The 144179-nt window shown below is 38.5% G+C and overlaps 1 long non-coding RNA gene across 2 annotated transcripts; it reads right to left on the minus strand.

The window, feature by feature from the left end:
* Positions 1-31436: 31436 nt before the first annotated feature.
* On the minus strand, positions 31437-88111 carry LOC137608080 (uncharacterized). Of its 2 annotated transcripts, XR_011038149.1 has the most exons (4): positions 87612-88111; positions 78484-78584; positions 49796-49868; positions 31437-32239 (listed from the first exon to the last, which is right to left on the minus strand). It is a non-coding gene; the product is annotated as an uncharacterized lncRNA (long non-coding RNA). The 2 variants fall into 2 exon arrangements; XR_011038148.1 differs by lacking the exon at positions 31437-32239 and having other exon boundaries at positions 49488-49868.
* Positions 88112-144179: the final 56068 nt, after the last annotated feature.

The following is a 144179-nucleotide window of genomic DNA, read 5'->3' on the forward strand; positions in this document are numbered from 1 at the left end:
TGATAGAAATCTTGACACCAATTTTTTGTAAACTAAAACATATTTTCCATGTGAAAATATGAAAGCAGACAAGCCTCACATCCATCCTGCAGGGGATGTGATTCAGTTTTATGTAACGTGGCAATTTTCTTTTCTGAGGACACCACAGCTGCATCGATTGTCTCACGCTGGACAATGACAATCTGCATTGGTCTGCCAAGTTTAGCACTCATAAAAGATGTGAATGTTAGCAAATCTGTTAATTACACAGAATTCCTCTTCTCAGCAGGAGCTAACTCTGACTCCTGTGAGCACAAAATCACTAATCAATTAACGTGTTTAGTTATGTGGGGGACAATCCATTCATTCATTTCAATCTTCCAGACTCTTGCCTTTTCTGCAGAGACACAGTGGGAACAGAGAGACTGGATAGGGAGAGACAATTAAAATCAATTCATTTTAAAAAATTTTCATGCAACAGAATGTCGGGAGCAGTGAGATAAGTATCTTTTTTAGAAATTTAGATATCTGTTTGATGTTAAAGTTCAGGATTCAAATCATGAATATAACCCTTTTCTATAACCTTACTTTACTCTATATTAAAGTCCCTTTTGTGTGCAGGTTTTTTATAGTTCATGTCGGAACATTGATCATGCTCGTGGAAACAGATATTCCAGATAATAGCTATGATGTTGGGAGACGGCAGCAAGAAGAGCAGATGGTGAAGATTTCTCAGGGTTTATTTCAGGAGTTCTAACTTTACGGCTCATATACTGACTTAATTACGGAACAGAATGGAGAGAGAACTCTTAGGAGGATTTTAAGATGCAGGAAAATCTTTATTGTGACCAGCAGGATCCAAGATCTCTCATTAAAATTTCCCTGTATGTAAGAATCTTCTACTCTGATAGTGTATAATTTGGATAAAACACCTTAAATTACAATCTACTCTCTGACATTATGAATTAACTTCACACTGAACTGAAAAGGATGTAGCAGTGAAAACTTAATTGAACCATGTTGGTTTGTTTGTATGGGAATATTTTTTTATTTTTTTTTAGTCCCTATAAACACGAGTTGCCTCTGTAGTTTGAGGAACATGTGGGTTTTGATAATGTTATGACTTTCTAGCAGTCCTCTACTCCTTGAGTATCTCGTGGTTTCCTAGCATTCATAAGGCATAGAAAAATCCTTCCGTTTTAATAACACTTTTTTTGTGTGTTCTGGGATTACAAAACTTGGGTTTCCGACTGGTTTTTGTTTGTGCGACAATGCTTCAATAGTATCACCCAGTCTCGAGTTTGTATTTATATACAAAATCATGGATTACTGCCATGTTTTAAATATATTGTTACTCACATTCGTGCCTTATTCATGTGTTTCTAAAAACACAACATGAATGCAATGTAGTGTTAGGGCAACCCTAAACATAAAAAAAATAGCCCACTGCTGCAGTAAACTGAAAGATAGAAACCCAATTGGATCATTGTCGAACCTACATTTGGGTTTTCCAAAACAATGAATTAACTGGTACCCTTTGAGTACAGTTCTTCCTGCCTCAATCTCAGTGGTGTGATGACACATATACACTGTGAAATAGAACAAATCATTGCTCTGGGTATTGAAAAAGCTACTCCAATTTACACTTGAAATAGTGTTGTTGTAAATGTCAAGTTCACAAATTACCTGTATTAGCTTTAATTTTAAAGGGCTGTCCCTTCTAAAATTGGAGAGGATTCTCAGAGGGTGAGTTGTCATGTTGTGATAGAAATCTCATGCTCACCATGTTGCCTTAGAAACAGCTACAGACAAACTCTTCTGAGGTGTTATTATCCTCTATCAAAGATTTTAAAGAAATCAAAGAAGACCATGTGAACTGCCTCATTAAAATTAGCACACCTCATGTAGACACCTCATGTTTGCATTTTTTACCTTTTGTTTGTTTGCATTTTGGTCTAGCCTGTCAGTATCATTTCAAATGCAAATATTACACACCATATCGTTTTTCGTTTTGACACAGACTGAACTGCAGATCGGAAGCCTTAACTGGTTGAGAGAGCTCACTAATACAGCATATGTGGCACTCTGTGTTAAAGTTATATTTATTGTCAATAGTAAGCATTTATCTGTCTGCTTAAAGAACTCAAATAGCCTTTGCTTTACCAGCAGATTCTTGTATCAGAAAGCTGCATGTAGTCTTATGTAACTTTTGCAGTTTGGTTTCATGTCTCTCATTTCAACGTAGGGACAGACTTCAAGACCTACGGTTATTGATTGCAAAAGTGTGATGTTTGCCCTGCATGTTGCATTGAAGGATGCACACAAGTGCTGATTACCAATTTTAACCTTAACGGCAAAGAGTCCCTTCCAGCTGTGTGTCTCTGTGTGTGTGTGTGTGTGTGTGTGTGTGTGTGTCTGTGTGTGTGTGTGTGTGTGTGTGTGTGTGTGTGTGTGTGTGTCTGTGTGTGTGTGTGTGTGTGTGTGTGTGTGTGTGTGTGTGCGTGTGTGTTTCATTATGGATGTCACATTAAACTGCAGCCTTGAGATTGTTGCTGATGGATTGATGCATTCAGCTCGAGCACAGCTGATGCTTATGGAGGTCGGAGAGTTTGAGGGTGGAGGATGACTATTCATGTTTTTAATATGTATTGACATGGTGTCATGTACTTGAACTGAATCTGTATTGAACTACTCAGGGACATTACTTTCCACATATACGAGTAGAGTAAGTGGCAAAAACTTTCATATGCATTGAAACACTTCACTGTCAATACTGCTGTCAGGGAATGCATCAGGTATCAGGTATCAACCATGATTACGTCTCATCTAATGACATATATGGGTCATTCTACCTAATTCATGCAAATTGCTGTACACAATAAAAAAACTATTAAAAAAATAAAAAATAAAGAATTCAGACTATATATATATATATATATATATATATATATTCATTCATTCATTTTCCAACCCGCTTAATCCGCCAACGCAGGTCGCGGGGTAGCCGGTGCCTATCCTGGCAGTCTCAGGGCGTGAGGCGGGGGATACTCCGGGCATGACGCCAGTGCACCGCGGAGCCACATAGATACAAACAAACAACCATTCACACACACACACTCCTATGGTCAATTTGGGACCGGCCAATCAACCTGAGGTGCATGCTTTTGGAGGTGGGAGGAAGCCGGAGAACCCGGAGAGAACCCACGCAGACACGGGGAGAGCATGCGAGCTCCGCACAGAGCGGGACTCGAACCCGGGTCCGCCGTGTTGTGAGGCAGCAGCGCTAACCACTGCACCACCGTGCCGCCATATATATATATATATATATATATATATATATATATATATATATATATATATATATATATATATATATATATATATATATATATATATATATATATATATATATATATATATATATATATATATATATATATATATATATATAAAGAATTCAGACTATATATATATATATATATACACTGTATATATATATATATATATACATACAGTATATATACAGTATAGATATATATATGTGTGTGTGTATAGTGCTGTCAGGTGATTAAAAAATATCTAATTAATTGAAGGATTTGTAATTAATCTAATTAATCGCATTTTAATCTCATACCTGCTAAAGTCCCCCAAAAAACAAATTTGAATTCTAGGACATTACAAAATTGTAGTGCATGACTAATCAATAGAATGCACCAAGAAGAGAAGATTTGAAATCTACATTTTTAAGGTTAAGTGTGCTTTACATATGAAATTCAAAAGAAAAAAGGCCAAGCACATCAGCATACCAATTATGCCAGGTGCATTTCTCAAAAATGCAATAAAAATACAGTTAAATAAAATAAATTTCAGAAATAAAATAAGGCTGAGTCTCAAATAGGCACATAAGCAGACTCTCAATCAAAATGAAATACTAAAGCTTACTCAATACAGCAATTCAAAATGAATAGTAGAACATGCCTCTAAATAAGGCAACATCAACAGCAAGATGTCAAAAGACTTTTCCTTTAAAAGGGTAAGGTAACGTCAACTCTGTGTCCTTGACATGTTTTGCATTTAAATGATACGTTAGGCTGGAGCTGCTTCGGTGATATGAAAATTCTCCTTTACAAAAGGTACAAATAATAATAATAATAATAATAATAATAATAATAATAATAATAATAATAATAATAATAATAATAATAATAATAATAATAAAAATAATAATAATATAGGGCGGCACGGTGGCGCAGTGGGTAGCACTGCTGCCTCACAACACGGCGGACCCGGATTCGAGTCCCGCTCTGTGCAGAGTTCGCATGCTCTCCCCGTGTCTGCGTGGGTTCTCTCCGGGTTCTCCGGCTTCCTCCCACCTCCAAAAGCATGCACTTCAGGTTGATTGGCTGGTCCCAAATTGCCCGTGGGAGTGAGTGTGTGTGTGAGTGGTTGTATGTCTTAGTGTGTGGCTCCGCGGTGCACTGGCGTCGTGCCCGGAGTGTCCCCTGCCTCACGCCCTATGCCACTGGGATAGGCTCCAGCTCCCAGTGACCCGCTGCGGCGGATATAGCGGTGGTCATCTGACATGAATAATAATATAATAATAATGGATTAGATTTATATAGCGCTTTTCTGGACACTCAAAGACGCTTTACATCGGATCCATTATTTATTCACTCCTCATTCATACTTGGTGATGGTAAACTACGTGTGTAGCCACAGCTGCCCTGGGGAAGATGGCGGAGGCATCTACAGCACATATTGGCAGCGCAGAATCACTGCGTTTTTATTGATAGTCCCGTCTTTGTTCTTTTTATAAATAAACTTTCCGCCCAAAGGTCCGAGTGGGCTTGCCTCGCTCTCCCGTGTCGCGTCCATCTCTGTTGTCAGTCACCCTGCTTTGACTAGTGGCGGAGGTACGAAGTGACGTATCACTGCAGCCTACGGGTCCCTCAATGGGCCAAATTTGAAATGCTTGCGCATTGACTTGCCACTCAGGATTAATTGCGTTAATTTTTATAGCGCGTTAATTTGCAGCGTAATTAATTAATCTAATTAATGCGTTAAAGTGACAGCCCTAATACACACACACACACACACACACACACACACACACACACACACACACACACACGTTAAAAAGTACATGCTTTGGTTACAAATAGTGAGGTTGCTGAATTTTAAGCAGACTGCTTATCACAAGTGGTGTAATTATGTATCATGTGGTTTTAAAAAAAAATTTGGTTCATTTTTGTCACCAAAAGTATGGATGAGTCTGGGTTATATTCCTTTGTTAGGGCAGTTGGTCATCACCAACAATATAAAGGCCCTGGCCTGAAGGATTTTGGTCTGAATCAGCTCAAGGTGGGGGATGTGCGACTCACAGCACATGGCCTTTTTTGTTGAACTTGTGAGCATAGAAATACTGTATAAGGAAAAGTTTTACCTACCATCTTCATTTCTGTACATTCTGTAAATCTTCATTTCTCGCTCTCATAAAACAAACACGTTTACAAGGTCCTGCTGTAGCAAAGCATCCCCAAACCATTACATGGTCACCTCCATGCTTCACAGTTGGTGAGGTTTTCGTGGAATGCAGCATTTGTCTCACGCCAAACATGACTTTTGTTCCAGTGTCCAAATAATTCAATTTTAGACTGATAAATCAAAAAAAAATATTATGCCAGAAGTCATGGTCTTTGTTTACGTTCTCTCTGTCAAACTTCAGTCTGGCCTTCGTTTGTCTTAGAGAGCAAAGGTTTCCCTCTTGCACACTCCCAATGTAAGTCACGCTTGTGTTCTCTTTCTGGCAGTAGAATTTCACATCATGGTGCTCACTCTCACTTCAGCTGTCAGGAGCACACCAAACTAAATGTCTTGGGTTTAAATGGAGCAAACCTCCTTTAAAATACTGGGTAACAAAGTTCTAATAATGTGCACCCGATGCGATACCCCTGTGTGTAATTTTAACCATTTTAAGTGGGTAAATATATGAGGTGTCCTACCTTTATCCTCCATTGAAGTCTGCATTTTTGTTCAAATCTTTTGTTTGATGAGTAAAACATTGTGAATTTTTTGTTGTTTGATTGCAGTGAATTCACTTTCTTTTCCAGAATTAAATAAAAAAAATAAAATTGGACATTAATATGACAGTTCTTGGTAAGGAGCTTATTATTTAATAGGGCGTACTATTTTTTACACTAAGTAAATTACATATAATCTCTATATGTACCACACTGGTGGATAATGACTGATTAAGCATCCGTCAGTAAAGAGATGTGGGTCTGATAATACAGTGCTATTCCTGTTCTAATTGAAGCTGTGTTTCATGGGGGATTATTTTCATAAATTGTTCAATTTTCTTTTTTAGAACATTTAGCTCCTAAAAATATCTGTAAATGATTCTCACAGTTTAATACCTTGGAGCTGTGAAGCTCACACACATCTGAAAAGTATGTCATGTCATTTCACTTCTGTTGCATGTGCAGTTCCAGCCTTATATAAAGATTTAGAGCCTTGCCTTTTTTAAATTTATTTATTTATTTTTTGAGTCTATATTTCTGACACAGACTTCCAGCCAAGAAAAAAGGCCCTGAAATGATTTTTGGATAGTCTTATCATCATCAAACCAACATCTTGCTGCAGTTTGAAGTCAGCATCTGCAAAATATGACATTGACATTAAAAAAATTATATCAGTAGAAGGACTGCGTTTTTCTCTACCCGTCTTTGAATGAGGGTAAAGGAAAAGTCTGTCAACATTATTATCAGTAATCTTTATCAAAGGCATGTTAACTGATATGCAGCGAGATGTAACATTCAGTGACAAGACTGTCATGCACTGCTCATGCTGCTGGTACATCCCAGTTACCAATGACTAGAAATACAACCACCCTTACCATGTCACTGAGGCAAGAGATCAAGGCCATATTTGATCAACAGCAGATACCTCTAATCAATAATCCTATATGCATATTGTCCAATTGTAAGTAAAATGATTCGTAATGGGAAGCAATATAATACACAAAGGGGTTATATTTAGTCTCTAAATTAATCATAGGCATGTTTTGGCATGTATTCCCAAATGTTTGTTTTGGGAATAACATACAACCACAGAAGTGTTCAGAGTTTCAGCTCCTCTTCAATTTAACTGTGAGATGATATGATTCTTTTAAAAAGAGAATTTGTTTGGAGTAATGTATCTGACAAGGCAAACAGTCAAAAAAAAAAAAAGTCATATAGCCAAATTCAAGTTCTGCTTTCTCTAGAGGGTTTCCACTGTCCTGTCAAGTTTATTAATACAACTTTTGTTTTTTCTGCATAGATGTTTACTGAAGTGACAGTACTACACATAGTAGTCTCTCTTGGTAAATCGTCAAGAAAACAAAACCCTGACATATCAATGCAAATATAAAACCCATCTGAGAGGCATGAGCTGTGTGACAAAATTTAAAAGCAATAAACACCCTGTCTACCTATAACTGATGATGCAAGAGTCAATTTGCAAGTTTGTGACATACATAATGCACACTTGTCTACGTAGTGGATCTGAATAATGCGCCATGTAAATAGCAGAAGAATATGTGTGCCACTGATGTACTGCATTTTAAGGCTGTGTAGCTCAACACTTTTTACGTTGATGACCTTTACCAGCCGTCCTGCACACGGACAGTGCTCATGCTTTGTATCAGTAAGCCATGGACTTTGTGGAGACACTTCTGGACAGCAGGACCATCTCCAAAGTCAGGGCTATCATGAGTAAAACCAGCCACCCCCTGCACACCACCTTCTCCGAGAAGAGAAGCATCTTCAGCGACAGACTGCTGTCACACAGCGCCTCCACAGAGAGGCTGAGGTCCTCACCCTTGCCCCATGCTATCAAGGGGTACAATGACTCTCTCAGGAGGGAAAAGGGGGGAGAGGTCAGGACACAATTGAATTGAGGGGGGAGGAGATGGGATGTTATCCTGTGCTACAGTGCAGTGGGGCCAAGTCATTGTGATGTATACAGTGATATTGAGATAATGACATGTCTTACAATGTAAGAAGGGTGTACCTTACCCACCAGGTGGGGCTCCTGCTATCTTTCACTTTTACTTTTTGTCCTATTTTTTACTGTTTATACTTTAGTTTAGTATTTGTTCTGTTATGTCCAGTGGTTCAGTGGTAGAGTGGGCGGTAGAGTGGGTCATCCAAAGTTTCAAGATCAGCAGTTCGATTCCCGCTCCCGCCCAAAAACACCCGGAGTGTGAACTGACAGTGGGAGGTGTCAACTCACCTCTAGAGCAATGCCAAGGCACCTTTGAGCAAGGCGCCGTCCCCCTCACAAGCTGCTCATTTTGGGCGCACCAAGAATAAGCTACCCACCACTCTACCTCCCATTGAATGCTTACATGCCTCCTTGTGTGTATTACAGCGGCCTGTATACACACTAACGTATACAGTGTGCCTTTGCGCATTCGTCCATCAATGCTGGTGACTTCACTTCATCGCGGCTGTCTGTCTGTTTGACTCTGTCTGTCTATGTAGCGAGGCTATGTGAGGATTCACACTGTGAATAAAAGTCCACTCAGTCCTTTTTTTAAATTTTTTATAATTTGCTAACGGAAGTGACCTATGCATTGCATCTGACCTCCCTCCAGAAATACTGTTGGTTTGAACTCACTGGATTAAACTCACAAAAAAGTACTACCTTTGACCTATGGTCTTACTCACACTGGCCTTCTCCATATGCAGTAGTTTATGCACTAGTCAGTTACTACTTTCAGGGTACCCTGACCTTCCCTGAAAGTAGGTCAGGGTAAGCCACGGGATGTTGCAATCTCCGACTGCCTTGTTTTCAATTGGCTATCATCCTAATTCTCCCTGGTGAATTAGAGAAAATCTCCAGACTAACAAAACTGCAAAAATTGGACCTGTGAATTTTAAAGTTTCAACCCCTTTATTCAGATTCATTGAGTAGCAGGTCACCTTTTCCAGTCCTCAGATGTCCTAAAGTCTTTAGCTCATCTGCTGAGAAAGTATCATTGGTCTATGTGGGATATGTAAGATTAGTTATGCAATGTCAATTACATCAGTCATCAGCTATGCCACAGTGAACATTAGATCAGCTATGAGTGATGGCGATGATATTCTTCATGACCTTCTGCTGGAGATATCTTTTACTCTCTCTGCTTTGGGCCAGACAGCGGCCCTGGGCTGCAGGAGGTTTCTGTGTCAGGAAGGCACAGTGTCGGGTCCTCTCCGAGCTCTGGGGATAGAAACTGAAGAGGACAGCTGCCGATGTGTGCATGCCCCAGCACACAGGAATAAGTTAAGAGACACACACATAGCTGTCTGCTGGTATTAGTATGTGTGACAGTCTCACCACCTTCAGAGTTGCTTGGACATGCATCTCTATGTTGAAGAGAAAATGATACTGAACTACAAGGAGGTGATATAGACATGTGACCTCAGGTGGGTGATCTGTCTACGTGTACACAACTTTGTAAATTCTTTTGTGTGGCTTTGAAGAATTTTATTATAAATGTTACCGCCATTTTTAATTAATCACCACAATACGATCAGTCACTCAGATCTGTTTTTAATTTTAATTTTTGGTTTTCAGTTTTGCTTTTGTCTTTTTTTCTATGTCAGCTTTTGCAGGACACATCATAAACAATCAAATGAAGTCTTCACATGTGGTCTTGAATCAGATTAATATCTGGTTCCTGCTGATATGACACCAGTGTGAACGGTCAGATCAGATTCCATGTGGTTTTTCCTACCGCTGAGCATGCTCGCGTCGTGTTTACATTGCTTTTCATCATCTGTCAGCTGCAGCAAAAAAAAAACAAAAATAAAGAAATACTGATATGAAACCTCAAAGTAAAAATCACAGGAGGCTTCTGGCAAGTACCATTTGCTCACCGTCACATCGTGATTGATATGAACTGGCCACCCACTGCTTATTTCCTCTACCTGTGCTTTGCATTTGGCTGCTTGCTATTTTCATTGGAGTGTGTTACATTGCAATTTAAAACAGAAGACATGAGGCAATGCAAGACAACATATCAGTGCTATCATGTAGTCCTCAAAAATATCAAGGCTGCTGGAGACGATGCAAGTTTTTCCGTCCCAAATAAGTTGTCACACTAAATGCCTTTTTTTTTTCTTACCAAGAACTTCAGCTGAGGATTGCTTTGCTTGCATCATCCACCCAGTCTCTGTAAATACACTGGTATATTGATTGAATGAGTGTGGACCCATCCCTTTGATCTTACAGCCATGCTCCTACGCGGTATTTCCCCCTCCACAGTCAGGTCATTAATCTTCCTGTTATTGGAGAAATGCACTGACATCCCTCCATAAAACGGCACTTAATTTATGCATTATTTATGCCTCATTTATGTGCTCAGGTCTTCCAACTATTTATCAAATGTCCCCTCTTATGTCAAAACATGGAAATTCAGCACCGTTACTCATGATAGTTGCAGCAAATGCATCAATGGACAGGAAGTCGCTGGAGACCTCTGGATGTCAAAGTAAAGTCTCATCCTGATGATGGTCTGGCACAACGAGCTGCTTTTTTAACTAAGTCGTAACCACAAGAGGGACATTGCACAAAGTGATGCAATGCAGTTGAGCATAAATGAATGTACAAGACACCATCTCTTCTTTCTGGCTAAAGTTTTCGTGCCATGTATCTGACACAAGCGTGTATCTTTTGGTGCGTTTGAGGTGCCGATTTTCAACAAGGCTAAAAAATGAATAATTCATACGACAAAGTGCAAATACTTTAACTCCATGAATGGACTAGACATGAAGAGAGACCTCATGCTGATTGCACAGCAGTGTGTGAAAAGCCAGGAGGCAGTGCCACTCCAACCTCAACCCCTCATATACTAGGTCCTATCTTCTCTGCATCGCCTTAGGCACAAGGTGTGTCACACTTCACAGAGCACCAGATGCACTCACCTGCATTGCCACTGCAGCTACGCATCACCAGCTAGCATCTCCACAGGACCAAACCCTCCGGATAACCTGTAACCTCATCCATTGCTTCCTCTCCATCAATCTGAATTCAAAAGCCAGCTTTTGACATATTTTAGGCCAACTCCTTCATGATGCTTTGTATGCAGCTCAGGATTTTGTGCTACTGAGTCCTCAGGAAACAGCTTGAAAGGGAGGAGGAAGAAAGTGGATAGCAATTATTGAGGGGCTGATTGATAAATAAACTTTAGCAATGTCTCTGCAGGGGTTTTTGAACAAACATTTTTATTGCATATTTCATAGGGAAGTACAGAAAAATGCAGAGAAATGAGGTACACATTAGACACGTTCTGTCACTGCAATCTGACAGCATCTGACTCAGGGCTTTGAACCAGAATTTTTTTGCCAATTGGTTCGTTCAGAACAGACACAGTATTATAAAGTTTCCGGTTTTGTGTTCCACCCATGAATTGATGTTCCTGAAATGGTTCCTTGTGAATATAAATAGGTAGGTAGCTTTAGGACTTATAAATTAGCATTTAAGGCAATTTATTTACATCCTGTAGATATGAAGGTAGTTGGTGTGGGAGAAGAGGACGCAAAAAACAGGGTTAGATAGAGTCAACTGATTCTCTGTGGCGACCCCTGAAGGGAAAAACTGAAAGGAGAAGAAGTCAAAACTGTCTTTGTTTCAGGTGGTGATAGGCCATCTGTAACTAACAACACTATTAGGATAACCCACAAGTCTCCAACAATGACATCTCAATAACAGAGTAGGGATGACATATTTGTATGAAAGCAGCTCATGCTTGATTTTCGGGTTTACATTTGTCCTGTTTTGTATAATATGTCATAATGCAAGAGAATACCACCTCTTCTAACTTATAACTTACCAACCAGTACTGTACCAGCACCAACCTAAAATCTGTAGATCATTTTTGTGTAATATTCTAAGTGGTTTGTTTTGTATGTGTTTTGTGTACCTCATATTTTAAAATTTTTCTAAAAATGAAAAAAAACAACAACCCCAAAACAACAAAACAAAACAAAGGTGAATCTCACTTAAGCTTATTTTTTGGCATACACATATTTTGACATACAGTATAGGTACTAACACATAGAGTAGGTGCTTGTAATGTGACCACTGACATTAGCTTGGACAAATTAGTCTGTGTATGTCTATGTGTAACAGTGTTCATGAAACTGTGACATGACTGAGGAGATTGAGAGGCCAGGCTGGCATCACCTCATCCGCTTAGTCTGGTTGTTTCACATGGTGGTGAGTAGAAACTGGTCTTAATCCTATCATGATTATTGTGCCTCTGTGGTGTATTCTGGAATACAATGTTCTGAAATACAGTGTTCCTATGCTAAAACGGTCTCAATCCGCTACATCCACAAGCATGATTTTCCACTGACTTGACATGGAACTGAACACACCCCCGCCACTCTGCATGGTCCAATCCATAGGGTCCACTTAGAGAAGTCTTCCAATTTGTGAGTTTTCCCTGAGTGCATGAATCTATGATAGGAGGATGTAACTTAGCCAAGGGGTCCCCCCTTTTGCAGATGATGCCTCTGCATCTTACATAAACTGTGGCAGATGTGGGAGCACTTGCAGAAATTGAGCAGCTTAGAACAGACATAGTGAAAGAGAACATGAAGGTAGTTGGTGTGAGAAAAGAGGATGCAGAAGACAGGGTTAGATGGAGGCAATTGATTTACTGTGGTGACCCCTGAAGGGAAGGGCCGAAAGGAAAAGTAGAAGAACAGACATAAAGAAGAAGGTAAACAGGGTAGGGATTTTTTTTTTCATGTTCTCTTCATGTTCTCTAACGTCGATATTTTATGTTGCCTCCATCTAACCCTGTCTTCTGCATCCTCTTCTCCCACACCAACTACCTTCATGTCTACAGGATGTAAATAAATTTGTCTTAAATGATCATTTATAAGTCCTTTATGCTTTGTCACACACAAGCCTACCAACAATTATACTTATGCTGAATTTTCATTTTCTAATTAAAAAATGCTTCAAGTTATAATAGATTTTATGAAAAATGTGGTGATATGACCTTTTCCATAATTTTATATTGATCTGAGGGTCACAGGGGATTCTCAGCTGGCATACTGACATGAGGTAAGCGAATTAGAGGCTGGTGTGGATAGAACAGGAAGCACTGTGGTTCCAAGAGGAAATTAATTATGCCAAAATGTTCATGTTTGTTTATTCAGAAAAAGGAGAAAAAAGAAACACTGACACCGCAGGACAGGACATACCACAAGGCATATACCCTTCACTGAAGTATGATCCTTCTGAATGGAGCAAACATGACCACATAGCTCTGCACTAATCATTTTCACAAGTATTTCATTTACATTTCTCCAGAATTATGATGCCTATCAAGATTATTTAGTGTTTTTGGAAACTTTAGGGTTCCCAGGGGAAATTTAAACTAATTATTGTCCGTCTGAACAAAAGATCATGGACTGTCTGTCATCAGTGATATTTGCAAAGTTTAGAAAATCAATATTCAAAATGTACACAAGCAATTAAAACTTAGTTTGGTTGTTACCCAGAATTTTTTGTTTCTCTAACATGCTGTCATGCCTTTTCTGCAATGTCAAACGTAGCCTGTGAACTCCAACCTTGAAAAATGTCATCATGAGTATTTATCATGACTATTTTTGATTTGCTTCTTTTTTCCACACAATTTTTAGATGATTTCTGTGAAGTAACATGCTTGTTTATTTATTTATTTTAATCCACCTCAATGGGGTTTACATAAAAAGTGGTCTGAAAAGGTAAGGCAAGGTCATACTGCAGCAATTATATCCAGATTGATGTCAGCTACCTTATGAAGATAGTGGTGTCACTCTAGAAATGTAAAAATCTATCAAACAGAGACCAAAATTGTAACAGAATATTTAGACTTTATTTATTGGGGTGCCAGTGGCAAAGTGGTAGAGAAGATTTCTTGAAGACCAGACATCTCCCAGCCATTGGTGGCTCGATTCCTACTGTCGCCAAGACATCCTCCGTAGTGTGAGCTGACAGTGGGAGGTTTCTGCTCACCTCCCAGCATCTGCGGAGACGCCCTTGAGCAAGGCACCGTCCCCCATCACAAGATGCTCATTTGGGGTGCAGTCCCTCACGTGACCCTTCACTCTGCTCCCCCCCATATATATATATATATATATAAATGAATGAATATGTAAATTTTATGACTCATAAAGAAAGAAACAGACAAACAAAATATCCAACTGTCAAGCATGTTTATCAACGTGTCTTCCATTTGGAGCTGTTATACGTCAGAAAATAGTTGGTTTTAACTTCATTCTGTGTGTACATGTGGAAACGGGTGACACACACTAATGTCACAGCTGTTTTCGTCGCAGGGAGATGCCCCCTGGATAGAAAAAGTTTTGTTTACAACGTCCACACAACAATGTATACCCAGGGTATCTTCATTTTGGTCGGTGTTTTTGTCCCGGATATCTGCATCGTTGTGTGGACGAAAGCCATAACTGCAACAAAAAGCCTCGCTGCCCGCTGCCTTATTTGTCACGTGATTCCTTCTGGCAGATGCACCGTGATTGGTTGGGCACTGTGATTGGTTGGGCGCTTGATTGACAGGTAGTGGGTGGAGTTAAAAATGGTGACAAAGTGAGGTTTTCAAGTGAGCTTATTCAAGTATATACTGAAGGTGTGGAAATGGTTGCCTTCAAGAAAGAAGGAAATAATTATTCAGAATTTAATATGTTTACAGTTGTCATCATGATATATTAACAAAAGCAGTGCTGGCTACAAAAAGGGCCCCTGACTGTTTGGCCACACATTTATTATGAGAGTCTCCTTGATGACTACAAGGTGATATAGAGCTGAGTTAAAAGTGGCTGTGCCCTCTGGCCTTCAGTCTGTTTATTAATACATATTACTTTTTAATGTCTCACAGTAAATTAGGTATTGGAATTGTGACAATATGCAACCTAGTCATTACCTGCAGGCTATCAGATTGATGGCAGAGGCCAGCACAGACCTTGGCCCCTTGATGACAATATTAGGCTATAAATAAAAGCTTGGATGCTAATGTAAGCCTTTCTAATGTGATCTCTAATGGGATGTTGTGCAGAAAGTAGTACATTTAAATTTAATATTTATTTACTATTGATGCTGCCTCATATTTTCCTCAGATTTAGTGAATTTCAGAAAACATTTGCCTGTCTGAGGTAATTCAGAAGGTACTGTTTGTTGAACATCACTTCAGAGCAAATATCAGTGATGCCAGTTTCTATGGTCTCCTCATTTTCCCTTAACCACTTATTGGCAAAATACATTTTAATGGACAGATTATCAATAGCAATCCCACATGTAATTTGCATGCTAGTAGTGCCTGGAGAAAGGCCCCAGTCATCACTTTTCAGTTTAGTATACCAAACAAAAATTACCTTTTGGGATACAAAATCATATATTATGAGCTAAATTTAATGTTGGTCAGTGTCATAATAAATTAAAACACTGAATTTTTTTTTTTTGCTTAATATATCATGATCCTGTCTAAGTATTTTATTTGCTTCCCCATCTTTCATGTCTTGTCTTCCTGTTTTATTTTGTGATCACTCACCCCTTTCTCTGTTCCAGGTTCCTGTCTGCCCTGCCCCCTCCCTGTCTGCATGCACCTGATCCCTGATTGTGTCTCCTGCACCTGTGTCTAATCTCCCCCATTAGTCCTGCATATATTTCCCCTTTATGTTTTGTATCGTCGCCAGTTCGTTGTAGTTCCTTGCTCACATCCCAGCCTTTTGTCACAGCTCTTGTCATAGCTTTTTGTGTTTGAACCTTGCTCGTTTTTTGACCTTGCCTTTTTGCCTCCCACCTTGGATACCTCTGCCTGGTTTGACTGCCTTTCTTGTGTACCGACCCTCGCCTTGAATAAACCTTCGTTTTTCTTATCTACCGGACTTTGTCGTGCACTTGAGTCCTGCCTTCCTGTGCTACGTTCATGACATAATAATTTAGGTTTTTTTTTCTTCTTCTTCTTCCGTTGAGCCATTCACAGTATCCAAAACATGTTTTGGATGAGTATGCCTATAGTGTTTATATTTTGACACATTAATCTCAAGTTTCACATTAAAAAAGACCTTAATTTGACATTTCTTTGGCTCACAATATGTCTGTTGCGCTACTGTGTCTGTGTGCCTCTCTGTCATTTTACAGGTTTAAACTTCTCAATTCAATGAAATCTGTTGTTCCTATATTGTAATGTTCCTTTTTTTTTTACCTTGTATACAGCTGTCTGGGTTGTTAAGGTTGAATTGAGCTTTTCATGAATTACAGACATTATGTTCTCACAAATCAATTATACCGGCTCAGTTTGAATCTACTGTTAATAGGTGTTTATGCTTGATAACAAATCTTTTCCTATTCCTCCTCTTTTGTATAAATTTAAAGTGATATTTTTCCATGATTTACACATTAAGTCACTAATTCCTTGTAAAAGAAGGACATCTTCATATATGCAAAGAAATCATCTTGGTGCAACTAAAGCTCCATATTTAAAAACATTTGAACACACATGCAGTATCTGCAATTTCTGTGACCCCCCCCCCCCCGTCATATCTCCTCATCAATTTGTTAGAAATTCTTACATATAGTTACCCAGTTTTCTCTCCAAGGAGCTATCACCTTATCGTGGTGGAGAAGTTTGTGTGCCCTAAGGATCCAGAGAGCTATATTGTCGAGAGTGTCGTACTACTGGTAATGTCACCCAAGGCAAAAAGGTCTCAGGTGAAGGGCCAGACAAAGATTGGTTCAGAAGATCACATGAAAAAACGAAAAGGGAGAAAAGTGACCCTGCCCGGAGGAAGCTTGGGCCCATATCTGGAGCCAGGCCTGGTCGGAGGGCCCATCAACAAGTGCCTGGTGGCCAGGTGTGCCACGGGTTCAGTCCGAAGGGGCAACATGGATTTTTTCCACCCTTGTTGACCCACCATCTGCAGGGCAGATTGATGGGGTTGAGTGCGCTACCATATGGGTGGCAGTGACGACAGGGGGTCACGACGGACCAGACAAGCGTGGCAGAAGCTGGCTTTGGGGATGTGGAATGTCACCTCACTGGCAGGGTGGGTGTGTGGATACTCACAAGCCCCCGGCTGAGTGCCACTGTGTTTCCAAACCGTGTGTTTTGGAAACTCGGGTGAAGAGAGGGGCAGAGCTGTCAACTGATCACCAACTGGTGGTGAGTTGGGTCTGTTGGCGGGGGAAACCTGTGGATAGATCTGTTACCCCAACTGACCCATCCTCTATTGCAGAGGCAGAACTGGAGGATGATGGGGGATTCAAATCAATCTCATCTTGGCAAAGTCACTGGATAGTTAAACAGTTTAAAGGAGGCAAAGCCCTTGGTTATGATGAGATTCACCATGAAATTATGAAGGCTCTGGGTCTTCAGGGGCATGGATGACACCTCTTTAACATTTCGGGGAAGTCAAGGACAGTGCTGAAAGAGTGGCAGACTGGGGTGGTGGTTCCTCTTTTTAAAGAAGGGGACCAGAGGGTGTTCGCCAACTACAGGGGTATCACACTCATCCGCATCCTTGGGAAAGTTTACTCCAAGGTGTTGGAAAGGAAGGTCCGAGCAATTGTTGAACCTCAGATTGAGGATGAACAATGTGGGTTTCGTCCTGGAACAACAGACAAGCTCTTTCCTTTTGCAGGGATCCTGGAGAGGGCTTGTGAGTATGCCCATCCAGTCTAAATGTGTTTTATGTACTTTAAAAGGAGTATGATTGGGTTCTTAGGGATATGAGGTCCTACTACAAGTGAATGAGTTTAAGTATCTTGGGTTCTTGTTCAGGAGTGAAGGAAAAATAGAACTTGAGATTGGATGGAGAATTGGGGCAGCAGGATTGGCATTCGCTTTACCACACTGTTGCAACAAAGAGGAAGCTAAGCTGAGGCAGAGCCCGCCATCTACCGTTCAATCTTCTACCTTCACCTATGGTCATGAGTATGCGTCATGACTGAAAGAATGAGATCGCAGACACAAGCTACTGAAATTTGTTTTCTCAGACGGGTAGCTGGTGTTTCTTTAGAGATAGGGTAAGAAACCTTGCTATTCGCGAGGGGCTCAGGGTACAGTCGGTGCTCTTTTGCGTGGAAAGGAGTCAGCTGAGGTGGTTTGGGCATCTGGTGCAGATGCTTCCAGGGCGCCTCCCTAGAGAGGTGTTCCTCGCACGTCAAGCTGGGAGGAGACCTCTAGGTAGACCCAGGACCAGGTGGATAGATTATATTTCGAGACTGGCTTGGGAATGCCTTGGGATCCCCCAGTCATGGCTGGTTGATGTGGCCGAGGAAAGGGAAATTTTGGGTTTCCTGTTGAAGCTGCTGCCCCCGCAGCCCGACTCTGGAAGAAGTTGGATGGAGTTACCCATTTTCTATAGAGGATATTCTTTGTTTACTTATCTTTTATTTCTTACATTTAGGCCTTACTTATTAGGCAGCATCTGAACCCAGGACTGTCAGGGTTTACTGTAGGACTCAAATGCAAAGCACGTGAGGTAAGTGAAAAAATAAATTTGTTTAACAAAATGTGGAGAGATGGTGGACCAGATGACCAGGCTGAGCGGGTGAGTCGGCAGGAGGTAAGCAGTTGAAGCAGGCAGGTGGGCTGGAAAGTGATCAGGCAACAGGCAGCAGACCGGAACTAGGAACATGAAGAGAACAGAGTTATCACAAGTCAAGGTTTGAGTCACGAGAGCCACGGTACTGATACTGACAAGCAGTACAAACGAACGGCGATGAATGGAAATTGGAAAATGGAAAACAGGCGTGCTGCTCTGCTGCCAGGAGTGGCCACGCCCAGGTAGGTGGGACCCAGGTGTGACACCGAAGAGGAGAGAGAGAGAAGGAGCAACTGCAAATCCTGACAAGGACATCATTTAGATGGAATAAGAAATGTTTTTCTCCAAATTGGAGATAAGTGTGGTGAGTCTCTTTGCTTCACTAACATTTTTTCTGACAACTGGATTAATTGTGTTCTGTTCCCCTGACTTTGAAAGAGTCAGAGTGAAAAAACATGTACAGTTAATCCTCTGGAACGGTCTCTCTCTCTCTCTCTCTCTCTGGATTTTGTCTGCTTTAAAAAAAAAAAAAAGTTTTTAGTTTGATTAATGTTAAAGGTTAGCTACGTTGTCTTTGTTCAGGAAATGCACAGTACTATCAAAAATCCTTTTTACGTGAATCCCTTTTGATTTTGTGTCAATGTGATCATCTTGTAATTGGGCTTTTATGAATGAACGTGATTTTAAAAATCAACTCTCTCTCTCTCTCTTTCTCTCGCTACCCCCATCTGGAACCAGAGACAAGCTAGTCAATGTTTAGTTGCCTTAACATTCAATGCCTGGTAGCGGAGGTGTTAGTTCACCTGCTGAGCACTGCTTAGGTAACCTTGAGCAAGCCACCGAACACCACAAGGTGCTCCCAGGATGCTGTCACATGGCTCTCTCCACTCCACCATCTCCCCAATATTTGTATGTCTACAGGACCTTCAAGTTTGCTTGTTTTCTCCAGCGTGTATGTGTGTTTAATATATATTGAGTGTAAAAAGAATTAATAAATTCAATTATAATTGTGCTAATCTTTTACTTCATGTGAGATGTGCTGCACTAGAAATGTTATTGTGAATTTTCTGACTCTACACTATCCTTTCTGACACCTATCCTTTTTAACAGAACATCATGGCAACCTTTGCTCTACTACTTATGAGTTGTAATTAATTTCTTTTCTTGTTTCACCCGACCTTGTTTTACAGCGAAAGAGTGGCATACAATGTGGGCGTGACTCCAGATAAACACCGAGTGCGTGGGCCGACGTTGAATTTTGTGTAGAGTAATATGTGAGAGACAGTGTGTGGATTTTAGACAGACTTCTGATCTTGTTTTGAAACAAAGTCTGATAAAATTCTACTATTTCAATTAAATGTGACTAGAAATTAGCACGTGGCTGTGGAGCGTGGGCTGGCTTGTCACTGAGTACTTAAAAGCAGTGGAGAGAATGACATCTATATGTATATATTCATAGTGTGGGAAAACTAGCACGGGGTGGTGAGAGCATCTGTTCTTGGTGTAATGACATACAAACCTCCTCTAACATGCTCTCATCATTACCAGTTTTTAATTACAGACATCCTACTCAGGTTTTCTCCAAAGCTGTTGACAGTGGAGGTGGGGGTGGGGTTGCTGCGACACAAATGTATTTGGGCATACGGCACAGCTGAGATAATGTGGGGCAGGGCTGTGAGTGAAGGAGACCAACATGATCTTTTTGGTTGACGATATTGCAGACTACATGATGGTAGTGGAACCAGCTCTGGAGAAAAAAAAAGTGAAAAAGGTGTTGAATTGGAAGAGATGAAGATGCTTTCACCTCAAATGCATTATTTATTAGTCTAAAACCAACTGCATGACAAGGCTGTCTTCTCTGTCTTTCTGATGAAGACTCGTACAGAAACTCTTCATCACAGCCAACAGTGTACTGCTTCACCTGTCTTATTTCCTGTCCATCACCATTTGTTAACATTGATGTATTTGATGGCAACATCAATTCCCTAATGTTCTTAATGTACATGCCTGAGCAGGTAGTGGTTGATAATGTGGTAATCTCTACTAAAGTCTGTATATAATATCAAATATGTCACCATCTCTGAATGATCTGTATTATATTGATCATTGAACATTTACTCGGGTTAAAATAGCTGCAAATTAGTTTTTGTTACAGACATGAAGCGGTTTTCCAATATTGTGTATAATGTTGAAATATTTTAAAAATAAGTGAGCATGTTGCATGTAAATAGCTGTTTTTGTTTGTAGAGGATTATATTTTAATGACTTGCATTCAAAAATGACATAGTTTATGACTCATTATGTTTCATTATTTCATGATACTGATGCAAAATGAAATTGATAACAATCGACAAAACCATACATTAAAATAATGCAATTAAAAAGCTAATAAGGTGATCAATACAATTTCATTATATATATTTTTTTCCACACAGATGCACCACCTCTGACACTGAATCCATAAACAACGGCATGTGACGGCTTTGATTATTCTAAGCCGTCAATCAAGTTCCATTACTGAGACGATTATTTAGACATGACCATTTTCCACAAGATCATTCTCTGTTTTTCTTACAAGCAGATGACCAACATCCCAGCTGAAATGTCTGCATCAGTGTCATGGGGTTTGATAGACATTGAAAGACATAGCATTTTTTGTACTTTTACAGGATAAATGAGGTCATTCCTCCAGGCAAACTGATGCAGGATAACTGTACAGGCAGAGAAGGACACTAATGGATTTATCTTGGAGGATGGTGGTGGGGTCAGAATGGATATACAGTATTTGTCTTAGAGGCCTCAGTTAGAGGCTAGCATGGCCATGTAGGCATTATTGCTGTCAGCTATTGGATCAAATTTATGCAGTTGCCATTCACAGGATTGATCATGATCACACCAGAGGTACCCATAATTGAGCTGCTATATCATATCAATTGAGTAAATGCAAAACAGAAACATGAACAACCCAGAAGAGTAAACAATAAGCATGATTTTATGTTTGTATTAATAAAATATATATAAATTGTAATGATAATAATAATTTATTATTATTACTACTATTAAGCAACTAAATATTACATTAAATACAATTTTAAAATATAAATTGCCCCTTTATAATTTTATAATCAACTTATTTGTATTGACTTTAAACACATAACGTTATAATAAGACTTTTGTGTGTGTTTTCTGATTAGAGTGAAAATCTAGTGAGGCACCAATCATCTAATGTTGACAAACTGTACATGGTTCAGACCCTTTCACATGACAGTGATACCTCTCTTCACATAGCATCGTGTCTGCCAAGCAGCAGACTTGCTAGTGTGATCATTTCCTTGACCCCATCGATATCCCGTGTGTCTTGCCGTTGCCTTGAGGACAGTTAAGGAGATGCTGAGTCAGGCCTCTGTTGGAGGTGACAAATGTTTCTCCATTGATGTTGTGCTGATGATTTACAAGCCCAGTTATCCGGGGGAGGTGTGCCAGGCAGAGAGGCAGAGACTGTATATATATGTGTGTGTGTGTGTGTGTGTGTGTGTGTGTGTGTGTGTGTGTGTGTGTGTGTGTGTGTGTGTGTGTGTGTGTGTATGTGACACAGTAGAGTGATGTATTGGTGGGTAAACACATAAATATGTCCACACTTTTGTTTTAACTTGACCTTACCCAGTTTTTTGACGTGAAACTGATTAAGATTATTATCATAGCCCTTTCTGTGGATATAAATAAAAATAAAATAGTAAAGATAAACAAAGAAGCACAACTCTGTTATCCTATTCATACCGTCTATAAGAATGTTTCTCCTCAGAGGATGTTCATCTGTCTGTGAAGGTAAAAGAATAGCTTGGATCTCAAAGACTTTACATTATGCAAACTATATATATATATATATATATATATATATACAGTATATACAGTATATCTGACAGGTGAGATGTGACATTCAATCTGAGTAGTCTCAATCAACTGCATTCCTCAGGCTTTCAAAGACATACAAACATACACACACACACTCACTCCTACGGGCAATTTGGGACCGGCCAATCAACCTGAAGCGCATGCTTTTGGAGGTGGGAGGAAGCTGGAGAACCCGGAGAGAACCCACGGGGACACGGGGAGAGCATGCAAACTCTGCACAGAGCGGGACTCAAACCCAGACACGCTGTGTTGTGAGGCAACAGTGCTAACCACTGCGCCACTGTGCCACCCCTAGTATGTAATTTTTGTCAATATTTTACATTTATATCTTTTTTACATTTTGAGATCACTTTCTGATGCCAGAGTAGAGCTATGCTGAGAAGAGTGCTGAGAAGTCTATGTTAAGGAAGGGTTGACGATAATTAATTTTTCTTACACTCCCACAGACAACTAAGACAACTTCCTAAATTAGGTAAGTAGGAAAAATAATATGACAAGGTAGGCTATTATAAACGTGAAACTTTCTTATGATGAAAAGCAAATTGAAAAGGCCTTGGAGACACAAAGACATTCATTACATCACAAAGCACTCTCAATTGTTTTTATATGTATGAATAATAGAAACGCTCCATTAAAGATAGTACTCCTCAAACCTGAAGTGTGTTTAAGACAAACAAGCAGGACAGACACGTTTTTTTTAAAAAATCCAGGATTAATTGAATATAGTGATTTAACATCTGAATTCTAAGTGTCAGTGTGATATATATTGACCTGCAAATTCAAGCAATCCAAATGATAATCATAATTAAGTACCAGAAACTAAGTACCAGTTTTATCATTTAATGAGTGTTTCCCATTCAACACTTTCTGAACAAACATAGATGTAATCAAATGAGCAAGCAAACAGCTCCAACAGATTGTTTTAGCTTTGCCACATACAGTATGTTCTTACCTGCCATATGTTAGGCTAAACAACGTGTTTGTTTCTTTTTTCAGACTTTCACACACCTGCACCATGTCCAGTCCAGTTAGAACATCTGAAATTCTTCCTGAACATTCTTTTCATTTTTGTGTTTCCCTCTGGTCTTTCAGCTAACACAGCAAATATACTAATACACCTGTTTTAGAAGTGACAAGTCTCACATGACCAAACCAGCTGAAAAGAACATTCAGGAGGGACGTTGGAGAGCTGTAGAAGTTCAGCAAACTGTAGCTCCGAACTACAGAACATAAAACAAAGCTGGTGACCTGAATTTATGGTAATAAGGAAACAGAATTTTTTTTAACAACAAATAGCAAACTAGTTAAACATGGTAGTACCAAAATTACGAAATTCTCTTATGATATTCTTTAGAAAAACCCACCATGTCTAAGTATATAATAATCTTGTGGAATAAGTAAGACTATCATCCAACCATCCATTAACAGCTGGTGATTTATTTCATCCTAGTAGAATGTCAGCCGACACTGGTTGAGAGGAGGGGTGCACCCTGAAAAGGTTATAACTTCATCACCTGCTCATCTATGTAGCATGCTCCAGGACTCTGGAAAGAAAACCAGATGGACAAACAAAAAAAAGCAGGAGAAAGCATGGAGTCTTCAGGCAGAAAGACCCGACTTCTCAGTCTGTGAGGCCTCAACGCTGTATGAAGGCAGACAAATTAAGTTCTTTTTTTTGTCAACAGAAATGATTTGCATAAAAGAAAGTGCTGTCAGGGTTTAGGGCAGCGTTTGGAAATCAGAGCATTGTAATAGTTTTAGTGGACTCTGAAGAGATTAGGCGTTTGAAGTGCTTGAAGAAAATAAATGTTTAAATTTAGTTTTGTCTTGTGGCCACAAGATCTTAAAGTGCCCCAGTCGAACAGAGCTTTGTTGGGACTTTTGCCAGATCTCATGAAGCCTCTGCATAGATGATGTAAGGCCTGAATATCAGTTGTGACATTTCCTTATGAGCATATAGAAAGTGAGTTCTTTTTTACACTCCCACTCAGTATCTAATTCTATTGTATTCCCTATGTTCTCTTTTCTACCTTGTCTAACAGTATGTGGTGGGGAAAGGACATAAATCTACAAGCCCGCTTTAGGCAAGGTCTTCATAACAACTCATTTCTCATCACTTTACATAAGGTCAGCAGTTTAACTTCATAATTATGCAGTGAATGTTACCAGAGAAAGTTCCTTTTACAGGTATGACTGCCTCAGACATAACATAACATTAGCTACAACTAAATTATGTAATTAAAAAACATTTAAAATTGGTCAGTGAAAAAAAAAGGCACACAAAACTGACTCATAATGGCAGAGTCCAGACACCGGTGGTAGTAGTGAATGATGATTCACCAGGGACTGATAGCTTGATAGATTGTGAGAATAATTTGAAGAATGTGTGAAGAATGGCAGTAACTCCATGCAGAGCATGGAAGCGATGTTATTACAAGTTAGAATGCCAGCAATTAACTAAAGGGAAGAGCGAGAAACCAGAAGGAATTAAAATGTTCATAGTATGGTTACTAACTCCTGAAAAAGTGGACTATAGTACTCAGGCTATGCCAATTTCATATTTTCTAACCAAAGTTCCTCAAAGGAACCATGACAGAAGGACCAGTTTTTCTTGGTACTATGAACAAAACATACCTTTTGCCATTTTGCACTATTATGATTATTGCATCATCAATTACATCTCTGTATCTAAGGCAGAGCAGAGAACATGGTGAGTTCCCATGATGCTCATGCTGTACTCAGATCTGCCTGATACCAAATATCATGTGAATCTGTGACCCCAGAAACCTGCATTAAGCATTGGGAGTTACTTTTATCATCAGCAGTTTGATTTTCATCTAGATATGATTTCTTACTTCTCAGATACTTGAAATCGAATCAAAACATTCTGAATCTACCTTCCATTACTGACATTATGGTGCCAGAGCCACATATGCAGGTGTCATTCCCTGTCATCAACTCTTTATTTGTTCAAGAGCCAACCCTAAGGAAATTTCCTCCAAATCCTTTCCCATCAATTCAATTCAAGATATTTTAGTAACAAAAAAACAGGAGTGATTGCATAATTTTATATAACTTCTATTTTAAGAAGTTGGTTTGTTCCATCTTGCAGGTTTAATCAATGACCATTAACTATTAGCATCACCTAAATGTAGGTGAGAGAGATAATAATGACTGTACCTGCTTGTTTTTTTACTTTTTGAAATGATTCCACAAACGTGTGTTTCTTTTTTATTTTTAGAGAGCAAATGGCCAATGTTTAATGCAAGTTCAATGCTAACACAAGGGAAATGATGTGTGACGCAAAACGGTGAAAGGAAAAACAAAGGAGAGGACAGAGAAAGAGACAAGTGAAAAATATCTGGAACTTTGTGATGATTCAGCACTTCCCTTATGCTTAATTACTTCATAAATTATCTTGACAAGAAAAATTGGGGAACAGTTAACAAGCAGTCATTAGTTAGTCTCCAGTTACAATGAACAGTCATAAAGGTCAATAGCATAAGTAATTTAAATAAAATACACTATCACACACAATGACTTCTGATATGAATGCGTACACACTGTAGCTTTAACATTGCATTCAAGAGCAATTTGTCATTTTGGTGCAGGCACAGCAAAGGGTTACCTTTTAATTTACAAAAGGAAAACATGTTTTCTCCCCACTCTTGGTGGTTTTTTTGTGTGTGCCATTTTTCAACGTGTGAATATACTATAAATGCATACAGTTACACTTCTATTCATTCATTCATTCATTCATTTATTCATTCACTCACTCACCCATTCACCCATTCATTCATTCATTCATTCATTCATTCATTCAATCAATCAATCAATCAACCAATCAATTGTTCATTCATTCTTTTCAACCGCTTGTTCCGCTCATTGCGGGTTACAGGAGTTGCTGGAGCATATCACAGCTGACTTGCTGGTGAAAGGTAGGGGACACTCTAAGTGCTGTTCCATGAGGGGAAGAATTGTGCAATGTGAACTGTCTGCAATAGAAGTATAAGTTTGTTATTTTGTCAATCAACATAGAGTGATCTTACCACTCTAATAGCATTTTTTAATCTGATAAATTGCTCATTTCTTGCTTTCAACTCATCAGATCATAGGATCCAATGTAAGTTCAAATAATAAAATATTGTGACCAAAGTCTGATTTCTGTAGCATAGGCAGTCTGTGAAAACAAATCTCTTAAGCCACGTGTTTTTTCTTAATGTGTCCAAATGGAGAGTCTATGTACAGTAATTAGTGTTTGGTGTGTTTGGATGGATGAACTCATGTGAGTTTTATTTTATATCTACATGTACAATCCCCAAAACTAAAGCCAAAAGAGTGTGGAGGCCATGGTGATGTTTGACAGCTATCACCATCAAAAAGTGCTCTCCTTTTGTGCCTCTCATCTCTCAGGGGCATACAAAGGCTCTGAAAACCCACACAGGATACTACCAGATGAAACATGTACAGGCAACCAGATGGATGTACTGTCATACCATAAGTTACACATAAAAATATGTATTTTGTACTGTCAGTATGACAAAACCTAAATTTAGCGACATCTTTTGGGCAAATATGCATTATGCATAACACTGTAGAAGCGAAATTCAACATCTTTTGTTTCTGTAACTCCCAACCTACTTCACTATGTGTATATTTGACATTTTTGCTTATGAAATAGTTCTCAACTCTCTGTAAGTCTGTCCCAAATGCCAGCTTGTCAGGCTTTTTAATTTTAAGAAAATTAAAATGTAGTCGGATCTGATCCACAAATCAGTAATGGATGTAGTTACAGTGACTTACGTGCCTCAGCAGCATTTTTGATATTACTGGGTGTGTGCGTAGCGTGCAAGCGATTGAGTTATTGAGAGAGAGCTGGAGAGAGTGATGGGGACTGGAGCAGACGAAAAGGTTAGCAGTGAAGTTGTCCATTCAGCAGAAAATTTTACTTACAAGCCTTGTATCATACAAGTACAGCTGGTCCTCCAGCAGATCAAAAATGTAGCCCTCTCTTCCCTCCATTCTAACTTCAAGATTCTGATAGACTGTTTAGACAGATGGTGCATCTTACATCCTGAAACCATCCACTAAGTTGAGCTGATTTGGGTGACACCATCAGATTTTGGGCCTCATTGCATTGATGCATGTTTTCCATTCAAACTCCAAACTTAAATGACCATCTTTGCTGTGAGCGTGGTTGAAATGTGTCCAAATTGGGTTCTACTGAAAAGTGTCAATCAAAATGAATCTACTACACAAGTGAGGTACCATTATATGCTATGTTATAAAATGTCAGAAAAGTTATTCCTTTTATAATGCTGTCATTTACATTGTGTCTGTCTGTATGTCATACTTTGTGCGTCTGCTGTGTATATCTGCACAGTCATCCAAATATGACTCACTCCCTGCAGCAAATCTTATTATTCGCTACTGATTTGCCTACGATGTATGTGACCTGCTGCTGCTTGCCGTTGCTGACTTGCTACTGCAGGATATACAGTATGTAGGCAAAGTGCTCATTGGCATCTTTTCAACTGATGTAACCAGTGATTAATTTGACTTTTTGGGATTTCTCACATAGGAATTTGTAGCGAGTGGTAAGCAAGGAGCCATATGGCATCCAGGTTGTCTTGTTTACTGATGGAGCTTGTGAGTTGTTTACTCTTCATATTGGATGGCTGCAACAACATTGTCTGGATCTGTACACAACACAAATGTGGTGTGGATGTTATTTAAACATTAGTGCAGGTTGTACATTCATTAAGATATTACATAATTAGTAATCTCCCAGAAAACAACAAAACTTATAGACGTTTTTTGATTAAATGTTGAATGAACTGTGTGTGTGTGTGTGTGTATGTATATATATATATATATATATATATATATATATATATATATATATATATATATATATATATATATATATATATAAACTTATACTTATATAAAACTTTTTACCTCCAGGACATTCCTAACAAACTCCTCCTTCAAGATAACTCCTACTCCATTTCTCTTCCTATCTACACCATGATAGAACAACTTGAACCCTGCTCCTAATTGTCTTCCTTCCTCCTCTGCATCATGTCAACCAACTCTACCTTTTCCTGTCATAGTTCCAACATTCAACGTCCCTACTCTCAGTCCCATACTCTTGGCGTTCCTCTTCTCTCTCCTCCTACGAACACACTGTCCTCCTCTCCTTCTTCGACCAACAGTAGTCCAATTTTCACCGGCACCCTGTAGGCGAACAGCACCGATGGTGGTCTTTGTTAACCCGGGCCTCGACCGATCCGGTATAGAAGTCATTGATTTGATTCACATACAAGTAAACCTTGGTTTTCGAATGCTTTAGACATCGAACAAATCGGAATTCGACCAAAAAATTTGGAATTTTTTTGTCTTAAAAATCAAACAAAATAACAAACGCAGTAACATCCATCCTCCTCCTCTTCTCCCTCTCCAATGTTCATGTATGCCAACTTGTTACAATACCAGACTTGCTCATCCGGGAATCTGCATGGCGAATGATAAGCAGAACAAAATAAGTTTTTCTCTTCTTTATTGAACCGCAGCCCGCTACGCTCACCTGAACACTCAATTGAACACAGGCACATTACGCATGTCGCACTCAATAGAACAAGTGCATTATATTTACATGTAACCACCCCCGGGTATAACAGGAAGTCCCAAAATAAGAGCGTCAAAGGATCGTACAACTGCTAACCACCACAAAGGTAAATATTCTTATCTTTATTGTTCTTATGCATTAACTGTAATGTGCTTTTTATTTCAGTTTACTGTATTCAATAACTTTTCACTTAATTTGAGTTCCATTGCCTATGGTACGAGTTACGGCACCGTAAACTTCTGTCCAAAAGACGACGATAACTCGTACCTTGAGCTAACCTGATTACATCAATGTTTTTTTTTTCTTTCTTTCTTTCTCATGTTAGCTTATTTCTTTTACATTTCTTTGCTAGGGTTCCTTATTATACAATTTGATTTATAAATGTCATTATGAAATAACATATAGTACGCGGATACAGCGGCAGAAAATGGATGGATATTATGTTAAAAAAAGGTAGTTTTCCAGCGTCTTGGAACATATTAAGACCATTTATATTATTTGTAATGGGAAAAATGTATTTGACGGGGCTTGAGGCTACAGATATTGTTCCAGGAATCTGCTGGAGCCACTCTTCCAGTTTGGGGGTCATTGCCCCAAGCGCTCCTACTACCCCGGGGACCACTTAACCTGGATCTTCCACATCTGTTCCAGCTGTTCTGTCAACCCTTGATAGTTCTCAGTCTTTTCATGTTCTTTCTTCCTGATGTTGGCGTCAGATGGAATCACCACACCTATCAACACTGATCTCTTCTACTTTTTTAAAGATATGTATATACTGTATATAATATTTAGTGGGTACAGGCCCGTGAACCAGCGACCCTCCAGTCCCCAGCCCAAGACATAGTACTACTGCCGCCCCCAAGTTGATTAGAACATGGAACTATGTGTTTAAATATTTTTATATAATGTATTTTACATCAATGTTTTAAGCTACAGAAAAGATGTGGAATTCTAAAGGAATATTGGTCAATAATTCAACAAAATATTCATTTTTATGACAAAAAACAAATTAAGGTATCAAATATTCAACACAAGCAACTGTACTGAAACTCTGGAGAAATTAATTCTGCCTGCAATGTGCTCTCAGATTTTCTTACCTCTGCATTAGAGCTTTTAATGATCCACACTTCCCCTTCACAAACATATACCCAGATGTCTTTATCCATTTATAAAATGTTCTTTATTTATTACATTCTGCTTCAAAGTGGTGATTATTGTAATTGTCAACGTTTGTGTGTTTGTCCGTCCGTCCGTCCATCCGTCCGTCCGTCTGTCCATTAGTTAGTCCACCACATATCTTTGCAACCATTGCTGATAGAAAGATGAAACAAAAAGTACATTATTCGGGCAACAAAGGGGATGAAAATGCGATGATGACCTTTGAGGAACTTTTGTACACTCAGGAACTGGATAAGATAGAAAGACGAGGGAGAAGGCCAGTGTGAGTAAGACCGTAGATCAAAGCACTCACCTGTCACCAATAAAGGTTCCTCTGATCAACCCTAAATAAAGTTCAGCTGTTCTACTAGGTTTTTCCTGACATACATATATTTGTAGCCACATCTTCCAGCTCAAACCATGGTCCACAGAGAGCTTCCAAAGTGTCAGAGGGATCTTATTATTCAGTGACATCAATCAAGGGAAGGCTATAAAAGAATTTCCAAAGAATTAAATATAGCATGGAACACGGTGAAAACCACCACATCAAATTTAGAAAGTATGGCACAACAGTGACATTACCATGAACAGGACGTCCGTCCAAAATTGATGATAAGATGACAAGAAAAGTAATCAGAGAGGCTACCAAGAGGCTGACAGCTACTCTGAATGGAGTTGCAGAAATGTCTGGCAAGTACTGGCTGTATAGTGCGTGTGACAAAAATCTCCTGTATTCTCCATATTTGTGGGCTATGGGGTAGGGTGGCAAGGCAGAATCCTTATCTAACAAAGAAAAATGTCCGAGCCTAGCTGAATTTTGTGATATGGTCTGATGAAACCAAGGTTGAACTTTTTGGACATAATTCTACAAGGTATGTTTGGCAAAAAAACAACACAGCACATCACCAAAAGCAGTATCAATACTGTGTTTGTACAGTATATATACTGTATAAACCCACAAAATTGACAAAAATAGTCCAATGCCCAAGGCAACACCAGATTTGTCCTTAGGAAGAAAAGAGTAAATTATGGATGTAGGGAGGTACAAATTGAGTGCTTGGTTTAGTTGGAGTTAATGTAGCCTGCAGATTCACTCAACTAAAAGGTCTGGATGCATGTGGAATTATTAATTATGGACACAAACACAGACAAAAGTCCATTACAGCCAATCAAATCTTTTATTTCATCACAGTATACACTTCTTGACGAGTCCTATAGAAATCTAAAACACATTTTTTGGCTTCTTCCATTTTCATCACAGAATAAACTTTTGCAACAAATACTTCTATTTGTCATCATTTTATTCTTTCTATTTCATGTAATTTCAATTCTTTGTATTTCATATATCATACAGTGACGTGTTTCGTTTTAATAGTTCTCATTATGAGAACTATTAAAACAAAGTTCGTCTGGAGTTCGTTCAGGTGGCATTGTAGAGTCCACACTCCCATCAGTACCGATCTAAATGAGAAACTGCTAAAGCTACAACACTATTTTTCATTCACATAGAAAAATGAGTGATAATATGAACAATCAATCAATCAATCAATCAATTAATCAATCAATTAATCAATCAATCAGCTTTTTTTTAATGTAGCATTTAATCACAACATCAGACATATCACAGCACTTTAAGAGACAGAAAAGCAACAGAACCCTCCAGAGCAAGCATAAGCGACAGTGGCGGGGAAACTCCCTCATTGAGGAAGAAACTCCAGGCAGGACCCAGACTATGGAGAGCAGTCATCCGCCTTGACTGGTTGGGGGAAAAAGAAATAAATTGGGGATAGAGACAGGGCAAGGAAAAGAGAGAAAGACGGAGAGAGAGAGTGGCAGATAGGGCAGATTGAATTTCCAGTCCAGATTGTGCTGTTGTTGCTGAAGTGGGGGTGGGATTTCCAGGCCTTTGGATTTCCTGTCTTCCATGCTTGTTCCCCACCTGTCCATCAGAAGCACAAGACAGCGGCAGTATCTTGCAAACAAAAATTATATGATTTAATTTTAGTAGCAAATTAGAAAAGCAAAGAAAGATAAATGGGCAGAAGCTCCAAAGTAACTCCCTTTAACGGGAGAGACAGAGAAAAGTACCCTCAGCAACCTAGGCTTATAGCAGCTACTATTGAATATGCTAAAGATGTCTGCCCCCCGGACCGAGGCTGGTGGCCCGGGCCTTGCTGTGGAGGTGTGTCTGAGATACAGTATATCACAAATAGGTGAAGAGAAAACCAAATGCTTTTTTTCTGCTTTTTCAAGCATCTGAGTTTGATATACAGTATTTTTGAGCGCCACCTCATTTGCATTATGTTAACAGTTATATAAAGTCACCGTTCGCATCGTTCCCCTGTGCCATCTTTTGCCGAGAAGAAATATGCAAGGAAGAGGACAGAAGGTGGGTTCATGAGTGACGCGCTGCTTTTGGCTGACCTTCAAGTGTTGTATTGTGGTTGTTTCATTCCAATGTGTGAAAATATTGTGGGTGTAGTTGGAGGATTGTTTTCATTTTTGAAGGGAAGTTTACTTTGAAAGAGACAAATGCCCTTAAGAATAAACCTAGTATTAGATGTGTTATTATTTTATGTACATAACTTTTGTTATTCTTTTTATTTTCTTGTTTTCACATAATCAAGAAAAAAAATGAATTCTTGGTCACGAAAGAAGTAGTTCCTCCAAATTATAAAAAAATCCAATATTATGTTGTTTAGTTTAAAAACCTGACATGACATGTTTAAAATCATTTCGTCACATGATGAAATAATTTCTTTAACAAGATTATTTCATTATCTAGGGGTACAGAATTCTATCACTAGTTATTCTCCATCTGATCTGCACCTCCCTATGAGCGACTATAGTGAAGCACCTCTTGGAGTAAGGACTCAAAGATGCCTCAATGCTTGTATTGTAGGAAGGATGTATGCTGCCTCTGGCTTTACACAAACAGAATCATCCTGCAGGTTCAGGATGATAAACCAGTGACCCATTACTCAAAAACTTAAAAAAAAACAAAAACTTTTAAAGTAATGACAACTGAGACATCTCTTTGAAATATAAGATAAACTACAGTATTGCCATTCACTGATGATAACAATCATACATTATCTTATATTATAATCATATGGGAAGGGAATTTTAATTGCTTGCAACATTTTTTTTTAAATTTTAGAGATTGCGTTATTTGAAATGACAAATATTAATATTTATGACAAGATTTCTCCAGGACAATGCCAGCAGTCAGTTGCGGACAATTTGGTGATTCTAAGCCCTAACTGTAAGTAGAAAAACATATCTAGCTTGGACTGATCAGGATCAGCTGAATTAACTTGTGATGACAGACTCAAAAATAGCTCATCCCAATTAATTATGCGCCAGGGGTAACATGTATAATTTCAATCTCCATTTCCACTGATATTACATATGGCTGCCATGAACACCATACAAATTTCATTTTATTTTTTATTTTATATACTGTTGTGATCCCTGACGAGAAATAAAGAATGCACACTGTAATATGTTTGTCACCAATCAATCACACGCATTAGTGTGTACGGGCCCCTGTAATACACACAAACCACACACAGGGGGGCCTGTAAGCATGCAATGGGAGGTAAAGTGGCAAGCAGCCTCTTTTTGGAGTGCCCAGATGAGAAACTTGTACGTGGGATGGCACCTTGCTCAAGTGCTCCACAGGTGAGCTGACACCTCCCACTGCCAGCTCACAATCTGGGTGTTTTTGGGTGGGATCGGGAATCGAACTGCTGATCTTGGTACATTGGACCACCCGCTCTACCGCCCACTCTACCACTGAGCCACTGCTGCCCCAAATGCTTAATCTTTGTTCATTGATATTGTACTGCTATACTTTTGTGTCAAATAGACTTTTGTTATTTAAATTACTGAATAGATTTAGTACTAATCTGAGTAATCTCTCATATTTATTTTAGTTATTCAGTCGCAAAACCACAAGCAGCAGTGATAAACATCATCTGTTCATTCTTTTTCGCATGAACACAGCTGCAGATTTCCAAACACGGATATGACATAAACACATCACCTAGCGACAGTGTATAATTGCTGTGCACACATCGGAAGACTTTAGATAATCTTCTGCTATCTCCTGGAGTATATAATTGGGGAAACAAATAAATCAATCACAAACAGAAGATGTCGATGTTTCCTATTCATCTAATTTTACTCATCAGCCCAGTCATAAGAACGTCTGTCATTAAGTACCATTTGTCTTGAGGATAGCATTTAGTTAAGTGCAAATCATGCACAGATTGTTCTCTGTTTAGAATCCAGGAGATAAGCAAGGGAACAATTGCCTCATCAGGTGCACTAAATTTTCTTTTTTCCCTGTGGGATAACATGCAAGGAGATGGATGGGTGGGAAGATGGAATTGATGACAGAGTGGATTGAGTCTGGTTGGACAGCAGTAGGATGGTTAACAGCCTGCTGCTTCTCCTTCTCTACAGTTGGTAGCTGCACGTGTGATCAGCAAATAAAAAAGAAACACTAACACAGTTTCGTTGCAGCCATTTTCAAAGGCTGGTGAGACTGAATAAACCATACCATGAAATTTGATTCTATAGCTTAGAGCTTTATAAAGTCAACCAAGCTTTCCTCACTAGCCTGGTGACTGTGCAACCTCCTGCACAGCAGCATTACCACAAACATCACCCTATATTTTAAAAATCTTTTTTGCACAAAGTGATAATACAGCTGCTTTAATCACTTATTGGATCCATCATTTAACTTAGGAAACTTAGCTCCATGCATTTCTTTAATATTCCTGTCAGCAGTTAAAGGTACTGAGGTTTCATATTAAAGATTTCATCTGAAGCGATTGCGCAATGAACCTCAGAAGAACAATTTCCTTCTTTAGACCAAATCTAATATATGACAGTTTGGCTGGCATAGCCTCTGTGATAAGGCTGTCTTTTGCAGAAAAACTCACTGTGAACATGTTTTATTCTGTTATAGAATGAGACTGACTGACTTTAGTACGTCCCACTTCAAAGCGGTGATGTGTTGTAATTGTCAGTGTTCGCCTGTTCATTCGTTAGTATGTCCACCAAATATCTTCACAGCCGTTGCAGATAGAAAGATGAAATGAAAAGGAGATTACTTAGGCGGTAAAGGGGATGAAAATGAGATGATGACCTTGACCTTGAGAAAACTAGGTCAAGGTCAAATTTCAACTTTTGTACTCTCAGGAATTGGATAAGATAGAAAGAAGAGTGAGAAGGCCAAATGTGAGTAAGATCATAGATCAAAGCTTTGATATCAGAGGCAGATTTGTGATTAGAATAGATATTTTAATTACAAACTTTACAAAATACATTCATGTTGAAACACAAAAATCAGTTCTGCAGTTGAAGAAGACAACAAATTAAACCAGATCCCAAGGTCAACAATAAACAAAGACTCAACTTCTTTCATAGAAAGTGCACTTACGTGTGAAGGTTTATCACCAACTGGAAAATCACCACCATCTGCCCCACCGGCACCACACCACTGGCAATCAGGGCGTTTAAAGGCCATGCCCTAATTACAAGAGGGCTCAGCTGCAGGTACCCTCCACAGCAGGTGGAGGAGAGAGGAGGCGTAACTTTCAGGGGCAGTGGAGAAACACAAACCTGCAGCACTAGGGCAATAACAAAACATCATCCCACCCATTAAGCTTGTGATTTTGTTGTGCTGGCATTAGAAGAGGGTTGATGGTCTTAACAGAAATACACCGCTGTGTGTTTTTAAAACTCCAAGACCATCACTATGGGTAATTTTGGGGGGAATTTACAGTAAAACAGAGTGAAGGGAAACCCATGGGAAGATGTTATGGGATGATTTGAAAAAAGCTAATTTAATTTTAATCAAGACCAGTGATGAGTCTGAGTGCCTGAGGAAGGAAGGATCTGTTAATGGTTGCAGTTTCAGAGCAGTTTGATGGACTGTGCACACAAGGTGAAACAGCCACTGGGTATTTGCTAATTAAATTTCACTGTCATGAAAAATAAAGAAATAAAAATGGCAACATTTGACATTGATGCAGTAACTAATTATATGCATAACAGCCATCATATGCTGCTACAGATCAATGTTCCAAATGTGAACACTGGTACTGATGTTATGACCAAACTAATTCTTGTTTTGATGTCATGAATGCCTCAATGCACTTGTTGTAAATACAGATAATATGAACAAATACAATTCTTGAGCAAAGAATAAAAATGAAAATTCACAATTAAGTGTTAAAAGTAAAGATGCAAAAGAAGGAAGGATTTGAAGTTTATCTTTAAGTTAAAGTTCCAAAGTAGGCAGCTGCAAAAAAACAGCAGAGAAAAAAAACTGAAAAAAATGTATTACAGTCAGGGAGCAAGAGAGAGAGAAAAAGAACTGCTTATTCAACATGGAAAGTAAAATATGTACCACCACTTTGTTGCCTGGAAAGATACCGGAGTTTCTCCTTGCTTTGTGTGGTGTGTTGTGAAACTATCATGGAAGTTACGCTCTCAATACATTTCTGGTGGTTTCGGCTGGCCATGATTCACAACGCAGTCTGCTGTTGAACTGACATCTGCAAATGCAAATGCTGAAAAAAAGTACCTACTGTTCATAGTTTATTATTTTATTTTGTTAGACAGGTGAACTTATTAACATGTAACGCATATCACTTAAAATAATCTTTAACATGCTTGCTCCTTTTCAATCCTGCAATGCTATGGCATTCACTACTGCTCCTACTAAACCTTGCTTTTAACACATGCATCACATTTACATTTAAAGTTATTGTGACATTTTTAATGGCCTAAAAGTAACAGTAATGGAATTTTGTACTTGTAAATTAATAAAAACAAAACAAAACAAATGTTGTTGATTTAGTAATTCTAAATCAAGAAAAAGTTTTTTTTCTTTTTTTGTGTGATAAAAGCGGCACAGTGACGCAGTGGGTAGCACCGTCGCTGCACAGCAGGGAGGTTCCGGGTTTGCGTCCCACTCTGAGTGAAAGGCCTGATATATACCAGCTAGTCAATCATCAGTACAGGGAGTTGCATCTCATTATGTCATGTAGATGGCAACAACAGGATAGAGGTATGAAAAGGTATTAAATATTTTTTTCAAGTTTCTAATATGCCATTAATGAATGAATGGCATAGAATAAAAGTACTGTACTGCTAAATTTGAGGTAAATAGGTTAAATAGCTTTTGTGTACAGCATCGTAAAAATACACCATCATGTTGGGTATATTTCTGTATTTATTTCCTTTCATTAATACCATTGCCATCAAACATGGGGACAATACTGTATAAAGCTTAAATGAACTGATCTATTTCCAAGGGTACACTCATTTAAAATTGATGCTACTAATTGTTGCAGTATATAGTCATGTGTAGCGTTTGTTATCATAAAACGCTGGTGTACATTAACGCTGAGAAAATATTTCCTATTAACACAATCTTCTTCATTAACTGAAGTAGCGCTGACAGCACAATGTGAGCCACCACATTAGGAAACACTGCAAAAAATAATGTAATTACTGATCCCATTCTGAGGTCACAGCACAATGCCATTACCAGGATATAATTTAAAATATTGTCATTATCTTCAACTGACTGGTTTCTACATCAGTCGGTCAAAACTTCAAATCCATCCGAGTTCATGCAAGGGCAAGCTGCTAAAATGTGCATTACAGTGATACAAATAGAATTTGCTGTATTCCTAAGGTACCCATGATTAAAGATGACACTTTGCTTGCTTTAGATATTCATAGCAGAAGAATGTCATTTAGATCAGAGCAGTGCAATGAAATCTTGGGTAGTCATCGGGGAATGGTGGCACATTTTATTCGGATCACTCTCCATATGTGAGGACCTGTACATCAATGTTATTTCAGCATTGAGAAAACAGCTGCTTCAGTCTCAGAAGGAGAGATTAGATGAGGAACAATTGAAATTTTGTGAAAGGAAACCCTCAAAGGAAAGAGTTGTGTTCATATGTTACCTGTCTTCATAAAGTTGAAACTCTCAGTGTTAAAGAATTAATGTTCCCATTAGCATTGCTTTCTAGAGTGTCCCCAGGCATTATTTCCTCACCTGACACGGGTATCAACACTAGATATTTATACGTTCACTTAAGTTGCAATTAAGCAAATCCTAATTATTTGAGATCATAGGACTTCTTATTCCAATAAGAGGGAACAGGAACAGGTGCCACAAAGATAAGTGTTAGATCCCATCATACTTTAAAAGACACTCAGGCAAAAGACTTAAAATCGAAAATGTGGGTGGATCATGAGGGTCCAGAGCCTTTGAGGTTAAATTACACCATTAATTCCACAAGAAACATTAAGGCAGTAATATCTAAAGGGAGCCACTTGACTGCAATACTTGACTGTGTACTGAGATATGTGGTTTTCAGGGACAATTTTCTGCCTGAATATGTTTTGAAGTGAATTAACACCTGCAGAAGGATGTTTACATCAAACGGCTTAAAGGAAAATGCTCTCCATTTTGAAATTGTCTCTTCTCAGATGAGATCACTGCACACATTAAATTACTAAGGCTTTATGAAATGCAGATTTTCCCCTGACTGCAGAACATTTCCCCACTCATATGCAGTTACATTATGTTTTTCACCTACAATGTTGTGGGTAGAAACAGATATTTTCTGTCAGCTTAAATGTTAATGCTACCAGTCAAGTTATCCAAAGCCCGCATTTGACATCAGATGTGTTGTTTATGGTTTGCATAGCCATAAGAAACAACATCAGTGGAGTCAACCAAGAGTTGCAACATTTTTACACAGGCTGTGCTCATCTTTATGATGCTGCGCCATATTAAATGTTTGCATAACTGATTCTCTGAATGAATGCGCATCTGTGATCCATCCTTGTTAAAAACCATAACGAGACAAGCAGATAGCAGTAGTGAAAACTGGTTTTCATGAAACACATGCATAACAAATGCACTGCACTGCATATAACTTGCACACATTCAGTGAGGCCAAGATGCCATTTCACACATGCTTGCTAAGACACATACTAGAACACATCGGGCCCCTGATGTCATTTTCATAAATCATTTTAGTCCAGGTCTGGATTTAAGAGTTTAGCAGATTCTAAAATCCATTTTGATTCCCACAGTGGCTCAGGGTAATAAATCATTAAGCAAGCTCCCTTATGCATCCTCTTGAAGAGCGGTGAACGCTGCCTCATAAATCTCCCGTGACTTTGCCATCCTCCTCTCCTCGGTCTGAGGTAAAAACAAATCCGTACCCATCCTCTTTGTGCCATGATTCACCCCGACACTTTCAGCTTTTTAATGTCTGAAGAGACTGTGCTTTAGGATGATAGACACAAGATCACAACCCATGTAACAGTTTTTATGGACACTACATTGTGCCCCTTCCTTTGACTCATGTCTTATGCCTTCCGCATACAGTAAGCCTTTGAAGATTTGAGAGCAATGCAGCACTCAAGAATGTGGCACTTTCATGCACGTGATCAGGTGAGTGTAAAAAACAGTGCAAATGATGTTTATATTAAGATTTTACTGCATCAAAATTCACATGGTGGGCAACTTTAAAATGGTAAATGCAGTATGTGACCGGACCTGCACATCTGGCTACAGTCACACTGCAAGCCTTCACGCACAGTTACGATATTTTCCTTACATCACGTTTAATTTGGCAACTGGAGGTAGCCATTGTGTCATGGTTACTATTTTATTAATAATTAACATAAATTGCTGTTATTTGATGGAGAAAACACTAAAGACACATGAATTCCAGTCTGACAGTTCAGACTGAAGTCACACTGACAAAAATCATACCTGTGTCTGACTTAGAAGCACATATGGAAGTAGCCTAAACCGGATTTGGAACTTATCAAATCCACATGGAAAATGGTCATATTTTAGCAAAAACCTGGCCAACATCTGGCAATCTGTGCGAACATGGCCTTTGACTTAGTCAGGACCAGTCAAATAATGACATTTTAATGGCGATGTAAAACCTCAACCAGTTTGATGATTTATGTTTATATTCCAACTGTGTGTATAATATGAATTTAAACCAACCCTGAATCTGTTTAAATATGGAGCTGAGCTGAATAAAATGCTGCTGCCGAAGGGGATCACTCGCAACCGTTAGATGTCATATCCCACAATCTTAAGTGATAATTACAATTGTTTACAAAATTGTATTTATCTGCTTTTAGATTTTATATAAATCTTCACAAAACAATAAAAACAAGGCAGTCAGAGACTTGAACATCCCGCGAAGGGTAGGTCAGGGTACCCTGAAAGTCGGACCTGACAAGTACATAGCTTTGATCTTTCAGGGTAGGTCAAAGCTATGCGCTGGCTTTGACCATAGATCAAAGCTAGTGCACAGGTACATCGAAGCACTAGCTTTGATCTATGGTCTTACACTGGCCTTGTCCCTCGTCTTTCTTTCTTATCTGGTTCCTGAGAGTACAAAAGTTGAAGTTTGACCTTGACCTAGTTTTCTCAAGTTTATCATCTCATTTTCATCCCCTTTGCTGCCCGATTAATCTGCTTTTTCATTCATCTTTCTATATGCAATGGTTTGGTTGAAGATATTTGTTGGACATACTAACGGATGGATGGACGGACAGACGGACACATGAACATTGACAATTACAATACATCACTGCTTTGAAGTGGGGTGTAAAAACCTGTCTTGGTCCAAGTGATTCCAACCAGTGTCTGGGTTTGACTCAGTATCAATGGTGAACAAGATCTAATTCCCTCACAGCACTTGCACTTTAAACTTCTACACCAATATATTGAAGAAGAAAATTTTTGCAGCAGAACTATTGCCTGTTTTTCTCAAATAGATTCATAGCATCTCACAGCCATGGAGGAAAATAATTAGTGTAACACCCACTTATAAATTTTGGCAGATTAAAGGGTGATTACTTTTTAGCTTTTGATTCCTTTCAAAAATGGAGTGCCTAATTGATCTTGTTCGTCCTGTTATGTCATATTGGTAGCTATGTTTCAGATGTTTCTGAATACGTTACACCCCATCTTTCAGATGACTTTGTTTTTGAGAGACTCTTATGTCACTTCATTATTTATCTATTTATTTATTTATTTAATGTGTGCAGGGCTTTTAAACTTAATCTAAGCTCTTCAGAATCAAAAAAGAAGGTTAACATGTGAGACAAATGTGTCGTGTGAGTAGATTTCATTGGACTAACTGGGCACCTAGTTTAAACAGGATCCACCAGTCCTTAATGCTTGAGCAGAACATAATCGTCAGACAAATGAAGATCAGTGTTACCCTACCACCTTGGACAGGGGGCGCCATTAAGTTCAGGTGGACATGAGATATCCACACCTTGGATATCTCATGTCTCTTGGTTCTATCTATATTCTTGAGCAAACCATGTGTCCATTCAGAACACCAGAGGAATTCAAATCATAGCATATACTACTAACACTTGTTAGTAGTAACTTTGTCTAAGTAGAAGTCAAAGTTCTACTTAGTTTGCTTTCTGTATCGGAGTTGTCACAGAGGAAAGTCTCTCACTGCCTCCATATATTAGTCATGTTCCACAATGTCTTATACCTTGTTCAGAATTGCATATATGACCAGAGGGATTGGAGGTGACACTCCTGAATGGTCTGTCTACCTTAATTTACCTACCCATGAACCACCATGGAATAATCACCCATGCAGTTTAGTTTGAGCTCCGACCTGGCTTCCACTGCAAGTATGTAATATTTATTAATATGTCTAAATTAATTAATATAAATAATGTCAAAATAAATTAAATACTTTATTCAAATATTATAGAAATTGTGATTGGTAGATCAGGATAGATATTCTGCTGCTGTCTTCTGTTACTTTTAAAAAGAGTTAACAGATGCCAGCAGTATAGCTTGGATGAACGACTTGGCAGAAGGCCCTTCTACACGACATAGTATTTGAAATTCAATACATGTATCAGCTGCATATAGTGTTGATTTTGACCACTGCAGTCATTGCAACAGATGTCGGCAGCAACATGTCTTTTTACTCTGTTAATGCTATTATTAACTCAGGCAGTGCTTTCTATCCATGACATATGGAGATAAATCTTCTTCCTCCTCACATGCAGTTGCCTCCTCAGCTGAACAGCCTTGTCTAGTTGGCTGTCACCAGTAAACACCAATTCATCTTTATACTTAAAGGGGTCCTATTATGAAATTTTTTTTTCTGGTCTCTACATGCTGCATATAAAGTGGTCCTCATTTAACCCTACCAACTCCTAGAATGTGGAAAACAAATTGGCCCTGTATTAACTATTAATTTGCAAGCCAATGGCTTCTACCCGTCAACCCCTTTTTTTTCTTTTCGGATGTTGTTGTTGATGTTCCAACACTGATGAAATTGAAGTCGGCTGTAATAAAATGTCTGGAAAGAAAAAAAAAAAAACCAAACTAAAAAATATACTATATACCCGCAAAGTTCAGGAGTCCAAGAGTCCAAAAGACGGCTCATTTCAGATCAGCGTCTGTCGTGACGTCATGACGGGAGCGTTGACAGGACTGATAGATGTGGCCCGCCTTGTCTGCACAAAAACATCGCCATCTCCCTGAATGGAGCATTTTCATCCCAGAGGTGAAGTTTGTGTTCAGACTAAGGTAGCAGTTCTTGTTGAAATCAGCTTATACAGTGATCCCTCGTTACTCGCAGTTAATGTGTTCCAGGAACTGTCCACAAAAATGAAATTCCGCAATACAACGACAAACTATTTATTTTATAATTTATGGTAGTTTAAATGTTTATGAACCCTCCCCATACTAATATTAAACCACCTTCTATCTGTGTTACCTTTTCCCACACTTTTACAGACTGTTTAATGCACTTTTGTGTCTCACTGAAGTGCGCTGCGTTCCGAGGCTCACGGAACACAGCACACTTATGGATGCCTTCAGCCAATGGAATGCGTGTACGGTATCACGTGACTTCTTCTTTTACTTTCGGCTTTTCCCTTCAGGGGTCACCACAGCGAATCAATTTCCTCCATCTAGCCCTGTCCTTTGAATCCTCTTCTCTGACTATCTACCAAAAATCCGCGATGAGGTTTTTTACTAAAGTAAAAGTGACCAGAACCTGCAGTTTGCATGTGCACATGAGTGTGGTCCTGAAACACATCAACTGCGAGTAACTAGTGATTATTGTATTCTTTTATTTGCTTGATCAAATCATGTTGAAGAAGTGTAATGAAATGTCGATAACTAGCTAAGACATGGATGTGTTCTAAAGAGAGAAAAGTAAATGGCTTCTGATTATGCTTCTTTGTTTTGTGTTAGAAACATTCAGAGCATACTGTGATTATATAGAAGGTAATTATTGCACAATGTCCTCTCAGCAGATAGACATTCTTATTCTCTGTCATCCATGTAATGGTTGTTAAAAAAAAGTCCAGGTACAGTTCTGAACTAAAGAAACATCTTGAGATGTCTTCAAGATTTTCTTATGAGTCCAATTGACTTTATTCACATAAATATAAATTGTAAGTCAAATAGAAGTCATAAGTTAATTTTCTTGTTTGTATGGATGCTACGGATAGCTGTTCAAAGGTTTTACTGAACTTTCTGATATCAACCCAGTCTTCATATGAATAAATGAAACAAAACTTTTTTGTCAGTGAGCTGTAATGCCAGTCACTTACTTCAAACTCATTAAAACCTAATGAACATGCAAATATATAAAGACCAACATAGCTTGGTGCACCTATTTACTTAAGTCAAAGCTGAGAAAACAAGTGAACAACAATGATTTAATAACCAAATTATTTCTCCATTTAATTTGGTAGTATTGCAATGACAGAAACCCCTTATTATACTGTACAAAAGATGCAACGACTAAGGGTTTACAGCTGCTATGACCTGTAAATTTTTAACCAGTGCTGAGAGCTTTCCTCCAAAAATTGAAAGGTGGGCAGAGTGGATAAAAAGTGAGATGCTCAGGGTGCTTAAGCAGTAAATTTTCAGAGTCAGCCATAATATGTTCCAATTTCTCTATACCACCTACCAGCCCAATTTCATTCAGTGGTATTGGCAAAGCCATCAACTATATGAAGTATCAAGACTGACAGTATTCTGGAAAGAAATTAAAAAGGTGGTTCCATTACAAACATTACAAAGTGTCTGTAGGTAATATATGGAAGAGTTTTCTCTATAATGAAACATTAATTGCCTCTTTATAATAAAGGGTTTAGCAACTTTAACATAAATATTGGATTTAGTTAAAATACAAGACACCACGGTAGGCAATTTTTAATTTTAATCACACTGAGATGTTTCAGATACGAATCTTAATTTAAAAGATCCCTGGTTTCAGCGAGGATCAGGGGCATTTTAAATAAAGACAATGATTTGCTTACCTTCCACAGCTCAGTCTGTTTTATTAATATTCAAAGCAGCATAAGTTATTTTATGCCTCTGATGTGGAAGGTATGACTCCAAAGTCCTTTGCCAAATCTTAGTGAAAAGTTTGTGACATCTTCCTCTTTCAAAATGTCTATTCTAACGAAGGTAAATGTCTGAAAACGTGCAGAGAAGCTCACTCCAGTGGCACTTCTCGGGAACCTGAACTGGGAACAACAAGGCAGAGTGCCTGAAACCTTAATTATTCACAGCAGGGAGGCTGTTGTCTGGCTCTAAGGACAGACACACAAGAACTAATCAGTAGGTGACAGCCTCTACAGGACCTCTGGGATTCGGTAACCTGGTTTTTGATTTCTCCTTCAGGCCCCTTTCTATGGAAAAATGTAACCTTCTGGGAACGGCTTAATGGGGTGTTCGCTTTTGGGAGGAATTCATCATGGAAACATGACATTTACTGCACCTTTACACTTGTTTTTAAATGATATTCACAAACAAAGCACTTTTCCTTTCTTCTTGTCCTCACAGCCGAGCTGATGATCAAACAGCACAGTGTGACACAGTGTGTGGCCCCGACAACAGGCAGAACTTCATTCTAAACTAAATTCATTATACACAAAACCAGACGCTACATAAAACATCATTTTTTGAATATATGAAATGTGTCCAAACTGTGCCTTCTGAGTCACTGATCTGAAGATCAAGGTGATTTATGTTTTCTCTCTGTTCTGTATATGTCATTTGTGCTCATGGGAGTTGATGAAGTTACTAGTCAACTGCACACTGTTGTTTTTCAAATACACTACAAATTGATACTAATGGATAGCTTTGAATATAAAATGTTATTGCAACAATAATACTATTCCCTGCCTTGAACTGAATCGACATAAAATTTAAATTTACTTTGGATTTATAGAATGACAAATGCATTCCAATATCACACCAGTACAGATTCACGAACATTTTTATACTGACATAAAATGTGAATAGAAAATATAGTTTTCCTAAACATATTTTTAGTATTTTACATTTCCACATATATATTACAGCTTGAAATCGTTAGGTCTTCAACTGCAAATTCTCTCATGTCACATTTGCTTTCATTTGTGAGGAAAACATTCAGAAAAAGACGCCATGCCTCAGTTCCTCCATTAATACAACCGTAATGTTGGCAGATATGCCACTACAAAATAACAAAAATGCTGTAGCCCAGTGAGCTGAGACAATAATAGTCAATCTAAACGAAATAGACATATCCGGTATCTGTGAGCTCATTTGTTGAAAAATATCAAAAGAACAAAATGAAACACTTTGTGAAAAATGTTTTCTAAGAATTTTGCATTACAACACCAAAGCGCAGTGTGCACAAAAGTTCCAAGTAATAATAATAATAATAATAAAACACACAAACAGCTAAACATCCAAAAGCAATATCTCCAGAACAGAAAGAACAGTAGAACAGAAATCCCTTAACAGAGAGGATAAACCACTTTTAAATGGGTCAAAACAAAACAAAAAGAAGGCATTCAGAGACTGCAACATCTTGCGACACCCCTGAATTTAAAATTTTACCTTGACCTACTTTCATAGGGTGTAGGTCTTTTTATCTTATCCGGTTCCTAAGATATGTGCAAAAATATCTCAGGATAGAAAATATAATATCACACTGGCCCTCTCGCTCGTCTTTCTATCTTATCCGGTTCCTGAGTGTATAAACGAAATCTGACCTTGACCTAGTTTACTCAAGGTCAAGGTCATCATCTCATTTTCATCCCCTTTGCCACCCGAGTTATTTGTTTTTGTTTCATCTTTCTATCTGCAATGGTTGTGAAGATATTTGTTGAATGAACAGACGGACAAATACACAAACACTGACAATTACAATACGTCACCGCTTCGCAAAATGTAATAATTTTGCATAAAATTCAGATAGTGCACCCAGACTCTGTAGAGAAGAATAGTTTGGCACAAATAATAGTGTTATAAACGCCGCTGAATTAACTACCATGTCATACCACGTTAGGGAGCAGTAGTGCACATTTGTATACAGCAGTTTAGGAATGTTAAAGGCAATTATGTTTCAACCAATAAAAAACAGCTGATTTTATATGAAATGCTAAAACAGTCACAGATTAAATTTCAGCACTAGCAATACAGAAATTCAATGACGACCTTTGTTTATCCCAATTTATTGAAAGTAATAATTTGTCCTTATGTCAAACTTGCTATCACAATTTGTTCAGAATTTTTATACGCTGTTTTCTTGCAGAAGGCATTTATCGTATGGTTCAAGCAGAGAAAAATGTTGGAGTGGTCACTGAATGGTATATATGTCAAACATTTGGACACAGCTTCCTAAAACAGACATCTCCGTAACTATCTTCTCAGTTGCTTGATTTGTAGTTTTGGTGTCAATATAACACGGCTGTGCTGTAACCTGTGAGTTGGATCTTGATGTGTTCACACAAGTTAGGAAAGTCCATGATTCCATTTTATGCACCGCTTTCCTCCTTCTACTGAAAAGCAGCCCTGGGTTGATCCGAAAATATTTTTTAGTATATGTAAAAGTCAAATGTAGACATTTGATGTTAAAAGTGGAAATTCTTAAAGTGAATAACAACATCCAGCATCTTATTATCTTTAAAGACATTATAACACGGACGGGTCAGAACACATGATTTTTCCAAGGAAAACAAGAGAAAAGTTGCAATTGACTTTTTTTACTTCAACTTATGTTTGATTATTTTGATTGGAGCTAAGCTGGATAGCCTGTGATTGCAGAGTGATTAAAGTTAATAAAAAAAAAAAAACCATATAAGTATTAGCTAATAAGGCATGCTACAGTAGAGAGAATACAATTCAATAAACATGTGCTCAATCTCACATTGTATGCTACATAATTTTATTATCTCTGTAGAAGAAGTAATCCTTTCATCCCTATTTCAATCAGGAGAGACATATGACAGGAGAAACTTAAGACTTGTCATGCATAAGGTGTAACTGATAATATGAAAAATGAACAATGGCCAGAGCATGCAAAATAACCTAACTGAGCATTCTCTGAATCTTCATTTTTAAAAAAAAATAATTAATGATCAGAGTCTTTAGATTGGTGGCCCCCAGAAATATGAAAAAAAAAAAAAAATCTGAAGTTTTTAATTTCATTCCCATCACAATAGTGCTCATATGATATTTCACTGTTAAGTAAATTCTAGTTAATTGAAGAAAATATTCTTTCAAATTCAAACAAGGTCACAATGACACTATGTGAAACTTGCCTTGCCACCACGAATACCTATTAAAGACATGTCACTATGGGCATTAAAGTTGTTTTATGTTAGAAGTTTGAAATGTTTCATTAGAAAAAAAATCTTGAGGTGTTAAAGTAAAATTTGACAGGGTCCCACCGAAATCGGTACAGAGATTTCTAAAAATTCTAATGAATACAATGCAAGTATCAGTGTGGCAAAACTCTCAAAACTAAGATAAATAATTAACTGGAATTAGATAGAAGCACATAACAAATAAGAAAGTGCAGACATAAAGACATAGAAGACAGCAGACATAAACATTGGTACAAACAGTAAGAGATGGGGCATGCAGAAACTTACTAAGTGATGGAATGGTTTCAACAGGTGAATTATTCTGGTCTGCACTGACTTTTAAAATGAAAGCTGTTACTGAAGAGTCTATTTAACGTAAGTGTAAGAGAAATAACACTGAGCACTATAAAGTAAAAATGTGTCAGAACAGTCCTTTTTCACTTTTTCAGATATCCTTTGGCTGCTCACCTGATTTTGTCATTCGGAAGGACTTGCTTTCACCTTTATAACTAATGTTCCATCTTACAAATGTAATAATGTCATGTATTGTGGCTCTAGAAAATATATTGTACTACACAGTCTCCATGTCATAATATGTTCATTCCACTGCAGATAATATATTCAGCCTGAATTTGTAATAGCTAAAATTCTTTCCTTTTGCACCTACTGTTCTCTTGATTGAAACATATGACTGTGTTTCATCATCCTTTGACCATCTTCTTTTTCATTTTCTTGCCTGTCTGTCCCCACTTACCCCTTGGATTTTTGGACTTGAATCTATTGAACAAGGCTTCAGGCAATGAAAAGAACAAATCAGTCTTGTCAGAGGATTTCTCTCACTTTCAATTTCCTCCTTGATGGTACAGGTGATGCACCATCAATTTAAACCAGCTGTCTTTTTTGCTAATACAAAAATACAAAAGACCCTCCACTGACGAGTAATATCTTTAATGTCATCGATTGATACAAAATTCTTAAGTGTAAGTGAGAAAATCAATCATGTAACACTTCTGAACACTTCTAAAAGTGTTAATTCTTCTACCGCATGAATTATTCTTGTAGTCTAACAGCACATTTCCCATATCCATCTAAATTTAATATATAAGCAACTTGAAATTATGACAATGTAGGTAAAACAAGAAAATAAAACTTCATTCTTATTTTAAAGGATGATACTAAGATGTCTGTAGCCCAGCAGTGGTTCCAGAACCAAGAGTCACATTGTCTACGGCTTTCACCGTGTTTCAACAGATGCTCTGAGCTGCTGTTAAGGACCTCTGGATTGCTGGGTCTGGATCTTTGATAGCTCTCTTTGATAGCATAGCTCTCAACCCAACTAATCACTGTTCACAGATACCAAGATATATTGATTGATACTGATAATTGGCTACAAGAATCTGGTGATGATTGTATTTTTGTATATGAATTGGCATTTCACAAATTTCCCCACTGTGGGAAAATAAAGGTTTATTAATATTATTGTAATAATAATAATAATAATAATAATAATAATAATAATAATAATAATAATTATTATTATTATTATTATTATTATTATTATTATCATCAGTGAAATCCAGCTAGTAGCTTAAATTAATACAGTTCATAAATTCCCTAGCAGCCAATGACCTACATTTGTATGCTTTCCTCACACATAAACCAAGTACATGCCCAGCATAATTCCCAGCTGGCAGTCTCCACACAGACTAAAACTGCAAGATCACATCACATAATGAAACAATGATGATTTCATAAAAGAAGCATAATTACCATTAAGTTTCAGTATATCTCAAATTGTATCCATTACCTGTCCCAATACCTCCTGATTCTCCAAACAAATCCTGTGAGTCTCTGCTATGTAATGTGTTCATGGGTTCGATCTGGATGATGACAAAAAGGAAACAAATGAAACAGAGCATAAGTTGAATGTTATCTGACTTTTTTTTTTTTTTTTTGTCTTTAGAATAATTTTTGTTTGTGGGTACATTAATACAGAAATACATTAAATTTATCGACAGCATATTGAAGTAACAGAATAATTTCATCAGTACCTTTTAATACTGAACCAGACAATTTTCCACAAGGTAATAGGTTATATCCAGGTCTACATGTGCAATGAAATAAATTGGACAAAAATGCATATACAGATAAATTGCATTTCATTGACCATTTTATCCGACAGACAACCAATAGCTTGATTTGGAATTCCTCGACTGAATATCCTCATCAAGTGTAATCCTTAAAGACTGCCACTCTTTTTCTTCTTGAGATGAGTTAGGAGTTTAAGTTTTAGGCCGATTACGAATGCATAGTAAAAGTTAAAAAAAAGAAACCTCTTCACTCAAAAAAAAAAGCCAAAGCCACCCTCAGGTTTTTTCCTCCTCTGTTTTCCCTAAACTTACTAAACAATGCCTTGGGAACTTTAAACCTCACAACTGTTTTGACATGTTTTACTAAGGGAGAGAGCAGCAGTTTTTCTGTCATGAGTCTTCACAATTTGTACACATATACTGTAGATTGAACTTGTCTGTAAAAAGAAAATGTGTTAATATGCGTATGTGTAAGTGTAGATAATTATTGACTATGTGAATCAAGAAAGGGTGTAATATTTATATATAATTATTTTTATGACCAGAAAATGCCTACACTTAGCTCTTTGTGTGTGTGCGTGTTTGTGTGTGTGTGTGTGTGTGTGTGTGTGTGTGTGTGTGTGTGTGTGTGTGTGTGTGTGTGTGTGTGTGTGTGTGTGTGTACATGCTGTAGTCGGGGACAGAGGTTGAGCACGGTGGCATTATAATTGAAGCCTTCAATTAACTTGGAAAAGAGTGGTCAGTCCCCTGTGTTAGTCGGAACTCTGTTTCTATTAGACCAGGGGGTTTAGGCACAGCTCCAGCAGGGATTAGACAGAAGTTGGATTGGAGAGAAGCTTCTCCCTAAAATAAATCAAGGATTCTGCCTGCCGCATGTGAAAATCCCTAATGTATCGAGTCTGTGTTTACCCATAAGTGACTTTGATTAAATTATTTGCATTTCAATTAGATATTAACTCAACATTAAATTGATGAGATCAACATGGATTTATGAAGACCATATCGTGACAACATACAATTATAGCTGGGCTGGCTGTAGCTCAGGTGGTAAAACCGGTCGTCCTGTGATCAAAGCATTGGCAGTTCGAATCCCGCTCCCTGTGTCATCTGTCGTTGTGTCTTTGGGCAAAACTGTCCTCCTTGCCTCCAGTCAGGGCATTTGCTGCTGTTTATATGTGTATAAACAGCAGAGAGGCTCAGAGAGGCCACTGGTGATGATTGGCTGCCACATTTCAATCTGTCTGCCCCAGGGCAGGTGTGCCTACACAGGTAGTTTACCATCACCAAGTATGAATGAATAATGGAACCACTCTCAGCACTTTGAATGTCCACGAAAAAATTGTGACATAAATCTAATCCATTATTATTATCTATTCTTTTATATTACATATAGTCTCACATTTTCCTCAAGCACCCACTGATACATGGTAGCATTCATGGGGAATTCAATGATGGTGAGCCGGCCCAGGTTTTGCCTCAGCAAACAAGCCCAAACCACAGCACTTTCACCATGATTTTTCACAATTTATGAGGTTCATATCCTGGAATGATGTATTGGATTTACACCAAACTTTCCATTGTTTCAGTACTAAAATACTTTAATTTAAGATTCATCTGTCCAAAGAATATTATTCCCATGAAAGTGAAATATGTGCAGTCTCTTATTGAAGTTTCCCTCAAAATGCTGAGAAGCAATGCTCTAATTGTTATACTTAATGTGATAAACCTTTGTGTGATTTTAGCCATAAAAGGTGTCTTATGGATGGTTAAATTACTTGAATCTCCCGGTGTTGTTAAAATTAATATTACATACCCATGTGTCCAAATTTTGGGAAATGTTAATGTTTATAATATTTATTTCTGGTAGAAAATACTATTTTGTTTTCTGGGTTTTTGGTTTCGTCTTGCTTTGTCTTTGGAAATTTGCTGTCTATTTTTCTTTTGGTTCATGTCATTTCTCATTTGTTGTTATGATTTGCACTTCTGGGCCACCATAGTTATCTGTTTCAATAAAAACCAAGCACGTAACACTACAACCTAGTACACAATAAGCTCTGTTGAAAGCTGCATTGAGCTCAAGGAGTAGAATTATTGAAACTGAGCCAGAGTCTGTAGCAAGTAATAAATCATTTACTACTTTTGTCAGGGCAGTCTTTGTGCTGTGGAATGTCCCGAAGTCAGATTGATGAGGTTCATACAGATTATTGGATGAGAGGTGATCTAAAAGTTGCTGAGCTGCTGCTTTTTCAAGGAGTTTTGAGAAAAGGGGTGGGTTTCTGATTGGTGTATTGTTGTTGATCAACTCAAGATCAGGGTTGTGCAATTCAATTACCCGCAAAGACCACACTGTGAGGTTTCAGATTCCCTAATGTGAAGGTCCACATTTTCTATTTTAAGCCACTTCCTTTCTTGTTTATATGGTGGCCATATGGGTAATACATAATCATCTTTTAGACATCTCAGCAGGCCACTGAAAATGTTCTTGTTCCCATCTCCATCATGTCATAACATCAAATCAAACAAACACCATTATATAGATTATCCTGAAGTAAAATATGTCCTCAAATATCAAATATGTACTCTTTATGCTGTGGAAAAGGGTAATAGACAACTGAACCTAGTATATAACTGATGGTATGTCCCTCATAATAAGATTCACCAAGAAAAATCAGCCCTGAGAATTCAGAATCATAAGGCATGATTATTGGAGTGATAGGTGTTCACTTACATCAGGAGAGAGTAGTGGTTGCATTAAATTATTGTTTATTAAATCAGATAATGGGATAATCAGTTTATCAGAAAACGATAATTGAAAACTATGTGTCCTGACCAGCAACAAGATACATATTCCTGCCTGGAGTCCAGACACTGGTGGTGGTGGCTGATAACCACGGTGAAACTGATGACCACTGTATCAGGACAATCCCAGAAGATTGTGTGGTGGGGGAGAAAAACAACAGCAGCTTGAATGAAATAGAAGCTAAATGATAGTCTAACAATGGTGTGTCACTTTGCTAATGGTTAGATATGAAGCACTGATGAGAAGAGGTGATAACTGAATTTACAGTGCCAGACAGAAATTAACCTTGAGGCCACGTAAGAGCTGTGCATGACAAAATAGAATTAGAAATAAACTGTGATCTACATTTGTAAATTATCTGATATGCTCTTACCAGATCAACCCCCATGAACCCAGAGGTCCTCAGACACTGGCCATTTAACCATACTAAAACCTAGAACAAAATTCTACAGTGAGGCAGCATTTAGCCACTATGGCCCCCACCTGTGGAACAGATTGTCAGAGGGCCTCAGGACTGCAGAAGTTGATAACGTTTAAAACACAATTAAAGACACACCTTTTCAATGAGGCTTTTAACTAATATTTTAAACCCTTCTTATGATCCTATCTGGTAGGGATGAGCGAGTACACCACTATCTGTATCTGTATTTGTTCAACCAACTAGATTATCTGTATCCGTATCTGTATTTGGAATGGGCGGGGATTAAACCGGAAGTGGGTATGGTTTAACCGGAAATGGGTGGGGCTTAAATCACTACATTGTTTTAAGTCTAAAATTGGTATGGATTGCATCACAAGTTGCTGTATTTTTGCTTATTTTAAAGCTATTTACAGAACAGCCTCAAAATTGAAATTCAAATAAATGTTGTTTTTTTTATCACGGGGCGGCACGGTGGCACAGTGGTTAGCGCTGCCGCCTCACAACCCGGGTTCGAGTCCCGCTCTGTGCGGAGTTAGCATGCTCTCCCCTTGTCTGCGTGGGTTCTCTCCGGGTACTCCGGCTTCCTCCCACCTCCAACAGCATGCACTTCAGGTTGATTGGCCGTTCCAAATTGCCCGTACGAATGAGTGTGTGTGTGCATGGTTGTATGTCTTTGTGTGTGGCTCCGCGGTGCACTGGCGTCATGCCCGGAGTGTCCCCCGCCTCACGCCCTATGCCGCCGAGATAGGCTCCGGCTCCCCGTGACCCGTTGCAGCGGATATAGTGGTGATAATCTGACGATGACTGTTTTTGATCACAAAAGTAAGAGAACTATTTACAGAACAAGTTTTTTACGGAACTGAGTCAGAACATGAATATTCGTAAGTCTATGAATGAATATTTACTGAAGAGCCTCAGAATTGAGATTCACAATAGTAAAGGAACTATATATAGTACGAGTAAACACAAAATGTATTAATGAAGTGTGTGCGATAAAAAATGTAATTAACTACAAAGTATGCATTAACAAGAATTATCATACTCAACAAAACTTTTAAATTTTTTTTCTTCTTTTTCATTTTAATTTTTTTCTAGTACTTTTTTTTTCAATTATTTATTTTTAGTACCTGATGCAATTGCCATTTTTTTCACGTAAAGTTAAACAATATTGATTATGGTGTGTGTGTGTGCACGCGTGTGTGTGTGTGTTTGCGCACACGCGCTATGTTTCAATTAAAATAGTAAGTATAGACATTGTTAATTTGAACAATTTGAGTTTAGAACTGGTAAAAAAAAGAAAAGAAAAAAGACTTTAACCACCAAGGCGGTGGTTAAATGCACACGTACGTGCAACAAAAAAACAAAAAAAAAGAAAGTTCACCACATAACCAAAATACCAAAATGGCATAACAAGTAGTTATGCCGTGTTTTTTGCGATCCCTAAATTTTTTAACATTTTGAATGGCCAGATTTGAATTATATTATATCACACTACGGGTCGCTGGGCGGGAGCAGGAATTGCCAATCTTGTGATTATTGGACGACCTGCTCTACCACTGATCCACTGCCGCCCCCTTTATTCTCATAAGAATGCAATTGTTGAAAGCAAACATGATCTACCGAAGTAACAAGTCTGATTTCAAAATATATAAAGTGCAAAATGCACATATATTTTCTTAATGCAGGGGGTAGAAAGATATTTATTAATGTGATGCTCGTTCTGATAACTCAATTCACTGCTCAGAAATAATTCCCACTAATTGAATATTCTCTTATTTGATTGTTTTTGAAACACAAAGGTGGCCACCTCTTTTATAAAACTGCAGAGCCTTTTGAAAAGCAGCTATGTAGTTTTTATGTATTCAGTTTTTGAAAATGTTTTTGGTTGTTTTGGAAACTAATGTCCTTGGCACTGAGTGCAGAAAGAATGGGAATCTTGCAAAGCACTGACTTGCTGATACATCGTTGGAGTTGGCCTGTGTATGGAATTTGTCGACAATAACATAAATATATTGTATCACCAGACTTACCCTTTAACTTCCTTTGTATTATCCATCAAGAGACGGTGGGCACTCTGAGAAGAGCTACATAAGATTTATAGCAGATGGTATTCAGCTGCTCTTTTAGAATTAATCTGAAATAAGATCATCTGCAGAGGCTCCGGCATTCAGAAAACCTCCTTCTGGTAAAAAATAGAGTTCCATAAGTGCTCAGAGTGAATTTAACAGGTGTTCATAAGATAACATCATGCAAGTAAACATGGATGCGTACATTCTACATGATGGTTGGAAGAAAAAGACCTCTGACTGATGCTTCTTGAAAGAATCCAGCTAAAAACAAAACATAGAAGCGGCAACCATGAAAATATTCATGGTTGCAAATAGGAAAAGTCCTAAAAAGAGAGAGTGTTTACTTGCGTAAAATAAATCTTAACAGCAGCATACATAAGAATGTAAAGTTCCCCTACAGTCAAAACTGACATTCTTCTAGTGCGCGGAGGTGAATGCATGTGTTTTGTATTGAATGCTACATGTATAGAGAGACACTAAAAGGCTGTTTTGATTGCAGGCATTATAAATTCTCTCCTTGGAAACTGACAATCTGATTTTAATGGGTTGGGTTATGATTTTTTCATATCATAAATAGTTTGGAAGTTAATCTCAATACAGTACTACATGCTTCATGGAAACCTTGAGCCTCCAGGTACTTTGCTGTCAGTGTATTCATTTCCTCAATCACTTGTCCTGTGTATGGTGCAGGAGCCTATCCCAGCTGCCTTTGGCAGGAGGTGGGCAAAATTCAAAAACACCAAGAAAAACAAACACCCAGCAAAGCAAAGATGTCATGGGACAAAGAATCTTTATCCCATGAATGAGAACATTAAGCATTTATATAATAACTAAATTCATTAATTGTACGTTAATTCATTAATTGTGATTTAAATTCAGTTTCTTGAGAAGTTTTTGAAACTTCTTATCGAGGATATGTTTTGTATTATCTTGCTCCCTGATGTTGTGACCTAAATACATTTTTAAGGCAAGTATTGCCAATTATTGCATTTCTGCTGCTAAAGAGGATGAGGACAAGAGGACGACAGCTTCACTGTCGTCCTCTTGCATTTGACAGAAATGTCAAATGCAAACCAATCTTTCTCATCATCATATTTAGCAACTGAATTCTAGCTTCTTTTGCAGACAACAATTGAGCATTCTGCAAAATTGCTACCTGTCATGCATGAGTAAATTACACAGACTAATAGGTGGGTGAATTCACTTTGTACCTTGGAAACTTTTGCATGAGCCCACACAAACTTAATGAATCAGTTGATGGCAGAGGGGTTCCACAGTTGCTGTGATGTTGACAGATTAAGTGAAAGGAAAAACCTTAGCATCTCAGTAAGGAATGAAGATAAAAGGAACATTCAGGTGTAAGAGCTGCAGGATAGCTAAGCTGAATGTGTAACTGTATGTAACCCCAATCACTTTGGCCTTTAGAGTCCTTTCTGAGTGTGTCATTAAAGTATAAAAATAATATTATGCCGCATAGATACACACCAGCCTGCTGCTGTATTGAACTGAACAGAGCAAACCATATTCAAGAAAATCAGAGGTCAACACTGTGAGATTGGGTTTGTCATTGAACAAAAATGAGCCTTCCACTGGCAGTCCAGACAGATTTACAAAAACATCAACGCATCTATGAGAAAACTGTCTGGTTGATCTTCCTGAATGCACAAAATGTTTGTCTGTCTGCCTCCAGCCTTGTGTCAAAATTGAAAAATACGTTTTGCTTGGGAGGCAGATGTACTGTATCTTTCGTCCTTTAGCCAGCCTTCTACTTCCACACATAGCACTTCATTCTGGTGTTATCCCTTTCAAGCTACCATTATTGATTCTGTGAAACATTTACACACAGAAATCTCATTAGAAAATGCTACTTCTTGTGAAAATGATTGCATTTGAGCCAGTGATCGGACAACAGGGGTTGTTGATCCATCTCTTTTGCTTGTTTCTCAGCAGTTGCTTGCCAAATCAGTATCCCTGCACACAGACAGCAACGCCACTAAGTAATGTGGTCATAATAAATAGATAATAAAGAACAAAGTCACATTAAAACCAGGTTTTTTTTCTGAGGCTTTTTTTCTGAGGCTATTTCAGCAAGGGTCGCTTGCTGAAGCATAAAACCAATGGGTTTTAGGTATGTCCAAATAAAAAATAGTGCTAAGGTTGACAGATCTATCAAATTGCATGCAATTATTCATTTTATCTGTGTTTGCGTTCCCAAGGTGCTATCATGACCAGACACCTGCAAATTCAGGCAAAATGTGAGCACAGTGAGAGGGCATGCAACTTCAAACGGAGTCGGATCTGAGTCAAAGATGTCAGTCTGCAGTGGCATTATCCCAGCCTGCAGGCATGGATCTGTGGAACTGCTCTATCTACGGACAGACTTGGGTCTCTGCAGCTCAAACTAGTCGCTTCTTTTAGTCAGTAGGATTTACTGAAGGAATATATGAATTACACCAGTGAGGACAAAGATTTGGTGTGAGATTAGCAGCTAATATAGGAGAAGGTCAGGGAAGTGGAGGGAGTTGCATATCTAGAAACAAACAGCAGTGTAGTGGTGAGTGAGCAGACCTTAAAATTTATTTCCATATTGTCTATTGAGAGGGATAGTTCATGAGCAATTGTGATTAAAGAACATATGGATGTGATTATGAAATGAGTTATTTGCTTGTTAGGGTGCTAATGCAGAGGCCAGAAATAAGGAAGATTTGAAGTTGAGAAGTCTGTTATCATCTGATATGAAGGAAACGACATTTCGTGAAAGATTAGGTACTCAGGAAAGATGCTACTTTCTTCACAGCTGAACAAATTCCATCAAGAAGTAATATTAAACTGAATTTTGAATTTGAAACAGAGAGTAATAATGACACTCGTTGTGCTGGTTGTTGGAAAACATAACCTTACAATATCTTCTGATGCAAACACATTAGATGCATATCCTTTGAATAACCTGCTCTGTGGTCACTTTATAATGTAAAAATTAATTTTTGTGCAACATACAGTAAAGCAGTAGACAATAAATATATTTTTCTTTTGTATATTTTCTTACAAATGAGGTTAATCTGTAACTTGGGTGAAATGTTTCATGAAAATAATTGATTCATATTTAATTTACTGATATTTACACCTTTCAACATAGTTATTCTTCTACACCATTGAATATTGCTTGTTTAAATGCTTTTGCAAAAATTGGAGATGAATTCAAAGTCAGCCCAAGAAATACTCACTTAAATACTCCATCAACCCATTTTCTTGTACTGCCTCATCAGCTCTCATGGGTCATGGGGGCTGGAGCCTATCCCAGCTGGCTTAGGGTGTGAGGCGGTGGCACTCCGGGCGCAACACCAGTGCGCCGTGGAGCCACATAGAGACACAGACAAACATACAAGCACACACTCACACCTACGGTCAATTTGGGACCGGCATATTAATCTGAACGCATATGATTTTGGAGGTGGGAGGAAGCCAGAGAACCCGGAGAGAACCCATGCAGACACAGGGAGAACATGCAAACTCCGTACAACGCCGCCCGCTGAAATAATGTGAAAGCCATTATTTTACACAAACTGAAAGTCTCTAAATTTACAGTTTGCTCCAGCATGAGGGGAAGAAAGAATGGAAATATCAATGAGTAGTCAGGAGGCTTGATGGATAATACACTGAGGAAAATGCTCCTGAAATTTAAGCATAAACTGGTAAACCATCAAAGAAGGTCACATTAGGTGAGAAAGTAGTACACACATACACACAAACTAACTAGGTATACACATTCAGAAGGGAGTACTCCTAAATGTGTGTTATGAAGGCTTCCCTGGGATGGCTGGAACATCCTGATAAGGAATATTAGGGGTGCTCTACATGTGGATTTGGTTGAAGAGTGTAAAGTTTTTGTGCAGCTACTGGTTTGGTATTGGTGGTCTCCTCCTGCCTCACCTGTGAGCATTATCTGAAGATATCCAGACAGCCTCTTAGGAGTGGGTTTCATTTATCAATTGCAATTACTTAATGCATAAGTAATTAGCGGGATTAGAAACCGTTGTTTCATCATCTGTTCTCTTTGAGATGGTTTAGCTACAATTAGTTCTTATACTATTCTTGAAAGTGATTTATGCTGATAAGTCTAGAATAAAGTATATATAAAGATATGTCAACAATAAAGTAAAGGCCTACCTACTTTGAACTACATTTGTAAAAACCAAATATCACGCACTGAGCTTCGGAAAAACAAATGAATAGAATTGTGATTAATTGCTCACAGTGTTGAATAAATTTGCCTGAAACACTCACCTTAGGTTCACCTTGATGGGTATGCAAATGTGGGTTACTGAACAATCTTAATAGGTTTGACCTCAAGATATAATTTCAGCCGGCTTGAAGCTAAAGTGATTTGAATTCCTGGGCACTGTGCGTAAGATGGATCTACCTGGGGAACACTGACTATTTACCTATACACAAGAGAATGATGCTCCTTTTCCTCCTGTCAGGTTTTACATGTTCAGTTACAGTTTTACATACGGATGACTAATACTGTATATGTCTATGCTTCATGATTGTTTGCATGACTTAAACATGCATGTAACAAATTTCTCTTTTCATATCACATGTTTATGGATTTTTCTGCTATTTTTTTGATATAAATGTTTTATTTTTTTCAGTATAACAAGGTATTTTTTTGATTTGCAGGAAGCGTTTTGCAGCTCTATTTTGACTGGTCCAGCTTAAGAGTGCTTTTAATCAGACAGAACACAACTTCCTGACTTTTTGTTTATATACTGTTTGTTCTTCTTTGTGATAATGACAAATGTCTGATGAAGACATGTGTTGCTCACAAAAGAAATTCCTCAGAGCCTTTCAGCTAATGTTTTGTTCTGTTTTGTTTCTTTTGTAGTGTTCAGGGAAAAGGTAATTGCACTGTTGGTTCCCATGGCAAACAAGTCAATGCAGTGCATTTATTTTGTGAGTTTACACAGCTTTATTTGTTGCCATGGCTCAGGTACAATTCAACAAGTGTTCAAATGTAATATATTCTCTCGGGCAACAATTTTATATAGTCATTAATGTGTATGAGGTAACTTCTCCCTCGCTCGGAAAGAAACATTTTAATAAGTATGACCACTGGATTTCGGAAGAGTGGGATTACCAATGATGATTTGTGCTGGTGTAGTTGTTATTATAGCTTATTGAAATCCCAAACTGTGTGTGTGTGTGTGTGTGTGTGTGTGTGTGTGTGTGTGTGTGTGTGTGTGTGTGTGTGTGTGTGTGTGTGTGTGTGTGTGTGTGTGTGATGGGTGGTTTCATCACACCACAATAAACAGAAGGCTAGAAAGCCAATATTGGTTGGAATGTGTATTGCCTTACCTCATTGTGAACCTTCATGTGCAAAATTTAAAAACAAAATTGAAATAAAACAAGAAACAGGGATTGATTTAAAAAAAAAATTGAACCTGGTAAACTTTCAGTATGAAACGTATAAATGTGGCCAAATACTACATGGTTAAAACAATGCTATATCTCTCAATTGCCTATTTTGATATTCTGATGCTTAATCTTAATTAATTTCCCTTTCTGCAAGATGCAAATTTGCTAAATGCAGTTTTAGGTCTCTACTGCTACTGGCAAAAGCCTTGGTGTGCAGCAAAATTACCATGGAAACTACTCTCAGTACAGTTATTATGTGGTCTATTATGTGGTCATATGAATCTAGGAAGAACTCCCTGTTTGCTCATGTCCACTTGTCTAGAGCCAGAAAAAAGAACAACCTAAAAGTGTTGCTGGCAGCGGTATGTTGGCCGGCTCCCATGATCAACATACTGCTTATAAGTTTCCCTGTGGGACAGTATTACAATAGAAGGGCATCAACATTTCATCAACACATCTAACACGGGGGCATTTTACTTGCCCAAGAGTGATGAGCATGAAAGAGTGCAGTCGCTCTGCTTTTATTTTACAATGGCATCTTGGCTCCTTTCCTGGAATGGTAGTTTTGGATAACTGAGCCATCATTATCATACAAGAGGGCATTTCTCCTGGGAATACACTGTTGGACAAATTGGATAAAGTAATTTAAAGGAAATTTGTAATTGTAGCATGAGAAGCAGAAAACAATGAAAGCAGAAACAAGAGATAGTAATCTCTGCCTTGTACTCTTGTCCCAGAACTTGTTACATCCTTCCTGGGTCATCATTCTGGATGATTTGCTGTTGAATAAGTTATATGCATAAGCTGTAAATTAAGACCTGGCACAGTGGTTTTAGATCACAGTTAGAAAGTTTCTGGTTATGATTCCTTCCTGTGAGCAGTTTTAATGTTCTCCCCGTTTCTGTGTGTGTTCTCTTTAGGTTCTCCAGCTTCTTCGCATTTCCAAAAAAGTTAAATTTAGATAAATTAGTCACACTTAAGTGTCTGTAGGTGTGAATGTGTGTCTGTGTGTTTGTTTGTCTTTTGTTTGGCTCCGGAATGACCAGAGGCCTGTACCATAAAGCTTGATGAACCTAGCCGGGCTTCCTCTTACTTATCTGGCTTCACTTACCGAGACATCAGCCCTCCGGATTTTCGGTACCATAAAGCTGGCTATCAAGTCACTAATTCAATTCAGGCTTGTCCACTCTAGATCTGTGCGCGCTCACATAAAAGGGGCGGAGGTTGCTGCATGCGACCAATAGCAAACATGCAACAAACCGGCTCGAGCCGCATATTTCACAACGGAGGAGCAAACCATAATAATTAATAAATACGAGCAATACAAAACAATAATTCAGGCAAAAAGCAACACAGTTGCAGCTGCCAAACGGCGCCAGGATCGCTGGTACAAAATCGCCGACTGTGTCAATGCGGAAGTTAGTGCCATTATAATATTACTTCCCCACTATGACTGCACTTGTATATCTGACTACAGTAACATTTGTGTGTTCCATAAATGTATGTGTGTACGACAGTTTTCATTATGGTATGTGATTGTAGCCCCCGCGACTTTATGAATAGCTCTACATACTGTGTTCTTCCCGAGGTTTTTGGCATCGCCAACATAATACGTAGAAGTACCTATGAATGTATGAATCAATCCATGATTTACTTAAACAAATAATTGATTGATGGCATTTTATCTGTGGCTTGCTTGTAACCCATCCAACGAGGGATTTAAGGACATCATAATAATTACAAACATCACTAAGAAATATATTAACTGTGGCAAAGAACCTCAGTGCAATGCACACTGTCAGCGTGTGGTTGCGGTGCATTACATTACTGATGTAAGGCTCCAGCAGCTGACAGATGTAACGTAACCCCTCTCCCCAAAACCTGTACCTTTCGTACAGTTCAGACAATTCGAACGGATTACAGCGATATGTAAATATTCTCTCGCGCGTGAGTGCTCTTTGCACAAGCTGTGCACCAAGATCCACCGGGTTCTCATAAAACGGACAGCCCGTTTTCCAAGAGAACTGATTGGTCAGTAGGTGGGGCTGTTATACCCGCTGAGCTCTGATTGGTCAGTAGGTGGGGCTGTTATACGTGCTGAGCTCTTATCCTGAATTTATCCTTCTCCGGAGCAGGTTAGGTGTTCAGCATAGGTTACCGCGACAACGTAGCCCGATAGAAAGTCAGCCACCTTTATGGTACCGAAAAGCCAGGGTTAAGCCTGAAGTTATATCGCTAAGCCATAATCCAGGTTTATGGTACAGGCCTCTGGTGTTTTGTCAGGGGTGTACCCCTGACAAAACTGGGATAGGCTCCAGCAGATCTGTGATCAGCAAGGCGGAAAAGTGACTGTAGATCAAGGGTATGAGTAGAATGAGTCACTGCTGACTAATCATTAGTAGTTCACCAATTGTTTTCAGTGTAAAGTAGCTGAATTCAAATAACTTTTGCAAGAAGTCTTTCTAAGGATTTCAAGCTGATAACTGAATGCTCTGTCATTATTCATTCATTAGTTATTTGTTTGTTTGTTTGAACTATTAATCTTCTATGAATCAGTCTTTTAACATTCTATCTGATGGTGACAAATGTAAGCAGCTGAAAGAAAAATGCAGCCAGGCTTTAAAAACAAAGCTTGTTTGACTGAAAGTCCCCTCACACCTCCAAAAAACAAAAAAAAAAAACCCCAAAAAACAAAACAAAAACAAACAAACATACAAAACAAAAATGAAACAAAATAATTTTACGAGAGCTGAGGAACAAATAAACACAATCTCAAGAGACAATACACCCGCTACTATTAAGGAGCCTGTTGCTCTGGGTCACCTATGATGACAAAATGCACACCTTCACTTCCTCAGCAGGAGCATAGAAATGAATCAAAAAAACTTTTGAATACCTGCCCAGCTTTGCAGCTTCCCAAACCTTTCTGAGTAATGACCCAGAAAAGGAGTTTCTAACAAAGGAATAAGTATAATAAGGTCACTAGGTATGTTATTGAATATATTATGTTACTTCAATGAGAAGAAAAGTGTTGGTTGAAGCCAGACACCTCTTATTTCAGATAGCCTTTATGCAGTTTTTCTTTGAAAACACTTTTTACAGCAAAACGTTAATGCACTGTTACAATAGGCAAACAGAGACAGACTGTTCTTGGAGATTAAGCTGGAAAAAGAGCTTAGCAAACATGCACAGAAAACTAATTTGAACGTGATCATTGAAGCAAAATGAGTGAGTAAAGTAGAACAATATTGCTCCAAGCACCCCACCCCAGAGAAACAAAATACTATAAATTTAAGAGCAGGATGTAGCCCCCCAAAGAAATACTTCAATGCAGGTTCAACCCTCTACTTGTGTTCTTGGAGTCTCCTTCCTTTCGGTTTGAAAGCCGGCCATCAAAGGCCTTCTTTGCTGGCCTAACATAACCAGAAATCATGATATTTAGGATAAAAGTTATATTTGTATTTTCATATTCTAATGTATTGGTGATCTAAGGCCTTTTCAATGGCCTCACATTGTCCTGACATGTATGTGTCCTGTGACTGGATTCTGACATTTGAGAAGGCGGTGCTAAGCAGATCGTTACAGTTAGATCACAGAGCTTTAGCAGAGAAATCGAGGGACACTACCTTTTGTTTGCAAAGGATCAATTTGGTGTTAGGAGCCACACTGGATTTGAAAACTTAAATTGTTTAACCAAGGCAGCAATGAGACCCCAAAGCACGACTGGACAGCTGATGACGTTGCTGCTCTTATTTTTCCTTTCTCGAAGAATATGAATGTTGTCTTGAGAAAATTGTGGCACAGTGTTATGATGATGCAGCAGTGAGTTGTTCTGTAATGTAGTTGTGTGATGTCTATAAAAGGTGTGGTTGCGTAGTTCTTCTGTGCGAGTGACAGTGAAAGGAGTAGGGCTGATGCTTCTCCAAAAGTACTGGTTTTTGTCCCATTTGAGAGAAGTTATAAATGCCTCAGTCCTGAATGCTACATTGGTGGCAGCGGTGGGAGCCGCAATATTATGAGATATATTTATTCAAGTTTGACTAAGGAGAACATCACTGAAGGCCTAGGTGTGAAATGAACGACCCACTACTGATTTATTCACAACAAATGCATTGCTTCTTGGAATATACAAAATACAACTTCACTAATATCATATTATAATTATAAATAACTTTTTAGAACAATGGCACAACAGCAGCAAACACAGGCAACAGCAGGAAACAATAAAAACCTGCGTTCTGTCATAAAAATAAAATGTTTTTTTCCTCCTAAGAAACCTAACAATATAAACGTATCTCATATTTAACTCATCATGTGTCTATTTCTCTGACATTCATTGAACTCTCTTGTGAACCAAATCAGGCTCAGTGGTATTCCAGTCTACCTCTCACTCCTCTTTGTCGTACTTCCACTTTTCGCCATAGGAGGTTCCGTCTGTTTGAGTGAATGTGATGGAGGAAGCGCCAGGTCGATCTGGAACAGCAGGCCCCTCCCGGTTTAAGTGTCATGATCGATCACGTGGTTAAGGATAAATGAGTTATAAGATTCTGACTGGGTAAAGAAGATCACTCTAGTTTGAAGAAACCCAAGAGCAAAATCACACAGCACAATGCATCCTCGGTCCTCGCGGTTAATGTGCTCCAGAAACCACACACAATTAATGTATTCCGCAATAGAGCAACAAACTATTTATTTTGTTATTTAGATTAATTTAAACATTTATGAACCCTCCCCATGCTAATGTTAAACTCTCTGTATTAACTTTTCCCACACTCTTGTTGATTGTTTGAAGCACTTTTCTGTTTCACGTAACCCCAAGACTCACGGAGAGGAGTGGCGTCAGCCAATAAAATGTGCGTACAGTATCACGTGACTGCCTACCAAAAATCTGCGATGAGGTGAAGTCGCGAGTGTTGGTGCGCGAATGCTTGAGGGCGCACTGTATTTCCTTTTTCATTTACTGACACAGTATTGTTTGCATGCAAAGCCTACATCTGCAGTACAGAACAATTATGGGTGGAATTAGAACTGAGAACATGTTATGTAAAGATAACATTAGCATTTCAAGGATTATGCTACGCAGACACACAATCCTTTCAGGTGTTTTACTTGTCTCGCATGTCTCTGTAAAATAAATCTTGTTCTATTGTTTGTCACACTGATCACCTAGGCCAGGATTGCACAATTCTCAAAAAAAAATTATCCTCATTTGGTATTTTGATGATGGAATTGGACATCTGACAGATTAGTTCAAAATCCCTCATTGAACAGCATTATGGTGACAGTTATATGATTTTCACAAATAATTCTGTTCAGTCAGTTTTCCTGGTGTGCACTGTGATAGTGTTTAAAAAATGTTTGTACCTGTACCATTCCAAATATTTTGTGGTTTAATACCCTGCCTACGTCAAATTGGTTTAAGATGTTTTACATTTATGATTCCCAAGTATCAGGTACACTTATATTTTAATCAGCAGAACCACCCACAGTAGCTTCATAAACCCTCAGTAATTGACTCCCGCTCTCTGTGTACAACTCAAACCCAAATATATTTAGTAAAAGACCAAAGCAGGTAATTTACGGCTGATGACTTGTTAATTTGGCTACATGGTTGAAGTAGATAAGGTGCATGGTTCATGTTCTTCTGGAACATTCTCACTCACATTGTTGCCTCAATCACAAGGTGGCTAAGCAACAATGTCACTTAAACCTGGAAAAAAAAAAAAAAAAAAGGTGGTCATGAAAAAAATCAAAATGCATTATAAATATTACATAGATATATTAGTATTACTTAAAAAAACAAAAAAACCACACAAAAAAACAAACAAAACAAGCATAAATTTCATGACAGCCCCTGTCCTACAGGAATATTTTAATAAATAACCTTGTTGCTAACAAAATGAGTACAAAATGACATATTATTATTGGTACTTCAATAATAATAATAATAATAATAATAATAATAATAATAATAATAATAATTCACACTTTATTAATCCCTCATGGGGGAATTCTCTTTACACTCACACATGCACATATATTGGGGCGGCAGTGGCTCAGCGGTAGAGCAGATGTCTTGAAGACGGATCGCCCGGCCATCGGTGGATCAATTCCCACTCCCGCCATGACATCCCTTTGAGTGTGAGCTGACAGTGGGAGGTGTCAGCTCACCTCCCAGCCACTGCCAAGGCGCCCTTGAGCAAGGCACCGTTCCCACCACAAGCTGCTCATTGGGGCACGACCTCCGAGCGCGACCCGTCACTCTTCCTCCCCTGGACTAACTGCATGATTACAGGCCCCTAGTGTTCTGTGTTTCAGGGGCCTTGTTCACAACACTGTGTGTGATGTGCTGAAAACTAACAGAAATGCATGTACTGAGAGTGTGAAGAGAATTTCCCCTCTGGGGATCAATAAAGTTTGAATTATAATTATTATTATTATTATATGTGTTAATCACAGCACATGATTACAGAGGCCCCTGAAATTGGCACAGCACACTAGGGGCCTGTAGGCATACAAGAGTATTACAGTGGTACCTGTACTTACGAATGTCTCTTCATACGAAATTTTCAAGTTACAAATCGCCTTAACAGGAAAATATGGCCTCTTGTTACGAAAGAAATTTCAGGATACGAAAGGTAAAAATACAGTATGGGCTGCTATTTGCAGCTCCCAAACTTCCCTGAACGCAACATTCTTACAACTGCTCTGCCATTGGCTATTACTTAGCATCTTCCTGGCATCCTATTGGGTAAGAGGGACCTCTATATGTACCTAGATAGGTGTCTATGCAGCGTCCTCGTCATTCAGCCCTCGCCCCAGGAGGTGTTCTGACAACTGTCATTTTTAATGACCTCGTGAGGGAAAGTCGGCGAATGAACACCGGGAGTTGAAGGCATCGCGTGGGTGGTTGGAGAAGTTCTAAAGAAGGACTGGAATTAACTCTGACGTTCGGCATGGTGAGGCAAGAGCGCATGAACCAAAGATGGTAGAAAACAATGAGGACAGCAAATGTTTTATCGATGGTATCTTCCCATGGGCCGGTTAGCTCAACGATGAAGACACGTCGGCAGGATTTGGACCATAATACAGCAGCAATGAGCCTAATGTTGGTCCACTGTTTCATCTCATAAAGTGTCATTAGTAGATATCCTAAACAGGTGCACATTACTCAGGTAAGAGATCACATGTAAACTAAAAACCTTGAAAAAATACCTGAGAGGTTTGAAAGTAAAGTGGGAACATTAATGATGATGTAACAGTTGCACATTGTGTCAGGAGATGCTAAATTGATGTTGCTTGATATATTTTGTTGTTATGTATTCAATGATTGCTGAAATAAACTTGCAATTGATGAGGCACTATGACAGGCTTGATGATGTTGACTTAACCTCAAAAACTCCACACTGTGCATGAGTAAATATACTGTATTGTGTGCTTATATATGGATGTTAAATATTTTAGTACATTTTTCATCCCATTTTGTCATAATTCACAAGTCAACGTACCATACTTCTGTAAATCCTACTCCCACTTGCTGCATGTTATCAAAATAACATATGGACTTGAGTGTGGCCCAACACTATTGTGCTTTCTTTTGTAACTAATTTGGAGTGACATTAGGGTTGAACAGCTTGCCAATTAATGTGTAATCACATCCAAAAATGAGGTATTCGGTTAAACAGTCATGATCTTTGTGGGAGGCACATGTTGCCTTAGGACTGAGAAAATGTACTATGCATGGTTACGCTATAGATCATGTTCATTTGACCTGGCTCATTTACAATTATAAATATTCCCAGTTTGCATAGCATTTAAGTATTCTGTTCTTTCAGGACAATTGCAGGAAAATTCTGCTCAAGATTAGACAGAAAATGCTGAAATAGGTGGAGTAGTTTAAGGGGAAACAAGTTTTAGATTAGTTTCTTCTACATGACATAACACTCAATTGCTATTGTGAACATCTCAATTTACAATTTATTATCGTCTTCCTGTCTCTTGGGCAGTGGTGTGAGTCTTGTCTGATGTCTTACAAGTTCACAGTAGAGTACAATGAACTCCTTCCACTTTGGTGAAGAACTGATGAAATGATTGATGAAAGTCACAGAATGAAGGTTTAAGGACTCATTTGTAAGGTTTTTTTTAAATGTCAATGCCATTTTTAATTACCTTACAAATAACAGTCATGTGCACTGTGGAGGATTTGGGAGGTGGATGAATACTTCTCTTTAAATAATTTTGGGTGTGACCCCACCTTTTTCACAAAACTGATAAAGGTAGCAAAACACCATATGCCTGGGCTGCTTAGGAGTCCTGTTGTTGTCATGACTGTATGTTTTGTTTTCAACTAAATGAGCTGAGTTAGTGTCATCCACCATTAGACTATAATATAAATGAGTAAACATGACTACCTGCTCAGTATGAAAATTACTATCTGCTTATCTATGCCACTTAATGACCTGCAAACACACCGACATTCTGTAGGCCATTTTCAGCCAATTAACAGTGAATCAGCTCAGAAAAGAATAGCAAAAACCCTGCTGTATCCAGAGAAAAATACTGAACATAGCATAAAGCTGGGGGAGATAAACCTCCCCCCTATTTATTTCCTTGTTAATATGTGAACATTGACTGGTGAGCACTTATTTTATCAAAAAAATATCTCACAAATAGCCAGCTTGGTCTTGTCATAAAATCTATATGTATGAAACATACATGCAGACAAAAATATTGTATATATTGGCAGCAGTAGCTCAGTCCCCAAGGTTTTAGGGTGGGGACCAGAAGGTTGACCTACAGGCCCTCTACATGTATTTTGGGCCTGTACCTATATGTCCACTAGTGTAGGGAAAAAAAAAAAAAAAAAAAAAAAAAAAAAAAATATATATATATATATATATATATATATATATATATATATAATGCACATACACAACTCCATCTCATTGATTTTTTTGTAGGTAGTCATGTGATACCTTGTGTGCATTCTATTCGCTGATGGCATCCGGAAGAGCGCTCCGTTCCCTCAGTCTCGGACTTTTGTGAGACACAAAAGTGCCTTAAACAGTCTTTGAGAGTGCAGGACAAGGTAATACAGATAAAAGGTGGTTTAATATCAGTATAGGGAGGGTTCATAAACGTTTAAATTACCGTAAATTATAAGATAAATTGATCACAATTTCCATCGCGGATTCCTTAATCATGTTTGGTTCCTGGAACGCATTAACCACAAAGAACGAGGGCACACTGCATTAAAATATACAGTTGTGCCCAGAGTTTGCCCTGCCTCACACCTCAAGACAGCTGGGATAGGCTCCAGCTCCTCGTGACCCGCTATAAAGGCAGATAAAGCGGCTTGGAAGATGAATGAATGAATGAACCCCTGTCTTTCTGGTAAGTGGACCACAATCTCTTAATACAGTGTTTTAAAGTCATCAGTACACATTTAAACCTTCAGTTTTGTTGTCTTACCTCTAAAGTAATCAAGACCAAGGATAATATTTATTTTCAATTTCTAAAAAGACCTGCTTCAATTAAATGATTATATAGTTACTGAAGTGGAAATTGTTTTTGTGAATGTCAACCAACCAAAACTGCTCTTGCCACTGAGTGTGGATGTTTTTTTTTTTTTTTTAAGACATGTCAGGTGCAAAGTATTGTGTGGAACGCGAACTGCTCACTGGGATTAATTAAAACAAGAGTACATTATGCATGCATGCACCAGTTCATGACCACAGAAAACAGATCTTAATTAATCTCCTCTCTAAATTACTGTAATCGGTATCACTGAATAGTATAATAAGTATAATGCAGAAATGAAGAGTAATATGTATGACTAAGGTTTGCGCAGGGCAAGGGTCAAATAACAGATAAGACAACAGAACCAATTTTTTAACGCTGATCATGCTAATGGTTAGCTGCCACTGGTAAATGAGAGGTTGGCTGTAATTGGAAATACTTTGGGAGTTATGAAAAAGACTGCTGATTTGACCACAATGGTAATGTTGTCTAAACCACGGGTGCCCAAACTACTGCCTGTGGGCCAACTGTAGCAACTCTAATGGAATATGGACTGTGCCTGAAACGTTCACTTGACTGACTTGTAATCTTTAGTTTCGCCAGAAGAGGATAAATCGTAACTTTTCGAGATACAGAGTGATGATTTTCAGGTTTTCTATCAATCTGACTTCCCGGAGTTTGGAAAAGGACAAGTTTCTTCTGAAGCGATGGCAAACAATGGTTCTGTTGGCTCAATATACATATGTGAGCAGACAATTTCTATGTTAACTTTGAAAAATAGCAGATTGAAAACAAAATGACAGTCTGTGATGTCCTTCACATTTCAACTACCAAAGTGACTCCAGACCTGTTGGCCATCCTTCAGTGCAAAATGCAACCTCACTGCTCGCAAGTGCAACGTTGTTCCAATCACATGAGTCGAAAAAATTTGTCATTCATATCATGACAAGAACAAATACATTATTTTTGGTCAGAGTTGATATTCTAAGAAATGTAAATTGATGTCTTAGTAATACCAGGCACTTATTTGGATAACTTAAATATACCCGATTGTCCTCCATCCTGTCTGCTATTCCGAGAATGTGCTCTCATCACTTTTTGCAACAAAATAATGACAATCAAAAGAGATGAGTAGAAAATCAAATGGCTAATAATATACTCAAAGAAATAATCAAATTTTTACACCCACATTATACACTTTGTGGAAGCTAATAATACAAATTTAGCATCATTAAACAACCTGTGCATGATTCTTCTTCGACTTATTTTTTGGCTCAGACAGATTGTGGGTGTGGGTGTGTGGAAAAAGAACAATGCATTTGATATTTTTCAATCAAGAATTTATGTTTAGAGATATAAAGAGGATTTTTTTTGTTTTCTGAATGTTTGTAGAAACAGGTAATCCTGAATGTTTTTCAACTACCAAGTATGTTGCTGTTACTGTTTCCACCACAGGGATGACATTCAGTGTGTTGTAAGTGCTCCTGAATTGTTTGCCAGATGTAGTGCTTGGCATTCAGACTCAATAATTACATTTTGAATTAGAAGACCATAGACTGGTTATTCCTCATGCTCTTGGAGCCCTTCAGGGTGCCATTTAACATACCCCAAGCAAGCTGTCATTTGACATTTATTTAGCAGCAACTCCTGTCTAGCCACTCTACCATAGGGCCATGATGGATTGAGTGCTGCAGCAAGGACTGTCCTATTGTAAGGTTCTCCTGTCTCTGCACAGAAAAGTTGAGTCAACCAGAACACATCTGATTCATATACGGATTGCAAGCTTTGAGTCTTATCCAAGATTGAGCACAGGTGTTGCCACATGTGGATAATGCCCTTGACAGAGTGTCGCTGTGTGTTCATCAGCTCAGGCATGTATTCGTTCATCATCTACATTTGCCCCATCTGATTACAAAGAATAAATCATTTTTCCCATTGCAGCCATTTTCTGGCTCCAGCTCCACTTGGACCCTACCCCATCTTTGTCTGGTGTGGTAAAATGGTCCCATTTCCAACATGATCAGATAGGAGGTGATGGATGACAAGAAAATCCCTTAACTGATAAAAAAAAAAAAAGTCAGACATAGTTATGCTGATTAAATAGTACCCAATATAGAAACAACTTAAACATTAAACATCAAAATAAACTTATTTTTCAAAAAATCATTAGCTAGCTAGCATGTAATATGCATTTGTAGAGCGCGACACTGAAGTGCAACACAGTAATATGTAGAAAAACAGACATGTAATAGACCCACTGATAGAACTCAGCTCCTGTATGGAGAATTGTAACATAGAAAGTCAGAGGTTTAGGTTTGAAATAAAATTATTTAATAAACCAAGGATTGTTTCAAAGCCCTGCGTAGAGGGACAATTCACAATAACAAGTCAAAGGCCAATAGAGACTGTTCAAACAAATAAAAGAATAATAAAAAGTGAATAATACAATAAAACATGAACACGCACACATGCAGAACCGTAATGCCCACCTGAGTTACACCCGACATGCTCCAGTTGTCAGAGCAAAGTACTCAACCATTGATATCAACGTATTTGTTCACAAATTCAGAACGATCTGTACAGTTTTACTAACTTATTTATACATGTTTCCCAAAATATGAATCCCAATCTTTGGAATGATGGATTCTGCATACACTTTTGCTGATTACAGAACATGTCAGCAAATCTCAACAGAACTTTTAGTTAGATAAACTTAAATGATCCCAAATTCGAAACTTCACACTTTTTATTTTACACATTTACAAATCGAATTGCACACAGGGATAGAGATACAGGTATGTACCTCTCTATGAAAGCCTCCCAATAGTTAGAACATTGAATATTGTTATAACCCTTCAAAAACCTAACATTTTAGGAATAGCTTTGCTAAAACAGTGCACCTGTTAGTCCAACTTTATTATTTATTGGCAGCAGCGGGGGGCTGTGCATTTCACACCTAGGCCTTCAGTGATGTTCTCCTTAGTCAAACGTGAATTAATACATCCCACAATACTGTAAGCGGCTCCCACTGTTGCCACCAATGTAGTGTTCAGGAAAAAATGGGACAAGAACCAGCATCAGCCCGACTCCTTTTATTGTCACTGGCACAGAAGAACCCCACGGCCACACCTTTTAAGGATGTCACACAACTGCATCACTGAACAACATAGACAGAAATGACCACAAAATCCATTCTCCTTTCTGTCCTCAAGAACACTCCATTAGCTAGAACAGGTTAGCTCGTTCAGGAATCGGACCCTCATCTCACTAGAGCTTGTCTTCAAATGAGCGTCTGTGTAGCGTCTGCATAGAGTGAGTATCCAATCACAGGACACATACATGTCAGGACAATGTGGACCAGCTAGCAGGTCCTAGAAGGCCCACTCATGATCTGATTGGCTATCGCATCTGTCTATTAACTATACTGTATGTTCCTGTATTCCAACGTATACATATATTTGAATGTATTTATTTCATGAAAATGAATTAAAATATCATAAACTTTTATCATAAATATTATCATGATTTCTGGTTACGTTAAACGAGCAGAGAAGGCCTTGTTGGCCCTGACCGTCCACCACTGATTGGCAGTGTTGTGCATTTGACAGTGAAATAGAAATCTTTCCTTAAATCTGAATTCATTTTACTGCTAAACGTGCCAATTTCTTCTACCATCGACTGGAGATTTCTTATGTTTTATATTTGTTTTTTAGAGTTCGTCAAAGATACATGTTGTAGTCCATTCATCTATCAGTTACCACCTACAGAGTTTTGTGAGATCCTTTACAAATAGAGTTCCCCTTTAAGATATCTATTTGAGTTTTAAACTGCATTACAGTGAGCAAAACTTACTTTAAAACATATTATTGTAAGTAGCTATATCTTCTGGAATTCCTCTCTCTCTTTCTCTGTCTCCCTCCCCCTTTCTTTACAAGAGCTGCACAGGCGAGTGTGGTGACAAATGTGTCGTGTAGTGATCCTTAAATGTTGGCCTTTATGGAGCCAAGCATCAGTGCACTTATTCAGCTGTGCCTCAACTCTTCTTGTGTTGCTGCAGGAGTCCAGGGACTTTTGAAAGGTGAAAACTTTCACAACACTTAACATTCAACCAACACATTCATATATCAGCACAAAAGGATGGTGGAGTGATTAAAGAGAACCTGAGCCTTAAAAATCCTCTTCAAAAAGCATCCTGGTGTCCTTGAGCAAAATACTGAATCCAACTGCAGGAGCTCTGCTCTGCTGCTGATTCTTACCTCTTAATAGCTTGCGGAGGAGGAATCAGAGCGACAATTACTCAACAGGGATCAATAAAGTATTATGTTAATTTCTTTTGTTTCTTTTTTTTTTTGCAGGGCTATCATGTTCTTGCTGAAGTGTTTTGAGACTGAGAGAATAGGTCTATTGAGAAAACAAACAAAAACTATATACTACTATCTCATTTGACTAAAATCATTTAGTTAAACAGATGCTAGTTGCAATATCATATTTCCATCAAAATAAAATATTCTAATTCCAAATAAGTCAAAACTATACAGATGTTTCTGTGTATTGATTCTATTGTAATTGTACTTTGTTGCTGTTGTTTGGGACCATCAATCCGGGTTTTTTAGTTAAATTATTGCCCTGACTTACTAGTTACATACACATTACTAGACAAGGTCAGCAAAAGCATTCTTGTTACATCACGTAACCCAAACTTTCATCTGTCTCCCAAGCATAACGGCTTGTCATGACATATATATTCTCCCTCTCCTGTTTTGCTTCACTCAGAATGTTACATGTTTGGCTATTCATCAGCCCCCATTCAGTGATAATGGGTATTCAATTTATTGATAGTTTTCTTTAAAGGCACGACTGCAAGCATCTTTGTAGTACTGGACATAAGCACAACCTTCGATAGAGTACATTCACTTTTAACTTGGACGCATGGTTGGTCTCTGTCGCTGCTTTTAAATGTTTCAAACCCTATCTTATGGACACAATATTTGTTAACTCATGCTAATTAGGGACCTCTGAAATGAATTGTAATAAGCCAAAAGACTCAATTTTATTCATCATACCTTTAAATTTGAAAAATCTTTGACTTAGCAGAGTCATCATACACAAAGCATCAACTCTCACAGCTGTGTTGTACATTGATATATCTCATGAAGACAGGTTTCTAACTGATACCCTTTATTTTTACCTGTATTTTATAAATCAAAGACAACTTCTTGAAACTCAACTAGGAAATTTGGTACAAATGGTCAGTACCAAATGTCTTGCTATATAATCACATAGTTAAGCACCCCTGTGTTACTAAGGAAATGTTTAATTTCAGAGGCTCGGTTGTCATGGCCAGGTCTCGATTACTTTCTCTCTCTTCAAACACAGCTGGAGTCGTTTCATGTCTTCTCCTTGATGTCATCCTTGAGAATCCAAAAATGCTTTAAAGGATATAGAAGCATCCATCCGAACATTCTTTTAATAAGTGTTTGCCTTGCCACATTGTGATGGAATGTCTCCCTTGTGTTCTCATGTTTGTGTCATTCATTGACGACTCCAAGTTAATACACTGTTATTCTGCCAGAGGGACTAACTGAATGACACCCACATCTTCATAAAAGGCATGACACTTACAGTATATACATCTTTACCAAAAATGTCAATCTTTCTTTGATCATGTTTCATCATTCATATAACAGCATGACTGTTGACTTGAAACATTAGTGTACTTACATGGGCTTGATTTAAAGTCTGATTTTAGTCTGGCATTTAAAGCAAAGCCACAGAAGCACTTGCTGACATGTAACAATAGAGCTCAATCACACATTATTTCATATTTAAATACCACCATCATAATTTTACAAAGACTACAAAAATCACATAATGTTACACTTTCTGAAGTCATTTGAATATGCTTATTATTGACAACAGGTGTGTTTTCCATGGGGTTTAGATTTATATTATAGAGGTTCTGGTGAGGGCTGCCATTGAAGGTAAGAAGAAGACTTTCTAATGTATAGGTTTTTTTTGGTGTTTTTTGTTTTGGTTTTTTTACTTGTGGAAACCAAAGTTGTACACACGCTTAATTAAAAACACTCAGATTTGAATTAAAAGTCTCAAAATGTATCTTGTCTGTGAACAGACAGAGAACAGAATGTGTGGAAGGCCTAGCTTAGTTTTACAAGTCAATAATGATTTTCAATGACAATAGCTGTCACAAATAGAGTGTATGTCACTCTTTTAAATGGAGGGTTCAGATGGAGGGACCTGTAATAAAAATATTGATTTAATCGTATACCCTTCTTCACCCAAGTTAATGAATCATTATTTTCAAGTCTGTACTCTGAGGATAGATAAAGTATTGTCTGCTGGTCCAGTGCATTGGATGATTAGTGCTCTCATTAAGAGTGGAGCTGGAGTGTGTAAATCTCAAGAGAGCAGGAACATGGAGAGCAGTTGTACAGGCGAAGTGTGCAGCCATGACATAGTCTGTCTGCAATGTCCCTCTGTGATGTTTATTGCCTGGCACTTGCCACCACAGTGAGAGGCTTCTATTACTTTAGTGCAGTGTTTCTCAACCACTGTGCTGCGGCACACTAGTGTGCCGTGAGAGAGCATCAGGTGTTCCATGCAAAATAATACGCTTTTCATCTAATTGGTCTTAAAAAGGCTATTGTCGAGTGACAGTGCTGTAATCTAGATTCTGCTGTGTGACATTCATTCATTCATTCATCGTCTAGCTGCTTTTATCCGCTGTAGCGGGTCGCGGAAAACCGGAGCCTATCCCAGGTGGCTTTGGGCGCGAGGTGGGGGAAACTCCGGGCGCGATGCCAGTGCACCGTGGAGCCACGCAGAGACAGACAAACACACACACACTCACTCCTACGGATACTTTAAAGCCATGTGACAGAGTAATGTAATACTCTTCCACACCACTGTGTGAATGGATGTCGATGATAGCAGATAGCTAATTTCTTTGTCACTGAGTGAGTATAAATGCATTGAGAGACTATATCGTCATTTCCAATATACAAACTATAGGCTAAAAAGTGTCATTTTGTACCATTTTTGGTTGGTGGTGTGCCTTGTGATTTCTTTTTCAATGAAAAACGTTTGCCGTGGCTCAAAAAAGGTTGTGAAACACTTGTCTGTGTGTGTGTGTGTGTGTGTGTGTGTGTGTGTGTGTGTGTGTGTGTGTGTGTGTGTGTGTGTGTGTGTGTGTGTGTGTGTGTGTGTGTGTGTGTGTGTGTGTGTGTGTGTGTTGTTTTGTTTTGTTTTGTTTTTGTTTCAGTGACTATATATGTATAACTATATAATAGTTTACGCTACTTGTCCAAAAATATAAACCATAAACCAACCACGGACTGACAGCTTTGTAAGAAAGACATGCCTGCAGTGGAATGACAGGAAATGTCAAATCCATCCTCCACTCCTCATTGCCTACTGACACGGCAGTGCTGATGTGAATCAAGATTTGAGTTCCACGATACAGTCACAAGAGAGACACAGACACACAAATGCTGACTACAGATATTTAATCTGTTTTGAGTGAGTTTGATTAATATTCGCAAGACTGAAAAATGTTTTCTGTATGCAATAGCACTCCTCACAAATAAAGTGATAAGATCATACATTTATGCATACATGTATAAAACAAATCTGTATTCCTTTAGACAACAGGAAACCACTCAGAAATTATGTCACTTTGCCAATTTTACAACTGACATTGTTCAACTGAGGAGAGGGTAAATGAAGCTCACCTTTTAACAACTAGTGGGTATTGATTGCTACGGTTCTACAGCCTGAAGGAACCATGTGCATCTTACATGTTTCGTACAGTTCATTAGTACCTAATGAACAGTTCCGAGAATAAGCACTGAGAAACAAACTTTTAGTGTGAACCTGTTTGATGCAGTCATTGTGTGTGTCAGAATTTTTTTCACATGGACAAAATGAGAGTATAACCTGTGACTGTCAAAACAAATTAATTATGAACTATATTTTGATACAAAAAAATCTTTTTAAAATATTTTCTAACTTTTTTACTTTGTATTTCTAGTAAAACATATAATATAATAGTAGGTGCAGGTCTGTCTTTTGGTTGCTGATAAGACAAACAATGTCACAGGATGTAAGAATCGAACCATTTCAAGCTGCTTCCGTTGGCATTCAATGTATCAGAATTAGCATTACCTCTTAAAATCCTGCAGGCATCCGGTTTTGAGTGCATGACAGCGAACATGGTTCTGATGATGGTTGGTGCCAGGATCCAAACCATTGGCCATGTGGAACTCCTGAATCAAATAAATCTTTTACTAGATGATGCAACAGACAGTTCAGCAGGACATATTCCAGAATCTTTTTTGGATAGAAAATATTTCTGTAGTTGACAGAAAACAAATAATCATCCTTTAAAAAGAGAGGAGAAAGCAGGAGTACATTTTCTGGGAAAACATATGAAGAAAATACTTTACATACAGGCAATCCTCAAAATAGAACATAATTGGTTCTGAGAGTTTGTTCATAAGTTGAATTGTTCGTAAGTCGTTACTTATTAAATTTCAATTTATAATTGCTATTTAAGGCCATTCAAATGCCATTACCACTAAATATGAAAGATTGCCTAAGACTTGCCAGAAACAATAACAGTACCTAAAAACAACACAAAATCATTCATTCATTAATTTTCTTAACTTCATCCACTTGTGTGGGTCACGGGTAGCTGGAGCCTATCCCAGCTGGCATAGGGCGTGAGGCGGGGAAACTCAGGGTGCAATGCCAGTGCACTGTGGAGCTACACAGAGACAGACACACTCACTCCTACGGGCAATTTGGAATGCCCAGTTAACCTGAAGTGCATGTTTTTGGAGATGGGAGGAAGCCGGGTTACCCAGAGAGAACCCACGCAGACACAGAACACATAATCAATATAAAGTAATGTAGTACCATAATGTAACTTTTACATTTCTACCTCTGCTGAATTAATTTTATCCCTGGGGGGTGTAGAGACTAAGCTTTAAGCCACTGAGGTATTCCACCACACATGAATCAAGCGCTGATGTGCTTAATGGTAGTCTGACAAGTCACATCAAGTTTGATTGCTTTGTTTTATTTCCATTAAATTTCTCATTAAGTTCTCAACTATATACCTTATTAAGACACATGAATGACGTGTATAGTGGAGAAATGATAACGGGTTGTGTGGAATACATACTAAATGAGTGTAAAATTTGCAAAACAATGTGTGTAATTTCAGTAAATGGTAATGTTTCTACTGTGTTTAGTAAGGTTGGATGGTTGTCAGTTGTTCAGACGCACATGTCAGGGGTTGTGGACCAAAAGGTTTATTAAGGAAACACCAAAGGAGATGGTGGAGAGAAGAGGAAATCAGGCATCACGTAACGCCAGTGAAGAAAACTGCGCTACAAAGACATTAAATGGACTACAACCCCCACCCCCCCTCTCCCTTTCAGTATGAGGAGCCTCGTCTCCACACCTGGTGCACGTCTCCACATCTATACCTGATCGGGTTGATTAGTCTGAGGCTTTATAAGCCGGATCGGACTTCAGTTCTTTGCCAGGTTGTTTTTTGTTCTTCTGCTGACCTCGTGCTACCTTGATTTTGTTTTTGATTAAACTATAAATGATTATCTCTCAACCGGTGTCCTGCAATTAGGTCCCATTCCTGCCCAGTACTATAGATCTGTGAGAGAATGATTGGGTTTTGTGGTGAGAGTGTTTTGTCCAGCAAAATACCAAAATAAAACCAAAGTACAACGAGGATGATGTTACAGCCAAAACGGGAATTCTTTATTGATACGCAGATCATCAGTACAGATCAATCGGGAACAGCCACTAGATGCATGTCTTCTGACCCTTTTATAGTCACAGTTGTCCATTGGTGTGTGCGTGAGCTTTGTACGTGTCCTATTCATGAGAAAACAGGAAACCAATTGTTCCCGGCAACTGTCCAAATCTAGGTAACCACCCCATGTCAGGTTGACCCGCTTCCTGTCTTCCTGTTTTTCGGACAATCTGGTTATTCGCTGCCAAATTTGAAAATGTGTTTCCTCTGATTTGAAATGTGACCCACACATGCATTATTTCGCTTCCACATAATCCCTCCTCTTTATGAGATTATCATAAACTACTCATCGAAATAATGTATGGTGAATCAGCCTATATGTCTGTATGTGTGTGACTAGGATTGGTGGCGCTGTAAGTTTAGGGTTAAATATATGGTTGTGTGAACTCTAAACATAGTGATAAGTGACAAAAACATTCAATTTACTGATATATGAACTTAACATGAATATACTAACATAACTGGTCATCTGTTATCACTTCCCTGATGAGGGTGAAAAACCTGGCGGCTGTTTTTTAACCAGGAAAAGCCCCCCATGGCCCCCTTCCCGTTGGGCGACCTTAAACAATACATTCTAACAGACTGACCAAATACATCACACACTGAAATCATTTACTGAAACACAGAAGTCATTCTAATATTTCTGAATGGTATGAATTAGATTACCTCTTCCTTTATAGAACACAACATTGAATATAGAATAAACAGAATGATCTAACTGATAAAATTGATGATTAAACAATGGTTACACAGAATAGTAAGAATAATGTCATAGTGATATCCTGGTGATATATCCATATGTAGTTGTAATGTATATCCATATCAGCCATTGTCCATCATTCCTTATAACAGTTCTTCCTCATAGTTGGAGATTGTGAACACATCTGGCATGGTGTGTGGGACTGACATGGGACTGGGACTGACTCTAAATCCGGTCTCAATTTAGTGTACTTCATTGTCTCAGCGATGCACTCATGTGGTTCACCTTCACCTTCAAGTGGAATGACGTTTGCTGGATTTGTTGTTGCACATTTCCTTATTGTCACATCAGGATATGACAACAGTGGTGTGTACTGCAAACACCTAGCTTGAGTTATAACAAATTTCCCCTGATTTATCAGCTCAGTGATTTTGTGATGGGTCAAAATGGTAACTGGATACCCCATCGTTATTGTTGTTGCTTTTTCATAGGCATAATGGACTGCAGCGAGACCCTGGTAACAGGGCGGCCACCCCTGCGCCACATTATCCAACTTTGTGCTGTAATATGCAATTGGTTGTTTCTGACGGCCACTGCACGTCTCTTGCATTAATACTGCAGTTGCGTACATGCTCTGTCTATTTGAGACATAGAGTAGAAATGGCTTGTTGTAGTCTGGTGTTGCTAGAGCAGGTGCACTCTGCAACTCTTGTTTTAAAACTTCAAAAGCCACCATCGCTTCGTTTGTCCATGTTAAAGGAGCTTTCAAAGCTTGCGTCCCCGTCTCCTTAATGAGATCTCGGAGGGGAGCTGTTTTCTCCACATAGTTCTCAACCCAATCGGAACTATATCCTGTCAGCCCCAGGAACGTCATCATCTGCTGGACTGTTTTTGGGCGTGGCGCTCTACTTATTCCCTCTAATTGAGAGGGTGAGATTGCAATAGCTCCTTCAGAAATTGTTCTTCCCAAGTACTCTACCTGAGACTTACAATACTGTAATTTTGTTTTGGACACCTTGTGTCCTTTTTCTGCCAACCTTCGTAACACCTTAATGGAGTCTTGATGACACGCCTCCAACGTGTCAGCTCCAATTAAAACATCATCAGCATAGTGAACCAAAACGCCGCTGATTTCTAGCCCCTCGAGGCTCTCTTTGAGAACCTGATTGAACACACTTGGACTGAGCTTTAGTCCCTGTGGAATGCGCGTGTAGGTCAGTTGCTTACCCTGATAAGTGAATGCAAACAGATATTGTGATTCCTCGGCCAAAGGTACGCTAAAGAATGCTGAACACAAATCAATTACAGTAAAAAATTTCTCACTTGGTGGCACGTTTGTGAGCAGTGTATGGGGGTTTGGCACATCAATTGGCCCGTCTTGTATGACCGCATTTATTGCTCTCAAATCATGAACCAAACGGTACTTTGATTTATCTGCTTTCAGTACCGGAAATATGGGTGTGTTGCACGGACTATGTGCTTCGATCAATACTCCTGCTTTTAACAAACCATCAATTGTTTTACTGATACCTTCAATCGCCTCTGATTTTAATGGATACTGTGGTTTGTTCGGCAATTGCACATTGGGTTTCAGATCAATCTTCACTGGGTTGGCTGCCTTCACCAACCCCACATCTGTGTCATGTTTAGACCACAGCTGCTCAGGGACCTGACGCATCATGTCTTCTAGTAATGTGTCGTCTGATTCAGCTTCAGTTGTATCTGGTGTACTCAATATGGGAATGGTAACTACCTGTGGCACAGCTGTCATATTGGTGATACATTCAATTTTAATCATAGTCTTGTCGTCTGAGATGTATATAGACGGATTATCTGTTTTCCTCCAATTTACCTGTGCTGCAATTTTCATCATGGGTCCCAGATCTTTTGATTCAAATTTCTCATTTACCAATAGAGTAATGTGTGGACTGGATTCTGGTACATTATACCATTGTGAAATGAATGAGTTTGGCTCTACATTCATAGCTGCCCCCTTTGGTCCAATCACTATGTAATTTGAGCTTAAATCAATTGTCATGTTTTTTGTTTTTTCGTCCCAAATTTCTTCAAAAATTTTGCTACATGACACATCATAAAACATGGTGCAGTGGTAGTCAGAGAAAGGTTCAGTTGCTTTTGGGATTTGAGCTCGAATATATTTTTCCCAAACATTAAATGTCTGTTTTACTGATTCAGTGATTGCTCCTAGCCAATAAACCTTAGCACATTCTGTTCTCACATGCATTTGAAAATCTACCCCAGAGGTATCTATGTACACTCCCTGTGGGCTGCACCAGATTTTTGCTTTTAATTTACATAGTGCATCCCTTCCCAATAAATTAATCGGAGTTTGGTCAGACACTAAAATTGGAATTCTTATTTCTTCACCCTCTGTGACCAGGCGCACTGGAGCCGTTGTTGGAGTTAGCTGCTTAAATCCCGAGAATCCTACCGTCTTGACAAATTTGCCTGACATGGGGAGGTGTGTGGCATATTTACTGCTCACACATGTGTATGTGGCTCCTGTATCTACCAGCATTGGAATTTGCCTGTTTTCTATTTGAACCTGCAGCATCGGTTCTTTATCAGCCGCCATAGTGACTATTGGCAGCTGACCCTCCCACGTAGGACTCTCTGGGCAACCCTAGAAACCATAGTTCGGTCCCGCCCATGGATTGGCTGGACCTATGCCCTCTCTCCGAGGAGCTCTAGATCTCCCCCTCCCCTCCATTCGTCCGGGACCTGCCCGTGGACAGGCTATTGCTCTGTGGCCCATGTCCCCACATTCCCAGCATGCCCCAGGTGGACCTCGTCCTTGACTGCGACCTCGACCACCGAATTGTCTGTTGCTGTAAGGCTGCCGATATGGTTGTCTGTACGACTGTGGGTATGCGTTGGCAACTGGGGGTGATTGCATGGGCGGTGCTGTCTGTATAGTGGCCATGTTTGTTGATGTGGGTGCTGTTTTCTCGGTTGTAACCAGTGCTTGGACTTTAACTTTGCCTTTGTTCTGTAGCTCACTCAGTTGCAGTTGCGCCAGTTTTCTCTGGACTTCTTTGTCCTGTTCTTTCACCCTCTGCTCATCCTTCCTGTGTCTCTCCACTGCGTGGATCACATTATCGCAAAACTGTCTGTATGGCATGGTAGTTAAACCCACTACATCTCTCAGTCTGCTCTGGGCCGAGATGGGAAGCGCACTGATGATTGAGTTTCTGAACAGAGATGTCAACAACGGGCTCTGCTCAATGTCCTCCTCAGTCTCTTGTTTCCATCTCTTCAACTGGTTACTAATGTACGTTGCAGGATTGTCAGTCTCAGTAAAGAGTTCACCCTGCAGTGCCTTTTCATCAACCTGTGTGGGGTACTCCCTCCTCAATGCGGCCCATAGCATCCCACGATAAGCATCAAGCTCAGTTCCATCAGCCATGGGACTTATCATCCATTCGCCTCCATTGTCCTTCAACATGGTCTCCATTGCAGACACTCCAATGGTTTTTGCCCACACTGCCTTCACGTCTCCCAAAGCCAACAATTTGCCAACAGTAGCTTCCTCAAAAGCTCTGATCCACTTTGAGGCCCCAGCGTGAATATCAGGGAGACTGGAGACCAGGCCAGTCAGATCGAGGGTTTGCCACGGGATATAATGTCCCTGGGTCCCCTTAATTAAAATTGGAGCCATATACTGTTCATTATTATATCTGTCTGGTTTTTTAAGTAAAGCCCTGTCTCTAAGATTCATTTTTAACTCTTCTTCTCTCTCCCCTTCTTCCTCATGTTCCTTTGCTTTAGCATAATATCTATCTATATCCTCTTCAATCTCCTTAATGGTAGATCGATTAAGTTCTCTTCTTAAATCTAATCCTTTATGTGGCAGATCAATCCAGAAGCTGCAGGATTGTTCTCCTCCTGCACTTTTCCTCCCTTCGTAACAATCCAGTATGCCTGGCTTGCTGTGTCTAGCCTTCCTAGCAGTACTGCAATATTTTGGACTCGTTACCCGTACAATAGCTGGGGGTGTCGTGTCCTTACTTTGAGCTGTTTTCCCATGCATCGGTTCCCTCTGACTCTCCGCTGTCACTACTTTTGTTGATTTCTGTGATCCATTCTGGTTGGCAGGGTTATCTTTTGAGTTACTAGTGATTGGACTACCATTATTCCTAAGTGTTGGTGTTTTACTGTCGTTAACTCCGTGATTAGCAATGATCTGGGATATTTCCTCTGCTTGATGTTCACTAACATTACCATTAAAATGCAACCAACCCTCCAGATTTGGGTATAAACCTGCAAGTTCTGTCGCATTAAGTTGGTTGTCGTCCTGTTCTTTCTCTCTGCCTACGTAGTTTTGTAGTGTCCTCAGTCCCTGTCTCATCCTTTCCCTGTATAATTCGCCTACCTCTTTGAACAATTTTAAAATTTTCAACTCCAATTCTTTCTTTTCTAAACGTTTTTTTGATTGATCTTTAGGCTTGTAGTCTCTTATTCTAATCTCCATACTCTCACACACTGCCACATCAAACGTACCTCCCTTTGGCCAAGGGTATTCTAAACCCTTTGTTCTCTTTTCCCATTTCACCGAAGTTTTATTAATGTCCTTTAAAATGTCAGGGTTTTTGGTTCCCACCAGAGCTACTGGTGTGGGATTCATTGTCGTAAATTGTATTGTGTGATAGTTACCTAAGGTAGCTTGTGTTCTGTGACTAGCTTTTTAAGAAAACAGAAAGAAGAAATTTCTTCAGTCCTGACCGCTCCTTGTGAGGGGGGGGTTTGCTCAAACGGGGGATTTCTTTTGCAGCTTCTGCACCTAGATATATTTTTAGACAGGTCCAGTCTGTGTCTACTGACCCCTCCCCCTGTAGTCTGCCTCTTAATCTTAACTTCCAGTCTCTGCTTGACTCTCCCCGCGTGTAGATCGTGCCACACAACCCAACTCTACGCCCACAATGTTAAAACCTCTGCTCGGACAATTAACAACAATCTCAACGACTCAACACAACATGAATTTAAGCTTCGTTGTTGCTTCAACACACTTTAACACACTTTCAATACACTTTCAATACACCTTCTATTACTCCGTCTACAGCACATACGGTTTCAATCTTCACCGAACAATCAATCGCAGACTTTTGTTTTGGTTTGTTTTTTTTTTGTTGTTGTTGTTTTTCTTCAACTCACACATTCACATCTGAGCTCAGCAATCACTCACTCAATCACTCGGTATCACTTAAGACATCAGAACAATTTTTCAACACTCATAAAAGAAAACTTTATTTGTTCTATCCCAAGCTTGTATGATCAGATTATATAATTTGTATGCTTGTACTTTCAATGGGCTTATCAGTCACACAAATTCTCATTCACTCTGATCTTCCCATGCGTATGGTTGGATCTTATCAAACACACACTAACTCTGGGTGACCTTATTTCAGCCAGATGACGTTTTAAGAAACGCACCCCAATGTATACATGGATGTATGCAGACACTGAAAGACTTCACCACAAAGCTTATATCAATTACTTATACAGTTTATGCATTCATACGCCCATTTTATTTCAGTGGGACATGTGTGTAGTGGAGGGGGTTTTCAATTTAGATTGGATTCAGTTTGAAATTCATGCGCATGAAGTGATTGCTATATTTAGCTGCAGCCTTTTTACACTATTTCACAAATTACGGTTCCCAAATTATCTTTATATCACCTTCACTTATTGTGCACTTATATATATTTTTTCTTAATTTCTTACTTTTACCGGCCGGTTATTGCAATTCATTATTATGTCAGTATATGATCGTTATCTCTTCAAACTATCTTCTGGATCATAGAGACACGGTAGGCGTAGTCTCTTAACTATGCTATTTCTTGGCACTTTTTCTGAATTTTAGAGTCAAATTGTGCCACTATCAGTTACTGCCGGCGCTCGATCAAAGACACACAAATGGACAAACAAAACAGCTGCTTCACCGCCGGAAGCAGTAGAAGGGCCCAGGGTTGTCAACTCAAAACCCTGGAAAAAGCTCAAAGTCCACACTTGGACCCCCTGGTTTCCCAAAACCAGTAGTAACGCAAGTCCACACTTGGACCCCGGTTTCCCAAAACCGTATTCTCAGCACAAGTCCACTCTTGGACCCCGGTTTCCCAAAACCGTATTCTCAACACAAGTCCACTCTTGGACCCCGGTTTCCCAAAACCGTATTCTCAACACAAGTCCACTCTTGGACCCCGGTTTCCCAAAACCGTATTCTCAACACAAGTCCACTCTTGGACCCCGGTTTCCCAAAACCGTATTCTCAGCACAAGTCCACTCTTGGACCCCGGTTTCCCAAAACCGTATTCTCAACACAAGTCCACTCTTGGACCCCGGTTTCCCAAAACCGTATTCTCAAAGTGGTCTACCCATAGACTCACCCTGGTCTCCCAAGACCAGTAACACAAGTCCACACTTGGACATACGAGCTTCACTAAGCTCCACAAACTTCTCCCCAGCTGCTGTCTTAATTTCTGGCTGTTTCCCTTTTAGTCGTAATGCCAATCAGTCCAATTGTCGCTTCACTTCTCTAAGTGAAACTGTCTGCAGCAGCCGTCCATGTGCACCTGGAGTTTTAGCAAAACACACCCTCTGCTGCAACACCTCTCACGTTCTCTGTCTCTGAAAACTCTAGACAACTATTTGGAGCATCCACCTACGCTTAGTGACTTAAACTTTAGATATTTTATCTTTGCCAATTCAAATTTGAGTAAGGAATTCAAATGACCTTACCTTTAGTTGGCCTGTCACACCACGCAGAGAGGATGCCCCTCGGAGCTGCACCGACCGCTCTCCTTCCCTTCAGAGATCCTCTAGTCAATCCTGATCCTGTTCGTGACGCCAGTTTTGTGGTGAGAGTGTTTTGTCCAGCAAAATACCAAAATAAAACCAAAGTACAACGAGGATGATGTTACAGCCAAAACGGGAATTCTTTATTGATACGCAGATCATCAGTACAGATCAATCGGGAACAGCCACTAGATGCATGTCTTCTGACCCTTTTATAGTCACAGTTGTCCATTGGTGTGTGCGTGAGCTTTGTACGTGTCCTATTCATGAGAAAACAGGAAACCAATTGTTCCCGGCAACTGTCCAAATCTAGGTAACCACCCCATGTCAGGTTGACCCGCTTCCTGTCTTCCTGTTTTTCGGACAATCTGGTTATTCGCTGCCAAATTTGAAAATGTGTTTCCTCTGATTTGAAATGTGACCCACACATGCATTATTTCGCTTCCACAGGGAGAGAATGACAACAAAAGGGATGAGAAGCAAGGAAAAAGAGGAATCATTTATGTCTTCATATTTCTCTTTGGTTGAGGGTTGTAGAGAGTAAAATGTTGAAGAGAAAACTTGTGTATTTAACTACAACTACTTTGATCTTCTTCTGTGACCTGCTTCAGAATCCACCTTTTGCTGCCTCTGTTAAAACAGCCATCATTCACAGCGAGGGGTCGAGGACGGGGCAGCCTTATTTTCTCTCACTTGCACAACTCTGGAACACCTGCTTCACTATCCAATTGTAGTAAAGACCAGTTGGGGCTGGATATCTTTCATACACTCAACTTAGCACAGAAACTTTCATGAACTTTATTCAGTGAAATGTTCTCAGCAAATTTAGAAGTTTTCATAAAAGCTTTCAAGTGAAAATAAGGACAGACAGATTATGTTTCACTAGTTTCCACATTCACTTCACCAATTTTGCAATTTCCTACATTTACTGATGTCAGAACGGATAAAAGCAGAAAGTCAAAAATTACAGATTCAATATTTTAAGTAATACTTGCTATATCGGAGGGGAAGTGGGTCGCAGGATTCTTGCTACCGCCCAGCTACCTCGGAGTGTGAGCTGACAGTGGGAGGTGTCGGCTCACACTCCGAAGCGAGCACTGCCGAGGCGCCCTTGAGCAAGGCGCCACCCCCTTTATAAGTTGTTCATTAGGGCGCATCACAAAGGAGCTGCCCGCCACTCTATCCCCCACCCCCCTGGGGGGGGGGGGTTGTAGCATACCGGCATGGTGACATTTTAATTTTTACAAAGTCTAGTTTTTTTTCATTCGTTGCACTGTTAGCATTAATTTGGACTCCTGTCTGGCCAGAAAGCAAACATAACCCTCATTTATAACACTCCTTTTAGCTCTGTAACCTACTCCTAAGGAAATGAAAGCCCTTTTAATTAGATAAAAGCTCCACCATGCTCATCAGTTAATCACTAACTCCATTTGTTGCCATTGGGTACTGAGCAGGTAGCACACAGAGAGCTTCCTCGATGAAAACAGCTGCCTGCTGTGGTTTGAAATGAGGTTGAGGTCGAGGGTTGGTGGCACTGAAATAGATCACTAGCGAAGATAGCGGCGCTTTCGTTGGCTGCTGGTACTTGAGCTCCCAGCAACAGACACTTTAGCATCAATTTTGTCATCTAGATCAGTGTTTCCTGCTTTCAAAGTTAATAACAGCCTCGTGAGAATGTTTATGATTGGCAGGTTATGATCCGTTTGCGCAATACCAATAAGTCGGTTTCTATAAACCCGGAGATGCAGACCATTCTATGTCGCTTCAGTCTGGGACGGTGGTGTTTGCATACACACTAATAACAGCTGGTGTCTCAATGCTACTCTGGTCTCCAGTTAATGTTCTGTGGACATAGAGTTTATGCTTGTGAGATGCATACCCTTTTACCCGGGAATTCACCAGCATCACTGTTGTTGCTGTCTACATTCAAACCAGTGCCAACATCAAACAAACCCTCAGTGTTCTTTACCATGCTATTAGCAACATGTAAGCCACACACCCGTAGGGAGTGTTTATTGTTGCTGGGGACTTTAACCAGACCAAAATGAAAACCATGCATTTAAAACAAAGAATAATTTTATTAACATTATTTTTTAGTCTATAATTGAAAAGTTTTAAGTTCATCAATTTGCCTGAAATTAAAAAACCCTGTTTAAACATTTTTGACCAACTTACTGCACCATTTGTTATTGAAAAATAAAATTAAATAAAATCAATAAATTATAAAAATTCAAATTCAGTTTAGTAACATTAACTGATGAGCACAATATATAAAACATCTTAACCTACAAAACAAAAATGAATAAAACAATTTGCGATGTTTTTGTTTTGTTTTTTTTTAATCAAAATGAGGAAGTCAGGTTTGTCTCAGGGTGTTGCTTGGCTTAAAATACACGGGAATCTGGTGTTTGTTAAAAATCCTCCTTGGTTTTTCAGTCACTCCAAACATGTATGGAATCACTATATTATTATGCGTGATTTCTTTCTCTTCCGTCCTCATGGGTTGTTCTGCTTTCTAGATTTTGTGTTAACCTTCATAGAAGTCCAGTCAGGATATCCACAAGTTTTCAGTGCCCCTTTCAGGAGTTTTTGTCCTTTTGCCTGGTCTTGGGTACTGGTGGGTAACTTGTCGGTCCTGTTTTTCAGGGTCCTGATGACTCCAAGCTTGTACTCCAGTGGATGGACCTGCTTACAGAAGCTACAGAAGAAGGAAACTATAAACCAACTGCTCTACTATCGCCTGTACGCTGGGGAAGTGATTTCATGCATATATGGGGAGGTAGAACTGCGGGCAGCTACTTCTTGTTGTGCCCAATGAACTGCTTATAAAGGTCATTGCGCCTTGTTCAAGGGCACCTCGGCAGTGCACGCGAGGTGACTATGCTGGTGCACATTCATTTATTCAGTACTTTCGACTAATAATTGTGTCTCTTAACACTTTGTTAAGACAAGTATGATTGTGCCCCTTTCAGCAAGGATAAAGAGGGTGGGTGAAGAGTTCTGCTAGAAAACAGTGTTCCCTGTTCAAACTAGACTTTTCCTCCTGGCTTCCTCGCTCTTTTAATCTCGAATAAACACTGTGAAGTGGGATGCAGTAGTATATGTGTTCATGAAATAAAATTGTGTCCTTGTCCTGCCTCTTCGTTTGGGTCAAAAGCCTGTACATGAAATTGAAAAAATGGGATTTCTTACCACCATAAGAGACATGAGACTCAACATAGATTTAAAAAAGAAGAAGAAGGTATTTCTACAGTGTTGCCTGTATAGTATCACATTCAGTACTACATTTCTACCGCTAATTTGGCTCTGACCTAGGCCAAAAAAATAAAAATAAGAAAATTAAAAATAACAATAACAGCTTAGTGGATGACCATGAATAAAAAAAGTGAAAATGCTTGTAATTATATTAATGTTAAATTTTAAATTGTTCTGAAGCAATGAAGTGGGACAATTGGATATGCAACCATATCCTTCCAGAAATGACCCAGTGATTGATCCATTTGCAAATTCTACTCCTTTGTCAACCTTAGTGACACTTCAAATAAGTCAGCAACTCAGTCTTTAATGAGTGGACTAATTTGGAAGTCGCCCTTTGAGCACCATTAACTTTTCTGTGCAAAAAGGACACACAGAGAAGGGAATTGATTGTGTTTTAATCTTTTATTTACAACTTTTATTCTAGCATTTGGACAAGCTGAATTGATTGGCTTCTCTTGGTTTTTTTGTTTTAATCTATTTGTTAAAGCACATGGTGCACTCTCCTCTTAGTAACATATGCACAATTGAATGTAAATGTGATGACTAGATAAGTGACAGTCAATACATACACCCTGTAGCCTCTGATCTGACATTATAAAGCCAGCTCTGTTTGTCTCTGACTGACAACTGTGAGGCCGATACTGTGTAGACGTTCTTAAGTTGAAACAAATAGTAATAGAAATCAAAGGATCCAAGTAGCATTAGGTCTGAATTACTTTTTTTGACAGGAAAAAAGGCCATAGTGCTAAATTAATATTCTAACCTTAATTAAAGGTAAACATGCTAAAAAATAACAGTTCCATGATCATCCAGATAATATCACTCAAATCTCATGTAAAAATAAAGAAAGGGAACCTTTTATCATCATCCAGTCCAGTGTGTGTCATGTTATTATTATTTTTTTCCATTGAACACATAAGGGAGTGATCTCTGTATGAAATCAGTTTTGCCATGGCAGGCAGGTAAAGCCATTAGGGAAACTCACAGATGTTAAATTTTATTATAGTTTTAGTGTTAGGGTTGAAAACGTATGCTTGGTAGCATGTTCAACTTTATTATGTTTTAAGAATGTATATCTTGGATTAAACATAAACTGTGCATTGTGTAGATTGCTGCCCATTGAGTAGAAATTAATATTAGCATATAAATGTTTAGGTATAGACATATGAATATTTGTGAATATTTGTGTGTCCAGTTTTGTAGTGTTTTACTCAATTACACAAAAAATCTATATACATCGCTGAGACGTAATCATTCATATGATCAACCTAGATGACAAATAGTGATGTTGGCTCAGATAGAGGCTAAGTTCCTCGTGCAGTCATGTTATATACATTATAACTGTTCTTTAAATATTTATTCATTGTATAATTGAGTCAGACCACTCCAATTTATGGTTCTGAGTATCCTCATATGTGTTCAACACTGATATGCTGTTTTTCAAATATTCAAGGTCTGGTGATAAAAATTTAATTCTTGAATGTCAGCATTTAGACCAAATAACAGAAGCCATTCGTAGTCAAAACATGCCAAGGTCTCTCTGTATTGTTTGCTGTTGAAAAAAAGATCTAGATGAAACGAGCCTCCCAGAAAGACAATAACCTCTTAGACTTATATTCTTCATTGTCTGGTCACCTTTTAGGTAAGGTCAAAATCAATTGCAAGAACCCTCTGACAGAATTTGTTTTATTTCATTGTCTTTTCAGTAAACCTTGTGGTTTATTGAAATCTGACATCTTTGTCTTGTGCCATTTCAGGACTCAAAGAACACACTGTCTAGGTACCTGAAGACTGAAGACTTCTGATCTGCTCAACCCTGAACAGTGTTTGTTTATCTGCCCAGCTGTGATAGTGGGGACATAGTAGAACAGTTGTAGAAATAACCCATATTGCTGTCAACTGAATTTGATTCTACAATGACCTGGACGACTGACATTCTTCACAGACGTATTACTATTCCAATTTGGTAGATATATGAGATTGTATCGTAACAGAATTTCATACCATCCGGTTTTACATGATAGTCAGGCTCCAGGGGTTGCTCTGAATAATGATGATGGGATGCCAGATGGTGTTCGTCAGGCAGGCTTTGTCCTGTGGGTCTGGCTACTGCTTTGTACAACATCATCAGCCTGTCACCACAAACAAAGGGAAGAGCAAGACTTTATAAACTTTTTTTCCTTGTGGTTTTGCATCCATAAAATTAAGTTCTCTATACATCTAATCTAATATTTTGTTAATAATCTAAAACAGTACACAGTTCGTACCATTAGGCAGATTAGCTTTTGATAAACTTACATTCGAAACAATTTCAAGGAAAAAAATAAATCTTGAATTAGTCTGGCGTTTTCGTTGTAAGCAGAAAATATTAAAGAAAATGTATTTTGCATTTTTGAATGATCTGTCTGAGTATTCAACCAAAGTAACATAATTAAAAATTTGATGAAGGGAATCTTCCTTTAAAATAAAATAAGAGATTAGCAATACAACTTGATTATGATTAAATATGAACTCTCATGTGTGTGACGGTAGCACATGTAGATACTTAATCAGAGAAAGACAGTTCCAGGTTTAATTACACCTGAGGCAGTGACTTTTTTTTCTCCTGGTGTCAGCATGAGTTCTCTCCAGGTTGTCTGGCTTCTTCCCATCTCCAAAAAAAACTTGCAACTTAGGTGAAATGGATCAAAATGTCCCCAATGGGTGTCCCCACAGTGAGACATATTGGTAACTTATCCAGGGCATACCCCATCCATAGCCAGCAAGGAAAAGCTCCGGCATTACCCATCCATATATATCTTTTTTTTTTTTGGAGTCAAATTTGGCCATCACAATTTTAAATTATGGCCAATATGTTTTTCATACATATCAAAGGAGTAATGTGATTTCAAGGGTTTTTTTCTTTTGATTTTTATACAAGCATGTTACTATCCATATGACCATTTTTCTGTAAATATTTTTAATGGATGCAAAGTATTTAGGAATGTGAAAAATGACATATGGGTTGTTTATTTTGCTTCCAAAGCTCTGCTTCCTTGAGCCAGTAGGACAATCGGCTCAACCAACCTCATGCCAGCGATCTGGCCACTTTAAACCAGAGCATTGCTTTCTTTTTGTAACATGTTGATATGTTAAAATACTAAAATAGTTTCATACTTTTGAAACAATTATGTTGCATGTTGCACTGCCCTATCTCTAAGGGAGACACCAGCTACCTGCTTGAGAAAACACATTTCGGCTGAGTGAGAGGCTCAGAGTAGAGCCGCTGCTCCGTCGCGTAGAAAGGAGTCAGCTGAGGTGGTTTGGGCATCTGGTGCTGATGCCACTAGGGCACCTCCCTAGGGAGGTGTTCCTGGCACGTCCAGCTGGAAGACGACCTCGGGGGCAGACCCAGGACCAGGTTGAGGGATTGTATCTCGACACTGGCTTCGGAACACCCCGGGATCCCCCAGTCAGAGTTGGTTGATGTGGCCAGGGAAAGGGAAGTTTGGGGTTTTATTAAAGCTGCTGCCCCCGCGACCTGACTCCGGATAGTGCAGATGAAGATGAAGATGATTATCATGATGATGGTAATGATGATAATAATGATGTTTCACTTTCGCTATTCTTCATAAAAACTATCCAATATAAACAGTGACGTACAGCATAGCTGATAGGATAAAGTCTGTCCACCCCTTGCTGCCACCAATCAGTCCCAGCCAGGAAAAACTGTCGATGGGAGGCCATAAATGAAAAGGCCATTCCACCACACGTGGCATGGATGCTGATCGAGATTTCTCTCCCAGAGGTGCCAAAACATGAAACCTAAGAGAAAATGGTGGAGGGTGCAACAAATGACTACACTGAAGAAAATAAAAGACATTTTTATGCGGAAAAAAATAAGTTATCTGGGGAACCAGGGCAGAAATCCTGCAGTCATTTCATATTTCATCAAAACAATGTAAATTTTTCCAGTCTAGCAATAAACAGATGATACACATTATCAAGAGATGTCTAATCCTGTTGTATAGTGTAATCACCAGGGGAATAACAAAGCAATTAATCGCAAATGGACCAAATCTGATTATTTATCCAGGGTTACACTGATTAGTCACAAGAGAAAGACTTAAAATTATCACTATTTGAGAAAAACCCCAAAACATTTATTCAGGTAGTCTAAAAGGTTTTGAACATTTTGAACACCGCATTAAGTCCCTAATAAAGATTGCAACCGTAATTTGCTACATCTGATGAACCTGTTATCATCATAGATTTAAAGTGACTTCCACACAATATGATCTATAATATCTGGCCACAGTTTTTGTGTTTTTGTCCTAATTTTTTTTTAAATGAATTTAAATTACTTTTTTTTTTATTTTTATAAAGACCTATCAGTACTTTTCTATCTAGGTCTAGGTCACGACGGAACTTCCCTCCAGTCTTGTCGAATGACCTTGAAGTCCCAAGGGTTTCCAGACTAGATGGGATTCTAGTCTTCCAGCACGGACTTGAAATACTTCCTGCCATTCGAGGGGAATCCAAATAGCCAGTTAGATGTGTGTGTTCCTAACCTAGACGGAGCAATGGTCTCAATGTCTGAGCTTCGTAGCCATGTCCCTGTAGATGAGCCCCAAACAGGCTCTAAAGGTAAATTTTTTGGGTCATTATGGGTTGCAGCATAGAGGTGCTGGTGAAGTTAGAGCATCTTTTGTTACTGTCTGATAAATTTAGTGCAAGACACAAATCCGATGCAAATGTTATCTGATTGGTTCTGTGACATTACGCTTAAATACTTATTCGCTGTTATCATGACTTACCTAAATCTGTATATGCTGTGATTTATTTGAAAATGGTGGCATTTGCCAAAAAACAATGCTTCTTTATTTTTGTAATGAAAGAAAAGTGGCTATAAAACTGGTTTAATAGATTCGAACATGCTGTTTAAAGACTTAATTCGATTATCGTTTTACTATAATTTTTGGTATATCCTGGAATTCAAATTTCTTTTTAAGATTGAATTGTCAGCAGTCATTATCAGTATTCAGTCATGTATTTTCCAATAAAAACAGATACTGTATATGGAGTAGACTGGAGTAGTCAGTCAATTTACAGAGTACAAGGATACAGAATACAAGATACAGAATACATTTAAAAATTTATCTTAATTCCATTTATTGTTGTTCAGATGCATCATAACCCCCAGAACAATATTGATGCAATACTAACGCCCATGAATGGAGAAGCTGACAGATATGGCACAATAACAAGGCCTTGTTTTCACTGAGGCTTCATGCTCTAAAATCAGTGAGTCAGGAGATATGTCACAACTGCTGTTAATTTGCAAGAGTCATGAATTACTTAACACCAAGAGGAGGCTTGTGGCACAGCAATTCTGGTCTGTTAAACAGATTGTGTGGTACTCTGATGTAAAAACAGCCCACATCACATCTTATTAATTCAATGATTAGTTCCTTAATTCAGGCTGTCATGGATTCAGTGTCTCTGCAGCAAGCTGGAAAATGATTGTCTAGACATTGTCAATAATTTATGTCTCAAATGGTGGTTTTGTCAAGTTATACCAAAACAAAATGACCACCCAAAAATGCAGTTAATAGAATTAGAGTTGATATCAATAACACAATTTAATATCAGTGTCTGACTTCCTTTGTAGTTATCTTATGATAAATTGATTTGAGGAAAAAGTTTTTACAATGCTCACAATGACAACCCCAAAAAATAATATCCTCAAAGTATTGGTGATTGTTAATGTGCTGATAAGTATCTAATACACTACAGTAATTTAATGATCTTTTTCAAGTGCCAAATTGTAGATTTGTCAATTTTTTAGTGACATTCATTAGAATGTAGAATTATTTTTGTCACTCAATTTTTAGAATTTATTATCTTTCTTTTTTTTGCTTGTGTTTTTGTCTTTTGTCACCACAGCATTTTTTTCTCATTCTTTGGTTGTCAAACACATGAACACATTTAGGCTTTAATTCTTATTTCAAGGCAATAATTCAGTCGCAATTCTGAAGAAATTGTGATCAACCTTCTAATGGGATCTGGTTGGAATGTTTTTCTTAGGGGATGGTCACATCTACCTTTCTGTCTTCAGTTGGGTCCATCATCTTGACCCCTGAGACATTTAGGGGTCAAATATGGAGGAAATATTTTATTTTTTGAAGCTTTCAGAATTCATGTCATTCCAGTACGGGACAACTGTAGTCATGATTTAAATGTTTCAACATTTACAGTTCAAAGAAATATTATTCAGTCTTCATTGTATATTAAGTTTACTGGTAGAAAAACAGTTTTCCACCAAAATAAACAAGGATATTTTAAATGGTAAAAAATTAAATACACCTTAACACACACACGCACGCACGCACGCACGCACGCACGCACATACAAACCCCGACAGACTTTCTAAATGGATTTATACACAGTATTAAAGATCTAATAAGTCAGACAAAGCTGTACATCTAGTATTTTGTAGATCACCCTATCACTTCTGTGACCTTCAGCAAATACAAATGCTATGCGCTGAATTGGCTGACTGCAGCTTCCGGGTGTTAGTGTTACAAACACCGTCTTCAAGGCATCTGTTGTATTCAAGGCAACTGACCATGACAGTTGTTCTGACATCTTCTGAAACTTAATCTTGGACGCTAAGGTCTTTTTGGGATCAGTGTCCTTTGAGAAGGTTCAGCGATGCACAGGGATGGCTTCATCTTCTACAAAGATGAAGAGACAGTTCCTTCTACGTTATCTTGACACTACATGGTATCTATTTGGCTTTAACAAGCAGCAGGTTTCCAGGGTCTCAAGAAGCAAAGTATTCCTAAAGCATGACAAAGCCATGACCATGCTTAACTGTTCACATAGGTAAGGTGTTCTCTACAGCATCAGCTTCATTCTTCCTTCTTCAGAAAGGCCTGTCTGAAGCCACCACCTGTTTTGGAAATAAACCCCAAAGATGCAATGGGGTTATTTGCTTGGAATTTAAATAATTTGAATTCACTATTGAGGGTGCTAAATGTCATTTGGTGTCAAATAAAAATAGCTGATAAGGAGCACATTACTCCACCAGATGTACCCTAATGTCTGCATCTCCAAACAATGAGCAGACTTCTTCCTGCAGTGCCACTGAACGTCTGTTTTAAAAAGCTAATACACACACACACACACACACACACACACACACACACACACACACACACACACACACACACACACACACACACACACACACACACACACACACACCATTTTAAATATTGCATGTAGCCGTTATATTATATGCTCCATCAGATCAAGTTTTGTAGACATAGCAGAGGTGAAGGGGTTCGGAATTGTGCTGTCTCTCTCTCTCTCTCTCTCTCTCTCTCTCTCTCTCTCTCTCTCTCTCTCTCTCTCTCTCTCTCTCTCTCTCTCTCTCTCTCTCTCTCTCTCTCTCTCTCTCTCTCTCTCTCTCTCTCTCTCTCTCTCTCTCTCTCTCTCTCTCTCTCTCTCTCTCTCTCTCTCTCTCTCTCTCTCTCTCACACACACACACACACACACACACACAAACACACACACCTATACACAGTATTAAAAAGCTAATAAGTCAGACAAAGCTGTACATCAGTGCACATGGCTGAACAAAGAGACTCACTTGAATGGACTAATATTCAATCATTTCCTGTCACTTTGATAAGTTTGGAAAACACTACTGTAATAGCCTTTTCAACATACTTCTTCACACCATTTGCACAAGCAATCTCTGGAATTAATAGAGTAACAGGCGCAGCTGTGCCTCCTTGCTTTTGTGGTTGGCCATTGTAGACTAAACTTGCAATCATTATTCACAATGACGTATACTTTCACCCCACATAAGTGCTTTCAGTTTGACAAAAACCTCTGTAAAGTTATCAAAATCAACTTAAATTATAAATATTGTTTGTCTAAAGTAAAATGAAATTATGTCATTCCAGATTGAGTCTACATTTATTTCAGTTGAAAAATTCAGAAGGCAATATTTCAGAAAAAGAAATCTCATGGTATTATCAGCAGATGTCCAAAGATGATGTATTATTTCAATAGCACACATAATACCTTTCACAACAATGATTTTCATTTCAGTTTTATTTATTTATTTATTTGTGACACATCTGGAGGAGTGAGGATATATTCAAAATGCTCTCCACCAAAGCTGCGCAATCTTGATCAATTTATTTTGGAACACAGTTGTTCAGGGATTTTGTGCAGTAGAAGGACAATTCATGAAGAGTGCCTGCATGATTTCATACCTAAATTAAACACATTATATTAATGTTTTGCTGTATACAAAGTGGAATAATAGTTATGTTTGAAATTCCAGCTTTACATTCTAAAAATTGTAACATGAGAATTGGTATAATTAGTTTGATGGTGTTTTCTAGTCTACAGTATAGTAACAACAAAGGATCAGAATGAACACATATTAACATAGTACTATAAACTACTGCTAGATGTAAGACAGTTTGTAAATGGTTTGTTGTAAATAATGATGTGTCATGTGACCACTATGTATGACGGTCAAAACAAGTAATAGTGGATGGAGAGCTGGACTTTTAAGTGTTGCATTTGACAGGTGTCTGATGAGATGAGCAGTAGAGGAGGATGAAGGAGTCACTGTGCTCTGCACACACACACGCACACGCACGCGCATGCACACACACACACGCGCGCACACACACACACACACACACACACACACACACACACACACACACACAAAGGGAATTCACACTCAAAACCAAATAATAGTAGGAAAATGATAAACTAAACAAAATATAAAGAATTTAAACCATCCGAAGACTGAACACAAGCTTTTCACTCAACCCAGAACATAAGACAACCTTGACGGGGAAGGTATTGGCATTATCTGGACTTGAAAGACCTGTACAATAAAAAAATGATCAAAATCAGTTGCTGTGGGGTGAGTCGGCTCCTCCAGCTTCTCAGCAGGATTTCAATGAGCCTCACTAAAGTCACACCCACAGTGGAGGACAGGGCAGCAGCATCACCCAGGGTAGATCTCCACCACAAATCCAACAGTGGAAATTGTAGTCGTGATGAATTTGGATTCCACCGATGTCCCTGCAATAGTTCTTATATTATGAGTTGTCCTCTGACAACGGGTTAATTTAAAATCCAATAGAATGATTTAAAATCATGTGGTTTGTTCTTGAATATAAGTCCCCAGATTCTGAAAACACACCAGGGAGGGAGGGAGGGAGAGATAGAGAGAGAGAGAGAGAGAGAGAGAGAGAGAGAGAGAGAGAGAGAGAGAGAGAGAGAGAGAGAGAGAGAGAGAGGGAGAGAGGGCACAGGAATGCATCAAGAATGTGGGGAAAAAACATACAAATCAAGAGGAAGAATACCTGTAGTAGGGTGCCTGTAGTAGGTAAGGTCCTTGTCAATTGGTACGATAAACAGAGAGAGAGAGAGATACATTTTACCAGTGGCGGACTGTACATTTTACACCTAGGCCTTCAGTGATGTCCTACTTAGTTAAACTTGCATCAATACATCCCATAATACTGTAAGTGGCTCCCACCACTGCCACCAATTCAGGACTGAGGCATTTATAACGTCTCTCAAATGGGACAAAAACCAAAAACCGCAATATAGGGACGAACTACAGTGCACCCTCGCGCATTCGTGCATCAAAGCTTGCGACTTCTCCTTACTGCAGATTTTTTGGTAGGCAGTCACGTCACACCGTATGTGCATTCTATTGGCTAACGGTATCCAGAAGTGTGCTGTGGTCCGTGAGACACATAAGTAATTTAAACAGTCTATCAGACTGTGGGAAAACGTAATACAGATAGAAGGTGGTTTAATATCAGTATGGGGAAAGTCACAAATGTTTAAAAGTTTGTCGCTCTATCGCGGAATTCATTAATCGTGTGTGGTTCCTGGAACACATGAACGACAAAGAACACGGGCACACTGTATTAATTTTAAAATGTACGGTAATTTAAACGTTTATGAACTGGTATACTGTGTTTTTTTGTTTTTACTTTTTTTCTCGTTGCTTGTTTGGTTGGTGTCATTTTACTCATGCTCTAAGAAACTGTACACTTTGTATTATCTCATATCCATATGTCCCAGAAAGGTCCTGGAGAAAACCCATTTCATCTCACCATGTGTTTGTATATGGAAAAGCCATCTCTTTTAAACTTCATTTGATTTATTGCCCGTCAAATGTTCTGAAAATGAAGCCCATCCCTATGTATTTGTGCTTACATAAGAAAAGACTGCCTCTGATTGATTAATCCTTTTTTCCAATTAAACTGAGGGACATGGAGGGAGCCTAAGTGTAGTGAACCGATGAAAATTAAAAAAAGAACCTTCACAGAAAACCAAGGCAAAGAGTAATCACAATATCAAGCCCATCACTGTCATTGTGCTATCTTCACCTGTCTATGATGTAATCACTCCTTTGCTCTCAGGTAGATAAATTGGGTTGTCACTACAAGAGGACCGGAAGGAATCCAAACCAATTGAAATTTGAACAGACCATTAATAAATAGGATTTCCCCATTCCAAGGTCAATTTGTAAAAGAATACATCGCAAAAAAATAGTTTTCAACTTGATGCATGTAACCAAACGTGGTATGATTCATCAATATTCACTAGTGTTGAAAAATGATGTGTGCTTCACAATGTTATAGAAATTCATGACACAGTTGTTTGTATTTGTTCAGTTTTTCTAGTTTTTTTTTTTTTTTTTACCAAAGAATGGAATTGTAGACAGTAAAAAAAAAAAGGTAGACTTAGACAAAGAAAAAAAAATTGAAGTTTTCAGACAAAAAAAAAAAAAGTCACCTGAGAGCACCAGGAGTTCTGGAAAAGATAGAGAGCTGCAGGGAATAAAGGGAACCAGATAGCCATACCTCATCTAAATGGAGCAGCCTATTAGCTGCAGAAATTATCTAGGCATGTTGGGGGAAATGGTTTCCAGAGGGAACAAAAACCTTCAAAAAAAACTGGAAGGAAAAGAAAGATTTAAAATATATATAAAAAAAGTAAAAAAGTATCTATTTTATAGAAAATATGCTGTTACTTTCTCATATTTAGTGTAAGAAGTTAATAATCACCCCTCCCAGAATAACAAAGATTTATTAATGTGACAATTTTTGTTACTTTATCTGTCCAACTGATTATCTGTTTTGTTCTTTCTCTTTTTTCTGTGAACAATTATATATATTTACTAATTTCATCTCCCAATTTTTGTATTTATTACATTAAATTGTAGATAAGGCTAAAAATCAGTAAAACTGTGCACGGTATTCACCATGCTTTATTTTCCACAGACAGATAGATATACTATGTGACGTCCACGCAGACATGCCGCAGGATGCCCCCGGGTATTTCTGGCCTGCAGCAATAGTTTCAGGAAGCATTTTGTAGAACAGTTTGTACCGTTCAACATGGACTTGATGCATCATGCTTTCATAGTTACAACACTATGGAGATATAGCATGTGTATGCATACAGTATATTGTATATCATGATCTATATCAAGCAATACAAATGTTAATCTTAACAGATTATTTTACATTTTGATTGTAAAAAGTCATGGCTTTTCACACATCTTCCACATCTTCATCTGAGCAGTCCAAAATGAATCAGAGATAAAGAAATGATGATAGAAAAAGTACCAAAATCAAAGATACAACAAGCAACATCATCAAAACCATCTAATTGTTGTGTTAGCCTAAGTAGTTGGCGTGGTGTTTGGTGAGTGGAGAAAATAAATTGTTTTTCACTTTGCTTTTACATATTGCTCTGGGTTACTGAGAAAGGTTTAGTGTTACAGCACATTTTGCAAGGTAATTAGATGTTGGTAATTGCACATGTTCCAAAACCCACAAGACAATCCACACTAATGACACAGTCCTTCACATGTAATTTAATTATGTTCTAAAGATGTAATGTAAAATATCTGTACATATATGGTTTATGTTGGTGTTAATCCATACTCCCATATCTTGTCCTGTATAATTGAAAACTAATAGAACAATTAACTCTCAGATAATAGATGGGTTAATAAAGTACCAGACCAAGTCCAGTTTGTTGAGTTTCATGTTGCTAAAAGTACCTTAATAACACAAAGATTCTTCCAGTAACACAAAAAAAAAAAGATAACTGTCATTATTCAATAACTGCTTTAAGCTTAGTAGGCTCCTGAGCAGGGTAGGATAATCTGATGGCAGCACATAGAGTAGAGGCAGAAACATGGCTGCTGAATTCTATAACCTAAAGAAAAAACAGATCCACATAATGCGAAAGACGAGAAGCTTCTCAGCTGCTTTTCTATATCTTGAATCTTTTTTACAAAGACTCCTACAAAGACTCCTTTGAGCTGAGTTCTTTCAGCTGGGACAGACGTCAGACTGGTTATGCGAAGAAATGGAGGAACATAAATTGACTTTGCTTTTCAACTGTAAATCTCTGCTACTTTTGGAGTCATTGGTTTTTTCCATTTTAATTATCACGACACATAATGACTGCTCAAGAAGGGGAAACATGTGATTTCTTTGCCATTGTTTAACCCAAAAATTTCATATTTTCATTTTTACTGACAAACTTTACATGTTGAAGTGATTGGAATTTGTCACTAATTTTCTACAACTGTCTAATAACAATGATGTGCAGCAGGACATAACTTTCATGCTCTATCACTCTTAAATCTTGCATTAAAGTACTTTTCTATATGGTGTCTGAGATTAAGTCTCTGTGGAGGCTTTGTCCAGACTTGTGTGGTCAATTTTCATCTTCCAATTTGAAACTTTGCTTCTACATCCACTGTATGGTTTCCCCTGCCTCTGAGGAGCATGACGTTCATCGGATTGGGCCCTCTTTATAAACAAAGTTGTGAGATCTTGTTTGTCATGGCAATACATGCACGTCTACACAATCACAATACAATTGCATTGATGCAACAATCGTATAAGTTGTTAACTAGTACAATTGTAATACTTTCTACAATGTTCAGTTTTGTGGTGTTTTCGTTGGACATGGCTCCATTGCTGTCTTCTCAGATAGAGAAGCGTTGTGTTTTTCTTTGGTTTAAGACAGATTTTCAACTGGGGGGGGGGGCAGTGAGAGATTCAGTGTGCTGAAAGAGCAGGTTGAGATAAATAAGTCCTTTCGATATTTCAAATTGTTGTCACATTAGTGATGGCGTGTTTAAAAGTGGTTCCTCAATTCCTTTTTGTGACCGTTGTCCATGATCATGTCCTTGTTCGGCAGCCACAGAATGCCTTATTGAATCGGAACAATGACAATGAATCTTGTGAAACATTTTTCGTTATGAAATATTACTTTCTACTTGAAGTTTGACATGAAGATGGAACATAAGACTTTTTCCTTATATTATATTGAGTTTTGATATCAACTTTAAAATTATATTTGAACATTTAATTAATTTTTTTACTGTAGTTATAGTAACAACAGTATACTTGGTAGTTGTACAAGGTTTATCAATAATTGGTCGAGTTAACTGAGGAACTTAATGAAAAACATCCCAAAAACAGGCTAATCATGCATAAAGTCATGTGTTGGGCTTTTGATAACAAGGAAGCACATCATTGTGCCCCGTCTACACGATGCTGGAACTTTTTGAAAACGCAACTTTTTTGTTCCGTTTACGCCTTCTGTCCACACGACAACGCAGATATCCGGAACGAAAACGCAACTTTTTGAAAATGCTGGCCTAGGTGGATTTTTTTTAAAACGCTGGGTGTGCGTTGTCGTGTAGACGGTGTATCCGCAACTTTTTAAAAACGGTGACGTCTTGCCTGCGACGAAAACCTCTGTGACGTCATATTTATGGGCCCGTGTGTTGTGACAACAAAACACGGAGGATTTCTATTGGATACAATTTGACTCAATACTGCCACCACATGGTTTGGCATGCTTATAGCCGTCTTCAAAAATGCACAGGTGCGTTTACGTGTGGACAGAGATTTTTTTGAAAACACTTGTGTGGACGCAAATCGTTTTTGATGCGTTTTTAAAAAGTTGCGTTTTCTAAAAAATCTGCCATCGTGTGGACGGGGCCTTAGCCTCCAATTCAGATAGAGATGGAAAAAACAGGGGGGATGACACGCTCCCAAAGAAATCACATTCTGTACATATGTATGTATGTTAAACCTGTAAAGCCTGACTGATTGTCTCTTTTGTTGTTTGGTGACTGCTTGCCTTACCAACTGATTTTTTGACAAATGGTGAGAAGGATTTTGAATCTCTGATTACTGACCATGGGTGTGAAATGGGGGAACACCAACTCACTTTCTTCTTTCACTTCATTTCTTTAAGCCCACCTACATGAGTAGATGGAGTAGATGGAGTAGATGTAGTCATTCTTTTTAGCCTCACTTTTTAGCCTCAATTTCCAGCCTCAGAGTCATTTCATGGCTTTAAAATGTCCCTAAGTAAAACATTCCTCCTACTGCTCCTTGTTTTCTGATCATCTTCATTTTCAGACTGAGATAAAAAAAATACGCATACACATCCCGCTTATAATGAACATGAACAGGTTTTCCAGGTCTTCAGTGTGGTAATAAATGACATTGTTGCACAACATCCCTACATTTCTGCAGGACAAAAATAAAATTAAAAAAAAAAAAAAAAAAAAAAAACCCTCAATCATTTGACAAAATTATTGACCTGCAGCAGTACAAAATGTCTACGTCCACAGTACACCTCTCATTCACAGCACACAAATAATAAGCACCTACAAAAAAAGCACTTGTCTATTCACACACTGCACACACACTTGTCAGCTGCGCACAGGACCCGAACAAATAATGATTTTGTAATGATGAGTTCCAGCTCATCAATTGTGTCCCTGATTGTTGCTTTTGCTGATGCTGTTACTGGCACACTGGCACTAGATTTAGCGGCTGCTAAAGATTATGGTTTTTATTATGGATCAATTCACTGGTTCAGTATGAAATAAAACCAGTTGATAATTATTACTGTAATGATAATTAATATGTATCATGGATTCTGAAAATGACTAGCTGCATTTCAGGTGCCTGCATCAGCTGAAACGGGAAAGCGCAGAAGCATATTGAAATTACATGACAAATGAATTAACAGAAATATAAAACCAAATTGGATAAATGCATCATTAATATTCAATAATCATTGAACATTTAACAACATACATTTAAAATATCATAATATTTGGCTTATTGAACACAAGTCAGGCTGATGCAATCTGAGGTGTTGAGCCCACAGACACAGCAGATACAATGGCAGCACAAAGGAGGGGAGCACAGCACTAAAACAGTGGGGAAAAAAGAAATCATGGAACTAGACTGAGGCCATGGCAATTATACACTGTAATTTATTGATTACGCTCATGAAGCCCATAAGCGGTTTCCACCTCTGCTTCAGCAAATCTGGTCTCCAAGAATCCGTGTGATTTAAATTATTCAGTGTGGTTAATTGAGGGCAAGAAATGCTCAGAATCTGCGTATGGTATGAGGCTACGTCTAAGGTGGCGTTGGATAAATACTGAGATTTCAAAGAGAAAAAAATGAAAAAAAACAAATAATAATGATTCATTTTTGCTTTCGTTCGGTCTGCAGTTTGATTCATTCATTTTTCCACAACATAGTTTATATCCCGTGGGCATGTGTTGCTCCTAAATCCACATTGCAAGTTAGTGATAGAATCTGGATAAGCCACATGATGTACTCTGTACTCAGATCTGACAGAAAACCTTGTCATGTTTCTTGAGCCTTGATCATAACCTGACACAAGACCATTTAACGTAGATTTGCCAACCCTCTCTACCTGATGAGGTGTTTGACAGCGTGATGAGCACCGCACGATGAGAGGGACTGCTGTCTTTTGATGTCAGAGAGATGCTTGCATGTCAAGGTGTATAGCAGAGTATCATCTGAATTACTACAAAGCAACTTAATATTTTAGGATCCATCCTTAAATTGTGATTTCTATCTAGAGGCCTGGAGGCCTTCTATCCTCCTTGATCATCATTAAACGTGGGAAGACAGACAGTTTGGGTTGATGAAAACATGTTTGTTTCAAGTGTTTCCTGTGGCATTTCTAAGGATTTACATTCCTGGTGGATTACTTGTTTACTGTTGCTGTTCACTGTAAGAGCAGAAAATAATTTACAAAAGGTTATGTTGTGAAGTTTAATGGGTGGATGCAAGGGTGCAGTTGTAACGCTTTTTTCAAATCTTGACCATGTTTTCTTTTAAATGCAGTACATCACAAAAAAAAAAAGTGTGACCTTTTTTATGCATTATGTGTTTTGCTGCAATAGACCTTGGAAAGCAACACTTCAGGTTTCATGTGGCTGTGAAGCATCTCTTCTTACAACTTTGTGTTAATTTTTCAAGAAGCAAATTTTGGTTGTTGTCACCACCACTTCAAGCTCGTGTTAAGTTTTTGTTTTTTGTTTTTTTTCATGACTATTCCAAGCAGTGGAAAGAAAAGAGAACTCCACAGGTACCATAGGTATTGCATAAAAAGCCATGGCTTAAAGCAAATGGATACACAAGATTAATTTTATTGCAATCTTGTAGAATTTTCAATTTTGCAGTGTAATAATTCATTCTTGGTCCTGTGACAATGTGAAAACAGCAGCCGACTATAATGGCAGAAATTAAAGCACACCATATTTTCTAGTTAAAGTCAGTAAAAATAGAACTATTTATTTGAAGACTCCAAACAACATGGAATTTAAGATTCCATTCACTCGCTCCTGTAACAAACGGTAATGCTTCTAAACATCTGTAACAGGAGGTGATTTTCCTCCCTGCCACGATTTGGCACTGTGCCAGCTCTTAGCAATCATGATTATTAGGATGCCACTACGAGCACCTTTATATCTAGGCATGTGGTCACAGGTGCCTTCTTCCACTCGCTCCCCTGGTGTTTAGTGTGGCATCGGCAGTCCGTTTTGGTAGCCAGTCTCAGGTTTATTTGGTGCAACGGGGGGTTGTTGGATTTTTTTCTGTAAAATCTGGATACTCCCTCCACCCCATAATCTCACCACGCATCTTAATATAATAGTCAAACAAATCTACTGAACATTAGGATGTTATGTTATGTAAAAAAGCTCTTTATAATAACTAACATTAACTTTTTCATATATGCTCAGGATGGAATCATTTCCAGCCTTCTAAACCATTACACATCCATATATATATATATATATATATATATATATATATATATATATATATATATATATATATGTCTATCATTCATCGATTCATCCATAGTATGTAGGGGGAATCATTCATCCATAATATGCAGGCCCAACACCACATCACCTCCATTAAATGTTGTTGCTGCAAACTGTAGCTCCACAGAGATTGAATTCTCGAAATAAGAAATATATTTGACTGGACAATTTTACTGCAGCCCCCTGCTGGTGCTAGGGGGGTGGGGGGTGGGGGGGTGGGGTAAGATATAGTGTTTTGACTTACAAACTAGACGGCAATCAGAAATGGCAAATCTCAACACAAGCACCTGAGGTTCTTCTGTGAACAGCAGGAGATAGAACACAAATAAAGGTGTGTGAAATAATTAACAGAAAATTGATGGGTGCAGAAAAATAAGCTTGAATTTGAGTTTCCCTGCCTAAAAGCTTATGCTCCTGCGCATTTTGATATGTTGAGTAGAAAGACCTCTCTATTAACGTTGGGATCTAAAATCTGGTCATTCCTTTTATTGATCATGGCAATAACCATGAATAATTGATTGGAATAGCAATTTCTCCTTTTTTTGTAAGACCTGAATGACCAAGTATTAATCACAAAAAGATCACATTTTCTATTCTTCTAATTATTCGAATAAACGTCCGAACTGGTGTTCTGGTAGTCACTAGTAATGTGCATGTTTAATTCAATACTTCTTCCTTGTTTAGTGTGAATAACTTATGAGCTATGGGAGCCTTTACTGAGTCATAATGCGGAGAATTATGCTCGCTGGTGTCTTGGTTACCTTCAACCTGGAAGTCTAACAATTTCATTTTTTAAATTCAGTTTTCTATGTATCCTCTCTGTATAACTGTGGTATTTTCAGTCCTAGTACTGTAAATATTCATAGACAATATATTTCAGATGCATCTCTAAATATTTTAGATGAAAAGTTCACCCTTTAACCATTATGAGGGTTGTGTGTGCTATGCACAGGAAAAAAAAAACAACAACAACAACTGGAGAATAAGGAGCATCTGATATTTGAGATTTAATTCAGATATTTTAAAGATAAATATTAGATGCTCTAAGTGCAGTAAGGTGGAACAACCAAAACACACAAAAAAGAAAATATAAATTAAAAGAGCAACAACTGATAATCAGACACAGCGATCCCCTGAAACTAGACCAAACACAATAACTCATAAGTGCTTCAGTCTAAAATCAAAAAAAATCATAAAACACATGAGCGACTTGAGGGAAAAACAAGAGGATTTATCAAGAGAAAGCAAATTTGAATTTTAAAAAAGAATCAAAAAGCAAAAAAAACAATGGTATTCCCCATTGTGCAAATGCTCTGTTTTGGCCAAACAACATTGGTGAGAATATCTTGCAAACATGGGAAACAAATCTGGATATTGTCAATGGTTTAAAAAATAAACAAATGAATTTTTCCTTGTTGTTACGGAATTAATTTTTATCTGCTATACCAATGGATTTATTTATATATTTTATAAAGTATAAAACTGCATCACTTCAGACATAGACCATATACGCACCTATAGTTAATAACTTTTCTTAATGTGAAAGAAACTGTTACAAGAAACTATAACTATACAAATTATACATAATAACTATACATTTTTTAAATTTAAATCTATCGAGACATATAACATAAAATGTATTAAAGTATTTAATAAATGATTGCAACATTGTAATTAATCCTGCTGAAATGGCAGAGACAATCCTCGATAGGTTAAAAACCTAACATATTTTATCTTATCAGATACAAAATAGAAGATGTTTTTCTGGAAACTAAAACTTAATTTATCCCACCTACCGATTAAAATTACAAAGAAGAAATATCTACACACACACACACACACACACACACACACACACACACGTGTTGAGTCACTCCATCAACTCCAACATTTGTCTATTCTAACAGAATGGTTATCTCACTTAATAATTTTCAAAAGTCATGTTTGCCCTGTTTTCGGCTATGTACTGTATTTTACGTGAAGTCAATCAATAATGTAACCTATAGACTTAATAGTTTTGAACAAGTACCTTCAGAAATCAAATTGAGGATTGAGAAAAATAAAATTATTGAATAAGGCTATTTTAATGTTACTTTAAATACGTGCTTCTCAATTATTTTCTGCCCCCCCCCCAGCAAGAAGAAAACAATTCCCCCCCCCCGTCTCTGCCACAACTATAAATATCAATTGTCTATAAAATTATTTTAAGTGCACCTCTTCATCACATTGTATTCTTATTAACATTAAAGAAAAACAAAAAGAAAAAAAAAGAAACATAGTTCAATTTATAACAAAGAATAATTTATTAACATTATTTTTAGTCTTATAACAGAAATGTTTAAAGTGCATCAATTTGCCTGAAATAAAAACAACAACAACAACAACAACCTTGTTTAAGCTGTAAACACTTTTGACCAACTTATAGCACCATTTGATACTGAAAAATAAAATTCGGTTCAGTTCAGTTACATTAACTGAGGAGCACAATATGTAAAACACCTTAACGTATAAAACAAAAATTAATAAAACAATTTGTGCTGATTTTTTTCTTTTTTATCAATATTAGGAAGTCAGGATTAATGGCTCCAATGAGCTTGTTTAGGCGAGGTTTGAAACATTATACTGTAGTGTTCTCAACTGGGGGTGGTGGTGGTGGTGGGGGGGTCACTGAGCAGTTTGGTTCTCCACATTATATGACGCTAACAGAGCTCGCTGGTTTACTGAAGTAGCATTCACAAAGAAGGATGATTGCTGGTAACATTCCGAACATTTTAGCTGAGAAAACTCCAGCGGCAGATCAGCGTGATTGGGGTGAAATGTCTGTAAGCGGTGGGTTCATTTTTTAGGCTTCATGCCGTCGACTGCCAGCATTTTTAGACACAGTAAACACACTGGCCTCTCCTCGTCTCCCACTGCAAACACAGTGACTCCCAGAGCTACGGACGCTTTTTCATGGTTCCTCAAGCTAATACTCCCTGCGCACAAATGACAATAAGAGCGCCACTGCTAAATACTGTAGTGGTGCAGCAAAAAAAGCATGTTCCTAGGGTCACATGAGCCCCCTAGGGGCCCCCTAGGGGGCTCATGTAGGTAAAGAGCACAATAACATTAAAGCCATGATTTTAGTAATCGAAAATAACATTTTTATTTATTCAATATTTGTATGTTGTATTTAGGTTTTGCTCTGCTTGAGTCAAAGTTTTGTTTGTTTTTTAGCTTCATAAAAGTTTTTGTTTCACTCAGAGGACATATCTAGAACATTAAGATCAAACAACAGACATCTGCCTTATCTTTAGCCAAAATTCTCGATCTCAGGACATGGACTTCAAAGGGAAGTTGATTTTTTTACTGGGTTAATCATATTTTCAGTTTCCCCTTCAAAATCGTTAGATCAAAAGGCATAGCCAAGTTATTATCTGGAATTCAGGAGGAAATACACATTCAATCAAGTCGGATTGGGAAGGAAAATAAACAATAAAATTGCCTGATTGCTATTCTGTGTGTGATGAGACGATACACATCTAATCAATTTTCCGGACCCACACTTTTGGTTGAGAAAGAAGCCCATTACAATCTTTGACATGGAGTTCCCTAGAGTTGGCCGTGAGCAATACTAATACCATGAATAAGAAATGAAAGCATGGTAGCAGGTACCGTCGAGCTTTTTCATCTCATACGAGTGGATGATCATTTAGTGACAGAAGTTGGCTAGTGCTCGCTGTATGCACCAATTATACTGTTCAATGGGCACACAATACATAATGAGGGAAACATCACACTATCTTTGTAAGCGACATCCTGACATACTCTTGCTGAAGAACAGTTCTGTGACGCGAAGGACGGTTAACATGACATCCATAATAATGTAAATATTATGCATGCAGAATAAAGTCCATCGCATGATTTCAGATGAGTGATGCATTGAGACAGTATTATCCAAACATGGTAATTCAAGACAGCTCATCCAATTACAATCCAAACTATGTGGTTACAGTACGTCAGAGCAGTCAAACCCTCAGGAGTGCCCTCTTTACGGAGCTGCATTGAACAGAATCACCAATATATCGAATCACAAATACATGAGATTTAATATTGATGTTGATTCTGTTGCTTTGCAGAATTACAATATGTACCATGCATACAGTGCGTGTCACTAGTTAGTTATTAGAAAACTTAAGTCAACTTTGAAAGCATGTTATTATCAGTTATGACTTGTATTTAAAGGGAAACTTTGCTGATTTTCAAACAACTGTGACTCATTTCTTCTTGCTGTTAATTAAACAGTTTAAATCCTCCTATATCTTGTTTATTCCCAGGTCACCACATTTTCCGTACAAATGTGTCATATATATATTTTTTTTAACTGACACAAATACCTAGTCTTAAACAGCTTACTTCCATGCATAAATTCCTCCATATTACATAGAGCTACACATCAAAATGCAATATAAGTACTTACTGCATATTGCATTTTGAACTTTGAATGTGGAATAATGGAAACTGTCATTTTGGGTTCCTAGAAGAAATGAAGGGGTTAACTCTTCAAGTTCCGGACACACAACAATGAGACCTTTTTTTTTTTTTTTTAAACATTTAACAAACATGCTTGGACTACACGCACTGTTTTACTAATAGCATTTAGTACCAAACCTTCCAAACTTGCTATGCTCAGGTTTGAGTGGTGAAAGCCAATGTAATGAATGTGAAATCATAGACTGATGAATGTTGACATGAGACATTTAAATTGTTAAGAGGTATTTTTCTCACATTAGCATCCTTCTTCAATAAGAAACAGAATTTAGAAAACCTATTCAACAAAAGCATTTAAAAAAAATCTTAAGCGCACTCCTGGTACAGGTTTCAGAAAAAACGGACAAAAACAAGCAAACTAAAAAACAAAAAACTGTTGGATGTCTTTGTGAATTATCAGATTTCTTTAAGTTTACACATTCATGAAAAAAAAATACTGAAGGAGAGGATACACATACTGTATGTATTCAACCATGTTCTCAATAAATGTAGAGTGTATAGACATACAACGTCATCTGAGGATTGATCCCAGGCTGTATAGTTATGTTTCTCATAATCATGCAATTCTTCAAGGGGAATTGACCTCCAAAACCTTTACTATTGCTTCAATATAATTATAGCCCTGTGAATAAAATTTTACATCATACTGTCCAGGCTACAATTACGAGTAGAGGAAATAGTAAATGAAATGACGCTGTTGCCATTGTTATGATCAGGACAGTGTTTGCCATTCCTTTGGATACAGCCTATGAAAAGCTACCATCTGTCCATGTGGATGTCCACCATCTGGCCACCTATACAGCTCACATAATCGCTCAAAAGTCAGGTAAAGTCCTTGTCTGTACCGTGGCTGCCTGGGAGCAGCCAGCTCTCTTATGTGGTAATTACTACTTTTTCACATCCAAGGTGATAAACGTCTCTGATCACTCTGCAAGAGAGGTGACCAGGATGATTAAGACCATGTGCCAAGGTGTTTGAGGTAATTTTGTTGTTGAGTTTGAAATATTAGAGGCAGCACATGGATGGAATGAGGAATCCTGACACAGTGGGCTGACCTCTTGGTGGCTCAGTGGTAGAGCTAGTGGGTTGTCCATTGTTTCAAGATCAGCGGTTCGATTCCCACTCCTGCCCAAATAAACACCTTGAGTGTGAGCTGACAGTGGGAGGTGTCAGTTCACCTCCGGAGCTCTGCTGAGGCGCCCTTGAGCAAGGTGCCGTCCCCCTTACAAGCTACTCATTTGGGTGGTTCACAAAGTGGCTGCCCATCACTCTACCTCCCCTACATGCATACAGGCGCCTTGCGCGTGTTTGTGTGTTCAGGGCCTGTACACACTAATACATATGCATTTGTACTAGCTAGGGATGAGTGAGTACACCATCTGTATCTGTAGCTGTTCAACCATCTAAATTATCTTTATCTGTATCTGTACTTGGAATGGGCGGGGCGTAACCTGGAAGTAGGCGTGGTTTGACCAAATGGGTGGGGCTTAAATCTCTGCATTATTTGAAGTCTGAAATTGGTATGGCTTGATCAGAAGTTGCTATATTTATTGTTTATTTTGAAACTATTTACAGAACAATCTCAAAATTGAGATTCAAATCAATGATTTTGATCAAAAAAGTTAGAGAATTATTCACAGAACAAGTTTTTTATGAACTCAGACTGCTGGTAGACAGTAATGTGATGTCTCCAGCAAGCTGGAGACGGTGATGTTACGATGCCAAGCTGGTTTGGCATAACAGCGTAAGACCAAAATGACAGAAGTTTTGGGATTTGAGGCTTTCTAATATCATTTGACATGAATGGATAATGGTTATTTTTCTTTTCCTTTTGACCTGTCACGTTAGGGTAGCCACAGCATGTCTTCCATTTCCATGTCAGACTATCTTATGTATCCTTCTGTTTAACACAGTGGTTTTTAACCTGGGTTCAATCGAACCCTAGGGGTTCAGTGAGTAGGACTCAGGGGTTCGGCGGAGACAGAGGTCAAGACAAAACACCCAACACATCATGTCAATTTGTGATGACACACCTTTCTTAGCCATCACTGGCTGCAGGTGATCACACTACAGAAGTTGTTAACCTGGGCCACGTCCAATCTGATATGGAATTCTTTAGATGAATGGTCATAGTCAACCCTCGGTTTTCGAACATAATCCGTTCCAGAAGGCAGTTCGAAAAACGAGTTGTTCGAAATCCGAAACTATTTTTCCCATTAAAATTAATGTAAATAATTTTAATCCATTCCAAGCCTAAAAAACAACTTTTTCTAAGTTTCTTTTTACTATTTTACACCATAAACTGCACTGTATACTGTTTACCATGAATAAAAAAGGGTAGAAATAGACACTGTGTTTTATTTTAATACAGTATATCCTATCGAACTTTGAACACGAATGCGCTACAGAGGAAGTGTCCTGGGCAGTTCGCTCGGCTCCCAAGTGAGTCGCGTTCAGGTACACTCGGCTTTTTTCAGTTTACATCATAAACTGCACTGTATACTGTTTACCATAAATAAAAAAGGGTAGAAATAGACACTGTGTTTTATTTTAATAAAGATATCCTATCGAACTTTGAACACGAATGCGCTACAGAGGAATCATCCTGGGCTTTGGAGTTCACTCGGCTCCCGAGCGTTCAGGTACCCTTGGCTTCTTTCGGTTTGGTCGAGAGCCGAATTTTGGTCGAGTTCAGAGACGTAAAATTCTCAGATTTTCTGGTCGAAAACCAATTTGGTCGAGAACAGAAGCGTTCGAAAACCGAGTTTTGACTGTATTTGTTTGGCAAACTTTTACACTGGATTCCCTTCATGCCACAACCCTTTCCTGGAGTTGACACTGCTTTGTGCCCCTGTAGGGCTGCATTAATGGATTATGATGGATTATCAAGATTAAATATTATATTTACTAAAGGTGAGAAAGTTAATTGTTGCTCCCCGAATTGTTGTAAATTGTGATGCATGAGGAAATACTCCTAACAGGAAATTAGGATATATTAGGTTATTAAATATGTCCATTGTCATGCCCTGTCCATATTAGATTTCTCATGCACAGAGTTTAAGAGTGACGATAAAATCTCCACATATTTTGAGAGTTTATAAATGGTATCTGCTACAACTGGGGGACTCTGGCAAAAATAGTCAGCACAATTACAATATACAGTATATTTGTTTGAAAATGTTTAGATGTAATGATTACAAGCTGAGAGCTACACAACCAAGATAGATTAGACACAATTATGCTTTTATTTTATTTCGAGGACCTCTTTTTTTTTATAAGTACACTTTCATGTTCATTTTGTGAGTTACGTAAACTGATTGTTAAAACCAGCTACAGTAATCTTTTAGGAAAGCCAATGTGTATTTAACCATACATGTACATGGCTATACCCAGTATCATTTGTGCTGGAGTAACGTGTTGAAGAGCTAAATTTAAGGTATAATGATGTAAATTGTGATCCAATGTCTCAAAAAATGAATAGAGATTATCCCAGCTGATTACGGGTGAGAGGCAGGGTACAACCCAGTTCAGATGCCAACTCAAGACAGGACCGCACAAAAGACATACAGAAATGCATTCTCACAGTCAACACGCGTGGGCAATTTTTACCGTGACCAATTCAACCAAACTGCATGATTTTGATGGTAGGAGGAAGCCGGAGAGAACCGATGACGACACAGGGAGGACTTTCAGACTCTGCATCCAAACCTGTTTTCTATTTCTATTTAATATTCTGAAGAAAAAGTGGTGGCAATTGTCATATGTGGCTTCTGGCTCTAGCCAAAGTTACAAATGAGTTTTGTAATTGCATTAAGCAAGGTATTGTCTCATGCATTTGTCATATTCACTATATTGACTATTATAATACCCAATTATCAGGTTACACTAATAAGTTTATAAAGATCCTCCTCCTCCAAAACACTGCAGCTCCTGTACTGACTGGAACAAGAATGAGGAAAGCATGTCACTCCACCTCCGTTGTATCACTGTATGTCCTCTCTTACTAATTGCATGCCTACAGGCCCCTAGTGTGTGCTGTGTTCAGGGGCCTGTAACCTCTAACCCATGTGTGTAATTAACACATATATATATATATATACATGTGTGAGTGTGAGTGTAAAAAGAATTTACCCAAGAGGGATAATTAAAGTATAGATTATTATTATTATTATTATTATTATTATTATTATTATTATTATTATTATTATTATTATTATTATTATTATTATTTCCTGTTTCAGCTTCGCTGTAAAGACTTCAATGATATCGGGAATAAAGTTTTGTGTTCTGCTCACAAACAGCGGTGGTTCAAATCCCGCTCCCTCCAGGACATCCCTCAGAGTGTGAGCTGACGGTGGGAGACGTGAGCTCACCTCCCAGCCACTGCCAAGGCGCCCTTGAGCAAGGCACCGTACCCCCACAAGCTGCTCGCTTGGGGCGCGAGCCGTCACTCTGCCTCCCCCTACAGTTTGTGTGATGTGTTACTAATTGCATGCCTACAGGGCCCCAGTGTGTTGTGTTCAGGGGCCTGTATTCAAAAACTATGTGTGTATGCATGACTGACCAAAGACTGTAACCACATGCAAAAAGAGTGAAGAGTGTAAAGATAATTTCCCCACGTGTGGACGAATAAAGTAGATTTAATCTTTTAATCTTAATCTTAAAAAAATAACTAAACAGTCAGGCACCGTCACATCTGAAGGAAATAGTGGTGCCTCATCATTCCACGAGAATGCTGGATTTCCAAAATGCCTCTTGGTAGTCCCAAGATTTCAAAAGGTAATCTGTGCGATAGTGCCTTCAGCTATCGTGGCCCTTGTGCCTGGAACAACCACACATTTCAAGCTTATAGGGCAGACACCCTCTCAGTATTTAAGAGGAAGCTTTCTTCTTTTTTGATAAAGTTTAAAGTTAGGGCTAGACTGGCCAGCCCATAGTTTTGCTGTAATACACTAGAAGGCTGGGGAGGTCTAGTCTACAGCAGCATACATTTGATTTGACAATGTTTGGTGAGTAAAAGGAATGAGGATGAGGACGAATGACCAGAATCTTGATCTGCATTACCATTTGGTTTCTGGACTGTATCTGTGTATAGCTCTTCACTCACAGACTCAGCTCAACTACCATGAACTTTGAACATTGTTGATGACGGTTGCTGTTGTTGTGTTAAAAGAAATACATATTTGTGTGTGCAAAAAGTAATTGAGTAATTTGGTTAGTAGTACTGGTTTTGTGTTCCTTTAAGTTTAATCAACTGCTATGACAAAGGTCTGAGTCACTGTGTAAAACCAGTTGTGCAATAAGAGACCATACCAGCAGCATATCCAATTAGATACATAGAAATATTTACTTGAAAGCTTATCCAAATTGTTGTGTGCCATGACCTCTCCTCTAAGAATAAATTATATTAGGTGCTTCTAAAGAACTGTATGGTTGCACAACTGGATTTCGCTGCATTTTTTTCTCTTTTACTTATTTCTTTTTTTATATAAAGGTATTCTGACTGTGACATGTTGTATGGCAGTGGTCTGTCTCTTGTAATTATCCAGTTAGACACACCATGACCTCCATCACATGTGTTTCATCCAACAGTTTAATGAGTTCCAGCTCAAGACAAAACAGCTAAAGATGAAACCAAAAAAACAAACAAAAATAATCAACCAATAATAAGGTTGGGGTGATGTGAGTTGAGAACTAATAACGGATACATTGAAAGGACTTAAGAGTGTACCAAAATGTAAGTTTCATTCTTGCTTCATTGCACTGATCTTGCACCCTTACCTTGCACACACACACACGCACACACGCACACACACATACGCACACATACACACACAAACAATTGGGGGTTTTTTCCACTCATGGTAATCATGCATGAGTAAATTTGATGGTAACAAATTAGCAAGCAAAGTAAAACAAGGACAACAGTATTGCTATTCTCAGGTTGATAAGGATATAATGACATGTAATTATGCTCATTAATTTAATAAAGACATTGCACTTATTTAAATTTACAAAGAAATTAAGTGAGGACTAGGGTTGAGCCGTGTACTTGTTTCAGACGAGTATTCGGTACTGATAAAGCATTTTTGACAAGTATGAGCATGATACGAGTAAAACTTGTCAATACTCTTGCTCAGACTGAAAGAAAATCCTGCTAACCTGTCATGTAGTGATACAGAAGACTACAGTGTTGCTCGCTAGTTACGACAGCTTGCTACACTGCTTTACGGCAAGACCGTAGGTGTACAGCGTCATGCATGTATGTGCTGTTATGTGCCAGCCCGTTCCTGGAAATTTTCTGTTTCCAGCCGTTAATATAGGCCTATTCTTGCAACAGGGGCGGCAGTGGCTCAGCGGTAGAGCAGACGTCTTGAAGACGGATCACCCAGTCATCAGTGGTTCAAATCCCGCTCCCGCCAGGACATCTCTCAGAATGTGAGCTGACGGTGGGAGATGTCAGCTCACCTCCCGGCCACTGCTGAGGTGCCCTTGAGCAACCCCCCCCCCCCCAAGCTGCTCGTTTGGGGCGTGACCCTCTGTGCGCGACCCGTCACTCTGCCTCCCCCTACTGTTTTTGTGATGTGTTACTAATTGCATGCCTACATGCCCCCAGTGTGTTGTGTTCAGGGGCCTGTATTCAAAAACTATGTGTGTATGCATGACTGACCAAAGACTGTAATCGCATGCAAAAAGAGTGAAGAGTTTAAAGATAAGTTCCGCACATGTGGAGGAATAAAGTAGATTTAATCTTTTTATTTAATTTAATCTTAATGTTCTGTATGATGATTTTTGCATCATTTATCTTAAAAAGCAGATTGATCAAATGTCAAGAGCTGTAAACCAGCCTTATTCTATAAAAAAATTGTAAAATAATTTATCACAATAAAATTAGGGGAACCAGTTTTTGCTTATATAAAGTTAGGAATAGTCTGGGATAATCACAATATCAGTTTTTAAACTAAGCACAAACCATGTTAAGAATCATTTTGTCTTTGAGAGGGTTGGATAGTACTTTTTAATGTAGCCTCCTGTGTAAACATAAAGTAAAATTGCCTCTGTGTGGTGTGCCTGCAAGATACTATTACAGCAATAGCAATGTTAGCCCTGGATATAACAACTGTCCTTCAGGCCAATTAATGTGTACCAGGTAGAGGAGAGGGCATACTTAATTTTCAGTTCTCGGTGGACATTACTTGAGTACTGGGAAGAAAAAAATTACTCCACTAACACAATAAATGCATGCTATAGTTCTATACCACTCATTACAACCTCTCATCTGCTCTTACTCAGATTTTTAATTTTTTGAATCATAAAATCTGTCAGTGTGGATTTTTTTTCTTTCAAACGTTGAAGGAGAAACCAAGATGTTTTCCACCACATGTTGGAATAGTCAGTATGAAGATCCTTAGTCTACTCTGTGGCTTAAAGGTTACAATTCATGGTAAAGCTCTACTAATTAGTATTTAATTACTTGTGGTAGATAAGGTAAGGTCAGGTCAGGTAGTATAAGTTAAGGTAAGGTAGATAGGTTAGATGACACCCAAACCTGAAAGATTATTCCATTATCTGACCATGCCATTCATCAGAAATTCAATTTAACAGGAATGTGACTTAATGTTGCATTAATACACTTGTTGAAGTTATGGAATAAAATATAAGCAGCCAATAATTTGAAATATGCAGCATTATGCTCATTGCGTATGTTGGGCAGGGAGGCACAGGCACCTGTTATTGGCCTGTGAGCTACCTGGATGTTTGAGCAGTACAGTCCAGTTAGAGTATGTTGTGGGCAGAAAATGCAGGATACCACACAGTGATGGAGGAGGTGTGAATACTTTCAATGGTGTCTTCACTGTACTTGGTAGAAACCTTTGACGGTTGGTTACCAACTCATCATCCAGAGCAGTCTGAGGAGGGTGAGAGTGTTTATCATTTCAGCGGTCACTGTTTGGGTTGGGTTTCAAAAGCTGTTTCCAAAGTGTTTCGTAAACTCTTACCTCTCCAAACCATTTTGGCACATCGTGTCTGGAGTTTCTTTGTTGCGATGTCCTTCAAATGCTGTCTGCTACTAAACTTCTGTCAATAACTTCTGTCAATAACTTCAATTGGTTTTATTTGAGCCTGTTTGCTAAAAAAAAGAAAAATGGTTGATGAGAGAATATGAACTGTGGGACCACAATAAAATGGAAAAAGATGTATGAATTAAGGCTTTACAAATTAAAGTGAAAGCAGTAATTCCCATGTCACCTACACAGATAAAGGCAGAAACTCAACTTCATGATGACAATCTTGAAGTTGAATCTTGAAATTAAACTCAACTCACTTGACTGGGAATTCGAACAGTGGGATTTGCCATTACAAGAAGACACTCTCTTTTATCAAGGCAGTCTCTTTCTTTTTCTGTTTTATCCCATTTATGCAGCTATCCATGCATGGAGAGTCATTCTGGATGAGGTACAAGCGAACAATGCCAAAAATAACACAAAGCTCAATTTTCAGACTCCTTTAGCATTTGTATTAGCCTCAAAGGACACTTTGATTTGATATACCCAGAAGGCTGATAAATTTGACTTTCTTTTTCTTTATTTGAAATGCCAGTCAGAGCTGCAGCTTCACCAAATAGATAATGATTATTAATAATGAAATTATGTATTAATGTGCTACAGTTGCTTAACATCAAATCCAGAAGTTACAAAATGATCTATGTAGCTTGATTTGAACCAATTCTGTTTTTGTCATAGCTCTGTAGATGATAAGTGTATTCATTTATGGCAAGAAGGATGGTCATCCCCTCTGTTTCAGACTTTCAGAGATATCACTCATTAAATATGATCCCTGATACTGTAGTTGGCACTATCATCAGATTCTATTTTTTCCACTTGAGAGTGTTGAGAGTGCTTTCATTTTATACTTTCCAATGAAAAGAAATGCAGTTTTGCTCACTGATTCACACCACCAGGATCTACAGTGGCGACATAGGGATGTCATTCAGATTAGACGTAATCAACTTAAGTTGATTAGGAAGTTGAAGGTCTTAAAGGTTCTCAAAGGTTCTGGAGCCAGATCTGCTACTGATAGTGAACTTGTCTCGAATAATGGGTGTTTTCCTGGACCCACTGAAAACAGTTGTAAAGGGACAGGGTGGCACAGTGGGTAGCGCTGTCGCCGTATGACAAGGTAGTTCCGGGTTTGCGTCCCACTCTCTGCGGGGCTTGCATGTTCTCCCTGTGGCGGCATGGGTTCTTTTTGTCTTCTCCAGCTTCCTCCTAACTCCAAAAACTTTGGGTTTATTAGCCAGGCCCAAATTGCCCAGGTGCGAGTGTGTGAGTGCGTGTTTGTCTCCTTGTCTGTGCGGCTCCACGGTGCACCAGCATCGCGCCCGGAGTTTCCCCCGCCTTACACCCTCAATCATCTGGGATAGACTCCAGCTTCCAAGCAACCCGCCACAGCGGATGAAGCGGTACAGAATGACTAAATGAATAAAAATGAACAATCTAGACAAGACACAGTTCAAGCTTAAATCCATTTTTAAGTTAGATTATTGAAAGAGCTGTTTTTTTAATCACCTTTTTTTAAATCAAACTGCTCTGACCAGTCATTAAAGACATATGTCGGAATTATTTCAGTATTGTTTCCACTAGATCTCAGTGCAGTATTTGAAACAGTTGACCATATTATATTACTTTAATGTTTGGAGAACTGGGTAAGCCTCTTCTTTCCTGTACTAAACTGGTCAAAGCATACTTGGAGAACAGGGAATACTTTACGTTAATTTTACGTATGTACGTTCCCCAAGACTTTATCCTTAGGCCTCTTGTGTTTACATCTACATGGTCCCACTGGCTCAGGGTTCTAAGGAAGAACAACATTAGTTACCATAGCTATGCAGAAGGCACACACACACACACACACACACACACACACACACACACACACACACACACACACACACACACACACACACACACACACACACACACACACACACACACACATTTTATTTTATTCTCAAGCAACAGCTATATTCTTTATGTTTTTGTTTCTCTTTATTTTTATGCACTATCACAATCATATATGTGACATAATAACTTGTCAACGTTCAACTTACTGTTCTGTCATTTGAATAATTTAGGGGTCCAACTCTAAGAACCTAGAAGAGTGTAGTTGTCTATAGTGTGTACTTCCAGTCAGATTAAGGTCATTACAGTAACATGCTGAAGTTGAAACTAAAACGGTCCAAAATTTTGCATAGGATAGAAACAATGTCTGTGCACCATTGGGTGCACATAACACAACCTTGAAATAACTTCTACGTGGTATGAAACAACTGTGCACTGACATCCGTGTGGTCCATTATGCCCCTTCAGGCTGCAATTCAACTCTATAAATGTTTTGCTTTAAAAGGTGAAGCAAGATTTGGAAACAAATTACCCTTGAATTACAGTATTCTGTAAAAAATAGATATATAATTTGTTTCCTCCTGTTTAAGCATCGAGATGAGTGAGGGAAAACATATGTCATCCTTTTTATCCTGAAAACAAATGGACCTTCTCTGCTAAATAAGTTAAAGAAATCAGTGTAGGAAGGATTGATTGAAATCTCTCACTCAACTGAATGGTAGGTAATAGATACAAGTTTACATCTACAATCCAGATTGACTGTGGGAGTAAAAGCAATTATACGTTGGGAAAAGAATCAATTTTCTGTTCTAAAAAAGCTGACAAATTAAGGGCAAAGTGCAGCATTCAAATATCAGGTATAATTCATTCAGGTTAGTTTCATTTAGTGAAGCAGCCTTAGCAAAGTTTATCCTTAAGACACAAAACCTCTTGCAGAACCAAACGTGGAACATCCACCCTGTTTGCATTAGAATATGAAGAGAATAGGTGGCAGAATAGGTAGTTCCTGAAATAGATTTGGCTATTATCCTAGGAAGTGTCATTTTCATTGAAGTGCATCTATTGCATGGCTACTTACCCTGAAACCACAATCCAATTAATTGGATTGCACCTTTTGAAATTAAATGAGAAAAACAGGAACGACCTACTCATCATACACTTTTTCTCAGTATCAATCAAATTAGTTTTTGGGAAGTTTACTATATTAAGTTAAATTTTATTTTTTAGCATAGAAACTAAATCAAAATTGAAATCTTTACTTGTGTCCCAAAGTGTTTTCTGTTACACAAAGTTTTCCTCCATGACACTAGACTCTAGTGTCATGGAGGGTTAGGGTTAGGGTTAGATTTAGGGCTGGATTTCCAGCGGGCACCTCCCTCTCCACAGCCAGTGATCATCGAGGGCAGTGAGGTGGAGGTGGTAGAAAACTATAACTACCTGGTACTGCAGCTAGACAGCAGACTGGACTGGTCACTGAACTCGGACTGTGTGTACAAGATGAGACAGAGCAGGATGTACTTCCTGAGGAGGCTGGCCTCCTTCAACATCTGTCCTAAGCTCCTTCTCATGTTCTATCAGTCCGTAGTCTCCACTGTGCTGTCATACGCCATTGTGTTGGGGTGGTGGGGCCAGGAAAAGAGATATGGACCGTCTGAACAGACTCATCTGCAGAGCGGGCTCAGTGGTCAGGCTGAGCCTGGACTCTGGAGACAGTTCTAGGGAGCAGGACCATGTCTAAAGTTAAGGCTATCATGAACAACACCAGCCACCCCCTGCACACCACCTTCTCCCAGCAGAGAAGCACCTTCATCGGCAGACTGCTGTCACACAGCACCTCCACAGAGAGGCTGAGGTCCTCCTTCGTGCCCCGTGCCATCAGGGGGTACAATGACTCTCTTGGGAGGAGCGGAGGGGAGGTGGCGAGGTCAGCACGTGGTTAAATGGATTTAATGTAATTTAATTTTATACTGTTTATATTTTAATTTTTTTAGTATGTGTCCTGTTAATGCTACATGTGTCTGTTAGTGTAGTGTATGTCTTGTGGTATGTTCTGTTTTGTTTTTGTTTTTTCCTGGCGTTTGGCTGAGCAGTGGATATGTGCAATTTCCTCTGGGATTATTAAAGTATCTATCTATCTATCTATCTATCTATCTATCTATCTATCTATCTATCTATCTATCTATCTATCTATCTATCTATCTATCTATCTATCTATCTATCTATCTATCTATCTATCTATCTATCTATCTATCTATCTATCTATCTATCTATCTATCTATCTATCTATCTATCTTCGAACCATCCATCCATCCATCCATCCATCCATCCATCTATCTATCCAATCTTTCCAGAAGGTATTGTGAAGAAAGTTAAGTTGTTATCTCTGTGTCTAACTACTATAGTGTTCGAACATGCATTCAACTCACAAGTATCAGATGTATCGCTTCATTGATTGTATTGCACAATAATGGCTGCCCTGACTGATGAAGTGTGACCCCACGTGACCCCTGCTGGGGAGCCCGATAGTGGAGCTGCTGCAGCACAGATTTTAAGGTGTCCTGACACCAGGGAGATTGCCAGACATCAGGAATTTTTTTTTGTTTTTTCAAAATCATAAACAAAATACATACAGTATTACTTTTCAATGAGTTTCTTAAACCTTTAAGTAATAATACCATTTCAGAGTTTTGGTTTTCATGTAACACGCCTACTTATTGTTTTACTTCACAGAACATAATTCTGGTAAGCATGTCTGTGTATGATGATCGAGATCTGCTGCTTTATCAGTCACTCACTAGTCAATTTTGTTGATTTGCTGCAGAACATTCTTGAGCAAATTAATTTGTCTGAAAATATTACTGAAACTATATGCTTCTTGGGCTTTCATACCACATACAACATTGGGTAAATTATGTTTCTCTGCTCCATTTCACTTTCTCTAAGGTGTAACACCGGGCCTCTGGCAGCATGTCAACTACTGTCAATCAAACACTAACGCGCCCCAGCAGCTTGGCTTAGATAAAGGAAACAGTTTTGATTTTTGAATATATTTTAATGCTAATTATAACAATCAGCAGTAATTTTTTATATGGTTTTTTTTTCAATGTCTGGAAAGGACGAGTAAATGTTGTTTCAGCAGGAATTTAAATGACAGCAGTTTTGTATGAGGTTATATTTAGTTTAAAGGGATGTGGAGTGCTGTAATAGCAGGACATCATCCTTTATGAGTCCTCCCTTTGTGTACCCAATTTTAGATTTCCTTTGACAAATGTAATGTTATATGCAGAGATGTGATTTGTACTGTAGATTGATTCTCAAAACAATATCAGAGTCACTTCATATATTGTCAAACATGAATTTCTAAACTGCTTTATCTCTTGCCAAATGAAACAAAAGGTTCATATTTTCAAATGTATGTGGTTACATTTGTAAATTTGCATTTTAGTCTATAAACTGGCCTGGCATGATACAATAATAAGTCAGAGAACAAGAAATGAGAAGGAATAGTGACACCAAGCCACCCATGAACTCTGGTAGGGCAAATCATATGCGAGGGCAAAAAGTTCAACTTTCATCAAAAGCCTTTAGTGAAAAACCCACTTTGATTCCTCTTCCTATGATTATAGTTTCATGATTCTAAAGAGATTGGTCCATATCACTTTGAAGTGAGAGTACTGTTAAGACCCTATGCTGTGGTTAAGACTTTCCCTCCTTCCCTTGGAGCACCCTTGATGCCCATTACAGGAAATTATCCTGTTAGATTCCCCACTGCCATAGGGGCATTCTTAAAATCCCAGCTCCATCATTTCATGCAATAGCTTGAAGTATACTTCATTGGTACTGTTAGATCCTACTTGCAATATCACTCATGAATTTATTTACATTCTGTGAATATGTCATTGTCTGTTCCTTCTATTTTAACCCCTGATGTTTATAATCTACAAGTTTGAAAATACCAACAAAGACTAAAGGAAGGGTTAAGCTACATCAGATATACGTTCTAAGTTTATGATACATTTAAAAGATGTAAAAACAGTGACACATTCATCGATCTATCTGCATATTCAACAGGGTAATTTTCTATGCAATTTAAAGGAGAAATTACATGGGTCAAGTGTCGCTCAGCAATTGCTATGAGTCTGAAGGTATTTAATTGCATTGGTTTTCTAGGCAGGGGTTTAAATGATACTAATGAACTCTTCGTCTTTTCCTTTCGGCTTTTACCTTCAGGGTTCGCCACAGCGAATCACTTGCCCCCATCTGTAATGGAAATTTGTATTGTGTGTGTCCTGATTTGACTCTTATCATGTCATTACTGAGAACTTGCTTCAAAACCTCTCCATGCAACTGCTGGGCTAAGTCACATCTTAGTTTGTTTGGACAAAGAGGTCACAGCAGGTCACAACCCATCCAACCAGATGGAGAACCAAAGGAGAACCGATGGAGAGGAGATGGAGACCTGTTTTCAGTCAAGGTGTAAGATGTTTTATGGGTGCATGAAAGCCTTTAAATTACATTCCAATGTGTAATAAAGATCTCTTAGTTTTCTTAGTTTTGGTGTGATAGGTTTGGTGCATTCCAAAGGTGTAAGGTCTCCTGATACAGATGGTTTACGAGTGTGTGAAAGCCTCCTACACTGCATTCTCGAGGGTGGTGATGTTTATTCCTCAGCGGGGGGTACCACCAAAAGGAGGGCTGCCTGAGAGCTGGAACTGGCCACTCCTGCTCGCATGCAGGCCTTTCTTCTTAAAAGGTATAAAAGGTGAGGAGTTTCATACTCCAAAAAGAAGAGCGAAAGGGAGTAAGACTCAAGAAGAAGTGAGAAAGAAGGTAATAGAGAGAAAGATAGGAAGATAGAGAGAGTCAGCTGCGGGTTACATACGGACGCCCAGCCTGGTTGAAGCTACTCTGCCTGGGTTGTAGGCTCTCCTTCCCGGTGTCAAGGTAAGAGGCCAAGCATATTTGGAATGCCACCATATATTGCCTTAGCTCAACCAACTATTTGTTTGTTTCTGTGCTCTGTGGGGAATTAAACTACAAGTTTATTCTAGCATCATAGAATTGTTTCTGTGCTCTGTGGGGAATTAAACTACAAGTTTATTCTAGCATCATAGAATTGTTTGTTTGCATTGCTGTGCGCTGCGGGGACTAAACGACACATTTGGTCTAGCATCATAGAGGTCTTTGACTTATTGTTTGTTTGTTTGTTTGTTTGTTTGTACGTATTGTTTCTTAATATCTCTATTCTCTGCGTGTAATAAATCACACATTTATTATAGCCCTATAGGAGTGGTTTGATTCATTGTGTGAGTGAGTTTTCTGTGTACCCACCTCCTACGAACCTCTTTATTCAAGTTTTTCACAAAACACCATCTAACCCTGTTTTTTGCATCCTCTTCTCTCACACTAACTACCTTCATGTCCTCTCTCATTACATCCATAAATCTCCTCTTTGGGCTTCTTCTAGGCCTCCTGCCTAGTAGTTCAAAACTCAGCATCCTTCTACCAATATATTCACTATCTCTCCTCTGAACACGTCCAAACCATCTCAGTCTGGCCTCTCTGACTTTATTTCCAAAACCTGTAACATGTGCTGTCCCTCTGATGTACTCATTCCTGATCCTATCCTTCCTGGTCACTCCCAAAGAGAACCTCAGCATCTTCATCTCTGCTACCTCCAGCTCTGTCTCCTGTCTTTTCCTCAGTGACACTGTCTCTAGACCAAACAACATCGCTGGTCTCACCACAGTTTTGTACACCTTTCATTTCATTTTAGCTGAAACTCTTCTATCACATATGACAACTGGCACTTTCCTCCACCCATTCCATCCTGCCTGTACAATCTTCTTCACCTCTTTTCCACACTCTCCATTGCTCTGGACTGTTGACCCTAAGTACTTAAAATCCTCAATGCTTTTAATCTCTTCTCCCTGTAACCTCACTCGTCCACTTGGGTCCCTCTCATTCACACACATGTACTCTGTCTTACGGCGGCTAACCTTCATTCCTCTCCTTTCCAGGACAAACCTCCATCTCTCTAGCTTCTCCTCCACCTCTTCCCTGCTCTCACAACAGATAACTAAGTCTCCTTAAATATGCTATTTTGGTCATTTGATATTTAGAAGGTAAATTAATTCTGTGACAGACTAATCTTGGCTGTTTTCATTTTTGCACATGAGCTAATAAAGCAGGATCACAGGAGCAAATAGAAGTCAAAAGGATAGTAGCAATTCTTGAATGTGTTACCTTAGAAAATCGAAATACATTCCATTCCCATTACATACCATTCATATCTGTCTTTCTTTCATTGGCTTCCATGTATTTAGAATTGATGAGGTACTCCAGATTGATTTAATGATCGATCAAATCAATCAAATGACATTTAGGATTGTACACCAGAATAAGAACATCACTGGAAAATCAGTAAAAACAATGTCAGACACACTGTGAGAACCTTAATACTCTCCATGATCAGCTATGTGAATGCTGGTTAAAAACAGGTTGCAACGTTTGGAGCCTATCCCAGCTGGCATCGGGTGTGAGGCAGGGGACACCCCGGGCACGACGCCAGTGCACCGCGGAGCCACACAGAAAGACAGACAACCACGCACACACACACGCACACACACACACACACACATACACACACACACACACACACACACACACACACACACACACACACACACACACACACACACACACACACACACACACACACACACACTTCTACGGGCAATTTGGAACCGGCCAATTAACCTGAGGCGCATGCTTTTGGAGGTGGGAGGAAGCCGGAGAACCCGGACAGATGTGATGTAATTGCGATCTATATAGTTGAATAAGCTCACCTGAAAACTTCACACTGTCATGCTTCCGGCATCTACCAGGAAGGTCAGGCCGCTAGCCGAATTAGCTCCGTTCTTCACATTTGTCTATGTCTCTCACTTCCGGAGCCGTTTTGGCTTCGTCAAACATAGCGGTTTATATTCTTTGATTGTGACGGACCTCACGTTGTCGTGTGGGGAACCCCAATGGTTTATTCATCAGGACTGAGCTCCCGAAGCCGGCGTGTTCCCACTAGTGCAATATAAATAAGTTATATTCAACATAAAATAATCAAGATTGTACCTGTTTCGATCAATGGACTTAAAATGACTGAGCTAAGATCAAAACATGATTTATAATCGTGGAAACACTGTCTAGAACAACTGAATCATTTTGAAAACAATGTTTCCATAATGTTTCCCCATCTTTGGATTGATAATCTGTATGCTTTGATAATGCTATATTGTCTGCAGTGAATTACACTCTTTGGGGGTCTTTCGCTCAGTGTACATTTGTTTGCCATGTTACCTTTGTATGGTAATTGTCATTCTAGCCAGTAAGCCTCTCCCTGGCTTATGTAAAATATGCTATATCTAACTTTTCTTAAATGTGTCTTTGTATTTTTCTGTTTTCTCTGAGCAGGAGCCTGGCTCTTTAGGTGCTAAATCTTAAGGAAATATTCTGAAATCAATGATTTGTATGAATCTCAGGTCTGGTCACCATCACAAGTTCAAGTTTTAACTGTTAAAGAAAACAGTTTAGCATTGTTTTGTAGAATACAGCAAAGTATGCTTCAGTGTACCCCTCAACTGTGTTATATGTTCTAGGTGCTTATTATTTGCCTTTATTTTATATAAATTGTTTCCAGCTATGTAAAGAAAAAGCCTGTAAGACGACTTGGGGGGTTATGGAGAAGTTTACCGTCATGGAAAATATTTCATGAATTGGATCAAAAGTCATCAAGTTACAGAGAATAGATGACTCTATTGGAAGGTTAGTGACTGCAATTGTCAGATTGTCTGACTTCATACCTGTAGTTACCTTTATTTCGATCATCATTGTTTTTAAACTGTGAGATTTTCAGTCACAATTTTGGATAGGTGTAAGCAACAATACTACTTGTTAAGGAGATACACATGTATATATATATATATGTGTGTGTGTGTGTGTGTGTGTGTGTGTGTGTGTGTGTGTGTGTGTGTGTGTGTGTGTGTGTGTGTGTGTGTGTGTGTGTGTGTGTGTGTGCATATGTGCTCATGTGCATATATATATAAATTCAGATTTTGTGGAACCTTTTCAGGCAGTGTCTGGTCACCATCACAAGTTCAAGTTTTAACTGTTAAAGAAAACAGTTTAGCATTGTTTTGTAGAATACAGCAAAGTATGCTTCAGTGTACCCCTCAACTGTGTTATATGTTCTAGGTGCTTATTATTTGCCTTTATTTTATATAAATTGTTTCCAGCTATGTAAAGAAAAAGCCTGTAAGACGACTTGGGGGGTTATGGAGAAGTTTACCGTCATGGAAAATATTTCATGAATTGGATCAAAAGTCATCAAGTTACAGAGAATAGATGACTCTATTGGAAGGTTAGTGACTGTAATTGTCAGATTGTCTGACTTCATACCTGTAGTTACCTTTATTTCGATCATCATTGTTTTTAAACTGTGAGATTTTCAGTCACAATTTTGGATAGGTGTAAGCAACAATACTACTTGTTAAGGAGATACACATGTATATATATATATATGTGTGTGTGTGTGTGTGTGTGTGTGTGTGTGTGTGTGTGTGTGTGTGTGTGTGTGTGTGTGTGTGTGTGTGTGTGTGTGTGTGTGTGTGTGTGTGTGTGTGTGTGTGTGTGTGTGTGCATATGTGCTCATGTGCATATATATATAAATTCAGATTTTGTGGAACCTTTTCAGGCAGTATCTGGTTGAAAGAAGAAATTACTTTAAAAAATGCTAAAATGTGAAATTAGAATAGAGATAAAGAAGAATACAATGTAAACTGGATTGCAGATTTGAATATGATTGAGCAGTCATGAGCACAAACACTGTAACCTAATTACTCAGTAAGGGTCTGGAGAGTATGAATGGGAAAATACGCTGTATATTTTGTTCCACTCTAACATCTTTAGAAAATTTGTATAATTTTTAATAAATTGACAATTAAGCCTTCCATTTTATTTCCAGCAAGTGACACTATCCCGAATGATTATCAAGCATAAAGATTTAATTAAATGAGATTCCTTATTTTGATTTCACCATTCAAAGTTTTGTAAGCTTCTCGTCCTTGTGAGTTTGCACCATGACAGAAAAATATCTACTGATCGAGTTATTTTTCAGCATCCTCAAACAACAGCAGCTCTTTTGCCACACATCACTTAAAAAACATTGACTATAAATGCCTATACTTGGACACGAGCGTCTATATTCTGGTTTAGAGTGGATTTACACAATGCCCACAGCATTTTAATGATGGTCAGATTCCAAATTGACATGCGCCTGACTATGGAATTACTAGCGGTAAATATGCTCACCTACACTTTTACAGGCTTTTTATTTTTAACTGAAGTGAAACAAGATTTTCACAGAAAGCTTTAAGGGGAAAAAAAATCATTTAACCTGAGTTCGTCTTCAGTATGACAATGAGTTCATGAGAAAGACAGTATGGTATGTATAATGTCAAACATTGGAATGACCTGGATAATGAAATTAGGATTATGGGAAATCTAACTGCCTTTAAAAAAGCTTTTAAAAACATGATTTTGCAAGGTTATATTTCTGACATGAATGATGGTTAAAGGACTGCACTGTTATGGCGAATTAAACTTCATGTTGTCAATCCTGTGAAACAAATGTCACTAACCTTTGTGCAGTAACTGAGCACATGCAAGATGTTATGACTGCTACGAAAGTGGAAAGGCAAGACATTCCAACAGAGCTTAAATCATAAAATTGACCAGAAACAACCCTTGAAAGGAATAACAAAATTAACATTAACAAAATTTTGACTCTTCTCAAGAACTGACAAAGAAGTTTGCAAAGATGCATGCCAATTAGACAACTGGACGGACTAAAACAACAATGTACCAGAATAAAATAACTGAAATTGATTTGTGACATGCACAGTATGAATTGGTTGACAATGTGTTGCAATGAGAGAGACGTCGTTGATCTAGGGGACGGTAATCTTACAAGCCAATGGCTTCTACCCGTCAACCCCTTTTTTTTTTCTTTTCGGATGTTGTTGCTGACGTCTCAACACTGATGAAAGTAAAATCTGTTGTAATAACATGTCTGGAAAGAAAAAAAATAAACTGAATAAATAAAATAAATAAATAATTGAGGTATGATATGCCACTTCTCCTCCGTCTTCACAAGGTTGTCCTGGAATTTACAATGTAAATTAGCTCCAGTTGCAGTAGGTTTGGTGATTAGTCAGTATGCTATCATAAAATATATGGTAGTCATTCAAAATGACCGAGTTGCCAAGCATTTGTATTATTCTGGACTGTGAGGTTCTGCTTTAATGTATTTGTGATTGAACAGACAGAAACAAGCAACATTCTGCAGGAGGTTACGTGCACCCTGTTTAGAGTATTATGATGTTTGTTCAGCTGCATAAGAAAGGTAGAGTCTGATGACTGATAAATACAAAGTGAAAGAGAAATTAACTAAACAAAAAGGTTGAATTGAAGTTAATAGTACAGTATAGTTAAAAAAAAAAGTTTATTGCTAAAGTCATTAATGGGAACTAGGGAACCAACACAAACATGGTATTGGCATTCACTGCTACAGTGTTCTTTCTTAAAATGCTTAATTTTCAGAGAACAAAGTTTAAATGCAATGGAAATTTTGTGGAAATTAAGACAGACTCGATTACAATTCTAAACCAATTGTCCTGAAAATAGAAGAAAAATGAGAGGAACGGGTATGAAATAAGATTGCAAGTTTCAGTACAATTAAGATAAGAAAAGAAAAGAAATTCAATTTTAGGCTGCAATATTAAGTTAGTAAATGGAAAAAAACTGAAAACTAACACCAAAAGCAGCAAAAAAGGGGATATTGTAACTCAAAGAACACAAAGCCTGTAGGCCGGACTGACACTGGCTATAAGTTTCTAGATTTTCCAGGAAATACAATGAGAAAGCAGGATAATTAACTTTTGTCCATTGGTAGCTGATGTGTTACACGGTTACAAATTCAGTCAAGGGTTAATTTAACAGTTAACCTAGAACCTCCCAGTGCTTTTCAGAATTTCCTTAGGGCATTGAACTCTATTTGGTTTGTATTTAAAGATTTGATTTTTTTTTTTTTTTATGATTGAAAGCAATACGAAAACATCTCCACAATTCCTTTTATGTAACCATTTAAATATTCATTCATAACACATATATTTATAACTTGCACATCGACTTAAAAATATGCATGTTTTATTTCTACTTTATTAACATTGAATTGAATAGAACAAATAAACAATGATCCTGTTTCTATCTCTATTTTGAATTTGACTGCTTTCAGACAGTGGCTTATTTCTTTTTTAATAAAACTTGGGAAAAAGTGGGACCAAGTTTCACAATCATCATTACGTCCTTGTGTGAAAAAGCAGCTTTCCTTTGTGCCTCATTTGTGTGATTCCTTTATTGCAGATCAACTATGAAATTGTTTGCTTCAAATTTGAGATACAACACCACATCAATGGAAATGGCTAATTGTGACAGAGATTCAAAGGAGCCAAGTGGATGTAATGTTTTCTTGGCATCAGAAAACCAAAAAAGCTACTAAATGTGGCCATAGTCATCTCAGTCTAAATCTGTTCTTTAATGAGAATGACTATTCTGCCCAGTGACAGATTAAAGAAAGGTTATAAATATCAACAACTTATCTTCCCTTCCATCTTTTATGATGGAATAATCTTTTCTTCCCATCACACCAGCTGCAGGTGGGTTCACCCTTGCAGTTCTCATCACTCTCTGTCCATCTCAACTTCTTGTTTAATTAGCTGGAAAACTCAGCATGGGGCATGCTGCTCCTGAAATACAGTCTGCTTGTAACTATAGATGGGGGTTTATTTGAATGGTTAGGCTTGTCAAAGATAGCCCTAACCACTAGCTGCCTGGAAATGACTCCATGTTAGTCCAGTACAAATGAAAGTTCACTTGATTTACTGCTTCAATTATTACCGTTTCAAATTATATGTGTTGTACTTGTATTTTTAATTAAAAGTCATAGATACCAGGAAATTCTCGTATTTACAATTGGTATTTCTAGCACTTCTGCAATAGACAAATATTATTTTAAAGTTTGAATCTAGGGAACTACAGAAATGGTTCTTAATGTCTTTAACCAAGGTTACTTGGGAATTCTATTCCCTACAGCGCTACAATATTTATTCTGGCCATTTTTCGTCTGTTCAAAAAATATTTACTATGTTTGAATTAATTACTATTGTCAGCAGTTGGTGCTACCCTACACCATAAATAGTTTTAGGTTCAGAGGAAGCAAAATATTTTTTTGTTCACTGTGCAAAAGGGATTTGTTATCTGCTTGAGCAGTTTCCAAAATGTAATAAGTGTGAGGGATTGGGTTTGCGATCTGTCTTTTACTTTTTGCTGGTTGTCAGGCTTTTCTCCTTTGTGAAGCTTTCTTCTGGCAACTCGGCTCGCTGGACCTTAACTGTATTTTGTTAGATGGGGGGTCCTTAGGGCTCTGAAAGAAGACACCTCTCTTCTCCAGACACGCTCACTGCTGCTCCTCCAGCCTGCAAAGACATATGCTAAAATAGCTGTTCATGAGATAAAGAAATATGGCTGTCTTCTCAAGGCAGTCAGACCTCATGTTCAGCAGTAAATCAAGAATTAAAAAGTCTTCTTCTTTTTTTCATCAGATTTCTTGAGACTTCATGACTTCAATGTGAACGAAAAGTTTTTGTCTTCTGTTAAACAAGCTTCAGAGAGGTTCTGATTTCACATGCGTGGAATTTGCATTTTGTTCTCGTGTCGACTTAAGTTCTCTCTGGGTTTTCTGGTACTGAATTCAAATACACCTTAGGAGCTGCAACATTTATGTATCTACTTCTGTCACCAAAGACATGACCTATAACCTCGTCATATGTGTGAATGCGAGATAGAATGCTTGTTTGTGTTTCTTTATGGACCTGCTATGAACTTTCAACTTGTTTAGGCTGTACCTGCCCAAAGTCAATTGAGATATCCACCCTCCCTTCCATGTCACAACCTAAGTCAGAATAAGTGATAACATGAATTAACATCCTATACGCATTTGTATTTTGTTGGTATCTTTACCGTGAATGAGGAATTGCTGCAATTCTGAATTTAAGGTAAAGGAACAGTACATGCTACTAAACGCAGTGCAATGGACGGGACAAGAAACATAGTCTCTAAACAGAAAGGAAAACAGTGAAACAGCTGGTATTCTAAATTATATTCTCATTCATTAGCAAGTGGTGACTGAGTTTAGCATGGCTGGTTATTGTAATTACAGTAAATTGAAGCCAGAAAAAACATTTTGCTTTGTATGCAAACAAGTTTAAATTATTTGGTTAGGGGATATAATAATCAGCAATCAATTACAAAGTTTTAATTTTTGACAGAAATACTAAGAATAGCTACAGTTCCTTTGCCTGAAGTAAAGACGACAGATAATGAGTGGAGCTTTAACTGGTGTGGACATGATGCTGAAGTCAGCAGAAATTATGTATTTCTACAGATATCTATTATGCTGATAAAGTCTTTTCCAGACCCCACTATTGACTATTTGGCAGATTTTATGCAAAAATGACAATGGATTACATTGTGTAATGACACTGACAGCAGGAACAATTTTGATGAAAGAGTCTTAAACTTAATTTAAGAAAGTAATGTCCAACAAAACTTTTTTTTTTTCACAATGAACTTTATTTTACATTGACTTCACATTGAAGACACATCACTGTAATAGTGATTCATTATATTAATGTGCAGTGTTCAGTGTACAGTACAAGATTTAATGAAATGAATTAATTAAATTGTGTCATTCTGTTCAAATCCAAGCACCCACTTTGAATTCCTCAATGAATAAAGAAAAGGAAAAAAAAAAAAAGTGGTACCATGTGGTACCATACAAAAAGACTAACGGGTAACTAATCAAGTGCTTACTTAAGGATCAACTGCATAACTCAGACCCTGCTGTTTGCAAGGTATGGTGCATACAGATGTCCAAAAAAGCAGCCATGTAATATAATAAGTGATCACCAAAGGCCAAAGACTGAAACTACGAAGCTTGTGGCAAATCCTTCTAAGGGCTGATCTAACTGTCATATCGGATTACTTCAGTGAATGCACAACTATGTGATCGTGCTGATCAAATCAAGTATGGTATTGAACATGGATTCCTTTCTGGTCTCTATAAAGAAGCAATACAGTAAAGAATAACCATATCAAGCTCTTGGTGAAGGTTTTTCAGGCTCACACATATTCCAAGTATACTGATTTTAAAAAGGTAATATGAGGTGGACTAAAGAAATTGGGCATGCAGCTATTAGATAAGCTGTTGCATTGACTTTTTGACATGCCAAAATGTTACAAAATACAAAATTCAGAGGACAACATCTTAAACCAGAGTAATAATATCCACAGTTGTTTGAGGTTCATACTGCTCCAAATAAATACTTCAGAGGATGCAAGCAAATGAGGCAGCGGGGAGTGAAGCCTGCCAAGAACACTGCTGTCATCACAGCTGTTCAAGTGGAAAGGAGTAGGAGACAGTGCAGACACTTACACTGATTCTGGGACTTCAACTACAATTACACATTGGTGGCACCCTAATTGTCGTGCTCAAAAAGATTAAGTAGTTTTATGCTGCACCAAGCATTGCAAGACCGATTAAGATGGGTATAACAATTTAAGACAACTGACAAACTCAAGGGACAGGAAATATCTTGGCATGTCTGTGTATTTTGGAACTTTCAATGTCTTTGCTAGCATTCTGTCAAGTTATAATTTCCTTTATTCTGATTCCAGAAGGACAGGGTGACACAGAAAGGATGTAGATTGATCAGGGCACATTAGCCTGGAGGGTACTGCTGTGTCCACGGCAGACCTGCAAGCAGCTTTATCTCCTTCCCTTAAACCCAGGAATCACTCTGCTGTGATGAATGAGGAAGAGGCAGGGGGTATACACGAACCAGAGTGACAAAGCCCTGTGTCACAGCAGCACACAGCTGGATGGGGTAGAGAAATGGAAGACAGTTGGGCAGGCCTAGAGGGAAGAGGGGTCTTATAAATGGTTCCTGCTTTGGGCCAAATACTCAATTAGTGGATCTGACAAAGTGCTCCGTCTCCTCTCTGCCTTTGTTTTTTCTGGCTTGGTATAATGTTTGTCCTCAGCTTACAGGAAGAAAAGGAAGAGAAGGGAATTCAGGTGTGATGAAGGCTCAAGGTCAAATAGCTTGTTTTCATTATCATCAATTAAATGGGACGAGAGGAGATGAGATTTTTTTTTTTATTGTCAATGTTAGCTGATATGGTATTTTACTCACCACTTAATTGGACATGGTGCTGCAGGCAGTCCTGCTTGTGAATCCATCCATCCATCCATCCATCCAGCCATCCATCCGTCCATCTATCCATCCGTTCATTTTCTTCCACTTATCCATGGTTGTGGTGACAGCAGTTGGAGGAGAACATTCTCTATAACATTATACTATCCAACTGATCCAATGCCAACACAAAGGCTGAAACCCATGGCAGACGCGTGACAGACAGGTAGATAGATATATTGTTAGTTGGAATCACGACACACAACGCAAGTAGAAAAATGATATAAGCCAAATCAACTTGTCTCTAGGTTAAACCAGAAATAACCATTCCATGGCAGCAGTGGCTCAGTGGTAGAGCGCGCGGTAGAGCGGGTCGTCCAATGTTTCTAGATTGGCGGTCGATTCCTGGTCCTGCCCAAAACACCTGGAGTGTGAGCTGACAGTGGGAGGTGTTGGCTCATCTCTGGGGCACTGCACAGGCACCCTTGAGCAAGATGCCGTCCCCCTTACAAGCTGCCAATTTGGGTGCTCCAGAAAGGGTTTTCCCACCCTCTACCTCCCCCCTGCATGCACTCAGGCCCATTGTGTGAGTTTGTGTGTTCAGGCCCTGTTCACACACACTATATATATATATGTATATATATATATATATATATATATATATATATATATATATATATATATATATATATATATAATATGCATGTCTACTAACTAGAGTGTGCCACTAATTTCCCTGTGGGGATTAATTCAGTATATAATTTTTAGAAAAAAGTTGTGTAGTGTAATTTATTTATGAATGCATTTTCAATAACGGATGGTGAGTACAAATATATGTAAAACTTACAAACTTACTTTTTAAAAAAAATAAAATACTGAATACCTTTTTTAAGAAATGCATTTATTTATTCTTGTAATTGTTTCTTTAACTGGATTCCAAAAATATATGATGTACTTTTAATGGTTTACTTTTGATTTTACAATTTCAATATTTGTGGCAGACAGACGCAACTCCAAATGACGTAAGCCAATGTATACCTGTATAGTATAGTACATACTAGTATAGTATGTACTATATATATATATATATATATATATATATATATATATATATATATATATATATATATATATATATATATATATATATATATATATATATATATATATATATATATATATATATATATATATATATATATATTGGGGCGGCAGTGGCTCAGCGGTAGAGCCGATGTCTTGAAGACGGATCGCCCGGCCATCGGTGGATCAATTCCCGCTCTCGCCATGACATCCCTTTGAGTGTGAGCTGACAGTGGGATGTGTCAGCTCACCTCCCAGCCACTGCCGAGGCGCCCCTGAGCAAGGCGCCGTCCCCACCACAAGCTGCTTATTGGGGCGCGACCTCCGAGCGCGACCCGTCACTCTTCCTCCCTGGACTAACTGCATGATTACAGGCCCCTAGTGTGCTGTGTGTTTCAGGGGCCTTGTTCACAACACTGTGTGTGATGTGCTGTAAACTAACAAGAAATGCATGTACTAAAGAGTGTAAAGAGAATTTCCCCTCTGGGGATCAATAAAGTTGAATTATTATATATATATATATATATATATATATATATATATATTGTGTATTGTATACAACACTGAATACATTAACAGAACGTTATTGATGACAATGTAGATTCAAGTAGTATTTTCTTTGTCATTTTACCACCCCCAATTTTCACATTTCTGCCATATGAGATACATTTACTTTTATTGTAAAACAATCCCATTTGGATTGGTGGCACACGTACATTCATTATTATTGTTCAAGCAGTAGCTGTTATAGTTCAGTGATATATCTTCATCCCAGGACAACTGAGATATTGGATCTTATACTGAGATCGATCAAAAAGGGAACCCATGGAGAACATTGCTTCACACCCAATTTCAGCTGAGTTCATTCTAACATTTTCATTCATCTTCTTAAAGATAAGTCGATCATAGCCATCTTGTCTTCAACCACTTATCCAAACCTGGATCAAGGGTTACGCTTGGGCCTGGCCAAGCTGACAGGTGAGAGGCTGGGTACACCCTGAACAAGTCACCAGTTAATTGCAGCATTCTAACATTTTTTATTAACTTATTTTTAAAACACTTTACTTGGGGATTCCTCTTTGTTTAGCAGCAAAGAAATGGCATCTTTTTGGTCAAAGTTTTTACATCAAGTTTATTATTCTTTACACGTTTTTGACATGTGCAGATGCCTGCTTTCAGATTTGTCATTGTATATTTGCAAAAATTTTCATTTTTGCCTCAAATATATAGTTAACTTTAGCAGTGTGTGTCACATGAGAGAAGACAGGGCTTCATTACAAACCCCCCATCTTTCTGCTGTTCCATTTGCAAAGTATGATCAGTAATTATTCTCTCTCATTATTGTGACCCAGAGAGCTGAGCCTGAGGAATTTGCTGGGACCCTTCAGATAACACAGTGACATGGCAAGCAAGGGAGAACACCAATACTTAAACAGTAACTACACAACACACAACAACCCTTATCTGGAGGCTCCAGCCAGCTGACAGAGGCTCATTGAAAAACATATTGAGAAGTTCTCCCTGCAGAGTATGTGGGCTGTGAAAATAAACTCACATATAAAGGCATGCCCACACACAGTACATGAAAAAAACATTCCAGTGCAAGTGTCGACAGAATATTTGTCTAAAATTGTGTCTTCTTTTAATGTTTTTTTTTGCGTGTCTGACCGCTCCCAAATACAAACAAAGTATTTATTTAAGCACTATCTTTTGCACTCATAACATGAATAAAATGAGCAATGTATGACATAAAAATAGAAATTGCAAATCCTCCTCTAAATAAAAAACAAAACAAAACAAAAGTAAAACAAGTAGTCGTCAACCTATGAACACAATTGGTTCCGTCTGCCTGTTTGTAAGCTGAATTGTTTGTAAGTCATTATTTATTAAATTTCAATTCAGAATCACCCCTTGAGGTCATTTAAATGCCATTGCCACTCTAAATATGAACAGACTATTCCCTAAGACATACCAGAAACAATTACTTATTTAATTAGACTTAGTTCCTCCTGTTCCTCCTGGAACATTTGGCGACGAGTCCCCTTTACTTGTTCCAGTCACTGGCGGCCCTTCTTGCTCCATGCCAGATGACTCCCATTTCTCTTAAGTCTTACTTGGCTGTATATCTCCATGTCTTCTCTGGCCGTCCTCTCTTCCTCCTCCCCCCTTGTGGCACCCAGTCCATTGCCACACCTCTTGAGTTGTTGCTTCCAAGATATGTAAAGTTTTTAGCATATTCAATGCCTTGTTCGCCTATGCTGAGTGGTGGAGAGTTTTGGTTTTGTGTGATGGTAATGGCCTTGGTTTTTTCTTGGCCGACTTTTTCGTCTTGCTCATGCAGATTGTTGGTCAGTTCTTGGAGTGTGGCGTGGGTATGGCTAAGTAGAGCTAATTTGTCTGCAAAGTCAAGATCTGCCAGTCTGTCTCTTCCCCGATTGATGCCGAGGTTTGTCCCAAGTGCCTGTACTCCTCGTCTTTCATCATCCAGCATCGGAGCCTTTTATTCTGTTCTCTTTTCACCTTTGCCATCTTCCTTTCATCAATAAATCCCCAGGTCTTTTTCATTGTCCACCTTTCCTTGTTGGTACCCCTTCTTCTGCCTAAAACTGTTTCCGCAGTCTCAGTGATGGCATGGGAGAGCAGACTCCACTGCTCCTTGATGGAAGGATGTTGCGGTACCCGGAGCTTCTTCCTCAATTCCTCACAGTAGCTACTCAACTGATTAGTGTTCTTAAGCCCTTCCACCGTGTAGGCTCTCTGGGGCTGCACTTTTTTCACCTTTTTCAGCTTCAGCCTGATTTTACCCACCACAAGAAAGTGGTCTGAGCCTATATCTGCACCCCTATGTGAGCACACCTCTAGCAGTGACGAACGCCACCTTGTGTTTATGCAGATGTAGTCCAGCTCATTTTGGGTTTCGCCCCCAGGTGAAACCCAGATCATCTTGTGGATCTGCTTGTTCATGAAAAACACATCTGCTTCTAATCTTCTCAGTTGCCAATGTTGAGGCCGTTGGTGATAACTAGCATCAACATTCTCTCCCCAGTGTCGTTGGTGGAGCATGCAGACCACATTGAAACAAATGTGGAGCATTTAAATTTCCCAGTTTGGGATAAATAAAGTACGTCTATCCATCTAAACAGTTTCTAGGTCCCTACTCTGGTGTCGGCTTTGGCATCGAAGATCAGGGTCATCAGGGCTAGGGCTTCCCACCAGAGTTCACCCGGCCCCCTGATAGATACATCCAAGGATGTGCCCTCTCTTCTCCTCCACAGTATACTAGAATGGCTCCTTCTTGTCATTTCAGTAACATGCTGTTTTTTTTACGAGGTGAGGTTATCAACCTCAAACCCAACCCCCAACCTGGAGGACCAGGTGCTGACTTTCATCTGGCCTCTATCCCGAAACCTACCCGGCATGGTTAAACCTGCAAGGGGTGTAATTCCCCTGCCGGTATAGCTTTTATGGGTCATTGAAGCTCACAAGCCTCTCCACCAACAGCAAGGTACCAGCACAGGGAGTGGCCAGAAACAATTACAGGATATAAAAAACAACATATAAATGAAATGAAGTACTGTACCTCTGCCTCCCTGTAACCTCACCCTTCCACTTGGGTCCCTCTCATTCACACACATGTACTCTGTCTTACTGCGGCTAACCGTCATTCTTCTCCTTTCCAAGACAAACCTCCACCTCTCTAGCTTCTCCTCCACCTCTTCCCTGCTCTCACTAAAGATCAAAATGTCATCTGCAAACATCATAGTCCATGGAGATTCCTGTCTAACCTTGTCTGTCAGCCAGTCTATTACCAACAAACAAAAAGGGGTTCAGAGCTGATTCCTGATGCAGTCCCATCTCTACCTTGAACTCCTTTGTCACACCTACAGCGCACCTCACCATTGTCTTACAGTCCTCATACATGTCTTGCACTGCTCTAACATGTTTCTCTGTGACTCCAGACTTCCTCATACAATTCTGCAGTTCCTCTCTGGGCACCCTGTCATAGGCTTTCTCCAGATCTACAAAAACACAATGCAGCTCCCTCTGGCCTTCTCTGTACTTCTCTATCAACATCATCAAAGCAAATGCTACATCTGTAGTACTTTTTTTTTTTTTTAAACAGTACTGTTGCTGACAAATGCTCAGTTCTGCCCTTAGTCTAGCTTCAACTACTCTTTCCCATAACTTAATTGTATGGCTCATCAGCTTTTCCTCTGTAGTTGCCACAACTCTGCAAATCTCCCTTGTTCTTACACACTTCTTCTCCATTCCTCAGGCATCGTCTCACTATCTAAGATTCTGTTGAACAACCCAGTCAGAAACTCTACGGCCACCTCTTCTAGACACTTCAATATCTCAACAGGTATATCATCAGGATCGAGTGCCTTTACACTCTCCATCCTCTTTAATGCCCTCCTCACTTCATTTTGACTAATCTTTGTTACTTCCTGGTCCACAACAACCACCTGTTCTAGTCTTTGCTTTCTCTCATTATTCTCGTTCATCAACTCTTCAAAGTACACCAGCCCTGTTGATTGCTTATTTTTTCATAATTATAAAAAAACACACTCCCCTGTTTTATTTATTTATTTATTTTATCAATTTGCACAAAAGCAAGTTAAAGCAAGTTTTCCTTCGTAGTCTTATTTTTACTTTTTAAGGTAGGAAGAGTGCCTTCCATATGCCAGCCTATATCTTTCCCATTATGTTGGATCGATACATTTTGAACTCAGTCTCCCTTTTTACGGTCAAACCAATCTGTGACCTGCTGTGGATTGTAAATGTATTTATTCTGCTTTCCCGTCTATTCCATACTGATATCCTTGCTAATATTATCTAAACCAAAGTCATATCTGGGACGTTAAAAGTGAATGATAGAGATGGTTAGGAAGTTAATCAGTGTTGGTAAAATAGCAGGCATTGTGCTCCAGCCAACAGTTAGACCTTTTGGTACAGAAAGGCCTTTGGCAGACTTGGCAAAGCTTACAGCTGGAATGACTACAAAATATTTGCTGCTGTTTTGGATCGCATCATCATTATTTAGGCAGTAAGCTCGCCAACCCTAACTGCGTAATTAAGCATTCAGCGGTACTCTCACTTTGACTTTGAGGTCATTTTCACTCTGTAT

The sequence above is a fragment of the Antennarius striatus genome, chromosome 15 (assembly GCF_040054535.1).
Source record: "Antennarius striatus isolate MH-2024 chromosome 15, ASM4005453v1, whole genome shotgun sequence".
NCBI classification, from domain to species: Eukaryota; Metazoa; Chordata; class Actinopteri; order Lophiiformes; family Antennariidae; genus Antennarius; species Antennarius striatus.